This window comes from Anguilla anguilla, chromosome 16 (genome assembly GCF_013347855.1).
Source record: "Anguilla anguilla isolate fAngAng1 chromosome 16, fAngAng1.pri, whole genome shotgun sequence".
Classification (NCBI taxonomy): domain Eukaryota; kingdom Metazoa; phylum Chordata; class Actinopteri; order Anguilliformes; family Anguillidae; genus Anguilla; species Anguilla anguilla.
The window spans coordinates 18,786,866-18,930,526 of record NC_049216.1 but is presented as its reverse complement, the minus strand read 5'-3'; the positions used below and the strand labels follow the sequence as shown (position 1 = coordinate 18,930,526).

Here is a 143,661-nt window from a genome sequence, read left to right as displayed (position 1 = left end):
TGCCAATGATGTGAGACTGTGGTAGAATTTCACTTGTCAAGCAAACAGTACCTTAACACAAGCTAATATTTTCTACTTCAGAGAAAACTTTGCAGCACAATATGTAGATTTGTGCCTCAAACAGGATGGACAGCAGTGACCTCTTACCCCCACCAACGAATATACACATGTATCTGTTTTTTTAATTATATAATGCATTTTTGAATCTTTTAGTTAGGCTACCGTATTAGTATTTTAAGTCTTATTACAAGAGCCCAAGCCCATCAAGTCTGTGCTATTATTAGTTTGCTTGCCAAAGGCTTATTACACTTCTTCTGGACATAACTCCTAGTTTGCACAATGCACATACATTCTGAACCATAGCCTGAACTTCCCAACCTATATCACGCTAGTTTTATTTTGTTAATTTTTATATATTTTAAACAATAAATAAATAAATAAATAAATAAATAAATAAATAAACAAACGCGACTGACTTTAATCTAATTTATACGCGATTCAGAAATGCAAATAAGCAACAACACAGTAGCTAGCTAATTGGTCCAAACGTTACAACAAAAATAGATAACAATAAACTAGCAACATAGCTGGCTGATTTGTAGCAAATTGTTGCACACAACCAAACTTAATGTCTAGCCCCAAAACAGCAGGATAAGCTGTTTGTCAGGACAAGAGCTGCGCTGGCAAGCGTACTGCATTACAGGCGGGATCGCTACCTAAGGTAGGCCTATTCAAATTGAGTTTATGTTGTTTATGAAGTAATTGTTTGCTAAATTAGATCGCTATATACCAGCAACGTAGCCGGTAAGTATGGGGACGCCCGCTATGACTTGTAAATAGCTAGCTAAGCAAGGATTGTGCCATATTAGCTAGAAAGCTGTTAGCCTATGTGTTAGGCCTACCTCAGATGGTGAAAACAGCCTAGCTAACTACAGTGATTTAAATCTGAAGAGAAACACGTTTTCAATGTACAAAAATGCCAAGTAACTCACACATGCAAAGCTCTGTCTATAAGTTATAAAGTTTGAATGACCACATTCGAGATGGAAAAAAAGTTACATTAAATATTTATGTTTAGTAAACATTGGGTAGCATTGCTTTGGATTAAAGCTTGTTTAATTTGTGTGAGCTAAAATACTCAATATTGTTTGTTGCCTCATTTAGATATCAGTACATTTAATAGTAACTTCATTTGGGAAACAAACATTGGGTGAATAATATGTGGGTGTCAGCTCACCTCAATGAAGTACTACTTCTAACAAAAATGAGACAGTAAGATAGTTGTAGATTTCATAGTATATGTGGTTATGTTTGTAGGAAACCCTGGAAAGTGGCAAACCCTTGATGCTGTATAGGAATGGGGCATGCCCCAGCAAGCCGTAAATTGGCTGATGGCATACCAACCATCCCAGTTGTAGTGCAGGGGAGGTTGGCTTACTACTGCTACTTCTACAGTACCACCATCACCTCTCTACCAATATTGCTACTACTACAACCACTACTGGTATTACCACCACTGCCGCTACTTTGAATTCTCAAACTCAACTACTTGTAGTTATTGTATGTAAGAATATAGTATTTTAACTCTAATCATTTGAGTCTTCGATGACCTTCTGGAATGCTATATCTAGTACATTGTACCCTTGAGCAAAGTACTTAACCTGCATTGCTTCAGTATAGGCTATATCCAGCTGTATAAATGGATGCAATGTAAATGCTATGTAAAAGTTGTGTAAGTCGCTCTGGATAAGAATTTCTGTTAAATGCCTGTAATGTAATGTAGTTCTAAAATTGTAATACGGAACCATCTGGTGTGCCGCCACCATCTGGAACAATCCTGCTAATACAGACCTCAGACTCTGTCAAGCTCTGCCAGCTCAGATTCCTCTTCCTGTAAAAGTGGAAGCTCCAACAAGCACAAGAAAGAGCAGAGTGACCATCCTCGCCTCGCAGAAAATCTCATTTGAGTGCCCCTCGAGCTGAAAGTAGGCATTTCCCAATATTTACTTCCTCCCTGTTATTATATTATACCTTATTGGCTCAGCAGATGCCTTTATCTTGAGGGACTCACATATCTTGCATTTTACAGTGGCATCTCGCTCATGCAGCTTTGCTGAAGCAATTGAGGTCATGTTACCTTCTCAGAGGGTTCAACAGCAATTCCCCTTCTGGGAAAGCAACACGCAGCCTTCCAGCCTGTCCAGTTTCTCAAGCTAGGCCTCGTCATTGGGTATTGTGCATGTGAATGGCTTCCTGCAATAATATATGTATGATTAGCTTCCTGTAGGAAAGATAATGGGAAGGTTCTCTAAAGTCAGAAACCTTAGGAGAGTGACAATCACACAGTTTGGTAGGTAAAGCAGCACGGTGCAGCTGTCCAACTAGTGCAGCTACCACTCCACGCTGATGAAAAGATACAGCACATCTGGACAGAATACAGGCAACATGAAGTAATAGCATGTTTAAAAAAGCAAGATTACACAGAGCGCTGGTGATGTTTCCTGCTCCCCGTCTCTCATGAGCAAGTTCTGCGGAAGTCTTCTCACCTCGACTGAGGGCTTTAATTACACATCTCTTTGTTGCAGGAGTTATTTAGACACACTTTGTCGTGCAGTTTGGAGGGCTTGCTCACACATGCCAGAGAGGAGGTAATCCACAGAATGTTCTGGCATGGTTTATGAAAGAGCCTTCGTATGGTGATAGGACTGCTACAGTCCTCACCTCAGAATACTTTCAACTTTTGTGGCTTTCATTTGTTTTAACCTCAAGGTGTTCCATGAGTTAAATTACACTTCAATGAAATTTTTACTTCTCTTTGTCACTTGGATCAGTGTTCATTTGTCAGTTTCCTTGTGTCTTTGGGAGCAAGTCCACTCTCTAGCTTTTTCTGTCTGTCCAGGGTGTTTTTATTGGTTGGTGCCATTTTGTTTGCCCCTGTTTGGTCAGGGCGATTAGAAATTCAGAAATTTACCTTAATATACAATATATTTAGGAGAATTGAACAACAGGATATCCACACATCCATACTTCAATGTACAATTCACTTTATGAAGCATTTCCATATGCTCCTAAATCTAGGACATGTCACAGGCAGTGCTAAATGTGTAGGTTATGAGGACTCTTTTACCATGGGGTGTATTGATCAACAAATATACTGTGTCGCAATTGTGGGGAGTAGTCCTACTTCCCCTGATCTGCCAGTTATTACAGATGGGAATATTGTACAGTCACCTCATTTGGGTAACAAGTATTTGGTGGTGAATATGTGGGTGTCAGCTTACCTCAGTGAAGCACTACTTCAAACCAAAATATGAGACAGTAAGGTAGATGTAGATTCCGTAGTATATTAAGGTGTGGAAGGAGACAGAGAAGAAAAGGAAAGATAGTATTTCTGGAAGTGGAAAGGTGACTAATAGGTAAGGTTATTTCAGACGAAGTGGTTCATACTTCATTGTCTCCCTGGTGGAGCAGACTTAAGTTATCCTTAAAGTTGAAGTTAACCCCTGATAATTCTGCCACTGTTAAAACCCTGACTTAAAACCTGTCAGACTGTAAGAGACTGGAACTCTAGGTGGTTTATCAGTAACCAAATCCTACCAGCACAGATTTTTTTTCCCCTGGCAAATCCCATCCACCGGTAATTATAGGGTTCAGCGGGGCCCCTCTGACGTACAAACAGGATTTATTTAAGCGAGTTTCCACAGAGGTTAAAAGAATGCCACCATGCATTCACACACACAGAAGTACTTAGTGTAGACACGCATATTCATTCATACAAGCGCACACATACACAACATATAAGCATATGCGCATGTGTCTACACTAACAGACACGAACAGAACACATATACACAGTCTTGCACAAGTGTACACATACAACCTCATGCAAAACACCAAAGTACACAAAGAAATGTATAGAGATACAGACATGCAAAATTACTAACACTCAAGAACACACTCTCAAACGTACGCACACATACAAGGACAGATGTGGACAGTAAAGTACAAGTACACACATACAACGAAACACGCATGTGAATACACATACACACCCCTGTACACATTCACACACATACACATAAGACATTTACACATGCTCGTGCATTAGCACACATAGGTGCATGGAGTATTCTGACGGCATCCATCAAAAACCACTCCTCCCCTGCCCCCTTGTCCAGCGCTTAGCTCTCCTTGGACTATAATACACTTACACACGTACATATATATATATGTGTGTGTGTGTGTGTGTGTATGTATATGTATGTGTATTATTTACTGAAGACATTTTACCTATATAGGTAAAATGTCTTCAGTAAATAATTACCAGCTTGTCTGTTTTATATCTCCTCTCTTTGTTTTGTTTCTTTAAGCTGTGCATCTGTCAGCCGCTGCAGTAATTAAAGAGAGACACTGAGACTGGGTGAATACAGTCCAGTCTTTCAGCATGGCTCTGCCCTGGGTTTCTCAGCTTGAAACCTGGCCAAGGACTTTTTTTCCTTTCTTTTTTTTTCGTTAAATCACAAAAGCATTCCTCTTTCAATTAACCCCTACTGTGGGACAAGACTCCATTCACAAAGGCACAGACTAGAGTTACTTCCTTGGCGTTGTGAGTTTTTTTCTTGGGAGAGAAAAGGAATATTGGTTTTGATCACAGGGAGCTCCTGATTCCATTACAGAAAAAGAGTAGTAATGTTTGGCACTTGTCATCTGGTCATTGAGTCATGTCGTTGACTTGTGTGTTTTGTTCCATTCCATAAGGGAATATGTGGTTTTAAACTAGCATTAAAATATTTCATTCGGCGTGGAGGGTTCATCCAGCACCTCCCCGGAGCAGATTGAACAGCCAACAGTGAGAGCGAGTAAGTGAGCTTAGTGATTTGCATAGGAAGGCCCTGAAGGTGGTGATTTGTCAGAGCTCTCCAGAATCACTGCTTTTGTGATGTCTTGAGTCCTCCCAAAACTGAAATGCTCATGAGACATGGGATCACATCCAACAGAGATCTGCTGCTGTCACACTCACAGAGATACTGTCGTAGTTCTTTAAGCCTTTGAATCAAAATAACAGTGATCCTTCCCCTACTCCCCCAGCTTGGATACAAGTCACTCTCTTATTTACTCATCTTGTCTTCCTTGCATTTTTAAGATTATTGTAGTTCATCATGAATGGGATTTGTTTTTTGCTTACATAAACATATTAACTTCACGTTTAACAGAAGGAAAAACAGCCCCAAAGCTTGCTGGCTAACCTGTTCTGATCATTACAAGCATTAAAATATAAGTAATTCCTCTATTTTACAGACATACTTCATGTCTGCTCCTGGAGATTAGGGTGATGTGCAATCGATGATTGTGTTGCCCAGTGTATGGGATGGGATGGGAGCTTAGCTGTAGTACATTTATGTGGCGTAAAAAAAAAACAGCCAGCGACACCCCATGTTTCGGAGGAGAATTGTCGGTGTCTTCACTCTGTCGAGATGTACATCCCCACATTGCGCTCCAAATTTTTTTTTTAAAGTGGTCCACCAGAGCAGAGTGGTCCTGTGCTGTGTCCACCATGGATAAACTTGGCTCAAAGACTACCTCTCTCCCCTCATAGTGCACCGATGCTGTTCATCCATCTTGCATTCATTATTGGTGTTGTTCCGATCATGTCATTCCTCTGCTGAGCGGTTTGGGTCTGCTTTTAATGACCTGGTCTGTGGTCACCCGTGCTTTGCCACCCGGTGTAGTGTACGCCTGACTCACCCTTTCTTTGCGCTGTTTCCACAGAGCTGGAAGCCCGGGAGCACATTAGTCACTGGCACAGAACCCAACAAGAAAGAGTTTTTGGTGCCGCAGATTTGCATCCCATTCCTCCACATCCCTACGTTGGAGGTCCAGTTTGAGGCTTGCTTCACCCCTCATGCTGGGAGTCCTCGAACTATTGACTGAAGAAAAGGTCTTTCAAAAAATAAAAGTAGTTGGAACGTAGGGACGTCCATTTGTTTGACCCTCAGAGAGTGGATTGATATAATTTGCTCACCATTCTCCTCCAAACTCCTTTGCCCACTCCAGCATATTCTGAACTCATCCACACTGAGAAACTACATAAATAATCCAACTACCAATCTCCCTCTTCCCATGAAATCAGCTGTTTGTGCTCCCTTCCTCCTCTCTCTGCCTCTTGCTCTCCTCTTACATGCAAGTCCTTGTCCCAGATTGTTCCGGGCCCGTCTCTGACAGTCCTCCTTCCAGCCTGGATCCAGGGTCCCACAGCCCTCGTTTCCTAAACAAACTGTCTTTCAATGCTGTTAATTATTCTTAAATATAGATGCATGTTACCTGAGATTTTCTCCATTTCACAGATCTATACTAAAATGCCTGCATTTGGAGACATGGAAATCAGATCTTACGGATAGCAGAGTTTGTACCAAACAAGGCCTGTGAGAAGCAATTACTTCATTAATGAGAGGCTGAGCCAGTCCAGTTGGAGGTTATGCACTGTGGACAGGAAACACTTTGATTGGTCTTGAATTAGCCAATCATTTAATCTTTTTTTTGGTCACTTGCAAATCCACAAGCCTTGGAAAGTCCTTCTGGGTGTATGTTAAGGCAGGCTCTTAAAAATCATCCTGTAATTACTGTCTAATATATCCGCCTAGTATGACGAAGGCACTTTGTGGGACCTCTTTGCTTTAACACAGAGGATAGGAATTTATTGACACAGGCAGGTCTGCTGCTTTACTCTTTTGGAAAACACTTTTGATCCCCCTGGACTCAGTAATACGCCAATAAAGCGTACCGGTCATTTTTGTGTTTTTGTTTTTGTGAAACAGTTTGTGCAGAAGGACATGTCATTTAGATTTTTCTCATTTGTCTTTCAGGTTTGCACTATATGTTGAGACCCCCCCCCCTCTCCCCAGCCCTCCACACTCTCTCTCCCCCTGCGTCACGTCTGGGTGCAGTGATATATATGTAAGGGTCCCACGGCTAATCAACATACTTCACCACATCGCTTAAATTCTAAGAAAATTAATCTTTTACCTCTGACTGCTTTATGGTCTTTGATTAAGCAAAAGGGAAGAAAACTGCACGTCTCCGCTTTTAACCCATGTGCTGTTTTCCACCAGGCTGCAAAAAAAGACGTACTCTGAAGGATGTATTTGTCAGTGGAGCCATAAAATGCTCTCGCTCTTTTTTTTCCCTTGGTTCTCCTAATGTGTTCCATATTGTGAGTTTAAATGGGGTGGACTCAGGAAATGCAGTCACACCGCCTTGCTTTCCAAACTTCCAGTCTGAGGTTTGGCCCGCGTTGATGGCGGCCTTATGGACTCCAGCTCCCGGCCCGTGTCAGGTTTCTTCCTGGGGAGGTTCTCCGCGTTGCTGGTGCTGTGGGGCTGTGAAATGGCTTAAACAATGCTGTGAGACTGCACTGCAGATATGGATCATAGGCCTGCGTTGTACAACGGTATTGTTAGTCTGGTGTAGTGGCTTGTGTTGTCAAGTAACAGTGGCCTATGTTATCTGTACTGTAGACCTAAAATGTGAATTTGTGTTATGGGGATGTGTTGTGTTTACAGTGTTAGACTGTAGTATGGGCATATGATGTGGGACTATGTTAATGTCTGTATTCTTTGTATATGTTGTTGACCTGGGTTATCTTGTGTAGTATGAGGCTTGTTGGATGTCTGTGTTTTCAACCTGTGTTATGCATCTGTGCTGTCTGCAATATGTTTGTGTTTTAGGCCTGAGTTATATGTCTTTTTTGTAGGCCAGAGTTGCATTCATTTGTTCTTTGTTATGTGTCTATGTTGTAGCGTGTTTTGGGTCTATGCTAGGTGCTTGTGCTGTATGTTTTCTGCCTATGTTGCAAGCCTCTGTTAAGTGCGTGATGTGAGTCTGTGATGCATGCACTATGTGTTCAGAGTCTGTTTTATGTGTTTTTGTTGTTAGCTTGTGTCATGTCTTTATGTTGTGAGCCTGTGTTGTGTGTTTTTGTTGTTAGCCTGTTTTACACAAATTAATTTGTTAGCCTATGTTATGCATTTATATGTTAGCCTGTGTTGTTTGTTTATGTTGGGAGGCTGTGTTATCTGTTTTTGTTTATGGTGAGCCTGTGTTGTGTGGTTATGTTGTGAGCCTGTGTTGTGTGTTTATGTTGTGAGCCTGTGTTGTGTGTTTAGGTTGTCAGTCTGTGTTATGTGTTTATGTTGCGAGCCAGTGTTATGTGTTTATGTTGTCAGCCTGTGTTATCTTTAAGTCTGTGTTAAAATGATCTTCTCAGCCTTTGTTGTGTCTTTATATTGTGGACTTCTGAATTGTTTAAAATGTGCATCACAGTTGTTGGATCTCCTAATCTCTGCTGGTTCAACTGCTGAACTTGTCAGACCTATGGATCCCTCAGTTTTTTTTGGTCATGTCCTCACTTGTTTGATCAGGTACTTATTTCATAGGGTTGGGGATTGTGTGTTCCTCATTATACTCCAGTGACCCCCACTGTGGTCAGTAGGGCACCACAGTATGCCTGTAAAAGCTACAGGTGAAGCATCCTCCATCCATGCATTCAGTGTCTGTCCAATATTGACTGTTGGACTGCAGAGTGACCGGAGCTGCAGCTTGACGTCATGTGTTCTGGAGCAGAGTGAAGGCTTGTATGTGCTCTCCTGATGGACAGAGGAGGTCACTGTGATAAGGACTGATACACAATCGGGCAGTACACACTGGGAGAAAATGGACATAGGGTAAAAAAAGCTATATGAACACAGGCTGTGTGAGCAATTCTTATAACATCATTGCTGAACCGCAGAGACAAAGTACCTGTATTTTTTTGTTGTTTTTGAAGTGCTCATGTTGTGGCAAAAATTTAGACCAAACAGATTTGGAATGTGATTGCACGAGGAGGAAATATGAAGTAAAGAATGTCAAGTTTCTCAGAGGTCAGATTTCACATTCCAGCACTGCACCACAGACCTGGCATACCTGCTGTGTGTGTGTCTGTGTGTGTGTGTGTGTGTGTGTGTGCGCGTGCGTGCATTTGTTTGCCTGTCTGTGCATGTGTGTGTGTACCTGCATGTATGTATATGTGCATTTGTCTGCATTTATGTTCACATGGACACATATATAAGGCTGCTGCAATTGCAAGCAAATTCTGAATTTATTTTCTGCAACAGAAAACTACTACTGTTTAATTTCACAGCCAAAGAGACGGACTGTCCAATGGCAGTCGCTGATAGATTAGCATCAGGACACAAGGCCTTCCCAAGCCATTCCCGTGCATGTGGCTGCTCTGACGAAAACTTGTGATCATGTCTTCTCATTATCGTGGTATCATGTTCCTATGCTTCTGATAGGGACATAGTGACAAGGAAGATTGAAATTCCTACCACACACACCTCTTATTTTTCCAATCTGCCACTGTCTTGGCTGGGAAGGAGCCAGAGATGGCAGTAAGTCCTGAGAGATGCCTTGTCCGTCCAACATCCGGATGTACTGACGGATGCATTGTCCAACGTCAGGAAGTACTGATGGGTGCGTAGTCCAACGTCAGGAAGTACTGATGGATGCGTAGTCTAATGTCAGGAAGTACTGACGTATGCGTAGTCCAGTGTCAGGAAGTACTGATGGATACATAGTCTAATGTATTGTTTCCTGGTTCCTTTATAATGGGTGTCTCAGTGAGGTATGCAAACGCTGTAGATGGTGGGGGTGGGAGGGGCTTAATACAGGTCCCTTTTCTTAGTGAAAAATCTGCTGGTGATTGCATGAGACACACTCAGCCATAGAGCCGCGCCAATAGGGGTAATGACAGAGGACCTGCAAGGAGGCTGCTCTAATTGGGCTGTAAATTTTCAATACCCCTGAATGAACCTCTGGTGCACAGACTGTCCAGATGTTTGAAGCTCTTTCAAAAAGTTTTGCAGTTTCTTTTCTTTTTCTGCTATTAACTGTGTTTGTCAACCTTTAATTGTTTCCATTATGGGAATTTTTGAAGCTACTGCTACACAGCTGTGCATGAACCTCTAATGGGATTTGTGGATGGGGGTTGGGGGGGGGGGGTGCGTCATTCTGTGCAAACAGCACTGGTATCAGTGGGAAAACCATTAAGTCACTGGGGAGAATGATTTTATTGCAACCAGATTTCAGTTTCTGCTATCTGTGGACTGGGAGTATATGCGTAGTAAGAATGGATTTGCATGTGAACGAGCCAGCTGTGTTTGGGTGTATGTTATGCAGACTATTTGAAGGCGGCAAAAGCAGACGTTGATAATAAAACCTTAATAAAATCAAAATGTTGTAAGGAAAACCATAATAATATCCAGAAAGTAAGCCAGGGCATTTCAGGAAAGAGCAAACAAACAAAGATGAATTTCTGTTAATTGGGGGAGTACGTGATTACACTGTGAGCTCCTTACCATGGAATTTAGGTGAAAATGGCGTGTACATTAACTCTGAACAGAGAAAGTGTGAATGAGTCTAATCCAGTGAAAGCTTTTTTACATTTACTTCATGGAAAGCTTGCGCTTTTAAAACTTTACAGAATCCTGCAGGAAAACCACAGGAGTGGCTTTAAATGTTCCTGGTGCCTACCGGATTGTTGGGCTGGAAAATTTGTTTCCGTGCGAAGCACGCTGCTAAACAAAAGTGACTTGTATCTGTAATTGTTCAATTACTTTGTTGGCATTTGAATAGGAGGGTAGAGTGGTACCAGTCCAAATTCCTTTTTTTCAGTTCCAGCCACACACAGTGTTTTTGATTATTGCAACAATGCAAGGCTGTTTACATATGATCTATTTTTACAACTATCCCTTTGCATGGGAAGGACTGTTTCCTAAACAGAGAATAACATGGTAGTTATGCAAATGCACACTGTTTTATATTCTCTCCAGTGCCCATTTGTATCCTTCTCCAAATACAGGGTTCTGAATGAGCGATATTGTTTCCCGGTCTGAACCTGATCCCCAAACATTATTCAGGCTGGTGCCGTTAATGTAAAAAAGGCACAGCATTCACGGCAGAGGATTATGACGGAAGGGAAACAGTCTCACGCATGTCTTGGGGCGGCCTGCTTCAGTCCTGTGCTTTGTCACCGCCTGACACGCATCTGGGTTCAGTCGAAATCTGCCCTTAACTGGGCACAAATAAAAACAGTTCCTCTTTCTTATGTGTAACTCCAGGTTGGCTGATTATAGCATTCATCAAAATTAATGAAAGCCATTGTGCTTGTATTGGGGGGAAACTTCAGTTGATAAATGTTGATTGAATGGAGAGGATTGTAGGAATATTTTGTAGATCATATAGACATGCTGCCCAGCAGGCTGCGTTAAAAATGGAATTGGGGGCTACTGGGTGGCTCATCCAGTAAAGACACTGTTCTTGTTCTAGTTCACATTCATTTAATCCTTGGAATTTAAATTGAAGAGGAGGGCTTTCTACAAGCACGTACCCAAGGATCTGAAAGATCCTGAAAGATTCTGTGTTTACGAGTGGTCAAAGATCCCCCATCAATGCTCACAAAACACTTTAGGAGACAACTTATTGATATCCTTGAGAAGGGAGGGTGCATGAAGTACTGGCATATCTTTTTGGGGAAAAAATATTGCTTGTTAAACAAAATCAATTCTTCTGAGCAATTATAGTAGTATAAAAGACTCATTTTCCCTTTTTTAGTGGATAATATAGCTTATTACCTGTATTGGTCATTCCACACAGCCTTCCGTGTTCATCCTGATCCAGGGTGTGAATGATCTGCGGTGTCTGTGCATGGCCGCGGGTGCAGCGATGCTCTGCTCGCGCGCATCGATGCGGCTGCAGGGGGATCAATGGCGCAGTCGATGGCCCTGCAGGGCACAGAGCCAGCGGCGGCCTGCGCTGCTGTGCTGCTGCCCGGCCCATTGATCAGCGCCCGGCAGGCCGGAAGCCCCCGAACTCAATATGTCAACTCCATTACTGGAACGGGGACAGGGAGTATTTTTAGGGGTCGCGCTCTTCCCCGGCCGTTCAATTTGCTTCTACGCTTTCCCTCTGAAAGGGAAGCCAAGGGTACCGCGATGGGGCTCCTCCACCGGCGGACCGCACCGGAGGAGATCGGGCCCATCCTCGGCTCCGCCTTCAAGGTCACACGCCCCAGAGCGCTGGAGCAAACCGCCGCGCGAGCGTAGATATGCGCGGAGACGCTGCCTGCGACCTCAGCTCTGCATATCGGTCTCTCCGGCCTGTGGAAGGGGTTTGAGAGTTTGCTATGCAAAATGCAGTTTGGAGCAGTTAAGGACTGCACAGGGAGGGATGTTTGCTTTGAAGAGAGTTTGTGTGGAAATAATTAGCTTTGCAGGATCTAAGTGATTGCCAGCGGGCCTGGGGCATTATTGATTCCCGTGTCTGTTATTGCGAAAGGGGGCCGCGACGGACGCTGAACGCGGCTGCGTGTGCACACACGCGCGCGCGGCGGCAGACGGAGGCCGTCCGCGCGCCTCACATGGACACGTCGCTCGGGAGTCGCGCGCGTGTGCAGACGGGGCCGTCAGCCAGCGGCGTTATCACAGAGACCTGGAGCGGAGCTCCGTCCGCTGGCTTGCGGAAGGCCTGTGACCACGTGGCCGGGGTGGCAGTCAGATGGAGGCCAATCAGGAGCGGCACATCTCGCTGCAGAGCGAGGGGTCTCTCCGCTCCCCGCGGCAGAGCGAGGGGTCTCTCCGCTTCCCGCGGCAGAGCGAGGGGTCTCTCCGCTCCCCGTGGCAGAGCGAGGGGTCTCTCCGCTCCCCGCGGCAGAGCGAGGGGTCTCTCCGCTCCCCGCTGCAGAGCGAGGGGTCTCTCCGCTCCCCGCTGCAGAGCGAGGGGTCTCTCCGGCAGAGCGAGGGGTCTCTCCGCTCCCCGCCGCAGAGCGAGGGGTCTCTCCGCTCCCCGCGGCAGAGCGAGGGGTCTCTCCGCTCCCCGCCGCAGAGCGAGGGGTCTCTCCGCTCCCCGCAGGTCCCCTGTTCCGGGCCTGAGGTGTCCGGCCGGGCTTTCCTCGGCACACAGAGGGGCCTTTGAGAGGGGCCCGGGGTAAATAATAACGAGCGCCTCTGTCCCCCGAACGAGCTGAGGCGGCTCTGTGTGCCTCCATCTGCGGAGCGCGGGCCCCTGACTGTCGCTAGCGAGGCTGTTTAACATCTTAATCTGCCGCTGTCTGTCATCTCGGCCCTGTTAAAGCCCCTGCCAAATAGGCCGAGCGCTGGCTTCTGTCAGCGCCTGTGTGTAAGAGCTCGCCCGCCGCTCTGGAGGCGGGGCTGAGAGCGGGGCAGGCCGATGAGCCGCACTCACCCTTTACCTACGCGCAGGTGTCAATCACCGCCAATCAGACTCGTGCACACGCCCCCTCTCAGGTCCCGCATTGTAAAGCAGAAGGGCCATCTGCACTGTGCTAATTCAAACTGAACATCGAGCAGTACCTAACAATAATGCCTCCTGGTGTCCTGTTGCTGGTCTGGGATAAAGCTACTGTAGGAAAATCTACTGAAAGAATAGTAAATATGACTTGTATGAATTAAGCACAACCAATTACACACAAATGTCAACTTATTCTTAAATTATCACTATGATAACCTTTTTTTTATGTCATTGCATACCATGTGCATGTGATAGCAGCTGTAAATCACAAAAGAACAGCCATAGGAGCTAAATCATGTGACACACTCAGGTAACTTAGTAGTAGCAAATTAGAATTTTGTAGGAAGCCCAGAGCCCTCTGTTTCCATGCCCACCTGCAGGCACGGCCCATTCCCACCCGCAGGGCTCTGAGCGCGTTGCTCCAGCGGTGCTGCAGTGTGGCGCTGCCTCCCTGAGAGCTTACAGCAAGCTGGGGCGGCCTGGTTCTCAGGGATTCCTCTGCAGATTTATGTTGGCGCCCCACCCCTCGCCTGTTGCTGCAGGTGAGAGCGGCGGCAGCTTGTCAGAGCTGACGGTGCCGACAATGTTCGAACAGCCATTAACATGGCCAAGAATCCCTGTCGAGAATGAGCCCCCAGCGACAGCAGCAAGGTCGGGCGAGGTTCATTCTCAGCCAACCTTTGAACTTTGACCTCTCATGCTGATTGTAGCCATGCATTAGAACATTTACCTGACTGCAGGGATGGGTCTATGAAAACTAGCAGGTGTGGAACTACTTAGATTGTTCCATTATTTTATCTTAGGCCTGGAACGAATCAACATTTTTCCGTATCTTAACATACATATGATACTCCTTAACTTTATGTGCTCTGTGTTTGTGAAGAGCAGAACTGTCAAGTTGTGCATCAGAGTTAAATGTTGACTTAATGCAGGCCTTTGTCTGTTTGCAAATGAAATTGATTCCTTCATAATACAGCTAGTACTTCATATTTTGGATGTCATGTCTTGATTTTTCCTTTCTTTGTTCTGTATTAAAAAAACATTGTAGGATAACACTTCACCTGCAAGGTAGTCATTTCTTCGTTTCCAGTGACCTGTAACATTGTAAAATCTAAACAGTCACTTCACCTTTTCAGTAATTCCTTTTAATGTGGTCTTCAGTGGTTGGTGCTCTGTTTGTTAAAGCAATCACTTGACAGTTCAAGCTAACGACAATCACACATTGGTTGAGTAACTAGACTTCTTCACTTTCAAAGTCAGCGAATCAATCTGTGTATTTTGCTCGCTCTTTGCGTCCTTGGTGCTGCACTCCTGGTTTATTACAATAGTGCCGAGTATGTTGTCCTTTGCTGTTCAAGCGCTCTTTTAATTGTGCGTGTCATTTTTTTCCTTTTCTTTCAGTATACTCTGAATGAAGCAATCCCAGGCATTAATATAAGTGCTGTAATAACTGCCCTGCAGGCTCCTCAAAACCACTCTAATAGCAGGCGTCTCGAAAGCGGAGAGGGAGAGAGAGAGGGAGAGAAAAAAAGAGGCAGAAATTCCACATTATACTGGCTCCTGCATTTTTACAGAAAGGTCCACAGGCTGGGGCTTGTCTCTCGGGCTGAGTAAGTGTGCTGGCTCTCGCTGTTGTTTTCCTTTGTTCCCATAACAAGACAAGTGTCAGAAAACCATCATCTGTGTTCCAGTCTGGCTGCTGTTTACGGAGCGCGTGACAGATGTGAGCGGGGAGGGATGGGCGGCGCGGGGTCACGGTGCCGAGGGCTGCTGCAGACGGAACTCACCTGCGAGGCGGACGGCGCGGTTTGGCGGCGGATGCGACCGGTCTCTGTTTATTGCCTCGGGCAGTTCCTTTGCTGATGTTCAAACCGTTTACAGGGAAATGTTCACGGTTTAAGTCAGCTGTGTTCAGAACGTTGTGGGGTTTCCATATGTTTCACAGACCCTTTCATCTTGTTATGTTCCAGTTTCACCACACCTCAAACAAGACCAGGTTAAAACCTAGTATATGGCTGGACCTAACACACGTGATCCAGCCGACCAATGGTGTAACTTCATAACTCGGCCGACCAATGGTGTAACTTCATCACTCAGTCACTCAGTCACAGACATTCGCGTTTGTAGGGCTGGCCCCGCTGTTGCGGTCCAGCCAAAAATATTGAACTCATGAGCAAATTATTATATTTACGGTTGATATGACCGTCGTATATGCTCGCTCTTTTGAACAGTTCTGTTCACAAACTGTTCAGTTGACACAGGTCCGTCTTCTGTAACTTTAATCAGGAGGAACACCAGTCGCAACTCTAGCACCAATGTTCCCCAGTGGTTTTACATGAAGACTGAAAGCTGAGGACAGATTTTCTGTCCTTTTGTGCGAGGTTCACCCGCACCCCTTGATATTGTCAGCAGCCCAGTGGAAACACTTCCCAGATCACTTGGGGTGAAGAGAGTCTCTGTGACAGCGGCTCCTCCTTGTTACTCTGAGCAAGTGCACTCCTGCCATTATCTGAATACAGTGTGTGGCTGCGGCATTCATAGCAGGGCCGTTGTATCACCAAGGAATTTTCATATCAGGCGTATTCTCAAAGATGTCTGTGCTTTCCCCGAGCTAATGGCCAAGTCTCCTTTCAGAGATAGTGAGGGGATATCAGAAGTTTTGATTTCTGGCAGTATGGGTATAGTACTGTCAAAGATGGCCGTTCTTTGCCTGTGTAGAGGACTGAGTCCCTTTGAAGAGGCACTGAGGGAATACTGGAGTGTTCATTAGAGAAAGACGAGCACTGAAGGCACACTGGCAGCGGCTGTCTGAAGCTGCCATATAAAATGTCAAAGAGCTTGTTTTATTTTGTTTTGACTGGACAAATATTTGTGAGTCCATTTTGGGGCTACACCTACAGACACCAGCGCAGGAGACAGTGGGAGTTTGTTTTCAGCCTTTTCATCTTTCTCCCCCTCCCTCGCTCCCTCCCTCCTTCTAGAGTTTTTAATATCAAAGTGCGCTGTCTGACAGGGGTAGGCCCAGAACAAGGGGGCTTTTGTTGGAGCCTTCTTGAACCGGCCAGAAACGACAAGAACTTGTCAACCCTTTTTCTCCGTGAAAGGAAGATGCAGGGGGAAAAAAGAAAGAAAAAAAGGCGGGATGGAAATTACTCGTCTGCAGGGCACAAAAGAGATTTTTCTCTCTGTCTGGTTGGGGCGCGGGTTTGAAATCGAATAACTTAATTTGGGCTCGTCGGCGGCGCGGAGCGGGGAGAACAGAGCCGCTGTGTCCCGCGCGGGTCCCTCTCTCCTCTCCGCCGCGTTCGCGTCGCGCGCCTCCGGAAGCCGGACGCCGGCCGGCCGGCCTCCCCCGCAGCGCTGCAGGTACCGGCCCCGCCCACATGTGCGCCGCCAGCGGGACGGGGCTGGAGCGGGAGAGGCGCTGCTGTTTTTGGCCCTCGCTCCTGGCTGCGCTCGCCTGCCCCGGCCACACGTGGACACGGGACAAGAGGGAGGCGGGGAGGGAGGAGGAGAGAACACGGAGGAAGGAAATCTGCCCGTAGGAGCCAGAGGGGAGAGACGGTGAAAAATATGGAGGCAGGGAGGAAGAGAAGTGGAGCGAGGATGGAGGAGAGGAGAAAAGAGGGAGGTACAGAGAGAGGAGGCAGCGTGGAGAGCAGGGGAAGGCGATTGCTGTTCTCTCACTTCCTCCCGTATGAGAACTCATGTTTCCACTGGCCCGGGTCAGGTATACCTGGGGCAAGCCCGAGGCCTTTTCACCGCGGATTGACCCGGGCTTGGCGGCGCCTTGGCCAATCACGTGTGCGGCTGCAGATTGGCCCTGAGCCCAGGCGAATCGAGCGGAAGTAGGTGTGTTTTTCCTGTTAAACACCACGGCCGGAAAAAGGCTCCTGCTAGGTGCACTGGAAGCACAGTCTTACTCAGGTCATTGATTCTTGATGCTACCAAACATATCTTTATCTCACGTGTGGCACGATGGATCCAAACATAGGCCTGATCAGCATTGTTCATCTTCATCTCTTGGCTGTCCTCTCTCTGAAACAAAATGAACAAAAGTGCATTTCTCTCTCTGAAAAAAAATAAAAAAAGTGCAAGCTTTTCAGGTTCCTTGCTCCATCTTAGGCTAGTGCAAAACTACACAAATCAGGTGAGCGGTTTTGCTTGTTCAGTATAGATGGGTGTAAGAGATTCGACTTGCTGCCAGCATGCTTAGAGCGTACAGCAACATTTACACAGTAGGTGAGACCTGTGATTGCATTCGACATATACACAGCTGGGCTGGCTGGATGGAAAACAAGCATTGGCTTAAAGTACTTGCAGATAAATGGAACTTCTACAACAACATAAAATTACTAAAAATGAACTAAAACAGAAAAAATTATGTCCAGAACTCACTGAGGCGCTTTGGATCCAAACATGACAGCACAGACATTCAGAAGAAGGGACGAGAGAGCGAGAGAGCGCGCATCAGTTTTAAGAGCGGGAAAGAATTTTGCCCTGGGGTGAAAGGTGTCAGAGCAGTAAAGCACAGCTACAATTGCAACTGTCAGAGAAAAGAAACTTACATGGGTTAGCTATCTTGCTCAACCGACAATAAACAACGTGTGCGGACTCTTATAGTCCTTTGTAGCACCAGGCCCATGATGTCATGTTAAGTGTAGCGTTTTATACACTGGCTCTGACCAGTGAATTATACCAACCTGGATTGGCCTACTGTTTCAAAAGAAATAAATAAAAAGACCTACAACATTGCTGGAGTTCACCTGAATGTTTCCTATTAAAAACAAAAAAACAATAGGCCAGGCTTTCTCTTACCAAAGACAAAATCTGTCGGAACTATATTCAGTATGCTGCAAAAACACAACTCATCGAGAAGACTGTCACTTTAAAAGGAAACGTTCCGTTTTACCGACGGTAACATAGTAAATGTCATGATAGAAGGCATAAAAAAGCTTCAGCATTGCTCAAAGAGTTCAGCGCTGTCATCGCAGCGGGTGAAATATTTTCGGCGCTCCTGAAAGACGGTCGGAGAGACGTTTCTCGTGATGTGGCCCGGGAACAATGGCCGACCTTTGAAGTGCGCTCCTGTAAAGCTCTTCGGCATCGTTTTGCTCCAGGGCTCTTTGCTGTCATTCCCCCCACAATAGATTAGAAAGGGAGGGTTCTGAAAAGGGCTGAGGGCTTGACTCTAGTGCCTGCATTATTGCCCATGTGGGATTTACAGCCATTCAACTCCAGCGCCACCAAGAGTCTGATTATTGCTTTCATAGACGGTGAGAAGACGACTGGCGGCCAGGGCCCTGGACGGTGGGAAATGTTGGGGAAAGTGAAGGTGCTTTGGGATGTTAGGTCATACACGTGCTACAGCTGGAATTTTTTTTTTCCCAAAGCGCACTTAGCCCACACTTTAAAAATGGTGGTTTGCATATATCATACAACCACTGGGTTTAATGTGTTGGACTACTTCATTGGGGTGTATTTTGCTTTGTTTGTTTTAAATTTTCAACAAAATTCAATCTCATTATGAAAGGGACTGGTAGCTGCCAATAGAAGCTCACACATATCCAAAGTTATCTTATTGAATAACTAGCCTGTTGTTACATTAATGCAGCTTACAGGTGAAGTTATTTTTCACACAAACATGTCATATTGTCAACAAATATATTAATTCTTAAAATTGCGCTTAAGGTTTTGACAGCTCAGATTAATCACCCTATTCAAAACACACGTGGGAGGCTCTAGTTTATACATTATCCAGCATACACAAGCTAATTATGTGTGGTGATATAGATGATTTCAGAGCAGTACAAAATATATTCAGTATTTTTTAAATCTATAATATTAGATGCTGTGCATAGCAGGTAATATGTATGCACACACTGGCGTGTTTAAGTGCATGCATGTGCACACTTGTACATGTAGCTGCACTTTGAAGCTGTTTTTGTGTCTGATTAAGTCATGCTCAGCTAGAGTCAGCCCTCTTCTACAGACTCGTCTTTGTTTTGCAAATGTTTGCTCTGTGATCCTATCACAGAGTAACTTCACATTTGTTTGCCGTGGATAAACCTCAGAGAAAATTTATGGCATTGTGACAAATTAGTGTTCAGATTTTGCCCCTCAAAGGAAAGGAAACATCAGTATTTTGAATGAAATTGTGTAATTTGGATGTGCCTAATAAAGTCCTTGAGAAGAAAATGTACTCATGAATATGCAAACCATGAAACATTTTTTTAATATGTCCTTCTCTGACTGGGTGGGTTGTAATAACCTGGTTCTGGGGTGGTGCAATATTTACCAAACACGCGGCTTCTTTTTTAATCCAAGTTGGGCTATATTTATCACTGTGTTTTGAAGTATTTTATCCTAGTTCAGCTATTCGTCCCGTACCCTAGAAGCTCAGCATTGTGTGTAGTTTTTTTTTGTGTTCCACCTGTGTCCTGAGCACATACTTAACTAGGTTTGATTGAGCCTTTTTGACAAACAAGGATTTTTATTTGCCATGACAAAAAATAGCTGTTACCTTCTTTGTTGCTGATAAGCATGTTAGTCTTAACAAAGTAGAGATGTTTCTGTTAACCATTTCAATTATGCTGTATTCAGCATTATTGACTGAGAATGATTTGTTGTTCAATGGAACCTTGAAAAGTTAAGGTGTACTAACTGAGCATAATCTAGACAGCCAATTTCAGTTTGTTCAAGTGCATTGTAGATTAAATGGTGTGTTGCCTAAGAATGGCCAGTATTAGTGTTCAATCACATAAAATTAATAGATGAAACAAAAACCAACATATATACTGTAGTTTGCCCCCATGGACCTGGTTTGGGAAGTGGTTTAGTTTACCACTTAGAATCATTAAGAACTGAATATTAATTTTAATTTTTGCCTGAGGCCATGGGGCTAAATAAGTGTATCTTACATTTAATCAAAATAAGATGTGAACAGCTGTTGTAGTTTGGTTTTGGATGAAGTCTACCCTGTACACAGATGTAATATGTTCACATACGTAATGGCCACCATTTAATATGCAGTGTTGCCAAATCAGATCAGCTGAAAAGTTTTAATGGCCAGGTATTTTCCCCACAACAATGAAGAAGCCCCTGGGATATATGCTATCCACAGAGATCCTAAGGGCTAATATAGAAACAGCAACTACAATGCTGTCAGACCTCTTCAGAACCTAGGCCTGCATAGCGAAGGTAGAAACTTTACATGACTGATGCTTCATCAGTGCTGTATCTTCTGGGCCAACATAATATCAAACGACAATCTTTACATGAAAAATGGCTGCCGAAGTGTAATTAATGAGATCAAGTGTTCGTGGATTCACTGTCTGGGACACATTCTAAGAATGGAGCATCACCGAAGCCCCAAGATTGCCCATCATTAGACACCACCGGGAAGGAGGAAGCCAGGAAGCCCAAAGACAACATGGCGAAGAAGAGCTGAAACCTGACTGGCTGATATGGATCTCACATGGGACAAGGCACGACACACTGCCACAGATAAGAACAAGTGGAAAAGGCTTGTTGTGGCATTGTCCCGCTCAGGATGAATAGGGTAACAAAATAAAATGTGACTAGAGGTACATGATATTAATCAAGATAAGAGTCAAATCTACTGTCTGTTGTCTTATGTTAGTATTATTGTTCTTCAAATTTATGTACATGCAAGTTGGTAACATTTTTAAAGGCAAATAGGAAACAAGGGTAACCATGCACGTGATGCACATACACGTTTAAACTAAGCCCGCACATAGTTAATCCCAGTATTACACTCTCCCCTGCAGGATTTAGGTTTAATAACACAAGCATGCCCAGAAATGTAGGAAACATGCAGCAAAGTAGGCAGTTTCCTTTATGGATGTACTCAGGGTTGTTTGGTAGCATAAAGCAGCTAATACAGGGCAATTTGGAGGCTTTGTACTGTGGAAAATGAGTGGTGGTGGCTAAGTGGGAGGGAGCGCGGAGTTCAGGGTCCGCTAACGTCCCAGATGGTGCACGTTGTTCGGGGCTTGTCTTTCTGTGTAAGAGCATGTTTGAGCACTTGTTCGCAGCTGAGCGGCTGCAGATCTGCGCGGCAGATGGCCGCGGGCATCTGCTCAAGTCCCAGAGGAGCTGGACCACTGCTGGCCAGACTCACTGTGCGGGTCAGGGATGCGCACCAATCACACGGCCAGCATGGCTTCTGTGGAAACTCTGGCACCGCCATTGATGACATCTGTCAGTCTTCCTTAGGTTTGAATTGACACTGTTCTCGTTGATGGAGGTTCTGGTCTGAGAGTTAGGACTGAGGGAATAGTTGACCTGGAGATACTTCAGGTACGGGATGGTGTGTGTCTGTGGGTATGTGTATATTTGTGTGTACGAGTGTGTGTATGTGAATGTGTGTGTATGTATGTGAAAATGAGCACTTAGTAAGTCAGCAGATTGGTTCCAGGAAAGAGCTAATTTAACAGCCGTGCATGTGCCACTGTTCCCCATACATAAGGCTCGTTTAAAACCCCCCCTCTCTCTCACTGTGTCCTTCCTCAGGTGACTGCCTTTGAAGAGTCCAAATTCAGGACAACAGGATGATTTTGCGAGACATTTGCAGGACAGACAGGGAATGTATGTTTTATTATGGAAATGCGACACATCACTGGTATTGCCTCTATCGCCGCGGCCTTGTGAAATACCTTTTACCTAAATATTAGGCTGCAGATTTCACCATTTGTGTGCAGGAACGCATCATCACTATTTAGAAGCTATTTCCTTTAGCTAAACCATCGGTTCTCAAACCTTTTAGCCTTTACCACCCCCCCCCGAACATTTTTCCAGTGAATATCCATGCGCTCCATAGCAGTCCTGCACATGTGCCGATGCCCTGAACTTTTTCATTCAATCCAAGATTCTACACAATTTCTAAATTCCATAACCTCCTTCTAAATGTTTTTTACTGCACATGTAAACCTGTTATTCCCAAAATTGCTTTGTTTTCCAAGCGCTCTTCCTGTTGAATAGTGACAAAAATATAATACAGTTGTCTGTGCTACACCATGTGGTCAAAACGGGGGGGCTGGCCTGTAGGGTCAGCCCTATCACCCCCATGCCCCCTCATAGGTTTTAAGAGAACTTCTTCCCTAAGACTGCACTGCACACAGAAGGCTGATCTGGGCACGTTCTTCAGTTCCTTATTGAGCCTCAGCGGCCTGGTCCTGTGACTGTGACTGGAGGGCTGTTGTCAGGTACCTTGTCTGTGGATCTGGCAGGAAGGGTGGTGCGGGGGAGAAGAAAGGGGCATTTACTTGGGTGATGTTTTCAGGCACGGGGGGGGGGGTTTCTAATGCGACTGTAAAACACGCTTGTCAGCCCTGCATTATCCATGGCTCAGGGGGAGCTCTCAGCGAGTCCTGCCCTCCTGTCAGCATTCACTCCTCAGCTGCAACATCTTAACTTAGTCATTCCACCGGGCCGTATAGCAGTAGGCCCCCGACGCAGCTTTCTGCCATTTCAACCAGCGTTTAAGGAATGTAATTATTGCTCATCATAGGGAGCAGCATGTGTAAGCACGGGCAATGCACATGTGGAAGTCACTCCCAGTACTGTATGGTAGCAGAGGACTGACAGCGGTGCAGATTTCACAATAAACCGTCTGTGTGAGACCTGTCCCTTCCTAGAGCTGTGGTCTGACAGTGCTGGCCTACACACCGTGGATGTAATGTCTCTGTGCTAAATGCAAGCAGGGAATATAACTAAACAAGTCTACACTCAAGTGGCCCTATTGCAAGCCCTTCTCTTTCAGTGGCCCTATTGCAGTCCTTCTCTTTCAGTGGCCCTATTGCAAGCCCTTCTCTTTCAGTGGCCCTATTGCAAGCCCTTCTCTTTCAGTGGCCCTATTGCAGTCCTTCTCTTTCAGTGGCCCTATTGCAAGCCCTTTTCTTTCAGTGGCCCTATTGCAAGCCCTTCTCTTTCAGTGGCCCTATTGCAAGCCCTTCTCTTTCAGTGGCCCTATTGCAAGCCCTTCTCTTTCAGTGGCCCTATTGCAAGCCCTTCTCTTTCAGTGGCCCTATTGCAGTCCTTCTCTTTCAGTGGCCCTATTGCAAGCCCTTTTCTTTCAGTGGCCCTATTGCAAGCCCTTCTCTTTCAGTGGCCCTATTGCAAGCCCTTCTCTTTCAGTGGCCCTATTGCAGTCCTTCTCTTTCAGTGGCCCTATTGCAGTCCTTCTCTTTCAGTGGCCCTATTGCAGTCCTTCTCTTTCATGTGTAATGCTGCTGTACCGGAGCATGTGCAGTTAGTTGAAGCAGAAAATGCTACATGCGGGACAGAGGTTGTGGCATTAGCCCCTGTTTGTCATTATGCTGGAGCGAGTTCATCTCAGGGCGTGTTTGTGCTGTCTCTCCTTTCCCCTCAGAGTGTGTGTGTTGCTTTTTTCATTCAGCCTGTGTGTGTGTGTGTGTGCGGGGTTGGGGGTGTGTGGGATATTGGTCAGTACTGTGACTTCTCTCACGCTTATTTTCTCCTCTTGCATTAGTGCTGCTCGATGCAGCTGCCTTCTGGCGCTCAGCGAGAAGACGCCGTTCCGAGAGAGCAAAGCTTCTTAACACTGAGAAGGCGAATTAAATTTCCCCGTCATGCCTCCCCGCTGGCGCCTGGTCAGGATTAGCATGCATTGGTTACTGTCAGCCCTTCGCGTGATGGATGCTTTCATGTAGCTGAAAGGATACAAGTGTGCACGCAAAATAAGTCTTACTTTTCATGCTTTCTGACCCCTTCATTTTTGCCAGCGTCCCGGTTTAGCCGTTTGAACACCGTTTGAACACAAAAATATGCGAGAAGGAAGAAGAACCACAAGTGACCTCACCTCCCCCCAGAGTGTTTATGAATCAAATGAACCCTTCCTAGGTGTACATAACACAAACCAACCCCCCCCCCCCCCCAAAAAAAAATGTATGTGTGGTGTTGTCTAAAACAAATTAAATAAATTAATGTGCTGCCCCCCCCAATGCAAAGTGCATGTAAAATAAACAGGACCGCTCTTAATGCTGGTTCTATTCTAAGTGACACCCAACACCCTCACACTCTATCAGTGGTGTTCAGTCCTAACCTCTGGGTACATTTTTTGGCCCCGGAGCTCAAGGGTTGATGGACCCTTACATTCATTTCTCTGAAGGCGGCGCTGAGAGCCAGCTGCAGGTGCCCGTCAGTGCCAGCCTGGGCCAGGTGACGGCTGTATCAGCGCCCAGCCCTGAGAATGCATTTGTCTCGCTTCATTCTGACCTGTGTGTGCCTGTGTGTGCTTTCATGGGTGTGTGCACATTCGCATGTGTGTGTGTGTGTGTGTGTGTGGCTGTGAGTGTGTATTTGCGAGTATGCGTGCCTGTGTGTTTTGTGGTTCTAAAAATATGTGTATGAGCAGTTTTACTATATATGCTTTTAAAATATCTTTGAAAATATTCCTTCCTGATTGTATCCTTTTGAAAAGGATTGAAGAACAGAGTTACAGATGGCATTTTCCCATGAATAGGGCATTTCACACAAATGCTGATGGCTGGCTGTATGAATATGATCAGACAGGAGGTGAATTCTATGTACTGTAGAACAGCAGTACACACTGCTGTCTCAAAGTTATTCACTGTTACTGGTTCATAAATACATATGTCTAAATACGTGTTTCAAAAAAGGCAATGATCTCTCTCTCTCTCACGCACGCACACACACACACACACACACATATACAAACACCCACATATGTACACACAAATACACATACAGACAGAAAAATGTAGATGCGTAAATTCATACACACACATACAGACACACACACACACACACACCCACGCGCAGATTATCGTTGAATGTTTGCATTCTGTGCAGTCGGTGATAGAGCAGATAAAAGAGAAAAGATGGATGAAGGGAAAGGGAAGAGTGCTCAGTGCATTGCTGGGCTCCCCAGGGGGAAGGGATGTTCTCAGCAGTTATAAGCAAGCAAAGCTGGCGGCCGGCAGACCGTCTGGCTCCTCGGCAGCCCGGCCCAGACACACAGCCAGACCCTCTGTCATGAGGCTCGCTTTCACTGGGGTCAGCTAAACAAGCCCGCACCAAGCCCGAGCACACACACGCGCACGCGCACACGCACGCACACGTACACACACGCAGGGGCACACACACACTCATACACGCAGACACACAGCCAGACCCTCTGTCATGAGGCTCGCTTTCACTGGGGTCAGCTAAACAAGCCCACACCAAGCCCGAGCACACACACGCGCACGCGCACGCACGCACACGCACACGTACACACACGCACACGTACACACTCACACGCAGGGGCACACACACACTCATACACGCAGACACACAGCCAGACCCTCTGTCATGAGGCTGGTTTTAGCTGGGGTCAACTAAAGTACACGTATCAAGCAAAAACACACACACACACAAAATCACATACATGTACAGGAGCACACAAATACACATCAGATAGACACACTTGTACACAGACAAGCACTTCTCTGTTTTTAGTCCAGTTAACTATTTGCTTGAAGGGTGGTTTATAGCAAATGCACAAATAATGATGGGTAGTATTAATGTGTAATTGGCTTGTGAGTGTGAAAGGAATGGCATTCAAGTTGCTTAGCTTGCATTATTTAACGCTACATTTGTAAGGTTAGCTTTGCTAATTGACATTGTTCAGACTTCAGAAGTTCCTCTAGATCATGCCATTAACTTACAACAGATCATCCCTCTTACTTTTTCACCTCAATCCCTCCCTCTTTCTCAGCAAAGGAGAGAAATTCAAACACAGGTGCGGACACGAGTCACTGAGAGGGACATCCACGTGATAGTTCCATCCCATGATGCACCTGGGGTGCCATGTGTGAGAGTCGGTTTGAGACGGTGCGCATACCTGCTGTGCACTGCCCGGTTCTATCTCAGTTGCTCTCAAACACAAACAGTGATGAGGTCAGTCCTGTGTCTGGCAGAGTACCTCTCTGCTCTGAGCATGCCCAGATCCAGCCCAGATTCCACCAGTCACAGATCTGAGGAATCAGATGGACCCTTCTGCTGGTGACAATGAGAGTGGCTCCCCACCTGCGCACACACAAACACACAGTGCACATTGATAGGCACATGTTCACATGCACATATACACACAAATAGATCTCAAGAAATGTGTGGTTGACCTTAAGTGGAAGATATAATTGGATAGGATAAATAAAGAAAAAGTTGGTGGTTTCTTAACTTCTAACTGAAACATGAAAGTGACAGTTAGTCATATCAGGACATGAGCTGGCTGCCATGCTCGGAGTGGCCCTGGCTCCACCCCTAAGAGCCTGGCTGGTCAGCCCTGGCTGGGCTGAAGGACAGCAGTGCTGGGGCTCACAGTGCCGTGCTGAGGAAGACAGATGTGTTTACCCTCCTCAGTGAAGGATGCTGTGGGCAGCTCACACTCAGGGGAGAAGTGTAACATTTCTCAATGACTTATTCCAGCTGAGCCTCTTTTGTAGACTGCTGGGGTCTGTTTCTGATTTTACAGTCCCCACCCCACACACACACACACAATGGAGAGCAACCTCTCTCTCTCTCTCTCTCTCTCTCTCTCTTTCTCTCTCTCTCTCTCACACACGCACACACCCTCACAGACAGACTCACTGACACACACACACACACACACACACACTGCGCTTGGATCCCGACACGCACCACAACAGGTGTTTACACTTCCCTGTCTGTCTGCACAGGACTAATCGTGATTCATGAAGGATGAAAGGAAATTAAGCGTGAAGGATTACATAGCGCTCGGAATACTGGCAGGGTGTGTATTAAGTGTTATTACTTCTCAGTGCCGGGTAGCTGCTGCCCCTGAACATGTGTGTCTTCTGTCTGGCTCACTGCGGCCAACAGAAAGGGTTTCCACAGGTGCCACGGAGCTTTTTAATGGTCGGCCACGTTCCGGAGCTCAGCGTTTGACCTCGCCCCGCAGATAAAGGACTCCATTTTGCCCATGCACTGTGCCCCTTGCGTCATGCGTGTTCTGAGAGAAGTAAAATCACAGGGTTGAGTCCGTGAATGAGTGAACCGGTCCAGCTCTTGCTCTACAGCTCTCCCAAGTGGCCGTGCTGAGAAAGTGCAATGTTCTCAGCGAGACGTAGGACTCGGATGCAGTCCAACTGCAAACTCTCTGTGTAAAGTATGGATGTGAGTTCAAGCACATTTTGTCATTTTTATTCTTCTGAACATTTTCACAATGTGATCAGTTTTAATTGCTGAAATTAATTACATGCATATCATTGCTGAAATTACTTCTACTAATTACACCACCACTAAGAATAATAATAATAATGGTGATGATGATTATGTTTCTTAGAGTCATCTTAATATGCTGCTGCAGCTACAGTCAATTAACTAGGTTACCAGTCCTGAGGAGGCCTCATAGATTGCATTTACTTATTTAACTGTCACAGATATATTGTAGTTGGATTGTCACCTGGTAGCACTTCAAATATCACAGAGCAAAAAAGTGCATACGTAATAATCCCGCAGTAAAAACTAACAAACAGGCTATCGGGATAACTTTTTAAAGCATTTGTTTTGTTCTGACGTGTGTGTGTTTCTGTTTGTGTGTGTGTGCATGCGTGTCTGCATGTGTGGGCATGTGCACGCGTGTGTGCGCTTTATTGCATTTATGTGTGCGTGTGCGTGCGCCTGTGTGCGTGTTTGCATGCGTGCGAGTGTGTGTGCGTGCATGTGTGCTTGCATGCACGTGTGTGAATGCGTGTATGTGTTTGCTTACGTGTGTGTGCAGACGTGTGTGTATGTGTGTGCGTGTTTGTGTGTGTGCGTACACGTGTGTGTGTGCGTGTTTTTAGGAAATTTGATTATTGAGTATTGTGCAGCAGGGAGGGAACACTGAAAGTACCCAGCCATCTACTGAGCACGCTCCGAAAAAAATCTGCTTTTTAGTGATACTGTGGAAAGTTTTCCTCTCTTTCCCGCCTCTGTCTTTCTTTCCTGAGTTAAACCTCCCGTTCGCTCTCTCCTTCCCTCCCTTACTTTTTCTTTCCTTCTTTTCTCTCTGTACCTCTTCCACTCTCCTTCCCTCCTTCTCTGCCTCTCTTATCCCACCCCCTCTCTCTATTTCTCTCTCCCTCTCTGAATGAGAAGCTCTTTAGGTTTGGTACTACAAAGAGACGGCTTCTATCAAAAACATGTGTGGTGGACTGCAGGCGGCAAGCAGGGAGTGTAACCGGAGCGCTGGGCATTCCTTCTCCAAATGGCCTCTCTCTCTCTCTTTCCCCCCCCCCTGTCTCTCTCTCTCTCTCTCTCTCTCTCCCTCTCTCTCACTCTTTCTCCCCCCTCTCTCTGCATCTCTTTCACTCTCTCATTTGGCGGTGTTACTGTGCCACTATTTCAGATGTGACTAAGGCTCTTGAAAGATGATTAAAAACAATAAAAACACTAGCAGGAGAGCTGTCATCCTTTCCAAAGGAACAGTAATAAACTGGTAATGACAGGACCTTTCCTGCACTCCTCATTTGGCCTCACTTTTCTCTTTTAAGCTTTCATGTGAGGTTGCCTTTATTTTCTGCTTTAAAGCTATTGTAAAAACACAGAAAGTTTATTATTTGGGATCATCTTACACCAGAGGCATGGGGGGAATTGGTAAACCAGGGTTCTGCTCCCTTAAACTCCTCCTCTCTCCTTCTCCCAGTGTTTCTTTCTAAAGCACAGTGCTTCAAAAACAATTATTGCATTAAACAAACAACTATTTGCGGAAATGAACTCTTTATAGCTTGACTCAGTCATTAATGAATTATATTGAAAGACATTACAGGTAAACTCAGGATCCAAACCATGGGTCCAGCCTATGGCTTGCTCATATGATATCCATGACTGGGGGGAGAAACTATTAGTGCAAAAAGTAATGTAGGTATTTAGTGGGACTGATCTTGTGATTTTTGCTTTTTGCCAGATTCTCCATGTTGTTTGCAGAATTCAGAAGTGAATCTTTGATGCTGGACTTTATTTTTGTCTTTCTTTTTTTTGCTTTTTTTCTCCTTGATAACATAATTACTTCTGTGAGGCACATGTGGATTCATGAAATTTGATATAGGAAAAAAAGGCAGTCTTTCAAGATGAATTTTACTGTGGAATACTGAGTTGAGATCTCTGCTTCATGCAGCTTTTATCCAGTCCCTGCTTTTCATGAAACATTCCTTATTCTCCTGTGTAGTGGCTTATTTAGTTAAAGAAGTCTTTTGTGCAGTGATGCACTGCACTGACCTGAATCTAACCTGCATTGTGCCAGTAGTGACTGCTCCCCATATGTAGTATCTCCCAAGGAGGGTTGTAGACATGGTTATAGTGCATCCCAGACAGAGAGGGGACCTAGTTATAGTGCATCCCAGACAGAGAGGGGATCTGGTTATAGTGCATCCCAGACAGAGAGGGGATCTGGTTATAGTGCATCCCAGGCAGAGAGGGGACCTGGTTATAGTGCATCCCAGACAGAGAGGGGATCTGGTTATAGTGCATCCCAGACAGAGAGGGGATCTGGTTATAGTGCATCCCAGACAGAGAGGGGATCTGGTTATAGTGCATCCCAGGCAGAGAGGGGATCTGGTTATAGTGCATCCCAGGCAGAGAGGGGATCTGGTTATAGTGCATCCCAGGCAGAGAGGGGATCTGGTTATAGTGCATCCCAGGCAGAGAGGAGATCTGGTTATAGTGCATCCCAGGCAGAGAGGGGATCTGGTTATAGTGCATCCCAGGCAGAGAGGGGATCTGGTTATAGTGCATCCCAGACGGAGAGGGGATCTGGTTATAGTGCATCCCAGGCAGAGAGGGGATCTGGTTATAGTGCATCCCAGACAGAGAGGGGATCTGGTTATAGTGCATCCCAGGCAGAGAGGGGATCTGGTTATAGTGCATCCCAGGCAGAGAGGGGATCTGGTTATAGTGCATCCCAGACAGAGAGGGGATCTGGTTATAGTGCATCCCAGACAGAGAGGGGATCTGGTTATAGTGCATCCCAGACAGAGAGGGGATCTGGTTATAGTGCATCCCAGACAGAGAGGGGATCTGGTTATAGTGCACCCCAGGGCGGAAGGGTTCTTTTTTGAAAGGCTGATCACCCTTGTCAATTAGATGCCTACAACCTTCTTGTGCCAGCTGTGAATCAGGTATTGTTTTCATGTTGCAGCCATGAACTAGACATAAAAATACAACCAGCTGAAATATTCTTTGTGTATTGTTGTGTCTTTTCATATTTGTACGACTGAAAGATGATATTTACTTATTCCATTGTTATTGCTTGGAATTGGTTCCTTAAACTTTCAGACGCTACCCCCACCTAGTGGCTTTTGCAACACATAGCTTTAGAGTGTTATAACTTGATTTTTTTTTAAAATGGGAATATAATTGTCAAACACATCTTGTTTTTAGCGTGATATTTAATCTTCTTAAAGCACCCTTGCCAAAGTGCAGATTAGACAAGATGTTTTTGCTGGTAATGGAGTATAATTTTCTCCAGCCCTAAGGCAAGGAAGTAGATGTCAAAGATTATAAATAAGCAGTGAAAGATTATAATATAAGAATCTCTTATTTGAAATAATAGTAAAGATAATTATATCAAGATAGCTGCTGAAGCTATTTTTGAGGGCCAGTAGGGGGCAGCCTTCTCTCTTGATCAAAGGTAACCTGCTCTCCGTGAAGGTGACACTGCCTTCCTGATGAGATGAACAGAGTTAAACCCGATCCAGTGTATTGTAGGTCCCATGGCATTTACTGAAAAGAAAGTGGTTTCCTGGAGTCATTTTCTCTGTCCAACTTCCCATTCTGGTATTTTCAATTTGCCCTTTCAACTGCCCCCACTTTTGTCAAATAAATAAACCCTTGACCCTCCACCTCAACTGATGTGTGGCGAGCATTCTGATACAAATGGCTGCGGTGCATCACCCAGTTTGGTGTTACAATCTTGATGCATTTGAGGTGAGGACTTCCCCCTCGCTGTGAAATGCTTTGATGTCCGTTCAGAGGTGCTGTTTGATGAAACGCGCTTCAGTTAGGCCTCAGGAAGCCTGAGGTGCGGGTGACGAGAGCGACTGGGATGTGAAGGGAGGCCAGCCCCCAGCGGCTGCTACTTGGGGCCCTGGCTTTGTGTCCGCTGTGGGGAAGGGCCTCATTAGCGGCCCCCAGCCAGCCCTCCTGCGCCTCGGCTCCTGGGATTGTGACAGGGGAATGTTCAGACCGTGCAGGGAGCAGGTCCCCTGGGCCAACGTGGGAGTGAGCTTCGGCGTGGCGGAGAGGGGAGGTTCATTAGGTCATTTCCTCTGCTTGTTCTGTGTCTGGACGGTGGCCAAGGTGCCAGTCAGTCACTTTCTCTCCAAAAAATAACCCCAGGCTGGAATGTGTTCAGAATGAATGCATTGGACTTGCAAATGAAATTTACAATCCCCTCAAAAGACTTATGCCGCTGCTGTTGTATGTTGCATGATTGCATGTACTTCCAGTTTAACAAGAGGGGTGGAGCAGTTGAGTGGGGGGTGGGGGCGTGGCGTTATGCCTCAGTGTTCACACTGATGACTGCCTCCTCACCAAACTGCCATGTCACATTTACTCAAATGCCCTCCGTGACAGGAAAGTGAAAAATCAATAGCATTTAGGTAAAAACATGTTGTAAAAGCCGCACTAATGACCTCAGGTTTTAAGATGGTGGGAAGAGGGAGGTGGAGGAAAATCGGGGGGGGGGGGGGGGGCATGGGGGTGGTGTAGATATGGCCTTTCAGCGTGTGGCCATCAGGGTGTATGCTGTACGTAATGATGCACAGCAGAACACATTCCGCTGCTCCACCAGCACTGCTGTCCTCACGAGATGGGAGGGGCGGGATCACTTTTTCTTAATGGGTGAAGCGACCATGCGCTGTCAGTTACACGTGTGAACCAGCGGAAAGCCTTGGCTCTCCAGTGTATGGCATTACTGTATGTCACATTTGAATCAGCAGGCTGCAGATAACACAGGATAGCTCCGCATACCCTGTGGTGCATGAAGTCTCACTCTCCTGTCTGTGTAGGTAACATAGCAGTGTGTGTTTTTACTTTGACATGCCCTCAGTCTCACCCTAGCAATGTCTGTCAAGGATGCACTGCTGAGAATTCAATGGTTAGGGAACTGGGCTTGTACATCCAAAGGTGTGTGCTGTTAGTTATGTATGTCGCTCAGAATAAGAGCATCTGCTAAATGCTTAACATGAAAAATATAGTATAAATGCAATCCATATACATGGGATGCAATTAAGCTCTCTGGAAAAGTTAGGTAATCCACCATCAATATTTGAGAGTACAAAGAAAAATAGCTATTAGAGAAATGCATTATGATTATTACAAAGATACTAGCCCATGCTAAATTCAGGTCATGAGCATAGGTATAACCCAGGGGAAATAGACAAATTGTTTAAAATGGTGGTGTAGACTAGAGAAATAAAACTGCTCATGTGACCACGTTGGGGGTGTTTTGCACATGGGTCTTTGTGCAGTATGACTACTCTGCCAGCATAACAGTGACGTGGAACAGTTGTGTTTTCTATGAGGGATATTACTTTTCAGGTTCAAAACTGCAGAAAGGGAGTTTTAGTCATTTGACTGCAGCAGGCATGAAAGCAACTGTTGTCATGACCACTGGAGGTCAATGGGGAGCCAGGGGAGACTGAGAACTCCCCTTTAAAGTGATATGAGTCATAAACCTGTTTTTCATTTTTCTTGATTTTTTCATGATTAATATGATTTCAGTATGGACTGCCCATTATCACCAGCTGATTGTACTTACTAAGGTCCAGTACTGAGACTTTACAAGATGTTTGTGCACCTCAAAAGACATCTGATCAAAACTGAGATGAGGTTCCACTACAGTACATTTGATTATAATAAAGAGAATGGAATTGGTTTTGAATATGATCACATTGCACACCATTGAGCAAAAATAAACTGCTAATAGTCTGTCCTTATTTAAACTGACATGGTTCTGGACAATTTGCAAATAAATGTGAGCTCACTTCTTTTTGAAATTGCTCTTAATGGTGCACTCTACTTATAAACCCAGAGGAACACCATACCTGCAAGCACAGAAGGATCTAGAAATCATTTATGCAGGGAAAAAATATGAAAGGGCCTCCTCTCTGTGCACACGCACACACACACACATACACACGCGCACACGCACGGACATGCACATGCACGTGCACATGCACACATACACACCCCACCTCTGTGGGCCCTCTAGACCTTGCAGTGCCCAGGAAAGCTTTCCATTTTATGCCCTCTTAGCTCCGGCCCTGCTTGCAAGCCTTGTCCTGGTGCGTGTACAACTGCACGATGAACACATGTAAATGTGGGAACACAGTGAACTCACACTCAGACATTGAGCTCTAGACACACCTGCGCTAGGATAACGGGCCGCAGCAGCTCCTCTTTCAGCGCTGTTTTCCGTGTGAGAGCGGGCGCAGCGTCAGCCGATACGGGCGCTCACACACCACCGGCACGCGCGGACAAAGGCTCCCAACGCACCCCTCCTGATTATGAGTGCGCCGCAGCTCGAAGCAACAAATACGCCATTACACTGCTGGGGGGGGGGGATCCGATGACCGCCTCTGACCTTGTCAGCTCCCTCATTGGTCAGGCCCTTGGGGCGCCATCAGGAGGGACAACGTATGCCATTTGCCCCCTGTGGAGGCGGGCAGGAGAGACAAATGAGGCAGTGTGACTTAGTCAAACAGAGGCGCCCCACAAGGGGTGATTTCTCTCCCCACCTCCCTCCTACCTGCCTGCATTAGCATGTTTATTGTGGTAGAATGTGTTTGTTAACATTTCATTGCCCTTGGCATCACCTTTTGATGATACAGATTAGTAATTTTGAGCAGGCAGAGTCTCAAAGAGCCAAAACTGGATTTGGTAGCACCCCCAAGTACCCCCCCACCCCCCCAACTACAGAATCTGCGGAGTGAATTATTTATTATGTGGCTGTGCACACGTGCTGCTCTGTGAGGGACCAGAGCTTCACACACACCACCAGCAGCCTCCACGTGCACGTGCTGACTGTGACATCATCGTAATTCCTCAGGCTCCAGAGCAGGACTGGCCAACACTGGCCCTGGGGAACCGCAGGATGTCCCGGTTTTTAACCAAATATTTTTCCTAACCCAACCTTTTAAACCCCTTTCAATCAAAAATGAGCAACCAGCAAACCCGGTGAAGTGAGTTAAGTGTGTAGCAGTGAACTTTAATTGATGAAATAAGTGTTGAGTAACAGTCATGTGGTTCTTCAGAATCAGGGTTGCCCAACCCGGATCTAGTTTGAGTGGCACAGGGGCAACTAAGAATGTTTAGGGCTTGTAATCTGAACCAGTTGCAAAACCTCAACAACACGATATATGGTGCAGGGGAAAAGGCCATTCAGATCAGTGAATGTTTTTTCTTTAATTCATGAAGCAAACAAAAATATCCCAGTACAGAAACGGTATCCATTGCATCGTTGACAGTTTGAGATGTTAATGTGGAAATGTAGCTCAGTGTACTCATTTGTTTATTGTTTCTTAATAACTTTGAGATATTTGTCTTGATGTCTTACATTAGGGTCTTTTAAACATTATGGTCATTTGTGTCTTCCAAGACTTTTCTTCATAACTAATGTTACACATTTATTCTAATATTAACCTACAATTGAGCATACCATCTATCAGGTAAAGCAAAAAATTGAAACTCCCCAATATGTATGTGTTTTTTCAGTGTGATTGTAATTGGAGTGCCCCTTCTCTGTGACAGAGTGTTGGTGCTGGAAACATTGTTAATGGATGCATGATTTTTTAATTTTACTTGCAAATATAATAGAGTTCTCGGTGATTAATTTGCTAAATTAAAAAAAACCGAACCACAAAACAATTATGTAAATGTAGTGTTTAGAGGCAAAAGCAGAAATTCCAGTTTAACTGCCATTGCTCATTTATTTATATCACTTTAAATACCAAGAGTGAAATACAATTAAAGGTGCTTTTGGAATCTAATGACAAATCAACATAATATATATTCCTCCGCAAAAGCAAAAATAATGTAAATCCATTATGTTTATTAAGCCGTAAAATGACATCCGGCTTTTATAGGGAAAAGAAGTATTTAAAATTTTATTATATCGCTGAGAGCATCAGCTTTGGAATTGCATAAAATTAATGGGACAATATATGTGCCAAATGCATTTCCTTTGTGAACTAATTATGCGTTATAGTTGTCTTGTTGATTATTAACTTGCGTTTTTCATTGCATTCTCTCATTAGTTTCTCAGAATTGTATCATTATTGACGCCATATCAAGTTAGTGGTGTGAAAATGGGCCTTGTTTTCGCAAGAAAAAAACTGACTTGAAGTGAGAGGTGGGAAAAGTGACTATTTAAAAACTTTTGGATGAATAAGACTGAAAAACTGTCTTTGACTTAGAATTTAATGGCTTCAGGAAAGGAAGCTTTCCCCGGTGGCAACACGTTTGCTCCTGTAAAAAATGCAAATGCAAGGGCATGGTCAAGAGCTTTCCACAATGTTATTTTACTTTTTTCTGCTTCAGAACTTTCTCTTCGTTATTGGGGGAAGCTGGGCTTGCGGGTGACCTAATGTGTTGGTCAGTAATAATAAAAATAAAAAGAGGAAATAATTTTATAGATGCTAATGAAAACCCTCTCTGTGTATTCTCTGTCTCATGTTAGAAATTAGGTGTGCTTCCCAGAGAGGAAAACACATTTGTGTGGGAGCCCTGCATTGAGTTATAAATTAAGAATAGAGTTAACTGTTGTAAATAGTAACTATCCAGTCAAAAGAAACAGACTTAAAACAATATGCCGGGCCTTACTGAAAGGTGAGACCCAGGTCTCTGCCCTTTTCTGCAACCAAATAATGTAATCCTGTCCTGTATGCATCTATGAAGCAAGTATAGTGTAGTGAGTTGATGTTTACTGACCTGATGAGTGATTTGTTTGAAACTGCCTGACAAATTACAATGGATCAACCTTTTGAAGTCCCAATGCAAAAACTGTTATTGATAAGACATTTAGATGTGAATTAATATGAAGTAATTTAAGTAATTAATAACAATTTTTAGCATAAAGACTTGGAGTAATGTTGTCCTGAAGGTCTTGACAGAGTAAGAGGGTGTTTTGGATCATGGGCGTAAATTTCGGGGGGGGTGGGGGGGTTGTAACTCTTACTGGTTGATTTCACGCGGTCATTTATGGTAGTTGGTTCTCTCAGAATTCTGACTGATAGCCAGGTCAGTATTTTCACTGGACACTTGATACATCCCACTTTATAACTTCAAAGTCCCAAGTCATTTGTGAATGGTTTAAATGGATTTTGAAAGTAGGCACTTCATGCTACAAGCATGGTAATGGAAATTAGTGTGCTGTGAAGTTTAGGTAGCAAACAACTAGGTTGAATCCTTCTGACGCAATTTACATAGCAACTATACGTTCAGATGGCCTAGTTTCACTCACTGTGGCCAAGCAGAATCGATAACGTTTCAGAAAATATAGGGTGACCATATTTTGGTTTTCTAAAAAGAGGACACTGTGGGCAGGATGGCGGCATGGGGCAGAGGCAGACACCCGCAGTGAGTGGAAGGTTGGGGCATGGGGGGTTCCAAGTAATTGGTGGCACCGTGGCAATGTGTATGGGGTGGGGGTGGGGGTGGTTTGAATAGTTGACAAATGCGTCCACAACCATGCAACTGTGTTATTGAACTTTAATACATAAACAGCTAGTCTTTAACAAAATAACAAATGACTTCATAGCCATTATGGCCAGATAATCTTATTCATTTCCATTCAACTTTTGGCCCTCAATAATAAAATAAAAACAAACAAATAAAAAAAATAGCTTTTAACACCTTTTGCATAACACTGTTTCTTTTCATGGGCATAGATTTAAAAAAATCAGTTGCCATAAAAAATCCCTAGACACTAGACACTTTTCAGTCCTCCTGATGTGCTCTGGTATACTTTCCTGAAGATCGAATCTTTCCCACGCCACCATTCTTCCAATCAAAATACTGAATAAGCAGAGGGAATATTTTCACAGCACCATGATTGCTGGATACTAGTGCTACACCCACACACCGACATTAGCCTCTCCTTCACAACACCCCTCCAGCCACATGAAGGGCCTTATCCCCAGCCAGCAGCCCCCCAAAAATAAGCATGTTTTAATGTTCAGGAGTACTGCTTAATTATCCATAGATGGCAATTTACAGCATACCGCTGCAGGGCTCTGACTACGCAATAGGGAAATAGTCCCCAATTTAATGGAAAATAACATTACTGCACGCAATCTGAACCATCCATCGCGTCGCTGCCATTTCAAACCCTGCATTAACTCAGGCAATTTCATGCATATGGATATAGTGCATTGAAGCAGGCAGATTCCTGGTCGCGCTGAAGCTAATTTCATGATGATTAGTTTGGATGGGGGTTGGGTTTTTAGGGGGGGCAGAGAAGAAGAGCACACGGATAGGTGTGAACCACAGCCGCGTATTTACACGAGGCGCCCGCGCGACAGACCGATGGCGAGCAGCAGAGGAGAGCGAGGCAGCGGCGCGTGATGCTCTTTATCCCGACAGCCCTGCTCCTCCTCCTCCTCCTCCTCCTCGCGACTTCTCTGCCACCGCCCCGGGGGCAATCCGCGCCCGCTCACCCACCGTAAAACAAATGAATACCTAAGACACTCATTTGCATGAATCCCATCTTCATAACCCTTTTCCCTCATGATGAAAAAATGGAAAAATGGTCCTTGTGCTCCACTGGGCTGAATGGGGGGACTGTGGGCGTTGGGTCGGGTGGCATCTGGAATGTTCAGACACAGGATGGACACAGCCCTGCTCCAGGAACATCCGTTCCTCTGTGAAACTGTAGACCTGGAGAAAAAGAGGCAGGGTCAACTCTCTCCCTCTCTCTCTCTCCTTAAGAATCTCTCCAGTCGAATGGGCCCTTTACATGCAGGGAATCGGCCTCTTCACATGCAGGGAATCGGCCTTCACATTCGGTTGGTTCATCCCCGGAATGACAAAGAGGGAAAGAGAGTAAGAATGTTGTCCACTGGCCTCAGTCAGAGGTACATAACAGGTGCAGGGGCCCAGTAACCCTATAGGCTCTGTTCTGCAAACACAGGAAGAGGTGACTCAATATCAAAACTTGTATGGGACCAATAATATTCCTGCAGGACTTCAGCCACATATAATACATCCATCACAAACAACCATAAAATGAGCAGATATGTCAATATATCTGTTATTCCTGCAAAATTAACATAGGAAACTCATTTGAGGATGACAGAAACTATTTGTAGATAATGAAGGAAACGGTGGAGGTAGGGGTAGAATATACATGTAGAATGATTATTTTAGCCCTGAGAGAGGAGCAATGAGCCGTGGCTGTATGCGTGTGGCATTATAGAGGGCTTTGGCAAAGCTTTTAAATCACACGGATGCAGTTATGGCCCATTGTACACAATGAACATTCAAATAGTTTTTATAGACAAGTGTGAGGTTTTTGATCTAAGGGATATGAGAGGTGGCAATTGAAAGAAATTTGCATGTTGAGATGGACATTTAAAATAAAAAAATAAATAGTGTTCAGAAAAATATCACAAATTCTGTGCATATGTTCAGAGATTAAGTTGCATAGGTTAAAAAAGCTAAACAAAATACTGATCATAAAATTGTCAACTCACAACTGTGCCTGTTTGGCTGAATTTCTTCGGATGAGAGATAATATTAAAACAACAGTAGCTCTGGTTATAGTTACATAATACAGCAGGTTGCTCCCCATATTACCCAGCTGTTGTTTGTTAGAACAGTAGTAGATCACAATCTTTTCCGTATTACATAAAATATAAATGGTTGTTTCTGAAATTATTATATAAATATGTGATACCGCAAATCATCTGTGACACTGTTTAGTCATGTAATTCTCATAGAATGAGATTATTCAGTGAAATTATTCAGTTGTGTAAGATTATAAAACTATTACTTCAAACCACTTAATTTGGTGATTAAAACGCCATAAATCAGTAGTTTGTGCTTAAGGCTTTTCACAAAGCCTTCTCTTTTAATTTAGGGGGCAGAATATATTTTTTTAAGCAAATCCATTATACTGGGGAGGAAAGAGCTGTTGTCTTTCTGTCAGTTTTCAGTGTCCAGGAAGCGCAGTCCATTTCAAAGGCTGTGCCCCGTGAATACAGCAGAACTGTACTGCTGCTACTCGCACAGAGTTCCAGAGGGATTTGGTGGGCACTAGCTATGCCCTTCATGTATCCATGGCTTTGTATCAGTTACTGTCCTTCTGCCAGGACTGCATCACTGTGCTTACTGCACTGTTAGTACTGAGAGGAGTGTGTCATGGAGCATCAGTGCAACAAACATTTAACGCACATGAGAAACACGTGTGTTAAACATGAGTTTGAAAAGGGACCAGAGCAAAACTAATGAATGCAAGCAATACCCTGTGATATATGGCCCACACATTTTCTCATTTTCTGTTGAATCAGGGCACTGTATTTATTTTACTTAGAAGGCTGGAGCTGTATAGCGTTGTGAGTCACTTGCAGTGTCAGTTTATAGCCACTAGACGGCACCTGACAACCTTACAATCTTTTTTCTGCTTTGTCACGTGTTTGCTCTGGTTGAGCGTGCCGTCCGTAATTTTGTTGATCCGTTGTGTCTTCAACCGTTGACCGAGGGTTTGCTGGCAGTCCTTACCCTAACCTGGGCTGACCCTGGGACAATGGTTTGTTTAGATATTTATGTGCTCAGAATACACACGACTAGAAGCCAAGTTTTCCAACAACAAAAACTAGACAATACTGTACTGAACCTCAACTAAATAAAAGTACGTAAAGGCTGTTATCTTAAGAATCTTGACTGTATTCATGGAAATAATCCAACACTGAAGGACTAAGTTTAATGTTTTACTGTGACAGTACATTCAGTCCAGATTTGCTTCTTTAATGACTAATGTACTATATTTATTAAAACTATGAGGCAAGTATGAACTCACAGAATTGGTTTGACTCATCCTTGTTGCCTGTCACAGAAATCACAAGTTGGTACAGTGGTCTAACACTTCATTCTGTTATCACAGTTCATCCAAAAGTCAAATGTAGTCCAAATGTAGTTTTGTTATGCTGGGTAATATGACTTAATCTTCCAATCTTCATCTCAGTATGCAGACCAGTTCTTTCTGCTCCGGTCGGGACTTCTTTGAGACTATATCTGTGTTTGCATGTTTAATTGTATTTATTGCACAGTTAAATGAGCATGGGTGTGCAGTTATGGTCCATCGGAAGAATACAGACTGTGACGCAGAGCTTGTGAAAGATCCAATGTAGCTTGTCCCTGACCCCAGGGTAAGAGCCCAAAATTTAAGGGTGAGATTGAGGGTACTAGGATATCAAGCAGAAGATACACATATGCGTATATATTTACTGAAAAAACAAACTGTTCAATAAAACATCTAAAAATCACAGTGTAATTTGGCATTTTGTATATTTTGCAATGACATCTCCTTTAAAACATCTTTGTTCCTTGCATGGTTATGTGTAAGTACAGTACTGCGGCTGCAAATTGTTAGTTGTGACATGGCACCTCTTGAAATGAAGGAGTAAAAAACATATGGTTTCTGTTACAATTGCAACTGCTGCAAAAAAACTGCTGTGCCTGAGTCATTTGTGATAGGTTTCTGATAAACATGTGACACTCAAAGGTAGGATGGTGGAGTTATTAAAAGCAGGCAGAAAGACGGGGATTGAAGGGAGATAATTGGCTGATTAACACTGTTTAATTAGGTGCATTGGCACTGTTATCTACTCATAATTATTAATTCTAGAAATTTCTCTCCATTTGAAGATTAGAACATCTATTCTAGAATTTATATAATTTAATGTGTGTTTTTATTCATATGCCTGGGAGATTAGAATATAAATGTTGCATTAAAATATGTGCAACTAATATGTATCTGAATATACAAGTAGTCCAGCAGTTCTTTCAAATAATGTAGCTCATTGGAGCAAACATTAAAAGTAATAGCTTGGTGGTATTTATAATGTTTTCCTAACTTGTGAACCTTGTACCTCTTAAATATTAATTCTCAAACAATCCTCAAAAAACTGCGCTCAAGAGGACACATAACAGTGCAGTAGTACCCACCCTTTAGCGGATGCAGACATATTTATTACTGTGCGTGGTCAGCATAAGTAAACAAATGATAACACGCAGACAAATGCCTAGCTCCTGAGAGATGAGTACCTGGAGGTGCTGACACCCCTGTGAACCCAGCTGCCATATATGGCCATAGAAGACGGAGTGAGTCAGTGTGTCAGTAACATTCCCTTTCTTTCTCGCGTCCGCGCTCAGGTCTGACTAACGTATACTTCAGTGTGCTTGCGTCACCTGCACTACAATTGAATAGTCGAATCAGCGGACTTTGCTCGGCTCTGAATAAACTCCGTGTGATTCACTGCGCACAGCCCGCGGGGCAAAGCAAGCCCGAGGTATGAAGGTGTGACGCATCGACTGTGCAGCGCGAGAGAGGAGAGACGAGCCGAGCGTGCGTACGCTGGAGACTGGCTTTTTTCCGCATAGCGCTGAGACGTAGACATTTGAAACCCCCGCCCAAGGAAAACACAAGGAATTCCCCCAGAGACCGTGCGGAGCAGCCGCCAGGTTTCATTCATCAGGGCGGTCATATGCCCCATACTGAGAAACATGCCATCCCACTCTATCATACATGTGACGTTACTGTATGGAGTTCTGTTCACGCTAAATTAGAGTGATCTTACTGAGGGACTGGCATTGAGCAAGGCTTTTGTGAATAAGCTTCATCCCAACCATACCAAGATGTTCAGTTTACAGTATCAGGTTTACTGCATTCAGGAAAGAAAACACACACGGAAAATTGAAAATGTTTTTTATAAAAAACCTCACATATTTTCCAAAGCTCTTTCCTCAACACACAAACAAAAGCACTTACATAAGGAGATGCTGAGGCCTGTGGCTGTGGAAACAGTGCTCAGCCACATGGACCTCAGGCAGGCACATGAGGCACACCTGCTCCTTATCACCAGATCTGCCCCCACCTGCCAGCCCCGGGTGACTGGATGCAGGGGTGTCTGAGGGCCTGGGGGAGTGGGGGTCGGGGGGAGTACGCAAGGCGTGTGCTGGACAGCAGGACAGGACCAGCAGGCTGACGTGGGAGTGAGGGGGTGCGGGTGGGGGTTTTGGGGGGCAGGACGGGTTGGAGGGCTGAAGGGCATGGGGTGGGGGTGGGGGAGGGGAGGGGAGGGGGGTGGCGGGGGCCAGAACACCATGTGCTGCTGCAGATTTAGAGCTGTCACACGCTGTTGAGAGATTGATGGGCTTTGGGAGGGGGCAGAGCAGCCTGCGGCAGGCTCAGCTCAGGGGGCTCTCACGGAACACGGCTCGGCACCCCTCCGCCGCTCCGTCCCAGCCGGGGGCTCTGTGCAGCACACCCCGCTTAATAACTGCCCTGGGCGCCGCTCCGCTATCTCCGGCAGGCTCGGCTGGGCTGCCAATTACAGGGCTCTGAGAGAGACTCAAGTGGGGTGTTTCTCATTCCGTAAACAAACTCACCAGCAGGCTGACATGTCTGCCTGTGGGCGGCTGTATGTCAGCAACAGCAAGGCCTTCAGTGAATCAGCAGCGGCTCTTAAAGGATTTCTGCTGCACCTGATGCTGTGAACAAGCTTTTCGCTGTTTAGCTCCACACCCTCAGCCAATCAAGTGTTTTATCTGTCAGTGAGTGCTGAGAGAGAGCGCCGTGTAAAACATGAACAAATCTCACATGAAACTGACGCTGTGTTCAGAAGGCAGACAGTGTTAAGAACACTGGTATTGAATTTATGTGCGTGAATACCTGGTGCCCACTTGGGTTTTCAGTGTCTGCAAGTTTGTGTCATTGTATTGATACATTTCTGATGTTTGGCAGCTGGGGGACTGGACTTGCATATAATTAGTGGACATAATGAAGTAAATTACATGTTTCTACAAACGCAAACATTGCTCAGTTAGCTTAAACCTTCGTAAGTATCCTACAAACACTGTAAATACATTTATTTAGAGATCTAGATTGTGAAAAATCAACTCCTTAATATATGGCTGTCAGAACTTAAGTTGCTGTGGTTCCTAAATAAGCAGTGCCAGAATTCAAGGGTTACTTTTCTTTTATTCAGCAAACCAGATCAGACCAAAGCTTTGATGTCAATTTGCAAACACCAGGCCCTTATCACATTTTCTCCACAGCAGAATTTGTAAGTCTGATCTGTGACTCACAAAGCCACATGCTTCCTGTTTTAACACCCCCTTTCTCAAACTATTGTTACTGCTCCCCGGCTAAGCCCCCCCCCCCCCCAATCACCCCCATTTCTCTCAGCCCCCCCACCCCACATGCGCACACTCCAGCCTGCTTTCCAAGTCCCCTGTGTGCAGTCCACCACAATGCCATTATCATCCATCGGATTGTGTATGGTCATTACCCACTCAGCCTTTTGTCTGGAGCAATTCTTCACTCCGGCCCCCCGAACCTGCCCTTCTCCCACCCTCATCTGCTGCAGCCCATCTGCCCCCACCCTCCCCCTACACCCCCAAAACACACACTCACACCAGCTGTCCCGTCCGCCCAGTCCCTAGGGGTGTAAACAGGTGCTGGGCCGTCCGTGCAGGCCTGCGCACACGCTGTCTCTCCCGCCTGCCCACGCAGCCCTCAGGGAGGACGTATCCTGCTTGTTGTTGTTGTTTCTCCTTCCCTCAGCCATCGGCGTGATTGTTTCAGCAGACTAGGACGTGTTGCCGCGCGCTCTTCGCTTAAGATGAGAAAAAGAGTGGCAAAGAAGGAAGGCCGAGGCGAGGCATCGCTCTCTGTTGCTGCGTCTTACCTTTCAAATGAATGGAAGCAAGACTGAAATGAGCTGGACACACTTAGTCATTTGCACTTAAAATGGAGCATGCAGTCTTAAAACCTCTGAGAAAAATGTAGTTAGTCTTATCATGTTCTTAAAGCATGATCGTGTCCATGCTTGGGTATTCAATATAGAGCAATTGCGATAAACGGTGCACTGATCACAAAGCAGAATTAATCAATTCTGGATAGACCGAAGTTACATTTTAAATGTATAGTCATAGATTTACTTTCAGGGACATCCTTAAGGTGAACCCAGACTATAACTTGAATATTTAACGCATTTAACTGAATCAGATTTTCAGCACTGCAATAAGGACTTGTTGCAGGACAGTAGTGATATATTCAAATTATCCTACAGTATACAATTATTTTATGTGGTTTCAGTTTTTGTTCAAACCTGTAAAAACAGCTTTGGGGGATCACTGACCAGGTCTCTTTTTCAAGAGAGGAAGCACAAAAGCCTGCCAAGGATGGCTGTAAAAATATACATTGATGGCTGCTTAAAATAGATAAAAAGAAAACTGCTGCCATGCTGAGCCTCTGAACAGATGTATTTATAGAAAGGCCAGTACGCTGTTTACAGAGGGGGCGGGGCAATGCTGTGGGCCTATCACTAATTCCACATAAACATGCTGAAGACTGTGGGCCAAAATAACTTCTGCCGGTCACCTTTACTGTTTCTATTTATGTATATTTTTTGATTAGTCAAAATATTCTCAAACTCTCACTGGCCACATATGTACTCTGTTGTGGCCAATACTTATATTCCTCTCTCACATTTTAAAGATATTTTGGGGATTTAAATAATGTTTGTTTCTATCACTGATTCACATTTACATTCCATTTCATAAACACCTCTGGTTTTTATTAGAACACAAATTTTTTGTTAGTACATATAGGAATCCCACAACTCTGCAACACATTTGAAAGAGACCAAAGTCATTTCGTGTTGCATAATTTATCAGAAACAATCTGCAACTTTGTGTTTTGCATGTAGAACAAGAGTGGTTGTTATCCATTCCAAAACAGGAAGACGAGCTAAACTGCAATCTTCTCAGTCACAAATAATTCAGATAAGTAATAAAAGGAGTCTTTGCATATGACAGGGAAAACATATGCTTTGACATGCAGAATGTCACACAGAAATACTTCCTCAATGCGGAGCTATTGGTGCAGTTTGTACTGCATTTCAAGCCAGGCAATTTGTACGGTCTTTGTAAGATTGGATTGATGCTCCAACATTTTGGGGAAAACTGTATGTGATATTTTAATTAATCTTCAACAGGTTTCTCCTACAAATTAAGAAAACAATGTTATCTTATACACAGGTGCTTGACAAATAATGACCTTATTTTTGCAAGGCAGAGATTTGCCAGCAGTAGAAAGTATATGGTTGTCAAGAATAAAACACAAATGAAAAAATGCAATAAGTCCCACATTCAATCGCACTTTTGCCATTGCAGTAGAGCTGGGCATATGCACTGCCTGTATCTGAGAATAACATCTGTGAGGTAGAGCTGAGACTGCCCCTCTCTGCCCCCCTCTCTGGCCTCTCTCACACGCTGTCTCGTCAGGCGGGGTGGGAGGGGGGGGCGCTGCTGGGAGGGACAAGCTGCGGACAGAATGACGCCCACTGATTTGGGATATTCCCCAAGCAAGGAGCCTGTGTGTGCATAGACTGGGCAAGCTGGGACAGGCCTGCCTGCCTGCCTGCGTGCCTGCCTTTACCACCCCTCCCCCTCTAAATAGAGCAGCCCCCACAGCTGAAGTCTGGATAGCATCACTCAGATTAGAGACTGGAAAACTCTGTCCAGAAGGCAGCGCACGAGCCCAAAACCAAGGCTTTCCACAGACTACATAGACACACACACTACTACACAAACACCCTCTGAATATACTTAGTTTTTACTCCAACAGTGTTATGTTGTCTGGAATGAAAAGTAAAATTGTTCCTCTGATAAAGGTAACAGTTTTTTTAAACGCACACACACATTCATGATTAACCGAGTTTCTATCTCAAATCTATTTTTTTCTTAAATGAGTACCATTAAAAGTAATTTCTAGTAATATACAGTCAGTTCACGTGGATTGGACTTTAAAATCAGTACTTACAGACACTTATGTCTTAATGTGAAATTTGTTTCCAGATGTGAATATGGGTAATATGGTGGTATAATGCTTTTAGCCTTCCGTTCTTGACCTGAAGCTGTCGGTGCAGTTCTGAGGTGGATCGTTACTGATGTATTACTTCACTTGGTAGTTCATTCTTCAGTAGATGTAAACCTATGACATACTGAAGGACTTAAATCTCCAGTAAATGTACAATTTTTTAATGTATGAAGATAATTTACAGGTTGGCCTTTATGGGAATTTCCTTAAAGCGAGTAAACAATGCTATTGTGTGTCTAATCGTATAAAGAAATCTATGTTTGTAGAATGGGTGTAGAATGCCTTTGCTTTCTTCTTTATTAAATTCCTCGAAGTAATCCTATGTCATTTGTATTGTTCAGTAGAGATATGCTCCTTCATATTAATATTTTTATTGATATTTTATTGATTAATTTCAATAACCATTTAATTTCTCAATCTCTCTGAAGAGGCAGATTATTCAAAAGGTGGTAAAACTGAAACAAAACAGTAAAAACAAAATAAAAAAAATGCAACTAGCTCTGTTGCCTCTGTAAGACCCCCTCCATAAACAGTTTGAGGGATATCAGTGATACCATACCAACTGAATCAGTTTTTACAGCAGCAAATCTCCCTTCCTCTTCCTTACAGGTGTTCATTTTTGTTCATGTGGCTGTCAAGTGGGTGTAATCAAGGTCAAGGATCTGAATGCATCCTGTTATTCAGTAATGCTCAGCATCATAATAACAGTGGGTGGTTTCATTTTTGATTAGAGAGCCTATGATGTGGGATCTGTGAATGAGGAGAGGTAAGGACGGGAAATGTCCTTTCAGAGTGTAAAGAGGTGGATCTATGTACAGTCACACTTTATGTAAAATGGTGTGCCAGGCTGAATGTTCACTCAAAAGATACCTGAATATCTGAACATGATTGTGTCAGTTTTGTAAAAGGGAATGCAGTGTTTGTCTCCTGAAAATGGTTATTTAAATCACAATAAGTAACATCTATTGAGAGCTAAGTTTGTAAATCCAACTCAAAAGATGTTTAATGTCTACATATAGCCATGGACTGTTACACCCTTCTTGTAAATTGTAAACAATATAATACATTATATACATAATACAATAATGAGAGAAAGGTTGTACAAAAAGTGGTCCCTTAAAAAGTTGTCTACGACAAAAATACAAATTAAAAACCGATGTATTTTTAAGTAAGGTTCTCAGTAAGTAGGTTGTTGTTTAGAGTTTATGTTTTTCACTTTGACCATGCATTTCGGTATAGCGTTTTTTAAATTTAAAGCCGATCGAAAAACAATGCATGCATGGCTTTGTAGACAACTGCTGCAACTTCTCTCGAAGCCCCCTACTTCAATTTAACAACCGTGACCCAGCCTATACACAGAACCGCCGGGCAGACAATGGGAGACCCGTGCATTGCAGACGCTGCACATTTTGTTGGCAGTACAATGCTCTGCTTCTTTCGTAGTCCCAAGTCTGTAGAGGAGGACGGGGTAGTACTAAAATTTGCATTTGAGGCAGACTTCTAAATAGACTTCAGTGGGCGCTTCACCGCATTACCACAGAGTGAGGAAAGCGGATGACTCGTCACCTCAAACCGTTCACCCAAAGCCAAACTTTGTAGCTGGTAGCTAGTTTTGCGCTCAGGACACAGCCCAGCCCTTGTGGTTATTGTTTGCTATTTGCGCTGCCTAAAAAATGAACTTGACGACTGATAAGGGAGTTCTCCGATGGCTTCATTTATGAGGCGTGAGTTAAGAGTGAGCGAGAAAGAACTACGTTTCGCTGCGGATTGTTACTACTAGTTACAACAGAGCAACTGCGAGTAGTGAAGAGCGAAAACCTATTGCTAGCTTGCTAGCTGTGTTCGGGTTGAGCGTTCGAGCACGGAAAGTTTTCAGTGCATGCGTGCGTCCTATAAATTTTCAGTTTGACTCAATTGTATACGTTGAATTATTCCTTTTAAATACAAAGGACTACGGCTGTATTTTAACCCAAAAAGACTGCTCAAAATTGGGAGGACTTTACTGAGCTCAAGATGTCAATTTTACCTTTTACTCCCCCGATTGTGAAAAGGCTTTTGGGCTGGAAAAAAGGAGAACAGAACGGCCAAGAAGAGAAGTGGTGCGAAAAGGCGGTTAAAAGCCTCGTGAAGAAGTTGAAAAAGACTGGTCAACTGGATGAGCTGGAAAAAGCCATCACCACGCAGAATATCAACACGAAATGCATTACCATACCGAGGTATCCGACCGAAGCCACAACCGCGGATCAATGCATGCATGCCGAGTCCTAGCTACCACTGTTTTGACAGACGTAATTTTACTGTAAGCGTAGGATGCTAGCAATAACTTAGCGGGCAAGCCAACGGTATCACTCTCGCCACTAAGATAAAGTTCTGATCATATCATATAAATATTTGTACTGTGTCGCTGGTTAGCTTAGTTGCGTTGCGTTAGTCTAGGTGGACTGTAATGATTTTGCCATCGCGCTAGCTCATTTTAGCTGGCTGCGTTCTGTATTAAGAGTTTCTTCCCTAAGAAGACCACTTTGCTCGCGTTATATTCATATTATGTAGCACTGTATTACTATTGTTTACCTTCAAATGTGTTCGTGTTTAGTGGTAACTAGCTAACTAGTTTACGTTGTATTAATATGAAGCTGGGAAAAGCGTAGCTAGTATATAACTAGCTTGCTGCCATGTTAAAGTATGCATCCATGTTTTGACTCGAGCTTAAGATGGTAACGTAGGGTAGTTGGTTAGCTTTGCAGTTTGCTAATTTAACTCAGTACCAGATTTTTATAGGGACAGAGTGTTTAAAAGCCATGCGAAAAGCTCAAGTAACTTAGCTAAGAAGATATCACTAATGGTTGTGAGTTATATAGCTTCCATATCAGCTGAGAGACATTAGACTGTTACAGCTGGCATGTCAACTACCTGTAACGTTAGACTGTCTATATTCATGTACATTTATAATATAGTACCTAATGTTAGTCTAGTTTGCTAGCAGGCTGCTAACGCTCATGGCGATATTAGCCAGACAGGTGATGGCTACACAGCTGCGTTCGTGAAAATGTTCGGTCACATTCGCCAGCAAGGTAGTCAGATGAAGTTAAATCAATTCGGCTGTACAGTTGGCTAGCTAACGTTAGTTAAATCGGCTGTTTTCGTTTGTTTTTTTACACGTACCATCAGAGCAAACCCAGCACAAAACAGCAGTGGTGTCGCACAGTTATGTAATAAGCGCTTTATCTGGGACACAAGCTAGATTGACGAATGTGACTGTACTTGCTGGCAAGCTAGCGGACTGCGCACCCGGGCGAATTGAGTGATGGGGTTTTCTTTGGTTTCTCTGGAATATTATTCATTACGTAAACTGTGGTAAACACAATGTTGCAGGCAGCCCACCTTGCAATTCACTTGACGAATATTACTGACCAGTGTGTGCATATTGACAATAAATTAATGGGTGGCAGTCACGCATCAGTATGCGGACAGTCTTGTCACAATAATTCCACAGTAGCTTGGACACACGTCTTATAGTAGATAGAATGACTAGCTTTGACGTGGCCTCGCTAACTGTGGTTTCAGCGGTGGATTCTGTTGTTTTTAACACACACACACACACACATATATATACATATTTGGTGTCTGGCCTCGTGCATTAAGCCACCTTTAGCTGTACCCACAATAAAAAGGAATTCAAAATTTTCTTAAGATTCACCAGAATCACTACAATTTGTAACCTGTTCCGTACCTCATACTCTTGTATATATAAAGTGGCTATCATTTATTTTCAGTCAATCTAGGACTGCCTGTTTTTGTTCTACAGTTTACTGATTTGTTGGGCCAGATGTTATTTCTGCTAAAAGTAGATATATGGGCTACTTAAGCCATTTCTTCTGAAGCAGCTCACATATCTTAAGTCAGGGAGCTTCCTGGAACTTGCCTGGATTCTAAACATACAAGGGGAAATTTGAGGACCCACCCCTGCCTGATGGGGTAATTTTCTTGATTGTTGTGCACGATAAACAGTTTAACTTCCTGTGCCATTCCTGCATTGAGAAATATGCTGTGGTGGACTTATTTTCTTTATTGTGGCTTTTATGGTGCAGGAAGTGTGGAAGTTGGCATCTGTGTCAGCTGTTAAGGGGATTGTGAAACTGCCGACTGGCCTGAGCCCAAATTTAATTCCATTTTTGAAAGCAGAGAAACGCACAATGCAATAGTTATCTTCAAGGCTTTTAAATAAGGTTTATAGATTTGTTTTGCTGAGTGTGTTTTGGAGGACCAGCATTGCATTGTGGGAGCTTGACTCTGTCTGCTTCGTTCTCAGCGCGGCATGTCCCTGCAGCCTGTGCTCGGCAGACGGGACGCGCTCTCTTGGCCCTGCAGTGCTCCGCTGAAATATTTAACAAACGAGTGCCAAAGCGGCTGCCGACTGTTGGCGGTTGGGCACTTTCCCGCCAGGCACGCTGCTTGGCGCTGGTCCGAGTTGGGGGTGGTGCGCTCAGGCTGGTGGTGGGTCTGCCTTGGGGCCTGCCAGGTCTCGCTTTCTATGGTAAAAACACTGCTGTTAACCGGTCACTAAGGTCCAGAGAGCGATCAGATGCGGGTGTCGTCTGAAATGGAATTATGCAGCTGATGTGCTTCCTCCTTTTTGCTGGGTGAATGTTTGTTTTTATATGCTTTTCCCCCTCTTGCTGGCCGGTTTGGAATACCCAGACATGCTCACACCGCAGCGCTCGCTGCAGCCTCTGGCGTCTGTTCGTTAGAGCGCAGGCGCGTGCTCTCCTCTGAAGCGCATGATGTCAGCCTCTGTCCCCGATTCACACACTGGAGGAACAGGCTTCACGTGTAGCCTCACTGGGGAGCCTGCGGGTGCCCGACCGTCCAGCAGAGCTGCGATGAGATGCCCCTATCCTGGCCGCCTGAAACGCTTCCGTCTCTGGGTGACACTAGGGCCACTTGTGCATCACCCTACGGGGCCGCTGGCCGCGGTCAGCGCTGGCACGATCTGGATTTGATGCTGGACCATGGGGCCATCAGTGCCCTAGAGCAGCGCTTACCACGATGAGCCATATAGAGTCTGTTTGTCTGTCTGCCTACATTTCATCCCCGAGCCCAGCCAGGGAGCTTTCACATTGGCCAAAAGGTAATCACCATGACAACAACATCCTATTTTTAAAAGCAAAAAAGTACAGACAGAAAATAACTTGCATAAACAGCCTCGCTGTGATAGGTCTTGTGTTTGACACATGGCTGCTGTTTTTATCAGTGGAATCACTTTCTCGATTCCCAAACAAAGACAAACCCACAAGTCTGGTTTCAACATAGATTTATTTTTCTTTCTTTTCTCAGCTCACATAATTACAGTCTGAATTTGTTTACTCTATGTCTCAAGACTCTCAACACCTTGCGCTCCAGCGTGGGGTATTCAGACTGGCTGGCTGACTGAGTAGAGGTGTTTGATTGGCCAGGTCAGCTGGTGTTTGCAGGTCTGGCTGCTGCCTGCAGTCTGCTCTTTCTAGGCTGGTTACTGGCATGGAGCATCAGTATCGTGCACAAGATGGCTGCAGCTTTCTTCTACTCTTTTCGGCCATTTAAATCCACATTCAAGCCTGTAATTTTGCTTGGTTTGAATCTCATTTGTCATGGTTGGATGGGTTGACTGTGCTGGGGATGATGGCCAGTGGTTTGACCGTTTGACCTGAGAGGGGAGGAGTTGGCTGGATTAGAGTGTGTTTTGGTTTGGATGTGGAAGGGCTTGGAAAGTGAAGTGAAGGGAAGTTACCACCTTGTGAAATGGTATGGTCTGGTTGGGCATGTGCATGTGAGTGTTGTAAATCACACTGTATTATTTATTAGAATGGTTAATCGCATTACTCCAGGCTCTCATTTTCAGCTGTACATTGTTTTATGAGCTAGCCAAACAACTGTAAGCTAGATCTCAGTGCTTTTTCTGCTTTGGCATTCCAAAAGATGGCACCTAATGAGACACAGCATGGTACTAACCTGTCAGTAGTTGACAACTGCTGGCAAATAATAATAACCTTCCTGAATTATCAAAAACATTACTGTTTTTATATTAACTGTATGATGTAATTAATTTCATAAAAGAATGTAGTGCCACGTTATGTGGCAGTTGCAGAGAAACTGAAAGCAGGAAAGTGCTGGAGGGACACACAGGGCGAGCGGCGAGCTCAGGGCGAGCAGGCGAGCGAGGCGTGGTGTCAGTGCGCAGACACTGGGAGGTGAACAGCAGTTGCAGTGTTGGTGGCTTCTGACAGCCCAGCTCAGCTTTAACCTCCTCCTGCACTGTTAATTAATGCATCTGTCAGTGTGCCGAGAAATGCATTATAAAGCGCCGGTTTAAAAAAAATGAAAAATCACTATTTTATAGTCATTAAGCAGCTATTGGATGATTTTAGATGGAACCAAAATGCAGTTATAGAGCAAGATATGTATTTCCAGTTTTTGACATTGGGAAGTGTGACTCATTTCTATTTAATGTTCACTTTTTTTTCTGTAAATCACAAGTTCCTTTCTGTACTTCCTCAACTTACCAAAAATTAAAAAAGAAAAATTTCCAAATATCATTGGTCAACTTCAGGAAGAAATATTAATTAATAAAGCATTATCTTGCATTTCCAAATGGGGTATTCAGGTCCGAATACACCCCAACTAGGCGTTATATTTATGGTAAAGACTGCAGTTCATGCAAATGGAAATGTGAAGGGTCTTTCTCTGCAGAGGTGGTCACTGTTCACTACTCAGTTTTTGATTAGGTTAGAAGCACTTAATTTTCCCTGTGAATGGAACTTTATTAACTTTGCAGTTCCATCATCACACAGTGCTAAACAAAAAAGCACTAAGTAAAAACAGGATGTACTTCAGGAGTTCAAATGTATTGGTGTGCACTCACAAACAAGACATGTGCAGTTACACAATACAGCTGAAAAAGATTTAAAGTGGTGATGCTGTTGCCCAAGAGTGTAGTAGCTTTCATTAGTTAAGAACAAAATGAGTAAAGCATGGTCAAGTGTTTGGATTCTGGGCTCTTCGTAACCAACAGAAAGTGCTCCTCCTCCATTTCCTGTGCATATGCAGATCAGTCCTAAATATACCCTTTGAACTAAAGGCCTTGTTTTTGTCATGGGCAACTTGGGCAAATCTGTGAACCGGAATCTGTGTTAATGGCTTGTTATTATCTATTATTAGGAAATGTAAGCCAAAATAAGGATTTGACATGGGGGCACAAAAATAGAGGATTGGCTGGCTGCTACTCCCGCGGGGCCTTGTGTTTACTCTCACCGCACCTCACGCTGACCACATTCAAATTTTTTGGCACCCTTGAGGTGTACGAAGTGAGAATTCAACCTTTATTTGTACGAAGACCATGTGATGTAGAGACTCCCAATCGTTCTGGTTTCAGCGGATTATTGATTGATCTTTCCCTTCTTTGAAGATGTGCTTACTACGTCTGTCGAAACCCAGTTTTTCTTCCTTGAGGTTTCTTTCAGTGAGAGGCTGTAGTGTGTCAGAGCTTCTGAGCTCTAGGATGTGTGGTTCTCAAATGTTTGTTGCAGACTTTCTTGCCTTGCTTTTTGTTTGAAGGCATTGTAGTTGAGGGAGAATATAATCTAGATATGACGTCTGAAGTGACTAAGCCAAAGGCGGGGCTGCAACTAGTCTGCGTAGCTTGTGGCTTTTGGGGGCAGAGAACAGTGATAGTCATTCCGAAGTGGGCCTGTGGCATTGCAGTGCGGTTCTCGTGCTCTCAGCCTCTCTCCATCTCTCTCTCTCTCTCTCTCTCTCTTTCTCTCAGTTACTCTCTCTCTGTTGGCACAATTTTGTTCCATTCAAAACCGAAAAGACTATGTGGACCCTCCGGCTCGCGGCTCATGTGGAAATTCCCCTGTGCGGCCGTGGAGTGGGGCCTGCATTCCCTGCCGTGGCTTCCTGTGCTCCCATCCCTGTATGTGCAGCAACCCCCTCCTTTCCCTCGTCTGAATAATGTGAAAAAATACGTTAGGAGGGCACACTGGTGGGAAAAAGAAGAAAGTGCGACCATCGCTTGACCACAGGTTAGCTTTCACCGGATAAACATTTGAAAGTCGCAAAGTGTGTCCCGTAATTAAAGGGAGCCTTTAGAAACGGGCGTCAGAGCGGTGGCACTGCCGAGCTTTCTGCTCGTGTGCGGGAACGATGAGTAAGATTGTTTTCCTGGCGCGCCGAGCGAAGGTCCCCTCAGTCTAGTTTTGGGTATGTTTACGTGTGGCAGTGGGACGCTGGAAGTAGTCCTTGCGGCCCCTCTCACTCTCTTGTGTAGTTTCATGGTCTGTTTCTTTCTGAATGGGTGGTGGCTGTGTGTGTGGACGGAAGGAGGCTACAGACGGCTCCGCTGGCTCTGCGCTGGTAGCTGCCGGCGCCCTTTAGCGGTGGATTCCACCCGCCTGAACTTACAGCGGCCCGGGCTTTCCAGCAGGAGCTGGCCCTGGGCCCAGGCCTGGGATCCTGTCTTGTCCGCACATGTGTGCTTGGGGGGGGTGTCTGGGTGTGTGCACGTTGGGGTGTGCTGACTCAGTAGGCAGAGGTTGTTTAGGCGAGCGAGCTGGTGAGTGATGCGGGGGTGGGAGGGGGGCGGAGCGTAGGATGGGGGAGACGAGGGAGAGGTCTGATGCTGGGGATTCCCACTGCATTGTGGAATTGATAGTGTGTGTGAGTGTTTGTGTGTGTGTGTGTTCTGACAGAAGATGAATGTGCTGGCCTTTTTATTTCTCTGGTGTAAGCTGTGACGTGTATGTGTGTGTGTGGGCGTGCACACGTGTTGTGGGATGAGGCAGTGGCACGCAAGTCAATAAGAAAGTGACAGAACAGTTTCGTAGTTTCCCCCAGCGGGATTTCAAGTCTTCCATCCTTCCTTGTCATGGCTGTACGGCCACACTGTTAAACAGAGAAATGCTATCTCCGGTTAGAAGGAGCTCTGTGTAGGCCTGCGCATTATGGCCAAAATATCATATATATATTTCATATTATTGTCAATATGACAATATTTGCTTTCCCAATACATATTATATGAAGTCAGCTGGTGGTTAGATGGAGTCTCAGCGGTTAGATGGAGCTCAGTAGTTAGATGGAGCTCAGCGGTTAGATGGAGCTCAGCGGTTAGATGGAGCTCAGCGGTTAGATGGAGCTCAGCGGTTAGATGGAGCTCAGCGGTTAGATGGAGTCTCAGCAGTTAGATGGAATCTCAGTAGTTAGGTGGAGCTCAGCGGTTAGATGGAGCTCAGCGGTTAGATGGAGCTCAGCGGTTAGATGGAGCTCAGCAGTTAGATGGAGCTCAGCGGTTAGATGGAGTCTCAGCGGTTAGATGGAGCTCAGCGGTTAGATGGAGCTCAGTGGTTAGATGGAGCTCAGTAGTTAGATGGAGTCTCAGCGGTTAGATGGAGTCTCAGCGGTTAGATGGAGCTCAGCAGTTAGATGGAATCTCAGTAGTTAGGTGGAGCTCAGCGGTTAGATGGAGCTCAGCGGTTAGATGGAGCTCAGCGGTTAGATAGAGCTCAGCAGTTAGATGGAGCTCAGCGGTTAGATGGAGTCTCAGCGGTTAGATGGAGCTCAGCGGTTAGATGGAGCTCAGTGGTTAGATGGAGCTCAGTAGTTAGATGGAGTCTCAGCGGTTAGATGGAGTCTCAGCAGTTAGATGGAGCTCAGTGGTTAGATGGAGCTCAGCGGTTAGATGGAGCTCAGTAGTTAGATGGAGCTCAGTAGTTAGATGGAGCTCAGCGGTTAGATGGAGCTCAGTAGTTAGATGGAGCTCAGTAGTTAGATGGAGTCTCAGCGGTTAGATGGAGTCTCAGTAGTTAGATGGAGCTCAGCGGTTAGATGGAGCTCAGCGGTTAGATGGAGCTCAGCGGTTAGATGGAGCTCAGTAGTTAGATGGAGCTCAGCGGTTAGATGGAGTCTCAGTAGTTAGATGGAGCTCAGCGGTTAGATGGAGCTCAGTAGTTAGATGGAGCTCAGCGGTTAGATGGAGCTCAGCGGTTAGATGGAGTCTCAGTAGTTAGATGGAGCTCAGCGGTTAGATGGAGTCTCAGCGGTTAGATGGAGTCTCAGCGGTTAGGTGGAATCTCAGGTGGAGCTCAGTGGTTAGATGGAGCTCAGTAGTTAGATGGAGCTCAGCGGTTAGATGGAGTCTCAGTAGTTAGATGGAGCTCAGTGGTTAGATGGAGTCTCAGTAGTTAGATGGAGCTCAGCGGTTAGATGGAGTCTCAGCGGTTAGGTGGAATCTCAGGTGGAGCTCAGTGGTTAGATGGAGCTCAGCGGTTACATGGAGTCTCAGTAGTTAGATGGAGCTCAGCGGTTAGATGGAGCTCAGTAGTTAGAGGGAATCTCAGTGGTTAGGTGGAGCTCAGTAGTTAGATGGAATCTCAGTAGTTAGGTGGAGCTCAGCGGTTAGATGGAGCTCAGCGGTTAGATGGCTGTACAGAAAGCAGGGTTTGGAGCTGTTGGGTAAATCGTGGAGGCCCGCGACCTTTGTTCTCTGAATTGTTGAGTAAAAGCGATTGCGTTAGGATCTCAGACTTGTGGAATTTCTTCCTTTCTCATTCTGTCTCATTATGGGCTTGGCTATTCGGTTTGATCATTAGCTAACAGCCTGTTTGATAGCACACTTGTACACCCTCAAAACGTTTGAAGTACACTGGGTTTCCTCAGTGAAAACCTCTGCCTTTAGCCATCACATGTGGTGCGAACTTTCATAGGTTTTGTAGGCACAAGGAAAGAGATTCTTACTGTGTTTGTTTTTGTCCATTGCTTGCTGTTCAGAGTTTAAATGTTTAGGCCTACTATTATACAGCACATACTGTATGTCTGCCGTCCTTTAAATCTCGTATGCCTGTCAGAGTACGTCTTTGAATGTTCCCATTGTACTTAATGACATAATTGCATCAATTTTTATAATAGTGTGCTGTTGGCTCCTCCACACCTGTTGCTTCAGGCTTTCAATATGCATCTGTGATGGTTGTGCTGTGCTGATGCTGTGTTTCTCAGTGGGTAAATAAACTGTATGAAATGTGCCTCGGCTTTTTACAGGAGTTTTCTCTGGTTTGATAGATATGCCAGTGGAAACTGCAGTGCAGTATACTGTTCAGGGAACCGGGCCTGTGACTCAGAGTTTGCAGGTTCAATACTCAGGTGGGGCACTGCCACTGTACCGTTAAGCAATGTGCTTATCGTGAATTGCTTCAGTAAAAATGCCCAACTGTATAAGTGGATTGTCTGGATAAGAGCGTCTGCTAAACACCTGAAATGTGAAATCAATACATACAGACAGTCAGACTTAGAGACCCACTACTCTCTCCTCTCTCTCTCCCTCTCTCTCTCTGTCTCTCTCTCTCTCTATCTCTCTCTCACACACGCACAAACACACTGCAGTCACCATGCAGGTTTTTCTTCCTGTTATGTGATCGGCCCAATAGCTCAATTGCTGTTGTTCGTCTTGTCGATTTCCTCCCTAGCTGTCTGGCGTCAGTCTGTGTAACATAATATTCTTTCAAACTGAGTCTCGTCACACTTTCACAATGGTGTGTAACTACATTTTTAAGATAATTTATTTGGAGGGCTCCTTTCATTTTGGCTTATACCCCTTAACTCTAGGTAACCTATACCTTTATTCGTAAAGATATCATGGGTGGATTATGGTTCACATATATGGTGAATTTAGTTATGAATTTAGTAATTGAAATGCATTGGCTTAATGTGTAAAAAAGAGGCTGCACACAGATTTGTTATCGTTTTCTGCACCTGCCCTCCCCTCTACATTAGGCTCTTAGCTTATGAAGTCATTTTTCTGTTTTTATATGCATGCACCTGCAGAAGCTCAAAGCAGCAGTCGTTTCAATGTCCTGTGTCTCTGTGGAGAAACGCAGTGGAAGGGAACACGTTGCTTTTATGTGTATTCTGCTGCTCCTCTGTGGCTGCTGCTCCTCTCTTATTTATAGCCTGCTCAGCCCAGTGCGCACCTCGAGCGCTGATTCTGCCTCCAGCTCCGGGCTGTTTCTTTGCCTTGCTTGTGTTTGAGTGGGTCTCTCGGTCAGCGCTACGTGCTCTGCTCACGTACAGTACAGCTTGTCCTGTCTCTCTTTTTCCCCTGTGCCTCTCCTGACAGATCCCACCACACCGTCGCAGGACAGGCCATTTTTAATTGGCCATCGGGTGAAACCCGACCCCGTGAGATTTTTATTGTTGAGCGTCTGAGGGAATTGCCTGACAAAAATGTGAATCCCAGCTTGTGCCAGTACAGGATCCCTCCAGCCGATGCATGGTTTCAGCATGTGCGTGGTGAGCTGGCCTGAGCAGTAGCGCACAGTGTTCACCCTGCATTCTCAATGAGCAGATAGTGAAACTGCTACAGGAGGTGCAGTGTTTTGAATTGAGCAGTCATGTTTTAGCGCACTGAAGCTGTTGTGAATGAACGTGCCATTTGGAGTAATTCACAGCGCACTGTCCAGGCTGCTGTGGCGAGTGCCAGGTGTGGTTGTGTCATCTCTGACAGGGGGAGATGGATCGGTGAGATGTTTCACGGCATTCCTGGGAGACCTGGCAGCCACTGGCGGGGAGTTTGGTGCCAGTACTGGCGGTGCCAGCCTGTAACAGGCACATGGTGATGGACCAATGTCCAGTCTGAGTTCCCAGCATGCTATGTCACTGATGGCAGCTTGTGTATAGTGTGTACGTGCGTGTGTTCATGTGTAGTGTGTCTGCAGTGTGACTGTAGCGTCTCTGTGTGTGTGTATCTGTGTAGTGTATCTGTAGTGTGTCTATTGTTTGTTTGTAGCGTGTGTGTGTGTCTCTGTGGAGCAGCAGCAGCAGGGCTCTGCAGGGGCAGGTCTGGTAGCTGCGCTGCAGTGGGCTGGGGCTGCGCAGCTGCAGTGTGAGCGCAGTGGGCTGGGTCTGCGCAGCTGCAGTGTGTGCGCAGTGGGCTGGGTCTGCGCAGCTGCAGTGTGTGCGCAGTGGGCTGGGGCTGCGCAGCTGCAGTGTGTGCGCAGTGGGGTGGGGCTGTGCAGCTGCAGTGTGTGCGCAGTGGGGTGGGGCTGTGCAGCTGCAGTGTGTGCGCAGTGGGCTGGGGCTGCGCAGCTGCAGTGTGTGCGCAGTGGGCTGGGTCTGCGCAGCTGCAGTGTGTGCGCAGTGGGCTGGGGCTGCGCAGCTGCAGTGTGTGCGCAGTGGGGTGGGGCTGCGCAGCTGCAGTGTGTGCGCAGTGGGCTGGGGCTGCGCAGCTGCAGTGTGTGTGCAGTGGGCTGGGGCTGCGCAGCTGCAGTGTGTGCGCAGTGGGCTGGGGCTGCGCAGCTGCAGTGTGTGTGCAGTGGGCTGGGTCTGCGCAGCTGCAGTGTGTGTGCAGTGGGCTGGGGCTGCGCAGCTGCAGTGTGTGCGCAGTGGGCTGGGGCTGCGCAGCTGCAGTGTGTGCGCAGTGGGCTGGGTCTGCGCAGCTGCAGTGTGTGCGCAGTGGGCTGGGGCTGCGCAGCTGCAGTGTGTGCGCAGTGGGCTGGGGCTGCGCAGCTGCAGTGTGTGCGCAGTGGGCTGGGTCTGCGCAGCTGCAGTGTGTGAGCAGTGGGCTGGGGCTGCGCAGCTGCAGTGTGTGCGCAGTGGGGTGGGGCTGTGCAGCTGCAGTGTGTGTGCAGTGGGCTGGGGCTGCGCAGCTGCAGTGTGTGCGCAGTGGGCTGGGGCTGCGCAGCTGCAGTGTGTGCGCAGTGGGCTGGGGCTGCGCAGCTGCAGTGTGTGCGCAGTGGGGTGGGGTGCGCAGCTGCAGTGTGTGCGCAGTGGGGTGGGGCTGTGCAGCTGCAGTGTGTGTGCAGTGGGCTGGGGCTGCGCAGCTGCAGTGTGTGCGCAGTGGGCTGGGGCTGCGCAGCTGCAGTGTGTGCGCAGTGGGCTGGGTCTGCGCAGCTGCAGTGTGTGCGCAGTGGGCTGGGGCTGCGCAGCTGCAGTGTGTGTGCAGTGGGCTGGGGCTGCGCAGCTGCAGTGTGTGCGCAGTGGGCTGGGGCTGCGCAGCTGCAGTGTGTGCGCAGTGGGGTGGGGTGCGCAGCTGCAGTGTGTGCGCAGTGGGCTGGGTCTGCGCAGCTGCAGTGTGTGCGCAGTGGGCTGGGGCTGCGCAGCTGCAGTGTGTGCGCAGTGGGGTGGGGTGCGCAGCTGCAGTGTGTGCGCAGTGGGCTGGGGCTGCGCAGCTGCAGTGTGTGCGCAGTGGGCTGGGGCTGCGCAGCTGCAGTGTGTGCGCAGTGGGCTGGGGCTGCGCAGCTGCAGTGTGTGCGCAGTGGGCTGGGGCTGCGCAGCTGCAGTGTGTGCGCAGTGGGCTGGGGCTGCGCAGCTGCAGTGTGTGCGCAGTGGGCTGGGGCTGCGCAGCTGCAGTGTGTGCGCAGTGCGAGGCGTTACTCAGCGCGCAGGAATGCCCCGGCGAGCCCCCGGGGAGGGTGTGTGGGCTGCTGTTTGCTTTGCGGTGCCTGCCGGGGTGGAAGGTTTAGAAAGCTCTGGCCGCCGCCGCCGCATCGACAGGGTGGGGTCGGGGGGTGGGGGGGGTGGGGAGGTGTAGGGGGTATGGGGGGTGTAGGGGGGGCAGAATGACCGCTCTGTACTGAGACAACAAGCCCGCTTTGTGCTGCACGTGTCATCGCTTACGCCAGTACTACGAGCTGCAGGGCGGGGCCTCTGCCTTTAGGTGGGGGAGCGGGGTTCTCTCAGAACGGCCTCGCTGTGCGGGTAGAGGTCAGACGCATCCTCATACCCACGCTCTGTGTGTGTGTGTGTGTGTGTCCACATGCGTTTGCGCGCGGGTGTGTGTGTCTGCATGTGTGTCCACGTGTGTGAATCCACGTGTGTGAATCCACGTGTGTGTGTCTGCGTGTGTGTGTGTGTGTGTCTGTCTGTGTGCATGTGTGTGTATAAAAGGTAAAAGTCATGGAGTTGTACTGAGGTGGTTTCTCCTTCACATTCTCGTAAATGAGTACTAAAAAAAAACAACCCACAATTTAAAATGTTGATCCCTGTGTGTGTCTGTTAGCCTCCCTGTTAGTTAACATTAGCAGAAAAACAGTGCTGTTGCAGCATCAGTTCCGATGGACATGGGTCCTTACAGTTTTTACAGCCTAGGTCTTCCATGTTAGTAAAGCACTCTTCACTGTATTTTACCTGGGTTACTGTTGTACGTAATGCAGAAGCCCCAGCGTGGGAACCTATGACATTGTTTTTGATGGCTTTCCCCTCTTCTGAGAGTCTTTCCTCCACCACGCGTGAGTGTCTCATTGCTGAGGAGTGTGAGTGTGCAGTAAACCTCTTTCACAGTGATCCGGTCTGATTTCATTCTCACATTGTTAAGCTCTTTGAGTCATACTCAGATTAGCTGGCTTCTGCTCTTAAAACAAATGGAGAATGACAAATCCACAATGGTTTGATTAATGCACAGGACAGGCAATGCTGTGGTGGAAATTCCCTTTCCTGAACGACGACGTGGTAAGAAGTCTGGTTTGTGCGAGTTCTAGGAAAATGTCCTGTGCGGAGCTCTATCTGTATTGACACTTGTCTGCAATGGGAGAAAGCAAAGCTTTGTGAACCTCATAGTGGGTGGGTCTAATATTCATAACCACGCAGTGCCTCACACTCGTCAGTCAGTAAACATCTGAGAATCATTATGATTGGTTAAAGTCCATAAGCTACATTCCATACGCTGTGGTGTTGGAGAAGCTTCACTCTCTTATCTGTACTTTCATGTAAACCGGACGCTCGTGGCTGACTTTGGGTTGAGCTGGACCACCCCCCCCCCCCCTCGCTTTAGACAGAGAGAAGAGCAGTGTACGGTGCCACTACAGCAGGGCAGTGTGCTCTCAACATCCCCTCCACCTCACATCCAGTCCCCTTTCGCCATAAGGACCGGACGGCACATCTAGTGTCTCTTAAACCGGCTTATAATGATCAAAGAATGTGACTCACACAGATTGAAAACGGGCATCGTATGGGCTGAGTGTCTGATGAAGTCCATACGCGGTGTGATTAATGCGACTGGACTGAAAGTCGTACGCTACAGGCGTTTTTATTTACGTGGGGAAAATAGAACAATATTTAAGAGACACACAAGGGGCATTAAAAGGAGAGGAGGAAGTGCTTGGCGTTGTGTGATTTATGCAGGGTTTTATGGGCTGGAAGCAGAGGTCCTGGGCCTGGATCACACGGTGTGTCACTTGAAGGGATGTTGCAACCGGTGAGGAGTGTGAGTGGGATTTCCGGCCTCCCCTGACAGAGCTGTGCAGCGTGACATTCACTCGCTCTTGGCCGGGCCCTCTGGCTTTATTGGACGAGGAGACTCGCTGCTTCAGGCCAGACTGCCGTCTGCCACCCCCCCCCCACCCCCACCCCCCTCAGCCGCTCCCCTACCACCCTAACCCCTACCCCCTCCCCCCCTCCCTTCTGCTCAGTTTGGGCCCCCTCCTTCCTCCTCATGGTTAGGCAATGATGTCACTTGTGGATCGCTGTCAAGAGCACTTTTTTATCGTTATTATTTAACTTCCTTCTTTTTGTTGGAAGGCCTGATTGCTGTAGCAGAATTTGGGAAGCGAGTGTGGTTTGTAGCGCATGGGCCACTGAGGCGATCTGGCCGGGGGGTGGGGGGGAGGGGTGGGGGCCAGACCGGGGGCGGTGAAGCCATTCAGACGGTCACACTTGCTCCTTTTGTCCGTGTCCCAGTCCAGGCTCTCTCCCTCCCCCTTTGAGCTCACAAAGCATCCGTCTGCTCCACTCCACCCCGTACCAGCCTGCCTGCACCAGCCGGCCTGTACCTGCGTGCCTGTAGCAGCCTGTCTGTACTGGTCCCGTCTGTACCTGCGTGTCTACCAGCCTGTCTGTACCGGTCCCGTCTGTACCTGCGTGTCTACCAGCCCGTCTGTAGCAGCCCGTCTGTACCGGTCCCGTCTGTACCTGCGTGCCTGTAGCAGCCCGTCTGTACCGGTCCCGTCTGTACCTGCGTGCCTGTAGCAGCCCGTCTGTACCGGTCCCGTCTGTACCTGCGTGTCTACCAGCCTGTCTGTAGCAGCCCGTCTGTACCTGCGTGTCTGTACCAAGCCTGTTTGTATTGGCTTGCTGCCGTGGGAAGAGCACTGACCAAAGCTTCTGTCAGCGTGTTTCTCCAGTGGAACGTGTTGCTGTGTCGCTCACAGAGTGGATGCTGCAGAGTGCCCTGCTGCCTCTGCAGTGGAGTGCGGCTGTGGACAGGGCCGATCCCTCGACCCTTATTAGATGCCACTAAACTGTCAGGCTGATGGGGATGGCAGGCTTGGCGGGGCATGCCCCATACCTATGCAGAATTGAGAGTTTGGCACATTTCAGGGTTTCCTACAGAAATAACCACAATGAGCATAGACTCCCAGCCCTTAAGAGCATCCACTTCTATACCTTCTGACCTCATGTAAACGGACAGAGTTCACAAACAACTTCCCAAGTCCACTCAATAAAGCCCCAAACTTTAGTGATTTTGCATTTTTCCTTCCTTTTCCTGTCGATTACATCACAAGTGGTCTAGTACCACAGTCCGTAATTCATCTGAACTTACTGTAGTTTCATGACTAGGGATGAGTATCGTTCATATTTTGATTTTGACATTTTTTAACCGGTAGTCTATTTAAAAGAATGAGCAGATGCCAAAAATGAACATCTTTTTTATTACAAAGCCACATCCCAATGTTTGAATCCTTCTAGTTAAAATACAGCCGCACTTTAGACCATTTCACTTTTGCCTTTTTTTACTAGGTTTATTTAGCTAGCTTGCTAATGAGTTGACCATGCAAGTGTAACGTTAGTACAGATCAAAATTAATCACCAAAATCTACGTTGCGATTCGGTCCGGTAGGTAACGTTGCTGGTCCTATGGGAACCGGTGCCTGGTCCCGAGTTTTGATACCAAACCCAATTCATGACTCGTTAGACCTATAGACCTAGCTAAATCTAGGCCTACATTGAAATGTGTTTTTTTGAAAAGATGGAATTTACATTGATGTCATTGACATGTCATTGCCCAAAACCTTTCAGCATATGTTTTTCTGTAATAATAATAATAATTATTTTTTGAGTTATTGTTATTATCAGTTAATTTATTCATAAATACTTTTTATTGTTGTGGCTGTTGTTGTTTTAGTTTGCGTGTGTTTGCTTGGAGCAGCCATTTCCCCGGTGACGTACAGAGCTTACGCATTATCCGCCGGTGCAGCTGTGTGTTCACTAAGCCAGTGGGCTTTAGCAGCGCGGTGTTACTGTCCCGCCACCACACTGTTACACATCACATCACGCCGCCATCTGAGCCCCGGGGCGTGAAGTGGAGTTGAGTTTGAGGCTGCGCGCTGGGCGCTGGGCGCTGTAGCCGCTGATTGCTTAGCCCTGCTCAGGCGCTGTGCTCCCTGCCCGCAGTGTCGCGGTGAAGCGGCCGCGTTCCTGTGCCGCACAGGGCGGGGGCGGGGCGGGGGCTCAGACCGCTGGCACATCCAGGCGCTCTCTGTGCCGGAGCCTGCCATGTTTGTGCTCAGATTAGAGATGCAGATTGGGGCAGTCTGAGCTGAGGGGGCTAAGCCCCCCCCCCCCCTCCAAATCTCAGTCGTCCCCCTTCCCCACTCTGGTGACAGCAGGCCAGGGGGGTGGGGCGGGTATTCGGGAGCAAGAGGGCGGGCCTGCCCTGCGGGGTTAGGGGGTCAAATTAGTTTTGTGATTGAGAGCGGCTGTTTAGCCAATTTTCCCGGTGAGAATCGATGGCTCCCGCGTGCTCCTGCGTGCTCCCTTTCCCCAGCGCTCGGCTGGCAGGGGCAGGCTGTGACCCGCCGAAGCGCCACACTCCGGCCCCGCCCCCACACTGCGGGGGCCGCTGTGAATGGAGGCTCGCGCTGAGCTGTCGCTGCTCATCCCCTACTTCCTGTCTAGCTCTGCAGGCTGCAACACAGTGGGGAGGGCGGGGGCTTATTTGAGCTGCAACACTGATTATTGTCTAAATAAGGCGGTAGGATCTTTTCACATGAGTGCAGTGTGTGCGTGTGTGTGTGTGTGTTTTTGCACGTGCAGGCTATTTGGCTCTTCTCTCCACCAGTTCCTGTAAATCATTATCTGTGATCTTACAGGGGAAATATGTCCTCTTAGCAGGGGCAGGGAATGTGGCCCCTAATGGAGACTGACCAGTGCCTGAAAGGGGACCCGCAGAGCGGTGATCATCCCAGAGCAGACACGGGCCCCTTCAGTGTGCTCTAATGCTGTGGTCTCCCTGGACACCTCTCAGCCCTTCTGCTCACCCAGGGGACTGGTCCGGGGGCAAGGGGATGAAGCCCAGTGAGTCATCTGGTGTCTCTTCCCAACCCCTCAGCCAATGGCGGAGGGGTCAGAGGCCCGTGACATCACAGTAAAGGGCGGTCTCATGCCTTCCACGGTGGGCTCGGAGCGCTGACTCGACCCCCGTTAGTTTTGATTTTTTAAATGTATTACCGGGGTTCGTTGTGGAGTGGAAGGCTGGAGGAAGTGGCTCGGTGTTTACAGGCCACGCAGACCGCTTCCTTTTTTTGTCTGTGGTGTGCAGAAACGCGTTCTGACTCCAGCTGTGTGCTGCTTCGGTGAGCTGCGCTAGTTCTGGGCCAATGACAGCACCGCTAGGCTAACGGCGCTTATGTAAATGTTACCCACACGCTCATTAAGAATGTACAGCCTTGAACACATGCCTTCTCTCTGTAATGAAGACGGTTGAATAACCATTAGTTCCACTCACAATCCGCTGCACTGTGCATATCAAATGAAAATATCCAGGCTATGTATAGTTCTGTGCTTCAGGACAAGTTCTCTGTTGTCTGGTCACTCTCTCTCTCTCACACACACACACACACACACACACACACTGCTGTAAGAGCTCTTCTATGAAAGAGACTCAATTGCATTTTAAACTCTAACGGTCATTTTATAGTTAAGTGCTGATGTGTGTACTGTGTGTGTAACAGTGCACAAAACTCTCCGGTTGTGAAGTTCCTCAGCTTTGACTTCAAGCTGCGGCACGTTTTTGGTATTTGCACTCCAGTCTGTTTTCCTCACTACAGCAAAAGGCGCCATTGGGTGATGCTTTCATTGCTTTAATGATTAATTGGCATTTCTGATGTATTGCCAGCGATGTACCTGATTTCAGTTGAATGATATGGGAGGGTCCTCGAGCCCTGGCTTCCCATTTGAATGTGCCATTCTGATGAAGCTGGGCTGAACTAGCAGCATCTGGCCCTTTGCTAATGTTAAGTCATCCTCTCTCTCTCTCTCTCTCTCTCTCTCTCTGCAGGTCTCTGGATGGCCGCCTGCAGGTGTCCCACAGGAAGGGGCTGCCCCATGTCATATACTGCCGGCTGTGGCGCTGGCCGGACCTGCAGAGCCACCACGAGCTGCGGGCCATGGAGCTGTGCGAGTTCGCCTTCCACATGAAGAAGGACGAGGTGTGCGTCAACCCCTACCACTACCAGAGGGTGGAGACGCCAGGTGAGTGGGTGCGGTTCGCTTGCTCGGTGCGTGTGCGTGTGCACACACGCGTGGGCCTGTTGTGAAAGGCTGGAGTGTCCCCCCCCCCCCCCCCCACCCCCCCCGTGCCGCGTGCCTGCGGTGGGCCTGTTTGCTCTCAGCCCTGAGGCTGAAGGTCAGAGTGGTTGCCTTTCTCTGAGCTGCTGAAGTGTAGGCGGCCCGTTTCCTGTGTGAAAGGCCATGGAGAGTTTGTGTCGATGACCCCCGTGACGGTTATCGGCCTCTGTAAAGGGTGACTTGCTCATGGCAGGGTGGCATATTACTCACATGGCCCAGCCCCTCAGTGACCCCTATGAGACTGCTTCAGTATGTGTGTCCAATTGAAAGTCCATGGATGGCTAAGCTTACCCATGGCTGAAATGGCCTGCCTGAACCTTTTAGGGCCCCCTATGCATCAGTGGTTCCTGGCCCTGTTTCTGTAGGTTTGCACTCCAGCCCTAACAAAGCACACCTCACTCAACAGCTAGAGACCTCCCTGAGCTGCTAATTAGCTGAATCAGGTGTGCTGAAATGAAAACCTACAGGTTGGTTGATCTCCAGGAACAGGGTTAGGAACCAGTGGTGGCATATTCATACCACTATTAAAAAAACCTTCTCAGTCTTTTGTTGTATTTATAATGTGCTGTATTTTATTATTTACTTGCTGTCTTATTTGGTGTTTTTGTGGCATTTTACCAATTTTTTACATTTGTAAGATATTCTCATTATTATAATGATTTGTTTCCTGTGTGAAAGGTCACGGTCTGTCCTTCCTCCACAGTGCTGCCCCCGGTCCTGGTTCCTCGGTACACAGAGATCCCCAGTGAATTCCCACCGCTGGATGACTACAGCCACTCCATCCCCGAGAACACCAACTTCCCCGCCGGCATCGAGCCCCAGAGCAACTACATCCCCGGTGAGCGGGCGTGGCTCCACACCTGTGTGGCCTGCAGGGGACGCTGGCCTCCAGAGGAGGAGACTGGGCTGAGGGGGGCACGCTTTTACAATGAGTCCTGTTCTGAGGCAGTACTGCTGGACACAGTATGGAGACATATATACACACAAACACACGCACACTGCGCAGGCACCCACGCACACACAGCACACACACACACGCTCACACTCACTCACACACACAGACACACACACACTCACACGCTCACTGTGCATGCACAAACACACACATGCACACATACACGCCGAAAAACAGAATTCAGGGGGGTCCCCCTAACGAAAGTTCTATTCAGACACTGTTTCCTTTTTGAAACTTCAGCTTGCTTGCTTGCTAGCAGAATGATGCACGCAAGCTGCATTCAGCAAGATTTAGCCACATTCCAAACACTCGCAGAAGTGCCTCTCAGGGGCTCCTGCTGGTTTCTGTTAAACTATCGTTCATAAATATGAGTATGTGGGGTGTTTTCTTGGTGGGCTTGGTGTAGACACAGCAGTGTGTGATCTTGATTCACTGCACGTGGACGTGTTGACCTGCCGGTTTTGTCTGGCGGCATGCATGCATGCGTGTGCGTGCGTGTGTGTGTGTGTGTGTGTGTGTGTGTGGGCGTTTTTAAGAAGTGACACGCGTGTCTGCGTGTGTGTGTGTTCCAGAGACGCCTCCGCCAGGCTACCTCAGTGAGGACGGGGAGACCAGCGACCACCAGATGAACCACAGCATGGACGCCGGTAAGGCCTGGGCCTCACTGAAGCGGTAGAGACGCAGGGCTGGGTGTAGAACACATGGGCACAGTCCGGTTCTCAGAGCTTCACATACACCTTCATCACAAGCAGACTCCATCATTGCAGTGCTCTTTTTGCTGGCCTTCCAAAAGAAGTCAGTAAATACAGCTTTAATTAGTTTTTGCCTTTTATCACTGTGTTCTGTTATTATTTTTTATTTCATCAGTTTATTTTCTGTTTTATCCATTTCAATTTTGTCAATACATGTGCTTGTCTGTGATGCACTTTGGGTCTTTTAACCTTTGTATGAAAAGTGCTACATAAATAAAGTAGTAATAATAATAATAATAATAATAGTTGCTGTTATTATTTTATTATTTTTTATCAGAATTAACTCTTGACTCACTGCAGTTTAATTTATTTCTTTGCTACGTGGTGAGTTTTTAAGCTGCTGAACTGTGTTTGTGATGTAAGAGAAATGATTGGAAGACGAGGGCGGTCTCTGATTGGGTGCTGGCTCTAGTGTTCACAGGCCTCCTCCTCTTCTTTCACAGGGTCCCCAAACCTGTCGCCCAACCCCGTCTCTCCAGCACACACCAACCTGGGTAAGGCGACTGATCGTCCACGGCAACACTGTCGGCCTGTGCGGATCAGCCCTGCGATTGTGCTCTGTGTAAACAGCCAGTACTGGGGCGTCTCAGAACATTTCACCTTATTAGATTCAGTCTGTTCTTGTTTGTCTGTGGGTTTCCTTTTTTAAATTTGGATTCCCTGACATTCATGAAATGTGCTTGAAGTTAACAGGCTAACTGAAATAAATCTGAGTTTGGCCTCTGGAGGGATAAGCTTCCGTTAATTTTAAGGTAAACTAATTTAGTGATGCAGAAACTGGCATTCTTCATTTTTACGGACGTAAAACGCGGATGTTCCATGGCGGTCGAATGTTTGAAGTGGGGATTTGAGGGTCTGGGTGGAGGACCGGTCCCAGCGTGTCGTTATTAGGGGACAGGCGATGAGTCACAGGCAGGGGCGCAGTTCACAGAAGGCCGGTCAGCGTGACCGAGAGTTGGTGAGGCTCGACATACGTGCTCAGATGGCACTTCGGCCCACAGATGCTTATTTCTGTAAATACCTCCCCTGGATGGGGGCGTAGGGTTCATTTGATCCTAAAGAGGGTCTTTGCCTGCTGAAGGGTATTTTCAGCAGCCCCTTTTCTGGTCAGCTGGGGGGTAATAATAGAGCGTGTGCACACAGCAGCCTGATGCTGGGGGAAGGGAGAGCTGTGAGTGTGTAAAACACTGTGATCCAGGTGTGGGCTGCGCAGGCTGTAATCTCCAGGGCGTTATAATTGTTAGAGGGTGTGAGTCCTGCCTGTTACAGCAGAGAGACAGCGCTGTGAGTCTCAGCACGTCTGTGCGTGCGTGTGCCTGTGTGCCTGTGTGTGTGTGTGTGTGTGTGTGCGTGTGTCTGTGCGTGCGTGCGTGCGCGTGTGCGTGTGTATGTGCGCATGTGCGTGTGTATGTGCGCATGTGTAAGCAAGCTTATGTATGTGATGTAGGAATGTAGGTGTTTGTGTATATGAATTTATCGTGTGTGTGTGTGTGTGTGTACGTGTGTATGTGCGTGTGTCTGTATGTGCATGTGTCTGTATGTGTGTGGATGCATGTGTGTGCCTGAGCACCTACACACATACATATGCACACAAGCACTAACACACACACACACACACACACACACTCAGACGTGCTGCTGTGTGAGTTGTGCTCTCAGAAGCTCGACCTCTGTGCTGTAGCAGAGGAAGCCTCTTATGAAAGGAGCCTTTGTCTCTTCCCCATCTGAGCTCACAGCAGTGCCAGGGCAGAGCCGGCCCATGCTCATATTAATAATAATATCCTGTGGGTTATTACATCTGTGCGGAAAGTCGCAGGGGGCCCGCCGGCACAGCTATTGTGCAGATAACAAACGGGCGCTTTGGTTTAGCCTCGCTTGTTTCAGAGGCGCAGGTCCTCCTGCTGTGGGCGGTGCACACGGCCCTGCAGTTTGAGGATCTCGCTCCCGATGGCCTCCCGAGCCTTTCTGGGACCCGAGCGAGGTGCTGATGTCACTGTTTTCCCTGCCCTTCCGTCTCTTCTTTCGCCGTTTCCTCCGTCTCGCTGCTCCCTCCCCTCTGCCTCTGGGAGGCGCATTCGGAGGTAGCGCAGTACCCCGGCCCGCTGCTCCGTCTCTGTCTCTCCCCCCCCCCAGCCTGCTCTGCTTCCCAGTCTGGACTTTCCTCTCATACTTGCTGGCCTGGGTTCAGTACCGCAGTGTTCAGTGCACATGTGCTGGTTCCAGTGCTTCCTCAGCCGTTTCTCTTGGCGGGAGCGATTGTCCACCCTTACCTTTTTCCTGTCCTTGATTTTTAACCCTTTTGTCTTAGTTTTCTGGTTAGAAGTACCAGCCATTAGCTATCTGCACTGACCGCTTTAATGATCTAAGTAGGTACCTAGAATTTCTGTTAACAGTTAACATGCACCATGTTGTCACCAAATGCGTTGCCCCATCTTGAAACATGACTGTTCTGGTCGATCGTAAATAAGCCTCATTCCCTTGCAGAGTTTCATGTCGTCATGACTCATTTGTAGTGGATTATGGGGGTGGCTACTCCGCGTACTGCCAAACAGCTACCGCAAGTCTACTACAGAGACCGTCTTTCAGGAAAGCATCAGAATGCAGCCAGCGTTAGGTTTGCATTAGGCCTGCTGGCTACAGCCCGCAATCGTGTTGTTTTAGGAACAGTCCACTTCCTTGTCCCTCAAAATGACGGATGACTTACTTTTTCCGTCAACGCATCTGAAAATTTGGTAAATGATGGGTAATTGTGTGTAAACTGAAGCCCTGCGCCTGATTAGCTTCACGTTTTGAATGCATGTGAGATACACTTGTTAAACGGAAAGATTTTTATTGGTGACAGTAGCAAGTAACGTAATTGATTAAGGTTGGAAAATGTTACACGCAGTATGTGTTTGATTCTGATAGTATGATTACACTGTTTGTTCTGTGACCTCTGAGCTTAAGCAGTTACCAGGAATCGAACCATTTTTCCAGGGGGAAAGTTCCCGTAATGGCATACACAAGTTGCTTGGAGGTTAGAGGCAGTTATGGTATGAGTATGTTATGAGCGGTATCCTCAAATCTACGTTAGCATAATTACACTGAGGTTCCAAACTCAAGCTTGTATTTGTACTTGCACTTACTCTGTTTGACTGAATGGTGTGTGTGTGTGTGTGTGTGGGGGGGGGGGGGGGGGGGTGGGTTTGTTGGTCACCCCTTGGGGAACTGAGTGTGAGTGTGAGTGTGAGTGCGAGTGCGAGTGCGAGTGCGAGTGCGAGTGCGAGTGCGAGTGCGAGTGCGAGTGCGAGTGCGAGTGCGAGTGCGAGTGCGAGTGCGAGTGCGAGCGTGATCGTGTGCGTGTGCGTGAGTGTGAGCGTGATCGTGTGCGCGAGTGTGAGTGTGAGTATGAGCGTGATCGTGTGCGTGCGTGTGAGTGCGTGTGCGTGTGCTCACTACCTGTCCTCTCTGTGCTTCAGACCTGCAGCCGGTGACGTACTGTGAGCCGGCGTTCTGGTGCTCCATATCCTACTATGAGCTGAACCAGCGCGTGGGGGAGACCTTCCACGCCTCCCAGCCCTCGCTCACTGTGGACGGCTTCACTGACCCGTCCAACTCTGAGCGCTTCTGCCTGGGCCTGCTCTCCAACGTCAACCGCAACGCCGCCGTGGAGCTCACCCGTCGGCACATCGGTACTGCTGCTCAGCACTGACACGCCTTCCCTACGTACACAGTCTGTCAGCCTGTTAACCAGCCAGCCAGCCAATCAGCCAGCCAGCTAGGCAGCCAGCCAGCCAGCCAATCAGCCAGCCAGCCAGCCAGCCAGCCAGCCAATCAGCCAGCCAATCAGCCAGCCAGTCAGCCAGCCAGCCAATCAGCCAGCCAGCCAATCAGCCAGCCAGCCTGCCAATCAGTCAGCCAGCCACCCAGCCAGCCAGCCAGCCAATCAGTCAGCCAGCTAGGCAGGCAGCCAGCCAGCCAGCCAGCCAATCAGCCAGCCAGCCAGTCAGCCAGCCAATCAGCCAGCCAGTCAGCCAATCAGCCAGCCAGCCACCCAGCCAGCCAGTCAGCCAGCCAGTCAGCCACCCAGCCAGTCAGCCAGCCACCCAGCCAGCCACCCAGCCAATCAGCCAGCCAATCAGCCAGCCAGCCAGCCAATCAGCCAGCCAGCTAGGCAGCCAGCCAGCCAGCCAATCAGCCAGCCAGCCAGCCAGCCAGCCAGCCAATCAGCCAGCCAGTCAGCCAGCCAGCCAATCAGCCAGCCAGCCAATCAGCCAGCCAGCCAGCCAGCCAGCCTGCCAATCAGTCAGCCAGCCGCCCAGCCAGCCAGCCAGCCAATCAGCCAGCCAGCTAGGCAGGCAGCCAGCCAGCCAGCCAGCCAGCCAATCAGCCAGCCAGCCAATCAGCCAGCCAGTCAGCCAGCCAGCCAGCCAGCCAGCCAATCAGCCAGCCAGTCAGCCAATCAGCCAGCCAGCCACCCAGCCAGCCAATCAGCCAGCCAGTCAGCCACCCAGCCAGTCAGCCAGCCACCCAGCCAATCAGCCAGCCAATCAGCCAGCCAGCCAGTCAGCCATTCAGCCAGCCAATCAGCCACCCAGCCAATCAGCCAGCCAGCCAGCCAGTCAGCCAGCCACCCAGCCAATCAGCCAGCCAGCCAGTCAGCCAGCCAATCAGCCAGCCAGCTAGCCAGCTAGCCAGCCAGCCAATCAGCCAGCCAGCCAGCCAGCCAGTCAGCCAATCAGCCAGCCAGTCAGCCAGCCAGCCAGCCAGCCAATCAGCCAGCCAGTCATCCACCCAGCCAGTCAGCCAGCCACCCAGCCAATCAGCCAGCCAATCAGCCAGCCAATCAGCCAGCCAGCCAGTCAGCCAGCCACCCAGCCAGCCACCCAGCCATTCAGCCAGCCAATCAGCCACCCATCCAATCAGCCAGCCAATCAGCCAGCCAGCCAGCCAGTCAGCCAGCCAGTCAGCCAGCCACCCAGCCAATCACCCAGCCAGCCAGTTAGCCAGCCAATCAGCCAGCCAGCTAGCCAGCTAGCCAGCTAGCCAGCTAGCCAGCCAGCCAGCCAGCCAGCCAGCCAGCCAATCAGCCACCCAATCAGCCAGCCAGCCAGCCAGCTATCCAATCAGCCAGCCACCCAATCAGCCACCCAATCAGCCAGCCAGCCAATCAGCCAGCCAATCAGCCACCCAATCAGCCAGCCAGCCAGCCAGCCATCCAGCCAGCCATCCAGCCAGCCAATCAGCCAGCCAGCCATCCAGCCAGCCAATCAGCCAGCCAGCCAGCCAGTCAGTCAGACAGTCAACTGTTTTTATTTAGCAGTGAAATTGCCAGAGTGCTTATTAAAAGCACACTAGCTAAAAGGTTTTCAAAATGATGAGTGAAGTGAAAGCAATAAAAGAATAAAGTTGGAAAAAAATCATTCCTCATTTATGGACACGTATACACAACTGTGCACAATTACGATGACAGATTTTACACGGGACATGTTAAACAGGCTTTCAGTATTTAGGTGATATTATGTGAAACAGTATTATGGGCAGTGTAGTGCTGTAAGGTGTGAGTACTGAAAGCCCTGTCCTGCTCCAGGCAGGGGGGTGCGGCTGTACTACATCGGGGGAGAGGTGTTTGCCGAATGCCTCAGCGACAGCGCCATCTTTGTCCAGAGTCCAAACTGCAACCAGCGCTACGGCTGGCACCCAGCCACCGTCTGCAAGATCCCACCAGGTAAGAGAGGGAGGCCACATGTACACGCATGTACACACACACACAGTTACACACACACACACACACACACACACACAGTTACACACACACACAGTTACACACTCCCACAAGCAGATACACACACACACACGCAGTTACACACACTCGCACAAGCAGATACACACTCCCACAAGCAGATACACACACACACACGCAGTTACACACACACACACGCAGTTACACACACACACACGCAGTTACACACACTCGCACAAGCAGATACACACACACACGCAGTTACACACACTCGCACATGCAGATACACACACACGCAGTTACACACACTCGCACATGCAGATACACACACACGCAGTTACACACACTCGCACAAGCAGATACACACACACAGTTACACACACTCGCACAAGCAAATACACACACACGCAGTTACACACACACACGCAGTTACACACACTCGCACAAGCAGATACACACACATGCAGTTACACACACAAGCAGATACACACACACGCAGTTACACACACAAGCAGATACACACACACGCAGTTACACACACAAGCAGATACACACGCACGCAGTTACACACACTCGCACAAGCAGATACACACACACGCAGTTACACACACTCGCACAAGCAGATACACACACACGCAGTTACACGCACACACTCACACACACGCACGCACACACATACATACTCACCAGTACACACACGCACGCACACACATACATAGAGCCATATACACATACACTTGCATTCTCTCTCATCCACGCAGGCATACAGACCCACACACGGCTTGGGAAGACTCCCCTGATCATACCCCTGCTGGGCCCCTGTTCTGTACAACCAGAACCCCACACAGACTGACACACAGCCACACCCATGTGCATGAATGGATCTGTTCACAGAGCCATCCCCATCTCAGCTCTGTGTTTCCTCTGAGCCTCACACGTGCTCCACGTCCTCACCTTCCTGAGCCTCACACACGTGCTCCACGTCCACACCTTCCTGTGTTTCCTCTGAGCCTCACACACATGCCTAAGTCCACTCCGTCCTCTCCCCCCTAGGCTGCAACCTGAAGATCTTCAACAACCAGGAGTTTGCCGCCCTGCTGGCCCAGTCAGTGAACCAGGGCTTCGAGGCGGTGTACCAACTCACCCGCATGTGCACCATCCGCATGAGCTTCGTCAAGGGCTGGGGAGCGGAGTACAGGTAACACTCCTGCCGCCTGAAGACCACACCCACAGAGCGCAGCGCTGCTGCAGGTCTGTCCTGCTGGAGCGTGAGAGCAGCACTGTTCAGTGCAGAAGAGTGGACGGGCTGCGCAGTTAGCCTGCGTCAGAACGGGCGCTTCCTGCTCGGCCGAGGCATGCGCAGCGAGTGTGGGAGGAGGGGGGGAGCAGGGGGTTCAGCGGCATGAGTCACTGCGCCGGGGGGGTCAGAACACCCCCCCCAGCCACAGCCACAGCCCCTCCCGCCAGCGCACGGGCTCGTAAACTCTTTTTAGGGACGGGGCCGTGTTTATCAGGGCCCTCGCCAAACAATGAGGGCCGTTTGAATGGAGCGGTCAGGGAGGCGCAGGAGGAGCTACTCCCTGTATTTCAGGAGAGGTGGGGAGTGGGGGAGGGGGGCTAATAAGAAACAGTTGTGTTTTTAGAGAGAGGGAGCAGGAGAGCGAGTGTGTGAGAGGGAGAATCGGTGAGAGAAGGGAACCAGTGAGAGTTTGTGCATCAAGTCAGAGTAAGAGAGAATAGGAGAGAGTGAGAGAGAGAGAGGGAGTGAAAGAGAGTGAGAGTAAGAGCATGAGAGTGTGGGAGTAAGAGTGTGAGAAAGTGTGGGAGAGAGCGTGAGAGAGAGTAATGTAGTTGCTAATTACTGTTACTAACCACATTAACATTGTTAATAGCAGCAGCAGAATTCCAACCACGACAAACTTGAATTTGGAAAAAAAGTCAATTGAAATAGCAGATGAACCAGCGTGATTCAGCCACACAAAATGGTTAGTTCATCATCCAGGGAAAATAACGGGAAAATAAACTGTACTGAAAGCGTACAAATGAACAGTCTGAAATAATCTAAACCCTCTGGAGAACAATTACAACCCGTGCGCTGTGAGGGGAAGCGCAAGCCTAGAATAGTAAGTGTTCCCTGTCATATGGGCTCAGATAAGCGCAAACACAGGCTTCAGAAAGCAAAGTGGCTTAATTGAATTGCAGAGGTTGAATTATTCAGCCTGGTTTTACACACTGGCTGCTCCTCTGACATGCTGAACCGAGGGCAGATGTCTCCAGTGTAAAAGCAGGTGACTGGAGTAGATTGAATTAAACTGAATGAGTTGGCATGACAGCAGAAGGTTGGAGGGACGGAGACAGATTGGGGTGGAGTGTGTTTGTGAGAGGGAGGCCGGCTCAGGGAAACTGAGCATGTGCGGGAACTGGGGACCCGAATCGGATTTCACTCGACACCCACTCTGAGTTCTCCCTCTCCCTCTCCCTCGCTCCCTCTCTAACTCTGTCCCTCCCCCCTCTCTCCCAGTTTCCCGGCAGGTCCCCCCCTCCCCCTGTCCCCTGCCTCTTACTGAAACTCAATGAGGCCTGCAGGTCCAGCACTCAGCTTCAGCCACATTTCGCCAGCAGGACTGTACACGGCTAAATATCGTGCAAGGCCAGTCAACTCCCAGGGGCCTCCATGCAGACGGAAAGTGAAACAAGTTTACAAGAACCGGCCTCGTGCTTCTGGGCTATTTTTAGCTATTAGTGTTTGTTGTAGCAGCTGGCTTCTGTTTCTGTGTGCAGTAGTGGTTAGAGAAGTGGGTTGAAGGTGGCGGGTCCAGGGTGGAGCGCTGAGTTTGTGTGGTTCACCAGTGTAATTAAGAGAGATCCGCTGGGCACGAGCACGCCAATGAGGTGCTAAGTCAAAAAAGCGACCGTGCAAATCTAAGGAGGCTGCACACTCCTAACGGTCCACACCCTGGTGTACTGCAGAGTACCAAAGGAAAAAAACACCTGACAGATTGAAATGTCATCTTTCTTTCACTGTTTCTCCAATAGAGGTATGGAGTATAAGACTGTGTAGGCGTGTTGAATTATTGCCCTTGTTATTTACCCTGAAAGGCTTCATTAGATATCCAGCCGGAGGTGTGTTTGTGGAAGGTCGTGAAGAATGTGGTGAGGATGTGAGAGTTTTCCCCTGACCGCCCCCTCTCTGATTCGCTGTGCTGTATAGGCTGTAGCGTGTACATGGAGGTGCTGTGATTCAGCGGTGCTCTCTCCTGCCTGCTGGCCCCGTGGGGCACTGAGAGAGCGCTGTAGGAGAGGGGCGCTAGCAGGCGTAGCGCTGGCCGGGCCGGCCGGCAGGCTCCGAGTGCTCCAGTGAGTGAGGAACTCGAGCCCATCGGGAGAGGGGGGAGAGCTCCTCTTCAGTGTGCACGGGTTTTTAAGAGGGTCTGGAGTCCGGGGGGGGTGGGGTGCCGGCGGGGGGGAGGTTGTGTAAGCGGGAAGGAATGCAGGGGGGCTTCGTTTGGCAGGAGCGGCCGCCCCGGCGTGGGATGGGACGGGCGCTCGGAGCGGAGGACCGGGCTCACGTGGAGGCCTCAGCCGCCGCTCGCTCGCCCGCCCCGGCCTGAAGACGAGCCGCAGCGAGCGAGTATTTATAGAGCGGGCGGAAACCACAGTATATAAACACAGGGCCAGGGGCAGCTTTCATTTGGGCGGTTGGCTGTTGCCATTGCTTATAGTTGACTAGAGCCTGTTGCACACGGCCCAGCGGAAGAGGACAGGCCTCTGCTTTTCTCATCTTTTAAATGTATTTATTTTGATCACCTTGCTGGGCTTCACTCTGCAAATAAGCTCAATTTAGCTCAAACGGTTATATAATTATATTCACCCAGCCTGGTGCACTCTTTAACATTCCCAGACAAGGCCACTTTTGAAGAAGACAGCAGTTCACTTGACAGTCCACCTGATTACTACTTGCTTTGCCATTGGCTAAAGCCCCCAATTAGTTCTTCAACCAAATAGTTTGTGACTGAAAAATATTTTTTCATGTGTTTTCAAGATATGTCTTAAACATATTTTTACACAGAATCCCCACTGAAACTATTTTTTCCTCATAGTCACAAGGAAACGCACATCCATTCACACACAAGCACACACATGCACTCACGCACGGACGTGCACACACACACACGCACACACACCTAAAACAGATTGACTGATCATATGAGCTGAGCTGGGTGTAAATGTCTTGGTTTGGGCTGTGTACAGGCTTTAGAGTCTGGGAATGTGTCAGGCAAGGATTTGATTTCACTCTTAATGGTGGGATGATTTCCCGGACAGCTTGGAGTCAGAGTTTAGAGAAAGGATACGGCCAGAACTGTTCCTGTCAAACAAGATAAAACTGGCACCTGGCTGGCATGCTTTCTCCTTCATTGCCCTGTGTGTTGCTACACATCTCAGGAGCCTCAGACCAAACAACAATGTTTATTTTGGTTTTTTAAGTTTATTTTAATTTTTTTAATTTGTGCGTTTTTCTTCCTATTCAACTTATGAAAACTCTGGGGTTTGGGGGGGGGGAACTGCTGTTTACATAAAAGTTGTAATTACAACTTGTTTATCTCAGCGGAGCTTGAACTTAAAATTTTCCAGTAACAAAATTCAATAATGAAAGCATTAATGTAGACGTTCTGAGCGCATCTCGAGTTAGGCTGTGTCTGGAATGTTTGGTCCAGTCTGACCACTTCCCCAGGACTTATTTTGACTGAGTCACCCCTGCCTGCTTGCTTTTATCCTGTCAGTTAAAACCCCTGCTTCCTCTCCCCCCCACAGGCGACAGACGGTGACTAGCACCCCCTGCTGGATCGAGCTGCACCTCAACGGTCCGCTGCAGTGGCTGGACAAGGTGCTCACCCAGATGGGCTCCCCCAGCATCCGGTGTTCCAGCGTGTCATAGGAAGGTCCTCCCCCCCCCCCCCACATCCCGGACGACGCACAGACCAAAACCCACAGAGAAAATTGGGGGGGGGGGAGAATGGGGCCCCCCCCCGCACAGCAGATCTGCTGCACACACCCCATCCGTTGGATCCAGCTGCACCACTTCACACATGGTCCTAAAGCACTTTTATTTCATGTTTGTGGCAAAGGGGATGAGTGCATTACAAACAGTACAGTTTGTATTGTTTTCACGCTTTCTGTATCGATTTGATGCTGAATTTTAAAAAAGAAAAAGAAAATGTGTATATTGTCTTGGCATTCGCTGCCAAACAGCCATCGTGAGCCATAGGTGAAAAATAATGAAAAATGAACAGAGATGTCCCGTCTGTAGTTCTTCATGTTTTTAGCTGTACATATACCAGCAGAGGTGTAGTTGTAGTTCAGAGCGCATTATGAACAATGAAAGACTGTTATCTTTGTTGTGGACAGAAAAGGAAATGGATGTTTGAATGCTTGGAGTGGGGGTGTCAGACTCAGATCCTGGAGGGCTGTGTGTGTCCTGGCTCTTCAGCGCGGTCGTTCGGATCGCTGGACGTTCGTAGTGACGTTCATACCTCTGCATTTCTGAAAACGCAGTCCAGCTGACATTTCAGCGCAGGCCGAGTGTATTCCATATTTAACTTTCCCTCCAGGAAGTGAGTCTGACGCGCCTGACCTGGAGTGCAGACATGAGGAAAGCCCCCTGCCCTCCTCCTGAGAGTTGATTTTAAGTGAACCAAACCTGTAAGAGAAGTTTTCACTTTTTCATGCCTACAAGCTATACACAGAATGGAGAGGCTGGTTAGATGCTTTAAAGCATTGTGTCATTTTGTTCTTTTGTTTATAAAGACTAATCCCCAGCGCGCACACACACGCACACACACACACGCACATAGCTCTCTCCTCTCTGCTGGAGAAAGCTGGCATAGCTGGCAGACCTGGCAGCGCTGCCAGTGAGCAGGAAGAGCGGGCGCGTGCCCTGGGGTGAAACGGTGACGTGTGCCCGCGTGTGATGGGGCGTGTCAGGTCTCTGTTCCAGCACGGTGCTGGGACACCGCAGTCTGCCACCCTGCTCGTAATCTCCCTTTGTGAACCCTTCCCAGGCATCCATTCTCTCTGCTGATGTAAGAATGGATTGTGCCGTGTGTTTAATCTTTTAGCCAGCTGTCAGCCCGGTGTCTGTCTCCCAGCCCTAGGACAGGAGCCAGCTTCCTGTCCACCATCCTCACTCACTCGCTCCCTCTCTCCCTCTCTCTCTCTCTCACTCACTCGCTCCCTCTCTCTCTCTCTCTCTCTCACTCACTCGCTCCCTCTCTCTCTCACTCACTCGCTCCCTCTCTCTCTCTCCCTCTCTCTCTCTCTCCACCCGTGCCCTGCTTGGCTTCTGGAGGGGGATTTTGATGTTTGTTTGAAAGCAGGACCGTGGGGCGGCTGTGCTGGGCTGAAAGTGGGCCTCTGCAGTCCCAGCAGTGCATGCACCCAGAAGCGTCAGTCGTCCCCGAGAACGTACAGCCATACTAACAATGACTATTCAGGTACTTTAAATTTTAAAGTAATGTTTCCTTAAAAACATAAATGAGAAAAGCATTGGTTCTCGGTAATCTATGTGGAAGTAACTAAATGTTTAGGTCAGTTTTGAAAAAAGGCATTGTGAATATTACAAAATGGTAACTGGTGCCGTTTTGACTCTCAAAATGTTACTCGGTAGGTCTTTAACTTGTGGACACCTCTTTGCTCCACGATGAGTAGGTGAAGCGCACCTGCTGAGATTTTATTATTTTTATTTTTTTTTGGAAGTAATTTTTGCTAAATGTCCTGTACAGGAAATAAGGGGGTAAGTTTCTGTTTTCTTGTCCCATAATGGTAATGTTAGCTGTACATACAGATATTTAGTGTTATATATTACGTGGTCTGTGTCATGAACACTAATGGAGAGCGAGCGGAACGGGCTTGTCCTGCCCCTTGAGCAGCAGCAGTGCTGGCCGGGGGTCTAGACTGACCCCTGACCCCTGACCCCTGACACACACGCGTGAGCTTTGTGGGCAGACCGGGGGCTCCTGCTTCTCCAGGGCCTCACAAATGTGGTGGAAACTGTTGGTTAAGCTCTGAGCTTTCAGCCAATCAGTGTGCCCCGGTCTGGCGTCTGTGCGTGCGCGTGAGACTACCGCCGCAGCACTGTGTGCTGCCCGCCATCAGCGTGTCTGTCCAACAGCTGGGCGAAGGGGTAGCACTTTCCTCAGGACCACCGTGCATTTTTACTCTAGAGGAAAAAAGAACTAAATGTGTACACCTATAATGATTAAAAAGATGCATGCTTATTTTCTGATATTTCCACTCTTTGTACTGTAGATTCTATTTTGCTACCATGTACCCATACTTTTTTTTTTTTTTAAAGAAAGGGGGAATTTTAATGTGGTTTTACTGCAAATTATGAGAATAGTTTTTTAAGAATTTACCAAGTAATGAAATGGGGTAGGTTGGGGTGGGGCAGCAAATAATGCTGGCAGGTTCTCTGGAGACCTTAGAGTGATATTTTTTTACATGAGAAGTGGGTGGACTTTGAAAAGGGAAGTGCAGGTTGTCATGGTTGGCTGTGTGTACTCAAGCTGGGCCCCTTGTCCCCATGTGTCCTAAGCCCTGATTGGACAGCCAGATTATTTATATTCTTCCGTTTTCAAGAACAGGATAGAAATGGCACTGCATGCATAATCAGTGGTGTTTAAAAAAAGGTTTTCCCAGTAAACTGTAACTATTTCCCCTGCAGAGGCAGCTGGTTTTGTGAACTGGAGGGGAGAGAGGCCTGGTTGTTCTGTGGTCTGAGGCCAGCGATCTCTGAGGTGGGTCAGCACTAATAAGACAGTGCTGTGAGCTGTGGGTCGGGGAACACACAGGTGGAACACTTATCAAGGCCCCCAATGCATGATAGCACTTAAAGAGGCACGCTTCAGACTTCACAAAGCCACAGGTCATATCCAGAAAAAAGGCACTTGGCACTCACACTGCTGGTTTGGCATTTAAAGCGGCTTGCATGTCCTGTTGCTTGTAAAGTCTAAAATGGCTGCATGGGGAGTGATCCACCTGGGGCAGTGTAGGGTGGGCAGATTCAGGGCAGTGTAGGGTGGGCAGATTCAGGGCAGTGTAGGGTGGGCAGATTCAGGGCAGTGTAGGGTGGGCAGATTCAGGGCAGTGTAGGGTGGGCAGATTCAGGGCAGTGTAGGGTGGGCAGATTCAGGGCAGTGTAGGGTGGGCAGATTCAGGGCAGTGTAGGGTGGGCAGATTCAGGGCAGTGTAGGGTGGGCAGATTCAGGGCAGTGTAGGGTGGGCAGATTCAGGGCAGTGTAGGGTGGGCAGATTCAGGGCAGTGTAGGGTGGCCTCTCTCCCTCAACATTTCTGTCTTATGGCAGCACGTTTCTGCCACAGTGGAAAACATATTTTATGCTCAGTATGTCATTATAATAACATACCAACACATCTCGTTATAACGAAAAACTTTATCTTGTGACACAAAAATAGGCTGTGTGCAAAATGACATATTAATCGTACCTAGTACTCTGGTGTGAAATGAGTATGGAGTATGCTTCATGTGCGTAGTATGCTAATTTTGAGTATGCAGAAAGTGCATGGGTGTATACTACGTTCGTGAAAATTTCAGTGCGTGACCAAGGTTACCGAACGGTAAACACCCCTGTAAGGAAGACAACATTTTTTCATAAGTAAAATTTAATAAACCAAATAGGGTTTACTTTTTTAAAAATAGGCAATTGGTCACAGGTTGTGGCACGGTTAAGTATACTCAATTCCAAAATGTCCTGTGTAGGCAATTAGCTATTCATACTAACGTCCGTCTTGGTATGTGGTACATACTAATGTATTATGTACTATGTTTGTAGTAGCATTTGTTTTCGAGCGCAGCCAGTGTTTTGATCAGTGCGTCACATTCACTACCCATCAAAAGGTGCAGTTTATTGACGTCAGCATAGTACAGCCCATGAGCTCCCTCTTATGGGATCACAGAGAACTATTCTCACTAAGTATTATGATAGCTACTGCTATCAATACACACAAAAAATGATATGCAGAATTTGTACAGTGAAGGCATATAACTTTGAGGGTGAGACTGTTTCTTCTGTACACGCCCATACATTTCAGAATTCTTACTGCAGGCGTACTTATCACAATACCATCTAAAGTGCACGAGAACAGCAGAATCTCGCTGTCTCAACCCAAGGCTAAAGTTAAACTTGATTAAATAATGCTCATGAGTCATTCTCCAAGTTGTTGGCCTTCACTGAACAAACGGTATGATTTTCAATAGGCTGTTTTCTCGTTATGACGAGATCCTTCGGTATGTCCTTATTACGAGAAACGTGAGATGGAAGTTTTTCATTGTAAGTTTCTCATAACGAGATACTGAGTGGAAAGTGTTTTCACTGTGGCAGCAATGTGCTGCCATACTGTTAAGTTTTACTTTTTCCCCTCCTAATTTATCCTAATGTTGAAAGTCAACTTGACCCTTTAAAACAATGCCCTCTGGGACTGGACTGGAAATCCAACAGGACAGAGGTGTTGTCTGGTCGTGTCCTTTAGGACATTTAAGTAAAGGAATTGTCTTTAAATGTATTAATGTATTCTTTCTTTTAAATCTTTCATTACTTGTTATTGTTGTATTCTTAAATTGGTGCTTAGTTTTGTGTCATTGTGCTTTTCCTTGAATCTTTTGTCTTTTATATAATTATAAATGCATATATATCCTCTGTTTTTCCTTGCATATGAACTGATCGTTTTAAATATTGCATTGTATTTTTTTGTTATTGTTGGTCTTTTATTAAAAAATAATAATGAAAAAAATCAAGGTCATTGTGTTTTGTTCCAATTATATTTTTAATTGGTTTGCATCTGGACGTATTTGACCACAGTTCCAAAGACCATTGTTTCCTAGTTACTGATCTCCAGTCACGAGTAACAGCATGTCATTTGCACACAGGATGTATCAGTTAACAGTTTGTATTGAGCTCATATTTCCTCCTATGTTATTAGTTTACATGACGCAAGCCAGCAGCACACTTACCCTTAAGCACTGTTCTGAGGCTTGTTTTCTAAGCCAAAATGAATGGATGACATTAGCAATGGTTTTATTTTGAGTCAAACTGTATTTTTTCTCCCCCTCACAAGGGGAGTCGGTCCCCGAAGTCGTACCCGTTAGCGTGAGTAAGCGAAGCTGACTGGCTGGATCCGGTTCTGCCGTGAGCTGCGCTCGGTGCGGCCCGCCCCAGCTCTCTCAGCTGGGCGGTTTGGACCGCTTCTCAGAGGAGGCCACAGCAGTTTGTCCCGCTGCTGTTCCTATCAGGGATAATGACGGGTGGTGAGGCGGCTCTCTCCCCGCGGCCCCTCCCGCGCAGGCAGGCGGAGCCGGGCGCGTAATGACAGGCCCGCGGCCTCGCTCCTGTGTTTCTCCATCGCTAGGTTACAGCGTAATGCGAACCAGCCGGCGTCTGCGCCGCACCGCGTGGCCCTGCGCCCGTATGAAGGGTGCCTTTGTTCCCCGGGGCCCGCGGGCCCGGGAGGGCCCCGCTACCTGCCGCCGCCGTCGGCGTGGAGACGGAGCCAGAAATAGCGTCTCTGAAGTGTGAGAACCGACGTGACATGGCGCACGTTTGTGTGAACGCACGGGGGCCTCGCTGTAGAGTAACACGCCGCAGCAAAGGTAGGTTTCTTATTTCTTTTATTGTTTTTACATGGCAAAAATGACACATTCACATGTTTCTTTGATCGGTTATGGGACAACTGTATGTAGGCAAGATGAATGAATGTCTTGCGTATGAATTGTATGCACACAATGGTGAGAAAGGTACTTGATTATACTCTTGGCTTGGGGGGAAGGTGCAGTTTTCCCCTCACACTCTAGTTCAGTTCTGTAGTGGGACAACAGTATCTTAAATAAGATAAATTGTCTTTAGATGCAAAGACTAGAATACAAATCACATAAAATCTATCTCTGTGCAGTGCTTTACACTGAGGGCAATGTGACCATTAAGTCCTTTACAAATCACCAGCATTGCAGAAAGTGCAAATGAGGGATTCAGCTAAAGTATCAATCAAACCAGTGGAGCAAACCTGCCCAATGGGAGAACTCCTGTATTTTTCCAGTACTGTTCTTCATGCACCCCCTGCCCCCTACCTCACATTGGAAGATTGATCTTTTTTATTTTTTTAACTGAACCTGCAGCTGTGATTGGCCAGTGCCAGATAATTTAGGTTGTTAGGGGCAGAGAGGGGAAACTGAAATGGTGGAAAATAAAATTAGAAAGAGCCTGTTCCTCTCGACCACTTCAGCCTCCCGCCCACTCTCTCTCTCTGGCTGTGGCTGTGTCTGAGCGGAGGAGACCCAGCCTGTTGTGGGCATGCTGCACCCAGCGTGAGGCCAGGGAAGGGAGTGTGACCAGAGCGGGCAGTAACTGCAGAGGTGAGGGAGGAGTGTCATCTTGGCCAGCGTCAGCTGGGCCTCAACTCTCTTCCCCTGAGGAAAGTCCATCAATCTCGTCCTGGTCTCCACCAATCGCCATCCAGAACGCTTTGGCAACCTGAGGAACACGTGACGCCTGTCACCCAATAGAACCAACCGCCCAAACCCAAATACAAATATTTTGAACCGTTACTTCACTGTTTTCAAGTTTACGACCGTCTGACTCCCAGCGTCGCCAAAAACACCAATAAAAGTAATTTTGGGTCCTCAGCCCTCCTTAGCGGTGCACGCTGCGGCTTGCTTTGGAACAGGAAGGCTGCTGCTGGAGCCGCACCGGCAGCGCAGTAGCCAGCGATTGGGGAATAGTTTCCAGCGTGGCGTTTGGAACTGGCTGCTGGTCATGCAGCAGAAAGCTGCTGCCTAATGAGTCAGGTCTGAGTGCTACACTGGACATTCTTACTGCACTTTAAGTGTTCATTACACCGGACGTTCCTACCTTCTCAGCGTGTACTTTCCTCTGCTCATGAGGTAAGGAGGAGGCTTTATCTGCAGAGAGAGAGAGCGTGAACGGGGACTTTGCCCATACTCTACCAGAACACCTTTGGGAGTTAACCATTTATCATCTGGCTGGACGAATACTTGAGGCAGCTCATAAATCCCAGGTTGATTTGAGCCGTTACCACTGGGACTGCTTGGGATTCAGAACTGCTCACGAGTACAGCAACAGTCCGTACATACAAGCTAAACCCATCAGGGCATGACCCTTAAGGTGGTGCTACACGAGGCACCTTTTTGGGCAAAGGTTGCTGCAATGGGCAACTGATGATACAAAGAGCAACTAGTGTGGGCAATAAGCAACTGGGAAACTTTGTAACTGAAAAATAATTTTGAGTCACTGGAATGTATTTGAGCCAATCGGAATGTTTCAACAGTTGGCAGAGACCGCTATGACAGAGGCTGAAACCTCAGTTTAACATCAACCACACGTTAGTTTATGTGTTTTCTGTGCACATCAATTTATCACCACTTACCAGAGTAAACTTTTATTACTGCAAGCTCTTTCTTCCTGAGGCTGGGGAGATCACATGACGCAAATTCAGCATAGTGATTGGAAGATTCACAAAAGCTGTCCTCTAAAAGTTTCCGCTGATCAAATTTTCTTGAGAAAGAATGAGGTTGCCCGTCCCCTCTCATCATCAGTGCCAGTGGTTGCTGTCCTCATTGGCGGAAACTGTTGCTGCAACTGTTGCCAAGAAAGTTTCCTTGTGTAGCATCACCTTAAGACCCATCCCACTTTACGGGAGCCCGTTACCTCAACATACGACTGCTTCCTCTAGGAAAGCACTTTGGAAGACATGCAAGAACACATTTCATCCAACTTATGTAATGCTTAAGAAGAAATGTACTATTTCATTGCATTATACGCGTGCCTATCTGAGTTTGCACCTTTCATCTCTTTAAGCTTGGTGAAGAGGCGCTCAAAGTTCTCCACGTCTGCATCCCCGGTGGTCAGGCTGGCCAGCTCCTGGATGTCCATGTCGGTCATGGGGTCTGAGTAAGGAAGACGCAACACTGGTGGTTAACTACCCAGCGCAGCTAGCATTGGTCAAACGTAAAGGGTCACAAACACTGCTAGTATGGGTAAGCTTGCACTATAGCTATCCTATCACCTATACAGATCATGGTCACTACACCCTGTACCTATATCCACCAATCACAGCTGGCCTGCCTTATTGACCTCAGGCTTTTTGATAAATACATATTTATATTTTGATATACCCCACAGAGATCAACAGGCTTTAAAAACTAAACTTTAGTATGGTTTCAACAGCAGGAAGAGCTGACATCCAAACAGGTTTATGTTCCCAGTATTATATAATTATCGTAATCATAATATCTTCAGACAAATGGGGTTAGGCTTGGAGGTAAGTGGCTTATTATAATCAAAGCCCAGCTGCATTATGGGAGTGTGTAGTAGGTATGATGGGAAGGTGAGTATTCAGGGAAAGGAGGTGATCAGAGATACTCACCCACTCGCGAATCAACCTGTGAGTCACCATTCCCTGCAGTCTCCGGCCTCTCGACTCCTGTGCTGGCAATGCCGCCCTCTACTGGCAGATGGGAGGACTAACACACAAGGAAGTAATTAGGTGAGTCAATGCACAATTCAGCCATGTTACAGAAACAGTTATACATACGAATAGTCTTTTTCAATAAATCAGGTTAATACAAAATACAATTTAGGAACATTATTCAAATTCTTAGAGCCAACAAACAAAGACAACAGCAAAGAGCTAGTACAGACTTCACAGTCATTTGCACCACCTCAGCATGAAGTACTTGCTGGTAATTAAGGCATTATGACTGTTCAGCATTAATGTACTGCTGGGGCAATGTAGAACTTTAATTACACACAAAAGGGCACATGTTCAGCTGTAAAGGATATGATGAACATGTTAAAGGGGGTGTGTCTTACTGGTGAACCTTCGAATCCTGGATGGGATGGCACTGTTGGGCTGGGACAGAAGATTGGGGGGGGGGGTGAGGCTGTGAGGATGGATAGGTTGTGGGGGTTAGGGGCAGGGTACTGGAAGGTGTAGTCATGGCTGGGGTGAGGCAGTGAGAATGGACAGGTTTTTGGGGGTGGGGGCTGGTGGCAGGGTAGTTACATGGCTGGGGTGAGGCTGTGCGGATGGATGGACAGGTTTTGGGGGGTGGGGGCTGGTGGCAGGGTAGTTACATGGCTGGGGTGAGGCTGTGCGGATGGATGGACAGGTTTCGGGCAGAGGGAGGCAGGGGGGAGGTTACTCACTGGTGAATCCTGGCTGGGACGGGGGTTGTTGTGCCGGGACGCCACCAGGCTGCTCATCAGGCCGAACCCTTGGTTGTGCTCTGGGATGGACAGAAATAGAGTCAGATTAAAAACACAACAAACTGTGCCAAGTCCGCTACTCAAAAATAGCAGCATAGTATCCACATATGACCTCAGCACATCACTCAGAGGTCATGACTCCGAGATGCTTCCCACTGGAAATATATTCTACTACCCACAACATCGCAATATTTACTACAGGAAACAAACATGGAAGATTATCAAGATTATTAAAATTACTGTGGTCAATTCCATTCAAAATCAGTCCATTCAGAAATGAACTGAAATTCACATCAAATGTTCTGAGAACTTTTTAATTCATGAATAGGATTTCCTAAACTGACTTGAAATGAAATGGAATTGACTCCAGCTGTGGATACGCACAGATAAATCCCATTTAAGTGGAGTAACTGCGGTAATTATCCTTTTCTGAAGTACTGCTGCCCTTATCAAGCTGTTTGAACTTATGCTGTACATTTTGTAAAGTAGATCAGACAGTGTGTAAATGGAGGTAATATGATACAAACAGCACTGCTGAGAAACACATGGTTTCCATTGTTTTATCTCTGCCCATCAGCATTCATACCCTCTACCTCCTTCATCTCAGAGAAAAGAGAGGGAGGTCTGAAAGGGAGAGTGAGCATTAAAATGCCTCAAAACTGACCAAGCAGTAACTTCAGCAGGTCGTAGCAGCAGGCTGAACCCCCATGCTGTGGTTAAGGCACAGAACGGGGCCCGCTCTTTGAAGTGGGGCCGCGCAGCACCTGTGTTTGGGGACCAGGTGTGTCGAGGACACCCATCCCAGCCGAGAGCGGGAAGGGCCCTGGGAGAGGCCGCGGCGGGGCGGGGCGGAGGCATGGAACGGGCCGATCGGAAAGCGACGGGCAGAGAGGGAGAGCGGTCTGGGTGACGCATGGCAGCGTGTCAGCTGGGTTTATATGAGCTAGGTGCTGTGGTTGAGTAAGAACGCAGGTTGTGGTCTGCCGGTCCTATAAAACCTCCATTCCTGGCAGCGAGTGCCTGTGCTGTTTATTAGACTGTAAAACCCTCCTGCCAGCGAGGAATGCCACTTAGCCGTAGCTGCATCCAGGGCTGATTTGCATTGCTTCTGTTTTTGGTCCGTCATTTCAGACCAACCACAATTTACAACCGCAAGAGAATCCTAGCAGCATCTATCCAAAAATGCTAAGCCCTCATTTATACGAAACAGAACGGAGGCCTAAGAGTAACACTAGTGTGATGTGGAATGCTCCCAGCAGCAGGGGGAGGGTTTGGGGGCATGAAGCAGCACCTCCCTACCATCTTTCATCTCCACGCTCGACCAAACGTTGGCATTGAGCGCCTGGACGATCCGCTTCACCCCAGTCGATTCCGGGAAGTCATCTGGGAAGACATTGTACAGAATGGAGAGGACAGCTTAGCTGCAGTACAGAGGAAGTACGCTGTTTAAGACGTGCATCAGTACAGGCACTAGTATGTGTGCTTGCTATTTGCAATCTACTTTCTGTCTCTCACCGTCCTCGTCCGGCAGTTCTTCAGGGTTGAGCTCCACCAGTTCGAAGGCATGCGCCAGACACCACTGCTGTGCTTGCTGTCTACCGATTCCTGCAAGACACGCCCACGTCAGCTCTGTGACACGCAGACCAGCAGTCCTACAACACCACTGTGCCAAATGCCACATCACCTCCTTAACACCAGCACCCTGTTCAAACCAGTGTGCAGTAACACGCTTTCATTCATTCATTCATTCACAGTCATTCTTATAACACTACCACAGAGACGCTCAGGCCTGTAACCCTACCACACCTGTTCACACTGACACGTGGCCTTGAAGGAGGAACAGCACTCACTCACCGCTGTCACACACATGGTCACACACCAGGATCAGCACCTCCGGAGCCAGATCCTCCACTATGGGCAGCCAGGAGGATACCCTGTCGAGACCCCCAACCTGGAAGGCACAGGGAACCCGGGGTTAAAGGAACACTCGTCACAGACTGCACAGCCGTAGACAAAGCTGCCTCAATCATCACTGACTCACCACAGCGCTGTCGAAGTAGACAATGAAGGCTTGCATAGACTGGGCAATCTCCCTGGTCATCTGAAAGGTGCTGGGCACAACACATAGGCTGACCTGGGCTGTGTAGTACTTATTATTGATGGTCCAGGGATACCAGCTCACTGCCCCCTGCTGTTCGGAGGGCGCAGGCAACGACGAAACGCCCAAGATCTCTAAAATGAAAGTTTCATTTTATATCTTGCAGTTACTGACTATGAATGCAATAGTTTCATTTCACCTCCATCCAAATTCTAGTTCTGATCTTGTATCTTTTATTCAGCGTAGCATCCACACTTGTTTTTCTTTTTTCCTCATTAGCAAACTATCGTTTTTACAGAACTATTGAGTACATATTATTATTTCCCCAGAACAATTTGCTTTTATTTTCCTTTTTGAATAAAGGCAAGTTCATTGCCTTTGCAATATCACTGGCACACACATTCCCACATAAACAAGCCCTACAGGAAACGAGCAGCCGAGCTGAAGATATTTGTCAAATAGCAATCTTCTTACTGAGCAGAAAAAAATAACAAACAACTACACGTTTAAAGTACACACATGAGTCATGCATCAGTTTCTGTCTGCTTTTCTGCGTTCTTCCAGCAGTACTGGGTCACAGTGGGTTGAGTCTGCTTGTATTTCTGCTTGTGGCATGGAAACAGGGGGACAGTGATGGTGGAGGCCAAGTTCTGTGTGGGTATGCAGCTGACATCTGGTTTCCTTCAATTGCCCGGAAAAGGATGAGCCGATAGACTTCACCAAAATGTTACCAAATGTTGGGGTAACTACTGAGGCCACTATTCCTGAAACTGCTGAAATCGGAGTAAAGCCTGATTATTACAGATTTGATTTTCCAAGAAGTAATAAACACCAGTGACAGGACCACAAAACGGTGTAATTAGTCCCCAAATGTATAAATAACAAATGCTGTTATATTTAGTTATATTTAAACGAGAATGTCCAATTTCCCGAACGAACTACAATTAAATACTGCCACCTGCTGGATTCCTTACTCACTCACAATTCAAAGGGAGAAAAAAGCTACAGTCACGTAGCTATGTAGCTAGGTTACCAAGCTAACTTACAAAACAGAAACGATCAGATGTTTCAGCTTGGTTAATTGGCTTGAATAACATGTTATATTCACATCCGGAAAGTGAGAGCTGCCAGGAATAGCTAAATTAGCTGATTATGTGATCAAAAATGAATGACGGCGTTTCACAAAACACCAGTTTCCTAGGTAATGTTAGCCAATATAGCCAACATCATTCAGGGTTGCTATGTAGTCTAGATTTACCACCATAGCAAAAGTTCCAGCTAGCTAGTAGCGAGTGCCCATCTCTAAACATTTAGCCAACAGTTTCTTAAAGTTAGAAGACTTAAACGTAAGTTAAATGAACGTAGCTGGTTCGTAAACTATCTAAAGTGACAGCTGCTTCTACCAGCAGCAGAACCAATACAGCAAATGAGCTAGCAAAACCAACAAGCAAGCAAGGTAGCTAAGGTTAATCTGCAATGAAATAACTCTTTAACTGTATTGGTTATCTCTAGATAGTTAGGATAATTGCAAATACAATGAAACCCTGAGTAAATACAGTCAGCGTATGTATTTAACATTTTATTTAACAGGTTATTTCCGGTTAGATAATGTTAGCCAAAACGGTAGTTTAGGTTAGGTAGCAAGCTAACCAACCGTTTGTATTCCACAGATAGATTAGCTACTTAGCTAGCTATACCTTATGACAGGGATATTCCTGCATACTTACGTTTAACCAGTTCTTCCTCTTTGAACCCGGGATCACAGCTCGTGATGAGGACACATGGCACTGTTGCCATTTCGTCTTCCTGCGAGGTTGACATATTTTAGGCTTTCTATTAAAATGGTAAACATAGCATAACAGCAAAGCGGAACTGGTAACTTTAACCGAGCGACGGCAGAGGTATCACTTCCGAGTCTTCACTTTCGCTAGCTGGCTAGTGGCAGACCTGTCTGCCTTTGTCCATAGTGGTCTAAGGTCCATTATTATGAATATTAGCTAGCAGTTGCATGTCCTGAAATTAATTGCAACGGGAAATGATGCCAAATAATCATGAAATTAAATCGTTAAATGTTATATGCGGATAAGACCAGGAATTAGCAAAATGCATTATTAGCAAACATAAATTAATTTATAAGACAGCGAACAGGACTACGACGCGTCTTGTTGCCATGGTACGGTCGTTCACTTGACCTTGTTGCTATGGGGATGACGTCTGATGGAACTGGCAGGCGCACAGGAGTGATGCATTATTAGCCTAATTAGCTTGCTCACTAGCTAACAAACGAAATAGAACCGAAATGACAGGCTGTAAAAAATACAGATGAAATGGGAAAAGCATACAGTATTGAAATGTGTTAATTCAGGTAAATAATTGCTTTTCATTCTGTTTTCATCTTGTTCGTTCGCTGGGAAGTTACTTAGTCTAACAAGTTTCTCGGTTGCCTGTTTAAGATGAAGTTATCATTAGAAAACACTAGAACTAGATAGAGACTGCTTTCTGAAATGTAGACTATACCGTACAAGCGCCGCATGTGTATTACGTACGTATTTCCAAATGTAAGTAATCTCCAAGACCAGGTTGTTAAACTGTTTCATTTTATTTGCAAGGACCTAATTTAGCTACTACTACGTAGTAACTTGGCTCCGGGGTTTTTTCTTTCTTTCTTTTCTCAAAAATGGTAAATGTATTATTTTTAATTAAAGTTAGTTAGACTACTCTGTAATTTTTCTATATGCATTTACGATTTGTGATGTTAAACTTAGTATGTCTGCAAAATGCTAGCGTATTATCATTTTTTCAAGTAGGTACTTGTCTCGCATGAAAATAATTTTCATCCGCGCAAAAAAAAAAAAAAAAACGAGAACAGATTTTATTGTGTATATATCTCATTTGTTAAGAGACTCATTTTCATACAAAGTGCGTATTTCATATCATTATTTTAAAAAGTAAGCCCGAAGAGTGTGTGTGTGCGCTCGAGCGCATTCATTCATTCTGGAAGGTGTGGGTGAATGCAAATTTCTTAGCAAGAAGTCATGAGAAATAACGTAAGAATCATATCATGATTAGGTCATCTTAACACTCTGTATTGTGACTCCTGTACTATTATTTTGTATCATGATTGTGGATGTGATCATTTGTGATGGACTTTGATTAATTCCACGTCCAACTGTCTGGTACTCTGGTACAGCCGGACTCGCGCTTACTGTTCCGATTCATTCATCATCCACGGAGGGGCGGAGAGTTCATGAATCTCCGATTTCTTGGATGCTACTATTCATAGTACAGGGGCTAAACCCAGGCAAACGGCTCTGCTTTCATTATCGCCTTCTCTAACATCTAGGAAGCATTATTATTATTATTATTATTACAACTTATTATAACTAAGAACTCTTAGAGAAACTATTAGTAAAAGCCAGATGTGTTTAAGAAGGTTTACAAGGTTATGTACAGCATGTGATAAGGACATTGTGGTGTCCACTAACACACATACTTTAACTATGCGTTGTCTTTGCTGACTTAAAGGTACAATTTAGGCATTGATAGCTCTGTCATGGCTTTTTCTCTCTCTCTGTGTCACCCATGTCACAGAATAATTGTTTTCTGCTGTCACGTGAAAATGTAATCTAGTTGTCTGACGCACTTGTGTTTGAGATGCTTAATGTGTGGGTTTTCCACGGAATTCAGTTCCACAGCTTTTAGTGCATTGACGAACCTGCATTTGAAGAATAGTTTGAACAAAGAGGTGCAGATTCTTCCCTGCCTTGAAGACCATTCCGATTGCGAAATGGTAAAAAGATATTCAGCTGGACTGTGGCATCAGTGATGTGCAGCAGGGCATCTCAATGAAACAAATGAAATTCAGGTTCCGGCATTATATAAGCCATTACCCCTACTCTGGAACTACCAATGGTGCTCATCAGAGTTGAAAAACAGCATTCAGGTCAGCTACCTGCAAAATGAATAGAAATGCATGCAGCCTGCTCCTGTACTATTATATTGTAACAGATCAAGCCTGTACTGGATTTTTTCATTGATTATCCAATTTGGCCCATTTCATTTGTGACCAGCAGTGTTTTCTTTTCATTTCCGTTTTGGTTGTTTCATAAGGTTCTGTGTCAGAGGATGGTAGAGCTGTGTTCAATTAACGCTGTAACACAGATTGAAGCCTGACATATTGCTACAAGAGGACTCCACCATAGATCGTCCCAGACAGGGTGTGCTGTAGGCAGTTTACCTGGAGAAAAGGTATGGTAACTGCTCCACCGTTTGCTCGGTCGCAGTCTGCCTGTCTCTGCTAAATGGTGAAGGTTGTGAAGGACACAGTCCGGTAACCAGAAGGTTGCTGGTTTGAGTACCTTTTGGGATGGCTCTGTTTTACCCCACAGGGAGGACTACCTGAACCGGAGTTGCCTCTATGACGTGACTATCCAGCTGTAGAACTGAGTGATATGTAAAATACACGCCGCACTAGTCACCTTGGCCAAGGGCGTCTGCGAAGCAAATAAATTGTTTTTCACAGCAAATAAATAGTGTAATGGAATTGCAGTAATCTGACAGGAGATACTAAACTTTTTGAGGTTTCTGAAATGAGAGGTGGGGGGGGGGGTTTCGCTGTGACGGTCATTTTGAGTGTTCTTCATTTCAGCGCTGATCTCTCTCTCGTTTAGCGCAAGGCGGCGCTGGCTGTGCATTTGTTCTGAAACCCAAATCACCCGAGAAACAGTTTTCATGAGCCGGAGTGATGGGATTAAACTCGCAGAGCTACGCAAGGGAACGGGCAGGGCAGCGAGTGCAGCTGGAGAGCTCCCTGTGTTCCTCCTCTGACTGTATTCACAATCTCTCCTCTCCTGCCTGTGTTAACCTTCTACAACACCCTGTTTACTCCTGTATCTAAAAACACATGCCCCTTGCTCACCTGCGGCCACTCTCCATCCAAAAGCATAATCTGTGCTCCATTCCTGCCCATCCACCCATCCCGAACCACGTCGTACCAGTGGACTACACCTCCTTTTCTCTTTTCTTGTAGGCAGTCATTTCTGTCTCAATACAATTTTTATTATACAGAAGAAACCTAGAATTTTGGTCTCAGAACTCTGATGTAAGCTGATGTAAAATCATTATACTCGTATATCTGACTATATTCAATGGATACACAATAGTGTTGCAGCCCCCAATCAGGGCAAGACGAGTTGTCTCGCATGCCAGGATGAATCAGTAAGTGGATATTTTATACTGCCTTAAGTGAAACCACACCTTGTGCGATGTGCTTTTGTTCCCAGGGCTGGGTGTGTAATTTAAACTTGCCTGGATGTTCTGTTATGACCATGGAATTTATCTGTTCATCAACATGAAAATTAAGTGAACATTTTATTTTGTATTTTAAGAATCATGTTTTTGCCATTGGTGAACTTTCATAACTGCTTGTCATATGACAAAGAAAATTATTTTCAAAAAAACCTAATTTAATTTGTAATTTTAAACTTTTAATTGGACAATTTCCAAACTAAAAGGACGTATTTCTTTCAAAATACTTTGTCAGGACTGCTATAGCCTTCCTTTATATCTGCAGTAATTCAAAAGAAAAAAATCCACAATACACTTCATATTTTCTTCGGCAAAAATGGGCTTTGATTGAGAGCGTACAGTGAAAAGGGAAATTATCTTGGCTCTGCCTCAGTTGAATTAAGTGTGAAGTTTGTGCCACACATGAGGGATTATTGGGTTTGCCCGCCTGTGGTCATGTTATTGGAACACTATTCCCATTGTGTAAGCTTACTGCGTGTATGAATTTTTCTATCACTGGGTATCGACTTCCTGCTCCTTCCACTTAGCTGAGTGTAGCACATCAATAGAGGCTTGTTCATCCTACCGAGGAGATTTGATTAGGAATTATTACAGGAATTATTACAGCTAACTGAGACGAATGGGATGCTATTATGAGACGGCGGGCTGAGATCTCGGGCGCCGTCCCGTCGCCTGAAACCCAGCGGATGAGCCGGCGGTCGCTGTCACCTGCGGCGGCGGAGACTGATGGGAGAAGTTTAAGTTAACAGATGACTACAGTCAGCATCCTCGCAACCTGGCGACGGGGACGTGAAGGTCAGCCGGCCCCGCCGATGACAGCGAGAACATTTGTTGGTAAACAAATTAATCTTTCCAAAGGTCGCCATTTGTTTCGGAGTCTTTTCTCCCCCCAGCCCCCCCCCCCTCTTTTTCTCCCCTCTCCGTCCCTCCCCTTTCCTGAGCGTCCTGTCCCCTTCTTCCCCCCCGCATCCTGAGCCTGTCAGGAGAAATGAGGCGGAGGCTGTCAGTGGCGTCCGCGGGGCGACGCGCGCGCCGGCTGCTGGGCCCGCCGAGCCTGCAGAGCCGCAGATTGCAGCGTATCAGCATTCTTCAAAGGGAGCGGGCGCCTGATTGCTACGCTATGGGCTGGTGGTTTACAGCTGTCTCAGGACAAGAGTAGGTACCTGGCCCTGCATGCCAATAGGATGGGTGCACGCTTCCCCAACTGGCGCCCACTGGCCCCTTGCCCACCGCGGCATCAGCCAGCCTTCGCTTCAGCTGCCTTCTGTACCGGAGGAAGGCAACTTTCACGCTCCCTCTTTTCTTTTTTTCTGTTTTTTACATTTTTGTCATTTTAGTTTTCGGTGGTGTTTTATTTTTTTTTTCCGTCTCAACAATCCGTAAAACAGATGTGCGCCTTTCAGGAAAAGACAAACAAAAAAAAAACAAAACAAACGAGGCAACTGGCGAGCGCTGCTGCTCTGTTACGCAGCCTGACAGCCAGAAAACAAACGAACAAGCAAAAAAAAAAAACAAAACAAATGAAACCGGGGGAGGGGAGTCTGGAGAAAACGTGTGGAAATATTAAGGATCTGCTTTGCATGTGGTCAGCTCCTGATTCCGTTTAAAGAACGTGTGCCCACCGCGCAGGCTCCCCAGGACAGACCGCCCTGCGTCGCGAAGCGCTGTGCGCTGAAAACCCAGCCGCTCCCGCTAGTGTGGAGCGCGATATCTCCCCTGTTCAGTCGCTGTGTTATCTGTGGCATGTATACTATTATGGGTGGTAACTGAGAGCACAGAGTGTTTATTAAAGGGGCATCCTGTGGAATGTCATTCCAAGGTTATGGTTCCACAGCGGCCCTTCATGCAGCCGTCAGAAAAGCACGTGCAGTACCTGTGCACAAATGGGCTAATAACCTTTTCTTTGCTAAACTGCCATTAACCGTTTGTTTGAATATACATTTTAGAGGAAGTGATTATAATGCTCCCTTTAAATGTTTTTAAACAGCACAGTGAGGTTATGCTGGTAAAAGCCAGCCCTTTAGCTCGGCTGTTAGAAATTAGGTACATATTTTGTCACAAATGGCGTATATGCATTTTTATGGCAGAAAAATGATTTAGCTGTAGTCCCTTTCTCTACAATAGGCTTGGGTTTTCAAATGCTCAGACCAGCAAATGAATTCACAAAGACATTGGTGGGTCTGAAAGCTAATGTGCTGTAGAAGGGGTTTGGGGGGGTTAATTGCTGTAGTTCTTATAGCGCATATGTATATGCCATAAATGAATGCCATCAGGAGAAAACTGCAGAAATGAAAAAAGGAAGAAAAATGAAAATGTAACGAAATTTAGAAATTGTCCTGCAACCATAACTTACCAGAACCAAGCCAATTTATGATTGATAGCTGCAGGGAAGAGGCTTATTGGCCAGTTTACAATGTCATTAGCTGCTGTGTCTCAGCCTCCACACACTTTAATGAATGCAGAAAATCTGTCAGTTGTAATCGTGAACTCACAACCCCCCTCTCATACACACATACACACACACACACACACACGTACACAACCAAAAAAAACACCACATATTTACTGACATCCACAAGCTGCCAGTACTCTGATTAATGGATGGTCGTCTCCTTGCTTCATAAGAAAGTTTGTTGGAAAGAAAAAAATCTGCCCGGTGACCCGGAACTAATAGCATTCCACTTGTGCAAGCGATCGAACTCAAAGTGGCGCAGTTATTTCCAGCGGTGGGCGATGGTGATGGGGCCCTGGAGGCAGGTCTTGGTGAGGCAGGGGCGGCGGGTTAATATTTTGACCTTTAGGCCTCTACCCCCAGTGCCCCTTCGCTGACCTTGGACCAGCAGCGCCTGCGACGCAGGACCCGAGCTGACTGCTCGCCACACTGCAGGATCAGCGTCCGTTTGGACCGTTTGGCATGGGGCTCCTCAGGCCCATGGTGACCTCCCAACTGAACGCGGCCATGGGCTACTGGGTGGTTTGAGAAACCACCTTGTTTGTTGCAAATCTTATTTATTTTCTCTGTTTTATGACTCTTGGGGCCTACATACTGTGGCTAAGATACCTACAGTATGAGCCCTAATCTCAGAGGAAGGATTACTATTATATCTTAGAATTTTATGGCACGCATGAACATCAAACTTAGATTTCCTGTAGAATAAAATGGAGAAGATGCTTTTCTCCAAAACATGGATGTCTTATCAAATGCTGAGCTCACCATCCTGTGCTAGAAGTGCCACCCCCCCCCCCCTCCTCGAATGAGTAATAGTGACTCTGTCTCCCATGTCTTATAAAGAAACAGCAGTAACAGTAGGGGGGAAAGAGTCCTTTATATCTTTTCAGTGGTGCAGTGCTTATTTATACTGTGACGGTTACATTTAGCTTAATTGCACTCAAAGACTGTAAAGCATGATGAAAAGATAAAAAAACAAGAAGAGCCTGGTATCGATAAAGCACTCTGGCTGGGGGCTAAATGCTTCGACCCTGAGACGAGTCTTCTGTGGACTAGTACTGCGTTATAAGAGAACGGCGTCGCACATCATGCCAACCGCACTGGAGCCAAATAGCGCTTTGTATTTGTGAGCAGTACTGTGGGAAAGTTTAGCCTTCAGTGGCCTGAGATGACTGCAGATTGTTTTATGTGAACACGCACTGGAGCGCAATTAAGGGTGTTGTGCATACTGGCCTGTATATGCTGATGTAGACATCACAGTACATCGCAGTCTCAGACAAAGCCTTTATCTGATTGAGGTGCCAGAATTCAGCTTGCAAGCCCTAGGACTCTCATCTTCTGTTATTATGTAGAGCAGAGACATTTGAAATGCCCATGAATATTTAATTTAAAGTAGGCTTTCTCAGATTCCTTATCAGCCAGAAGAAAGAATCCTGCGTTATGAGACATGGAGATAATTGGCTACTTAGTTGTCACGGAAGTGATTATGAATATCAGTAGGGTCATAGTATATCAATGGCCAGCTATCAAGCTAAGGACACACAAAAACATTTTCCCTGGGGTGTGATGTATTCAATTTCATGGATAAAAGCAAGTAGCTACTGGACCATGAGTAGATGCATTTAGAACAAATGAGCAAAATGAGCTATCCCACAGTATCTGGGCAAACCTGGAGCTGACATTTCAGGACCCAGGTTAAAGATGCACAAGAATATATTTCTTTTGTAAATCAGTTTCCCAGCCTTCTAAATCCTTTTATAGTTTAATGGTGAAAAATGGCACCACATTTACATTTACTAAGACTACGTTGTATTTACTTTTACTAAGACTAAGGATTTTACACACCACTCTATGGAGTAGTATTTCTGTACACTATACACAAATGCAGCCAATGTACAGCATGGATATGCATTAAGTTTAAGACATCCTGTGTAGAGAATTTCACAGCTAATAAGCAGAGGTTTGCCGATACATCCACAAACATCCAATACATGCAACTTAAATATACTAACTTGGTATACTACATTATGTACACTAAGACAGCCGGCACATCATATCCTATATACATTAATATAACATATCCAGTGTACACAGCAAACTAAAAACGGTCAATATGCTACAGCATTAATTAGATTACCACAAGTCTGAACACACTCACTGGTGTTGTCTCAGCCCTGGAAATACTTGGATGGGCATGAAGAAAAAGATCTCTGCTCAGAAATTCTCTTGATGTTGGAAGTCGTGACGCGGGAGTCTATTCACAATGGCCTATCCTCAGGGGCAATCAGGCATTGGGTTGTGAGCTGATTGCACACAAACACTATTAAATTGTCCTTCCTTTTGCCAAAATTTTAGTAATAAATTAATTGGAAAACAGAGCTCTCATTCTCTCCCTTTTCTTCTTTTAAAGCTGTGCCTTTTTTGTTGAAACCCCCATCGCCCATTAGCTGTATTTATAGAACTGGTCTACAGAGAGAGGGGGGGAAGCAGTCGTGCTTGGAAACCGAGGACCCCATCTGACATCAGCTCCAGGTCCGGCGATTTGACTGAATGGTGAAGAACGATGCACGTGTGCATTTATATATGTGCACGTACTGTGCAGTCGGTAAGTATTTTCACAGTGACACATTTTTTTTTTGTTTTGACTCTGTACTCCAGCAGATTGGATTTGAAATGAAACTATGAATGTGTGGCTAAAATGAAGCGCAAACTGTCACCTTTAATTTAAGGGTATTTACATCCATATCAGGTGAACTGTGTAGGAATTGTAGTCCATTTTATACAAAGTCTCCCCACATTTGGGGACCAAACAGAATTGGACAGTTGGCTGCTCAGCTGTTTTTTTGCCCAGCTGTGTATCGTTGCATCATTAGTTCATGCGCAAGAAAGCTAACAAAAGGCCTAGAGATGATTCCAGGTATAGCACTTGGAGTCTGTTGCTTTTGTCTCTCAACATGAGGACCAAAGAAATGTCAGTACCAGGAGAACAGACCATTATGTGGCTGAAAATGGGAATAAATAGATCAGAGACATTGCCAAGGCTTTGAGTGTGTTGAATGTTTTGTCTGGTACAATCTTAAGAAGCAAGAAATGTGAGGACTTTATTTCAGGTTATGACCATCTGTCCAATTTCTTTTGGTCCCCTGAAACGGGGAACTATGTATGAAAGGGCTGTAATTCCTACACAGATCGCCCAATATGGATGTGAATACGTTCAAATGAAATCTGACCATCTGCAGTTTAACCTTATATTCATTGTTTCATCTCAAATCCAATGGGCTGGAGCCAAAACAACACAAATTGTCTCACTGTCTGTGTTGGCATGTCCACAGGGGCCTCAGAGTGGATGTCCAAACTCTAGAAAGCCATGACCAGGGGGGTTGACTCAGTGTTGACTGGAGAGAGAGTGGGGCCCAAGCACTTCTGATCCGCCCATGTCTCCCCCCACCCTCCCCCCACCAGGAGTTCAGAAAACTTCTGTTACTGCCGTATGCTCTGCACACCTTTTCACCTCCACATGTAGCCAAGTTGTTCTCTGTAGGTTTGCCAGAGCATAACAACGTCAATGATTTTTTTAAAAATCAATGCACCACATTTTCAGTGTAACTGGGAGTGCCTGCATTTCCCTGAACATGCTATTTGTGAAACTAGAGGGAGGATTTTTATGCAACACGTGCTGTTTTTGTGGCAGTTTTTTTAAAAACTTAAATTTACTATACAACACAAATCCACTGGTCACATTGGCTCTTCAGGGTGTCTTTCAGCTTTTGTTTAAATTAAAAATCAATTCTCTGTTTAAAGTCGGTCCAAAGAGCTGATGTGACCTTTAACCTTTGTGCCATAATGCTCAGTTTATTAGAGGAGATGGCCTTTGCAGCTACCTTAGGGCCCAGTTAACTGGTTAAGTGGCCAGAGTCATCTTGGAGAATACAGAATGCCTATATGAATACCTTAGGACTAATATCTGACTGCTGAGGGTGAAAAATTGCTGATCAGTACAATATGTGTGGGAGATTAAAGAATAGATTTGCAAAGGATAACAGTGCAGAGAGGTAATGCACACTGGCTTGGTTGTGTTCAAACACGAATATTTAGGAATTTTGTTCCCTTTCAGAAATGCTTTTAAATAGGTGTGTTAATGCGGCATATCCCTATTAATATGTATTTGTCATGTGCAGGGGCTTTGTTCTCAGGATCGGAAACGAGGACAGCTGAAACATAATGGACCCTAAAGGCACTTGTTCTCTTGTCATGTAGCGAAGTCCTCTATCTGTTTCTGCCAGCTGTTTTGTGTTTCTGCGAGTACATGGGACGCATGGCGAAGCAGGACACGATAGCCAACGGTCATGCAGTTTGTGATGATCAAAGGAGCAACGGTGACAGCGGGCGCCGCTCTCCGCGCCGGCCGCTACTGCGGGGCTGGCAAGGGGGCACAGGTCAGCTTGTGCCCCCCTGGCACAGTGGAGGGACGGGCATCTGTAGTCTCTGTCATCTGTATGGGGCTCCTCAAATTGAATTAAACCATCGCTTCGGTGCTTTTTTTTTTTGGTTTTGTTTTTTGTTCATTGAAGATTTGCTTTCACTTCTGTTATCAGCTCCTAAAATTTGACAGAGGAGCTTATCCACACTCATGTGAACAGTTTAGATAGTTGAGGCGCTATTGGTGAACGCAGGTAAAAAAAAGTGGAGCAGTGGGCTAAGATGTATTCTAAGATATATATTGAAAAGGTGTAAATTAGGTAGAAAAGCCATGATAAGGATGCGGATGAGGGGCGTGCAGGTACCATGCTGCCCCCTGTCTGTCAGACAGCCCAATGTGTCTGGAGCCCATTGCAGATGGATTAGGTGCTGGATTTACCCAACAGCTTCTGATTTGCTGCTTATGCCACTTTTACCAGCTCTTTGAGCTTTTTAGCTCACTGTACCGTGGGCATCCTGGCGGGGTTGCCATGGCTCCTGGAGGAGCCGGTGTGGGCGTGTGCCATGCCCCTTGCTCTGGCAGTGCCGGTGCAGGATCTGGGCGTGTCTGAGCCTGGCTGCGGTGCGCTCCTGGGATCCGCTGAAGCACCCGAGCCGGCGCTCTGAGGGGGAGGGAGGTACGGGGGCGGCCGCGAACGGGGCTCCCGGCCCCCGCCTGGGATGCCGCACGGCTCCAGCGGACCGCCATCTCCGACGCGGCGGCGAACGGGCGGCCAGGACCGCGCCCGTCCCCCGGCTGAGCCTGGCTGAGACGGCCCGCATCAGGAAGAGCCCTGCAGGCACGGCGTCTCCCACATCTGGAGAGTTAGCGCAGCGGGCCAGAGGTGAGCGCAGCCCGCCAGCTGTCACACCGAACGCTGGCTCCGCCTCTCTCCACTCCAGCAGGCACAGCGCTCCACACCGCTCCAGCCCCCCGCTCCCCCTGCCTCCCATAAAGGCCCCTTCCGCTCAGATAAACGGCCCGCTCTCCACTGCGAATATAGCCCTGCCGCTTCCCATTTCCCCAAACTTTGCTCCATTTTTTTATTCTGTCATTACTCCTACTTCAGAAAGTCAAACAATCTGAAATGCCTTCATAGAGACTCTCAAATCACACATCTGCCCACGTGTCCTCTTAATATTCCGCGCGACATCATAAAAATCATTCATACACAGCCGGGAGAACCTAATTTCCCTTTGTCAGTTTTCACTTGTTTGAAAATAACAGAAACACAAGCAGCACGTTCTTGTCAGTGCTGTCATATTTTCGCTAGCATCTTTATGAACGCAGGCAGCGTTTTAATTAGTGCTCACAACTTCGTTATGTTTGCCTTCGCTGTGTGTGTGTGTGTGTGTGCGCGCATGTTTGTGCTTTAAACATTCATATTCTGTTAATTAATCCCCCTAATCTTCTCCTGCCAGTAGCATCATGTACATGGCTAATTTAATTAATTGGGGGAAGATGCTTCTAAGTATGTAATTAATTTAATTAATATAATTTATGCTTGGATCGTTCCTGTTACAGCAAGAGAGCGACAAGCTTGATTTCTAATTTTTTTTATTTTTTTCCCGGTGACTTGATGAATGTGCTTGCTGTCCTGTCACTGATCAATGTTTGTCTTGATTTCCAGCATCTGGCAGCCAACTGGAAACACATCAGGTCTTCCAGGAGGACTGTAATCCTCATCCCATCATTAGGTAGTTCTCTCCCCCGCCTGCAGATCCATCAGCCTCCACCATTAACCCAAGCATTACAGCTCCTTTATTGAGTTCAGGGAGGGCCCTCTTGTCTTACTCAAATTGGTCTCGGCAGGAAAATGTTCTCGAGATGATGAGAGTAATAATACCGAGGAAAAAAAAAAGTGCCTCTCGCTTCAAACGCCATTTAATTTGGAGATTAAGCAAATGAAAAGTCGTTACGCTGGGACGCTTCAGATGCAGGCTCCGTTGGTTCGCCGTAATTCCCTTTCATTTATAGGAAATGAACTATAAAGGATCGGGGATTTTTACAACCCAGAATTTTTATGTGGACATATTTCCCCCTTTTCATCCTGTCTGATTTCTGTTATCCTCTTTTTTTTGCTAATGTCATAGGCGTTGTAACCCATGGTACCTCCATTAGGTAAATCCAAAGCTCCATGGCTCCCACTCTGGCTTTAATCAAATGTGCAGTCAAAATGATAAGCTACATCGTCTGAAATTATTTAGATCTAATTACAAGCAGATGGGATGCTTTATTTGCACTTAGGGCGGCTGAGTGAAAGGAAATGCTGTGTGAACAAGAATAATTAAGAAGTTGAATGGTGTTTTTTTTTCCTTTTTGCGCTTAAATAATCAACACTTTCATGTTAATTAGCGCTAATTTAATTATTTAATTACATTTATGAATTTCAAGCAGCAGATCCTCCCCGAGCTCGAAGGTCTCGAAACCGAAGCACATTCATAATTCATTTATTAGCGTCGGCTGTTTGTTTATCCGCGTCGCCGCGGCGCTCAGCGGCGGTAATGGGGGGCCGCCGTTACCTGCCGCAGTCAAGGGGGCCCCTCGCGCGGGGGCCACAGGACGCCCCCGGACTTAATTAGGCTCAACCTAACTTCTGATGGCGGCTCGACGTCATTAGCGCAGTGTGCGCCCGTTCCCCGCGCAGGAAAGGAGGCCTCCTTCTCTCAGACACATCCAGGGAGGCGCTTCTGCGGCGGTGAGCGGGCTCAGGGCTCCTGGTGCAGCCGCAACGCTCCTGACGACTGGCTTTCTGCATTTTTTTTCATAACGCGGCGCTACGCAGCGATAAAATCGTTCGCCGTTGGATTCCCGCTTATTGCTACGCGGGTCCTTTGTCTCGTTTGTGGCCTTTTTGTAAGTGTTGTGTGAAGTGCAAATGTTTGTGCATTCCCTTCGTTTGCATATCAGAAAAAATTCATCCCCGTTTCTGTTTGAACTGCATATCTCACATGTACACAAATACATGTATTGCAACTGCTCAGTACATATGAGGGTGTTATCTGTATTCAGACAGATACTGTTCTGTATCGTAACACAGCTTAATAAAATAATACTACTACTACTACTACTAATAATAATAATAATAATAATAAGAATACAGATATAGTACTTTGTGATGAAATTGATTTTGAGGTTTATTAAGCATTCAGGCACATGGAGCCATTTGTCTGGCACTACATTTATTTTGCAGCCTTATCTACAACAAGCAGCAGTTGCCATGGCACTATATTTATCATGTCAGCTGATTTACTGAACTTCCCCTGGTGACAGTTTCTTCACAAAACTATTTAAACACATCTTCACTAGTGCCACCTGAAGTGGTTTATTGAGCACTCAGTGTGTTGAGCATGTAGGTGGATAAAAAAGACGGACCCAGTATTTTTTTTTTTTGGGTTCCTCCTTCTGCTGGGGCCACCCAGATATTATGACCAGGAAGTGTACCTGCAATAGTGTTTGGCTGCATTATACACTCCAGTATACAGTTCTTTGTTACACACTACCATAACAATTACAAACAATGATCCACTAATTTTCAAGGAGGAGAGGTTAATTTCTTTTCCAGCTGGAAGTGTGAGTGAATTGAGTCGTTGTTTACAGAAACTGCAATTTCCTGTATTGCTTGGAGTTAGATTTTAGTTGAATCTTTATTTTCGGGAACCATGGAATATTCTGACATCAAATTATTGTAAATTCATATCAATAATGTATGGTAGATATGTCTGTGATTGAATGGATCTGAATGGGCTAACCTTCTACCTTCAGTGCAGTAACACTCGGGAGGGTCACAGACCTGCAGCAATTGAATAGAAGAAAAAATTGCATTTCATCTTGACTCAGTTCTTGTCAGTTGGAGATGAAATAGTTTTTTCTTTTGATAACTTCTTTTCAGTGAGTGTGGACCTTTCTTCTAGACATTGACTACTTTTTGGTGAAGACACCACAATCTAAGGAACAATCTGAGTACAGGGTGTTGCAGCCTCTTCCGGCTGATTGAAAACAGTGTTGTGTGTGCAGTGAGAGTGTGCTGTGTGCTTGAAAACAGTGTTGTGTGTGCAGTGAGAGTATGCTGTGTGCTTGAAAACAGTGCTGTGTGTGTGTAGTGAGGGTCTGTGTGATCAAAAACTGTTCTGTGTGTTGTGGGACTGAATGGACTAACCTAGCGTTCTGTGTGTATTTTGTTGTGGGTCCATATGGGCTAACCCAGTGTTTTCTGTGTGGCTAGGATGTTCCCAGACACAACAATGAAGCACAAAGCGCCTGGGTATTGAGAGGAAGACGCAGATGGGCCGGCTGTATGACGTGCAGGGTAGGTGCGCTTGAAGCTCCCTTCTGTTCACTGTCAGACTTGAGAGCACATTCACACACGCACACACACACGTCCACACACACACACACACACAGACATACACACGTACGCGCACATACACACACACACAGACATACACACGCACACGCACATACACACTTACACTCTCACACACACATACAGACATACACACGCACACACACTCACAGACATACACATATGTACGCACAGACACACACACACTCAAACATGCTCACACACATGCGCAGACATACACACGCATACACACAGACACGCACGCACACAATCGAACATGCTCACACACATGCACAGACATACACACGCATACACACAGACACAGACACACACGCACACACAAGCACGTGAGCACATAGCGAAGCTGAACATACACAGGCAGTCTAGCTGAACACACAAACGCGCTCCCACACGCTCCATTTTCTCTCTTCTGTGACATTTTTAAATCTCTTTCTAAATCTGTTCTCACCAGGTAGCATTTCCACTTCAAGGTGCGTGCCTCCTCTGTGCTGAATACAGCAATGCAATGCTCTGTTTACAAACCTGGATGCAACACACCATTGCCAAATGTATTTTGTTTCAGCGTTTTTTGATTATCTTTACCACAAATGATCCCATTGATTTAAGTGGTGAAGGCAGTACTGTAAGTCGAGGAAGACCCTCTTTGGGGTCTATTAAAGACTCTGTAGTTGGTTGTCCCCTGATTGAATATTGACTGGCTATTGATCTAGGTGGATAAGGCTTTTGAAAAAAAGTATTTTGAGTTTATATGGAAGTGCACAGTTTAAAATAAGGCAGTTTTATGATCCATTGCCATCTGGGGACAGACTAACATTCCTTCTGAACTGACAGACACATTTATACAAGGTTTAAAAAAATGTAGTCACTTTCCATCACCATCAATGGTGTATTCTTCAGTACCCCAGGTGTCACCTCTGCCTTATCGCCAGTGCTTTCTGTTTTGCTAGTTCTACCTCACATGGATATATAATTATATGCAGTATCTGCTTTTGTCTGAAACGGGTTTCTATTGTTGGTAGTGCTATATATGGTCCAAAAGCCAAAAGGCATGATGTTGTGGTTATTATGGTCAACCATGGTTAACATGGTCAATATTTATGATTTATGTTCTGTTTGCGTATTTGCACATGTGCATATGTGTGTGCTTTTGTGTGTATTTGTTAGGAATGTAAATGACAGAGATTTTGAACCTCGTTTTCTCCAAAATGTCTTAGATATGTGGAAAATGTGTAAGTTGTTAGTTAAAAACCCTCTCCACCCCACAAAATCCAAATACACACAGAAGGTCATTATAAAAACTGAAAAAGTAGTCATTAACCCCCCCCCCCCCCCCACCCCCTTCAAAAAAATGTGTACTTTATATTCTCACATTTCCATCAGTTACACAGTGTTTTGGAATTGGATTTGTCAATCTCAGATCAGCCTACAGATCAGGTCATATCAACCTCAGATCTGATTTGTCTAGAGCCTGTTGTATACAAAATTCCACGATAATAAGAAATGTATAGAAATTAATTGAATTGCTCTGCATTATCCTAGTTTTACATTTTGAGTAAAAGCAGTTTCTGAATATTTGGATAGTAATTTACATCTCTCATGTCTTCTGGTCTGTGGATACGTATGTGCATGCATGCATACATGCTGGTGTGTGTGTGTGTGCATGTGTGCGTGCGTGTGCGTGTGTGTGTGTGTGTGTGGGTGTATGTGTGTGTGTGCGTGCGTGTGTGTGTGTATGTGTGTGCGTGTGTGTGTGTGTGTGTGTGTGTGTGTGTGTGTGTGTGTGTGTGCGCGTGCGTGTGTGTGTGTATGTGTGTGTGCGTGTGTGTGTGTGTGGGTGTATGTGTGTGTGTGCGTGCGTGTGTGTGTGTGTATGTGTGTGTGTGTGTGCGTGTGTGTGTGCTATGTGATTGGTTGCCATTCCATTCAGGGAGTAGTCTGCCCTGCTTTCTGTACCTGCCGGGATTGCCTCCCACAACAATCCACAGCATGAAATGGTTACTGCTAAAACTTCCACAGCCGTGTGGCGTATTTCCTATTGTCACCACTGCCACATGCAGCCACACAAGGAGCACTTGTGATTTATGTGCCTGTGAGTCAGTGAATATTTTCCACACTGCACAGCATACACCCGTAGCAGTCCACACTGCGCAGCATACACCCATAGCAGTCCACACTGCGCAGCATACACCCATAGCAGTCCACACTGCGCAGCATACACCCATAGCAGTCCACACTGCGCAGCATACACCCGTAGCAGTCCACACTGCGCAGCATACACCCGTAGCAGTCCACACTGCGCAGCATACACCCGTAGCTGTCTAGTGAAGAATAAGCGGTGATGTAGCAGTGATGTCGCGGTTGAAACAGGTGGAACAGGCAGTGTGCTGCTGCGTTTCCAGGTGAGGACATGATCAACCCGGCCCTGGTGCAGTTGGGTGAGGACCATGTTCAGGGCTACTCAGCTCCTGGGGGTTTTAGGGTCATATGCAGGACAGACTCAAGCGTACCCCCTGCAGCCTGTGCTGGTGATTACATGTATCTTCTCACAATGGCTAGCTTTTTATTGGCAACCATTGTTGAAAAAAATAAATAATGTCAGTGATAATTACAAAATGAAGTTATTTGATCATTGTTTTGGGCCCTGGGAGGCCCAAAAGCAAGATGGAGCCAATTGGCAGTATTTTATTGAAAAGTCTGCATTTCTTCTCATGTACTGTGGGGGGCAGCAGAGGAGCCTAGTTTTGCAGTATTTGAGCCATATACAATGCACTGCACTGTCCTGTGTAAGCCTGTTTATAACAGGCTTACTTTTATCTATTATGAATGGCAGAGAAAGAGATTTTTTAAATTAAATGTTCAATAATAAAAAAAAATCCCATGGACTTTCTGGAGCTTCCAGAAGTCCTTGCAAACAACTTTTGAAAGTATTTTCTTCAAATTATTCATTGCTAGTAATATTGCAGCACAGTAACTCCAAATGGCAACCAACCAATTACTTTCTATATAGCCAATTAATTCTGCGAGTCATATAAAATAAATGTCACACATGCAGCACAATTCAATATCTAATACCAGATATTCTTTACAAAAAAATGAACAGCCAAGCAGAGTGACACGTATCTTCAATCTAACCAATTTATTAGCAGTGTATCGATATTGCGACTGATTCGGGAAAAGGGAGGGAGAGGGAGAGGGAGCGACGGCTTTATTTATGGTCCTGTGTTTTATGCCGGCCGTTTTCTCATAGCAGATATGGCAGGAGCGAGTTCCTTTCCTTCTTCGTTGTCTTCTTCATTTTTTTCTATTGATTTTCTAGCTGCTTTGATGTTAAACTACGCCAGAAGTGTCGCGGAGATGAATGGCTGTTAGCCCAGGCTGGCAGCGCCTTTTGCGAGTGACAGAAGGATAATTCCGTGCGGATCAAATAAATACAGATGTGGAGTAATTAGTTGTATTCCCAAGGAGCTCATTGCCGACATGCTAAAGACGTGAAGGATCGGGCTGCCTCCCACCAGCACCTTATATCAATTTAAACTGCTCCGCTACAGGATAGGTCACTACCCATTTGGCTATTAATAATGTAACTGTTGTGTGTACAATGTAATAAATTAGAGTCTGGGACGGGTCCTGAAAGAGGCGGCAATAATTCTGCCCTTTAGATTGGACCCATCCCTCCGCTGGCAGCACGCGCGGACCCTCTGCCCGTATCTCTGCACTCCGCTCCAGTACACAGCCAGAACCGCTTTCAGGGGAGCCCGGGTGGGGCTGGGGCAGGGGAGCAGTTAGGCGTGGACGGCCTGGACGTGGCTTCGTGGGGACCCGGAGCCTGAGGTGGTCCAGGCGTACCGCTGCGGATCTGAAATATGAGTCTGAAGCCCATGTGCCGCCCCCACCCAGATGTAGATATGTGCACCCTATCACAGGTGAGTGCTCAAGCCCACCTGAAATACTCTGATATTATTCTACTCAACTGGGGATGTTTGGGGGGGAGGAAATGGATGAGGGGGTGGGGGGGTTGGGCTTTAGTGTCCATCCGTTGTGAGACGGTTTTTCCCTCTTCCTGTGTTTTAAAGAGCCTCGTCCGTGCGATAGGCGGTGTGCTGTAATTCGATCATGCTGTAGGATCCGTGGAGGGGTCAGGATACGGGCTCTGGGTGCTCTCTGCCAGGGTACGGGTTCTGGGTGCTCTTTCCCAGGGTACGGGCTCTCAGTGCTCTCTGCCGCCCCGGTGTGTGGATGAGGCCTTCGTCCGGCGCGGCAGCGAGACGTTGGGCCGCGCGCTCGGCGGCCGGGGCACGGCGTTTCCCGTGGCGTCGCGATCCGTGAGCTACTGCGCCCGGGGGCCAGCGGGAGCCGCGCTGCTGTGGGGGCCATCGGGGAGCGGACGACCAGGGGCCACATCCGTCAGGAGCATTCCACACCGATCACTCACACCATCTCCGAGGGCTACGGTGACAGGAAACGAGCTCTCCGCCCTCACAGATTCCACTCGGTACGTTTAGAGTAAAACAGGATGAATATTTTTTCTCTGCATCAGGCTTTTATATGGGGCAAACACAATCAAAATACACCAGCTGCTTTCCCCTGGGGTCAGTGTCAGGTTCCCGAAGGTTATGATCAGGTTTAATAAAAGGTTACGCAGGGTTATGACATCACGGTGGTGTGGCAGGATCCCCGTCCTGAATGACTGCCCCCTCGTCTCGGCCCCTTGGGGTGGGATGCTCATGTCGGGGTCCTGCTGGTGTCTGGAGGGCAGTCCATCACACGCCCGCGCAGAAAGCGGGATTAGGCGTCTCTCGGCTGGACACTAATCAAAGCTCAGAGCTCACAGGCATGTAGCCGAGCCTGCCCTACCTCCTCCACACCTCCCGACAGCTCCAGCCCATCAAACGCAAAGTTTATCAGCGCACGCCAAGCCACTCGTGAGCCTCAGCTGGAGTATCCCGCTGTTGTTTGGTGTTGTTAGATATGGTAGATGTGTTGCAGCGTAGATGCATGGGAGCTTTTTTGATTTCTAACTGTCCACTCATTGGCTACGCAGTTGAGTTGCCATGTGAACCCTCGGGGGAGCAGGAGGCCAACGCCTCACGCAAACTTCCTTTCAGCGCCGGCTCAACGATCACAACAGGAAACAGTTTTGCCATTTAAATATATTTGCTTTCCCGTGTTGTTGTTGTTGTTGTCATTGTAAGTCGAGTCAGGGCGAATAATGAGAGTTTGTGCAATTTGACAGGGCTGGGGTTTGGAGCAGGGGAGAAGCGCATGCACAATGCTGTTTGTTTTCAGAGGGGAGAGGAATTAAGAGCATTCAAAGCTCAATGATTCATCAGTCAGAACAGAACAAGCTTTGATGTCCTGTGTCTGTCATCACATCAGAGTGGGTCCCTGAAATTAATTCCACCGAGAGGAACAATGTACAATATGCAGTTATGGAGTGCCTTTTTTTTGTGTGATACTGTATATTGAAATTTGTATAATGGTTTTCGTTTCTCTTTCACTCTGCTCCCCTCAAAAACAACTCGCATGTGCTTAGCAGTTAGCAATGCATTGATTTAATATGCCTGTAATCAGTACCTACAGCTTCGGGCCTGCAGTGTTAATTTTTCATACACTTACAAAGTAGCCTTTGATTTTCTGTCACGCGTTAATTACTGTGTTTTGCCGGTAAATAGGGAGCTTTGTGTAAACTAATTACAAGGTAATCATTGTGTCTTGCGAGCACGCTGTTTTCACCCTTTTTATTTTATTCCGATGCACCCATCTTGCGGTCTGCAGTTCCCCGGCTGTAGCTCCCAGCTATTAGCTCTCCCTAATTCACGGTGTGGCTCTGTTAAGATCAGGGCCGTAATTGTTGTGGTATTGGTGCTGTTAATTACTGGAGTAAACGGTTGAACCGCGGCCAAGGCCCATTGTGGTGGTGAGGCAGAGGAGTATAAATGGTGTTTTCACCATCTGGGGACCCGGGGAGAGGAGACGGCGCAGAGGCCCCATCGCCAGAGCCTGCCCTCGGGGCCCAGGGGCCATATGGAGGCAGCACTTTGGCTTGCCTTTATTGTACACCTTGCTGTTTTAATCAATGGCAAGCCTGTTCACAGAAGGGAGAGACGCTGGGGTTATTTCATAGCATCTTTGCATTTTTTTCCCCTCTTTTTTTCTCACTTCCCCCTTTTTATTTCTTTTTTTCTGACCCGGTGCTTCACCAGCAGTGTCACTTACATTATAATAATTGTATTTTTGTATTTTATATATATGCATATATGTACACACTGAATGTACGTATATGTGTGTGTATATAGAGAGATAGATATTTTAAAGTACACATTTAAATGTAAAATGCTCCCATTTCCACCTTTGCTTTAAATATTTTATATGATTAATTTATTTCCTCTCTTTTTATGTAAACAAATCACTCTTATTAAAATATAAATGCGCGTTCTGGAACATTCTAATTGTATTTGCTGTGGTAGATACAATAGTATTTGTGGAAATACAAGTAGCAGGCAGGCAGGCGAAACAGCAGATCCATATTCATAAAGCAAATTATACTGAGAAACATTACCACCTTGATGGAATATATTATCGTGTGTCTACATCTGCTGTGTGAATGCGCATTCTATTTAATATCTAAGACTGAGTTAATTCTACACTTTATATAAATGAAAATGTATATTTTAAAATATACTGTTAGCCTTTTACAATGAAATATCACATTTTTTGGGGTGAGGTGGGTGTAAAAAAAAAACCGAAATAACACAAGAAAAGTATATTTTTCCTCTCCGTTTGGACACTTACTGCCTAATCAGTTGAGCGAGTAATTATAGATGGTGTTTGCTAATGCTCAGGTCTGTGTGGAGACTGTGGTCTCTCTCCTCCGTCCTCCCCAGAAAGTGCTGCGGAGGAGGGAGGGGTGTCCTCCTCTAATGGGCCCTCGCAGCCGCGGTGGCGGGAGGCCGCGGGTCTGTCCCGCTCCTCAGCAGACTGCGTGCATATTGTTTAATTATTGACTGTGCTGGGGGGCCCAGCGTGAACCAGGGCCTCAGCTATCACACGCAGAATAATACAATACCCCATGTGGTCCCCCGAAAAATAAGGCACAGTTGCTGTGCAGTGCTGGAGAGCGGGGGGATGGAGGGGGGTGATGGGGGGGCTGTGCCTCTTGTTGATGTGGCCGTTTTGGGGGCTCTGTCCCCCACGCTCCCCGAACAGCGTTAGAGCCCTAAGTGGCCTCCATGGCTCTCGCATTACAAAAATATATCGGGGTAAAGAGGCGCAGATCTTGCCACTAGACGCTGGCTGTTCATTACCTAGATGCAGTCCTACCCACATACATACACACATGGATACGCGCTCACACGCGCACGCACACACACACAGGGAGGCAGCCGACACAATGGATCATTAGGCACAAGAGAAAATTACGCTTAATAGCATCAACAGATGGAGCGAACATTTTTTGGGTTTGGGTTTTTTGTACATTGTGTTTGCACAAACACAATTAAAGTGAGGCGTAATAGCTGGTTATTTAGGGGACTGGTTGTATCCCGCGCTTCTCCATCGCAGGGTTGAATGAAAATGGAATAAAGAAAATTCTCTAGCATTCCGCCAGAACCCTGTTCACCCCACGCCGTAATATTATTCATAATTCTATTATTTTACTTGGAATGCCAACAGGATAGAAGATGTTGTGCTTTCTCTTTCATGTGCTTGTTTTTAAATTTCAGCTTATAAGATGTCTCAAAGTGTTTTCTCTCCTGGTGCAGCTGTCACCTTTATAAGAACTGTGTTTTTTTTTGTTCTCTTTGTGTGATCTTTTCTCAGGTGCCCTGTAGTTCGTTCCCATCTAATGTAAGACTCTTATAAATTCTCTATCCACCCCCCCCCCCCCCCCCCCCCCCCCCCCGCCTTCCACTTTGCAGACGGGCTTTTGTCCTGTCCAGCAGCTAATAATTCAAAGGGTTTGTGAGTACACTAATTCATATTGGAATCTTTCATTGGCAAATTGAATTGAATCAATCTCAAAATGTACTCCTCGTGTTTATTAGGAGTATTGAGACTGAAGCCAGCCGGAGCCGAAAGTGTCATGACATAAACAGCGCTACAGAACGTCACACTGTCTGATGGAGAGATCAAATAGCGCTCGCTCTCCATGTGCTCAAGTGCAGAGCAAATATCCGTGCCATTTATTGGCAGAAAGCTTAGATCTGCGCCGAAGCCATGCCAAGCTGGAATCCTCTTACAGCAGAGGGCACGCAGTTTAAACCTAAATAAATAGTTGCAAATTCCTACCATTTATTCATTTTTTCTTCCTCACTCCCTCAACCCCCCATCTCTCGCCGTAGCTGTGAAGTGCCACGGCAAGTTTTCAAAGTGAGGTTGCTCTTCCGTTGAAAAAGACGACAGTTTTCTTACACTTTTTCCCGCACCATTGTGTGCTCTATGGCTCGTGGAGGAGGCGAAATCGCCATGCAGCGTTTGACCTCAGCTCTTACAGTACTTGAATATGATGATGGCCATTTCATGACTGGAATTTCAACAGCCCTGGATTTCCTGAGCGTTTCACTCCAGCCGAAGCTGAATCAAACACACCCAGCTACCACCCAGCACACGTACCGTACGGCACTCCGTGGGGCTTGGCGAACAAGCACGTATGCAAGGTCGGGGAAAAAAATTCATTTGTGTACGTATTAATGTCACCACTTGAAATAAGCTTTTTTCTTCTGCTCGACAGATAATTTAGTGGAATTTCACCTGCCAGAGGTTATAGACATTTAATAGCTCTCTGTCTCTGCACTGACAGCTGGAGGCTATAGATCACAGGGGCGCTGTCTTAATTGGTTTTTTTGTGTAATAACAAAAAGGTCGTTCACCCTCAATTTACAAACACTTAGTAATATCTTAGAGCAGGGATGTCCAATCCTATCCGAAAAGTGCCGGCGTGGGTGCAGGCTTTTGTTTTAGCCCAGCGCTTAGACACCTGATTCTACTTCTCAAGGTCTTCATTGTGGACTATGATTAGTTAATTAGTTGAATCAGGTGTCATAGTGCTGAGCTAAAACAAAAAACCTGCACCCACACTAGCCCCGTTTGGATAGGAATGGACTCCCCCTGTCTTAGAGGAAAACAGCTATGTTTGCTGTGGAAGCCCTGAAATCATTAAGCTTTTCCTTGTTTTAAGTAATTGTGCTCTGCATTATTTAAATAATCTGCTTGTATTCATGAATGCATTTTGTAACTCCTCAATGTAAAAGCAGATTCCCGGGACCCAGGTGAGACCATGAATTTGGAGCACAGGCAGTCATCTTATCCTGAGCGGTGATAATAATTGTAGCAACGGGGAACGTGAGACGCAGCCGTTCTCAATTACGGACCTGTTCGAAGGGACAGCCGTGGAAAGTGTAACTCAGCAATTAACGACATAATTAAGTGCCAAAGCCATTATGGCGTTTTCCAGTTCCAGAAACAAGAGCGGCATTGATCAGCGGATAGCCAGTCAACCCCTGATTGATCGCCCCATTGATTGGCTTGCATAGGCATTCATCAACACCCCAAACTGTGGAGGGGTGGAGGGGTGGAGGGGTGGGGGGGTAATGGGGAGTGGATCCAGGGCCAGGAGGAGTGTTAGCGGCTCTGTGTTAAACCCGTTAGACTGTTGCTGGACACGCCGATAATGGCCTGTCACGCTCTCATCTGGTCACTTCCTGTCCTGACTGGCTCTTACTTCTTTGAGACTCTCATCACAGCAAGATCATGTGACCCTCCCAAAGGCCAAGCAATGGCCTATGAATTCTAATTAACGGTCACCGGTCCCGCTGACCCTCTTTCAGACGAGAGGAAATATAAAAGGTTTTGCCTGGGTTCTTGTGCGCTCTTAAAAACACGGCTGACGTGTTGAACTTGTTTAAAGCATCCCCTACTCTGGGGTGGACTCATGGAATAGAACACAGTTAAAACATTTCATATAGGGATACAAGAACAGTCTTTGGCACTTATCAAGAAGCTAAAATCTCGGATGGCAAGAATGTTAGGGCTAATGAAATCATTCAGACCACAATTTGGCATGAAAACCAGCCCTTGTTGCCCATCTCTGCGCTACACAATTTATCCACCATCTTCCTGACATACTGTGCGTCATTAATACCTTCATGTCCCTTATTGCTATCCAGCTGAAAGGCGCTAGTCCTCCCTGCAGTGGTGCTCTGCAGGGTCTGCTGTTTATTCCCGAGCGCTCCTGTGCCAGCTGCAGTCCGGACCCCGGCAGGGCGGTGTGCAGTCGCTCCACAGCCTCACTCAGGGACGGAGGGCTGGCCAGGTCTCCTCATGCCTCATCGTGTGAGTGCCTGCGCCTGCCTGCGACTGCCTGCGCCGGCTGCAAGCTGCACAAACGGCGCAGTCCTCCGGCGTGATTGGCTGCTCCGCTGACGCATTGCCAGGTGAGGAGGCACGCTGACCGGCTCCCGCAGGCTCATCCACACCCTGCAGGAACGCCTCTGAAATGGGATGGGCCTGCGCAAAATATGATCCGCCATCCCACATCGGGAGAGTACAAATTGAGAATTGGAAGATGTCAAAAGTAGTCTGTATAGATGATAGCATAGATGGCTTCCTATTGTAGTGGCTTCTGAATAGCCAATGTAAGCCAGTAAGGGCAATCTTCCCTAAACAGAGGCTTACAGTAGCTCTGTATCTCTGCATTATTATTCCATGTTTAGACTGTATCATTAGCGTCCAGCGTACCCAGCCTGTCAAGCTTCTAACGCTATTAAAACTGGTGCTGCTTTGTGGACAATTACCTGAGACAGGATCAGCCATATGGGTACTTGTTACTTTAAAAAAATATATCTATTCAAATAATGAGTATGCATTCCTAAACCCTACCGTACATCTTACTCACCGTGTTAATTGGACATAGGACACAATGTGGCTTATGAAAGCAGCTTGTACTGAACCGGTGTAATTACCCGGTGTAAATGTTGCTGATTGGACAGATCAATCCCTTCCACTGCAGGCTCCTTCAATTATTAACCAGCTGCTACTAACAGCATTATTCTCCAGCATTCAAGGCCAGGGCTGAAGCAAAGTTCTGCAGGGGGTCAGAGGACACCAGCACTGTGAACTGGGGTACGCGTTATATCAGATGCATTGATGTAATGCATTGTATTCCTGTCTCTTGCTCCCTCTGTTTCCCTTACTCTCTCCCTTTTTGCTTGTCTCTGTTTTTCCCTCCTTTTTCTCCCACCCTTTTATCCCTCTACCTTTATCTAGCTCCCCCTGCCCTCTTTCTTCCTCTTTGATCTTTTTGTGCTCTCTTTCTCTCCTTTCTCTGTCTTTCTCTTTATCTGGCTCTTGCTGTGTCCTCTCTCCACCTGTCCCTGTCTCACCTGGATCCATTCAACATTTCTCCTTAACTTTGACTTTATAAACAAATTCAGTACAAACAAATTTTCAGTGCACAATTTTTTTCTTTAATTTCAGTGACGATTGGAACTCGCCTAACTGTGTTTTTGAAGAAAAAGCCATTGCTTGAATTTAATTGCATGTCAAAGCTAAGGACAAATGTTGATTTAAACAGCCCTCTGTTTCTGTGCATTCCCAGGAGACAGTGATTGGGTGATTGGGTGATTGGGGGAGGAGTCGGGTAGCAGTCCTGTCTCCTGTGTGGCTGGGACTGGGTTCCTTGGCCTAACTAGTCAGGGGCTGCAGGGTCCTCTTTCCAAACACCCCCACCCCTCCACACACACACACACCCGCACACTCACTGCTGCCTAGAGCCACATGACCAGTCACACAGGCCTCCCCCGCCCCCCACCTGTCCCTCCCTTCCGCTGCACCTGACCTCGGTCCCTCACCCCTGTGCCCCCACACCCTAGAGCAGCAGGACGGGGTGGCCAGTGCCTCTGTGCTCCTGTGTTAATGTGTGTGCTGGTGGCCAGCCAGTTCCACAGGACCTCCAGCGTGCTGGGGAGAGTTGGGCCATGGCAGTGCGGTGAGGCCCTGTGTGAGCTCACAGATAGATGATCCCTCCTGCAGCCCTCCCCTGGGAGCTGTGAAATAGAGGCAAACAGAGAGGGGGGGGCGGAGGGGGGGTGCGGATAGCCATCAAACAAACTGCCAGGTCTTATTGTGTCAATAAACTAATTCCCACTTTAAGGCTTGCCCTTTGACCTTACAGCACTCCAGCAATGCAGGATTCCTTGTCTTCGGGCGAAGCGGGGTGGTGGTGGGGGGGAAGGGGGGGGGGGGTTTAGTCTCTTTCTGAAAACCCGCTAAAGGTTACATTTTCCCCCTCTCAGCTTTTCATTTGGCTTGACTAGAGCTGTCTTCACCTCTCTGCCCACCAACTTAAATGCTTATCGTTTTTGTCACCTTGTCCGATCTCTTAACAAATCCAATGTTTGACGTGGAAGCCGCTGAAATCACTTCCGAAAACAAGGCGCGGTTCCCCTGCTGGTCGCTTTGCTGTGAGGATAAGGGTACCTGAAGGCAGCGCTCTGCCGAGGCATGTTCTCTTTGAAGAACGCTTTGTGTTGGAGATTAAGGCAAAAATAAGAGCGCACAAGAAAGAGAACAGCAGACACACCCCCCCCCCCCCCCCCACAAGCCCCCCCGCCCCCCCACGCCACAGTCACACGCTGGTTTCCTCTTTGGAGCAAAAAACACACACTATAGGAATGACTCCCCAATGGCAAAACACTACAAACCCATTGAGTTAATGAATCGGCAGCTATTAGAGGAGAGCACGGCGAGGGGGCTGAGGAGAGAGCCCTTCCTGACGGCGGCGGCGCGAGGTGCCTCTCCGATCCGCGCGCGGCCACTCCCGCCACAGAGGCGCCCCGTCCTCGCTGCGGGGAGAGGGGGCCGGCCAGCGGAGCGGACGCGCGTGCGGACGGAGACGGGCTCGTGTGCGTGTGTGAGCGCGTGTGTGAGCGTGTGTGTGCGTGTGTGTGTGAGCGCGGGGAGCCGCGGGGGTCTAACCGAAACTCCGGCTGCGTGCGCTGCTCTGTGGGGGCCGCTGCTCGCATCGCGCGGCAGTAAAAAGGGAAATCTGCGAAAACATTTAAGCGAACATTTGAAGGGCCCGACTGTGTCGGAGGGTGCGAGCGTAAACCGGGAGAACAGCTGCCATCGGTAACATCACCACCATCTCACTCAAACCCCAAGGTTCGTCTCAACAGACTTTGCATTTCATGCGGCTGGAGTTTGTTGGATGCTGGCACTTACGACACTGAGCAGCGTTTACTCTTCCTCACCCTACTCTTCCTCTACCTGTACTCTTTCACCTCTGCTCTGCCAATGACCCTCGTGCTTGTTCTGCCATCCCTCTCCAGCTCTCGTCACACTGACACACGTGCTCTTACGTCTTTGCCCACTAGAGGGCAGAATTATATGTGCAGAATGTGGTGATGTGGCGAGAGAAATTGGAATCAATCCTTTGCACTTGTTATATATTATAAAATGTGTATAATTATGTTTAAAATGACTACTATTGCTAAATGGAAATGAATAATGATTTACAAATTTGACCTTGTACAATTGTTCTATAATTTCACACTCTCGTGATTTACCAAGTTCTTTCACGCTTGCTCACTGAGAGCCGGAGTCAGAGCTGGCTCGGAGCTGGAGCAACATGGCTTGCACGTGGGGGGTCTCTTTGTTAAGAGTCTTTGTACTCACTGCATTGGGTCTTTAATCTGATCCTCTTTAGAGCGTGCAAAAGCAGCTTAGAGCAAAGGGGTTTTCATTGTCCCGAGGCATCCCTACAGCCCCAAAAGGCCGCCCCTATCCCCTCTCCCCCCCCATTCATGCTCTTTCAGATAGCCAGGCTAGCGCGTCGCCTTGCCGCCTATGCGCTTCTGGCATGCGTTACTGTACTGTTAAAGACTGCGTTGGGAGCAGGAGCGCGCGGCGCGCCTTACGCTGCGCCTGCGTTTCCGCGGTAACTCACGGCAGCGGTGCCCTAACCTCACTTCAGCGCCGCTGTAACGGGAAGATTTGTTCGCGCGGTTCCGAGGGCGGCGAGCGGCGCCCGTGTCAGCCGGTGAGTGACGGCGAGGCTTCGCCGCTGAACTTTCGCTCTGTAATTACACCGCCGCCCGCCCGCCCGCCCGCCCGGACCTTGAGCCGCGGCTCGCGGCGGCCGGAACACCTGCGGTAGCCGGAGCCGTGGCGAATGAAATGGCGTTTTTTACAGGTGTGCCAGGGGTATGTAGATAGAGCTTTCCATTAGATTGAAGATGCATTGTGCCCACTCCACCCACACCCACGGCACTCAAACAATGGCAATGGCAATAGCCTGACAATAGGCCCGGCGTAGCCTGTTTGGAAGGGAAAACCCAGCTTGATGTGTGATTGAGGCCCTTAATGACAGGCATAACTTGGTGTGATGCGCAGGCCGTCTCTTTGAGATTAAACAGCCTGAATATTAAAGGCAACAAAAGGAGCGGAACAAAGTGGTCCGAGGCATCATGGGAAGGGGACCCCTGTGGTCCAATCCCGAACCTGCAGCTTGCGCGGTTGCAGACGGCTGGGGAGGCGTGTGTACAAACCTGTCTGGATTTGAACAGCCATTTACATTAAAAACCTGTTGCTAAAAGCCGTCTATTTTTTTATTATCATTATTTGAAGGGGAGAAGTGGGTCACATATGTTTGCCCTTGTAGTCCTGCTTCACATTGTGGAGTAATGGAGCCTCAGCTGCAGGATTGCGGCTTTTAATGAAAAAGTAGGGCTATAGAAAACAGGTACAATCCGGTCTCGTATTTCAGGCGGCTTTGTTATGTCTGACAATGAGGCAGGGCTGTTTGATTCTTACAGACTTGGTAAATGGGGCTCTGGAGCCTGTGCGTGGCCCAGCCCTGGATATTAACTCCACCAGAGCCACCACAGGATCAATACGCTGCTAAATCAGGCCTCTCAGGCTCATTTCTGTATTTCTTTATGTATGTATGTCACTTTTGCTGCTGATTTTGTGGGCTCAAATTTAATTTAGATGCAGGAACGTCCTTTCACTACAGGATTGGGTCGGATCGTTATTGTAATTGTGTGTGTGTATGTGTGTGTGTGTGTGTGTGTGTGGCTGCATGTGTAGGGTGTACATGCGATTTCATGTATATTGCATGTCTGTGCATTTTGTATGTGCGTGTGTATGTGTGTTTGCTTGCACGTGTTTTATTGAATTTAACAGCTGGATCATGCGTGTGTTGTGTTTCTTGGAGCTGTGAGTTTGAGTGGTTTTTAGGTCTTTCTGCCAGGTTCTTGCTGGCATATTTGAAATGAGGTAAGATTTAGGATTTACTGCCCTTTTGTGTATGAATCACAGCCCTTTTTATACATTGTCCCCCATTTTAGGGAAGCAAAAGTAACTGGACAACTGGCTGCTCAGCTGTTTCTTGGCCAGCTGTGTGTCTTTGCATCATTGATTAATGCACCACAAAAAGCCAACAAAAGGTCTAGAGTTGATTCTGGGTCTTGGATTTGCATTTGGATTTTGTTGCTGTTGTCTCTCTACATGAGGACCAATGAAGTGTCAATGCCAGTAGAGCAGGCCATCACAAGGCAAAAAAAAATCTGAATAAATCAATCAGAGACATAGCTAAAATATTGGGTGCGTCAAAATAAACAGTTTGATGCATTCTTAGGAAGCAAGAATGCACTGGTGAGCTCAGCAATAGCAAACGACCTGGTAAACCCCATAAGCCAACTGTAGTGGATGACTGAAGAATACTTTCATTTGTGAATAAAAACACTTCTTCAAGTATCGAACAGGTCAAGAACACTTCTGGATGTAGGCATAGATGTGTCAAAGACTACATAAAGAGAAGACGAGACCAGCATAACCTCAGAAGGTTCACTGCAAGATGCAAACCACTGGTAAGGCTCAAGAACAGAATGATCAGGTTAGAGTTTGCTAAAAACCGCATTTAAAAAACTGGAACAAAGTCCTATGGATATATGAGATTAGTGTTAACCTCTACCAAAGTGATGGAAAGATGAAAGTGTGGAGAAAGAAAAGAATTGTTCATGATCCAAAGCACCCCCGCTCATCTGTAAAACATAGTGGAGGTAGTGTTACGTCTTGGGCATGTATGGCTGCCACTGGAACAAGCTCACTTGTTTTCAGTAAGATGTAACTGCTGACAGAAGTAGCGTACAGAAACAACTGCTCAGATCCAGCCAAATGCCTCAAAACTCATTGGATGGTGCTTCACCTTGGAGGAGAACTATGACCCCAAGTATACTGTTGAAGCAAACAGGAAAAGGAGTTTTCCATGGCTGAAAATTGAAATGTTCTTGACTGACCAAGTCAATCACCTGACCTGAATCCAATTTAACATGATTTTCACTGGCTGAAGACAAGACTGAAGGCAAAATATACCAATATATCTATGGGTATATCTATAAATATATCTGATACAAAGAGATCATGAGATACAGAGGATTTACAACCAAGTACTAAATATGATGACTTTACTTCAAAGTATATTAGTTGGTCCAATTACTTTTGCGCCTATAAATTGAGAGGACTGTATTAAAAGGGCTGTAATTCCTATACGGATCACCTGATGTGGGTGTAAATAAAAGCTGACACATTTAAAATTTAAGCTGACAGTCTGCACTATCACCTCATATTCATTGTCTCAATTCATACCCAATGTGCTGGAGTATAGAGCCCAAACAACAAAAATGGTGGCACTGTCCAAATACTTACTGATTGCACTGTACATCAGACAGCCAAGTAGGCACACCAATTAACACTGCACCAGCTTCAAATATGCTGCTGTCTCACTGGACAATAAAGCGCTCTATCATAAGTTTACATCTCTCTAGCACGTAAAAGAAGAATTATAGAACAATTTATTTTATTCCTCTTCTTCTTATTAATAATAATAATAATAATAATAATAATAGACTGTTCCACATTCCCAGGCTCAGACTGCATGTAAAAGGCGATGACAGATCCTGATATTTCCCGGTGTAAAATACAGTTAAATTATCGGGTGAACAGAGCAGGGGGTCAGGAGGCAGGCGGCCATTTGCGTTGGCTGGCAGGAGCGTTTAAGTTGACAAATAGGATCTGCAGGGAGACCGCAGCCACCTGCCACTTAGTTATTAACAGCTCTTTCAGGAGTGATTTATCTGGCACTTTTTAAAGAGGGGGCACAGCTATTAGAATATTATTCAGAAAATTAGCCCTGTTTAAGCGTAAGGCCTTGGCTGGGCTGACCCCTTAATATACTTATAATGATGCCATTTACCAAACAGATCTTAAGTCAGAGAGCCAGGGAGGGAAAAGCCAGGCCCAGAGCAGACTCGCTCACATAGCCACAGAGGTGAGAAAGGCACCTAGGGGCATGGCAGCCACAACTTAAAGCTCAGAGAAAGTGTTTGGTTGGACTGTTTGTTTGGTGTGTGCCTGTATGTCAAACTGAACAATTACCCCAGGGGGGCTGTTTCAAGTATTTAATGATGCTTTCCCCCTGAAAACCTGTTTCAGACATTCAGAAGATTAAAATGTTGTAGATTGTTGTTCCTTAAGCCAGTGCTAGCTGCCACCGAATTTTAGGAGGGGGCAGATGGAAATTTGGTGAGAAATGGCTGGTATGTTGGTGGTTGTGGACATAGTCACAGCTCCATGCATCTTACCAACAATTTTTCCTTTCCTTCACTGAATTTATCTCAGGTTTAATCTGAGTAGTTCAAATGCCATTTGGGATTTCAGATACTGTAGCTGTTGGCAATGTTCTTCGCCATATTGCTCCAATGAATATCATATCTGTGCAAAATGAAGCAAGGGTTAGTCTTTCATTCAGGGTAGAGGCCTTTGTTCGATATTGTTTTTAATGTGTTATTTAGGAAATGAAAAACTCCAAACATGAGAGTGCTCAGGTGCGTGGTTGTATCCAGTGCTAAAATGTGCCAACGAAAAGAAAAACCAGCAGACTCCAGGCTGTAACATGGTTTGGATTTGTAAAGAAGACCAGTGCACACAAATGAGTCCTAGTTTCCGCTGAACCTTTTAAATTGCCCCACTAAAACAATGAGAGAACCGACAAGCAGAAGATTATCTCAGTAGATCACAGTATCTTTTACAGTTTGCTTTTTTTCATTTTTGTTAAATACTACTAACTACGGTAATTATGCATAAAAACCCAGTTGGTGGCTAGATGCAGAATACATTATCATTCTGATAGATGAGCCTAAATAATCAACACATTAATAATTCATACAGCAATTCATTATGCATGTGTATGCATACTTTTCAGCCACAATAAGCACCTCATCAACCTGATGCCAGCCCTTAAACAATAGAGTTCCATTATTAGCGGGGAACCCGAGTTTACGCTTGTTAATCTGCTACTTGTATTATTTTATCAAACATTCATTTAGTCTGCGGCTCGGCGCAGTAGCACTGCATTTCAGCGTCTCCTCTGTTTTTAAAGTTAATGGCTTGAGCCGTGGCCATTATTGAGAGCTGGAATATTACAAACACAATTAAATCCCAGCCGGACACTTTTTATTGTTGTGTAAGGACACCAAGTATGTCAACTTAAAACGTGCCACCATCAAAACTAATTACGAGCTGTCTCCCCAGTATTTCTCTCTTCCTTCAGGGCGCCCACACTCCCTCTGCACATATATATATATATATATTTTTTTTTTTAGTGGCGTGCCACTTATAAGTAATCAGATCTTTTTAGGGTACTTTTGGTCCCAGTGTGCTTTACTTCTTGTGCCTTTCGCTCTGTGTGGTTGGGTGCTGGGTATCTGTTAGCGGTACCTTTGCCTCAGTGCACGGCCATGTTGATTAACTATGCCAGACTGCACTTTTACCCCCGATACCCTGTACCGCCCGTCAGTCAGCTATTGTGTCCAGTTTACTCGCTGTGGCAGTATTCTCTCTCTCTCTCTCCATCATGCTCTCTCTTCTTTTTCACTCTCTCTCCATCGTGCTCTCTCTCTTCTTTTTCACTCTCTCTTCATCATACTCTCACTCCAGGTAATTCCTGTTACCAGCCATTGTGTTATTATAGGCCGTGGGTGATACCACTCTTAAGATTTCCATAGCCTACACACAGCATACTCTCCTCCATCTGCAAGGCCCATGGCTTAGCCGTCAGTTTGAGGGTAAAAAACGCAACCCATTAGATTACTCATCTGACTATGCTTAAAGGAGAATTGTGCAACTCTGGTTTGAGAATGATTAATGATACAGTGTATGTGACATATGCATGCATGAATCACCAACCCTGGACCTGACTCTCCTCCAGTTGTTGATGCAAGCTGACCTTCCTACTAACCTCATGAATTGAAAAGCAAGAAACTAAAATTAATCCACAGATGCACAAATATCTTTTTCAATGCAGTCAGAGCAAGAGCCTTGCTCTTCACCCACTTCTGAACCGTAAAATTGTCACCATTCATAAGACATAAATTGCTTTATGAATGCTGCTTACGGCCAACTCACCATCCATCATTCACCAAAGATTCACCTTTTTAAAGGTCCAGGACAGCTGAATGAATATACAGACCCACCCAGGACAGGTTGCTGGAGTGAGATATCATTTCACGAGTGAAGATGGGTCATTCCCGGTCACCTGAGGTTCCCAGTGCCTAGTGTAAAAAAAGTGATCTATTACATACTGTACAAGTGTGTTTCTGGAATGACATGCTGATCACCAACAATTTTGGCATTAAAAAAAAAAAAACACTTTGTGCTTTATGAGTAATTCAATGCAGTATAGTCCATGTGGTGCAGTTTTTAATAGACTGTAGCTTATTAAAACCTTAAATATATCAAAGCAGATATACAACAGGAGGCTTGCCTCCCCCACAGACTTCTCTAGAGGGATTTATCAGACCCAGGTCTTATGGGAAGCTTATGGTCACGCCCACACCTTCCATCCATTCTCTCCTTCCCTCTTGACTATGATATAAATGTATTCCTTCCCTCTTGACTATGATATAAATACACGAACCTACCAATATACTGGTAACTGTGAAAATAAAGGGAACACTAACCATTCTGTCCATCTCTGTGAAGTTCTTGACTGACTGCTCTTGATGAAACTGCCAGTTCACATCTAGGTTGCTTAGAGTTGCTAATCTGTTTTGCCTTGAATCTCAAAGTAATGCACTGACGTCATGGTTAAATAGTATGTGATTTCAACCACGCTTGCCCCTAGTTAATCATGTCTCACCCTCAGACTTCCATCGCCTTAGCTACTGTTCCTTCTGAAGCATCAGCAAATTTAGCAGTGTTCATCACTGGAAAGCCTGCTGCTCTGGTAGCCAAAATCATGGGAATCTGGACCTGCCCACCATTTTTCTACTCTACGCTGAGATGTGAATTGCTCAGTTAACTCAGGAATCACACTTTTGTGGAAATGCATGGTTTCAATATACTTTTATCCCTCATTTATATAAGTGGTTCCTTTATTTTGGCTGGTACAGTACCAGTATATATAAGGAGGAAGCCACAATATGTCCACCATTTTATCTGGTCACTTTTCAAATTACTTCTGACCCCCTATTCCCCACAAGGTCCCACTACCACTCACCCTGAAACACCATGGCATCTTGGGGGTTGACCAGCAGACCACAGAGATTCAGAAACCTCTTGCAAAGACTCAAACCCTCTTTCCTTGTGCTTTATGAAATTCTTATGAAAAGAACAAAGGCTTAGCTAAATGGGAAAATGAATAGCCTTATATGCTTATTCTGTTTATTTTATTTCCTCTTGATAATGTCTCACTCATAGTGATGTATTTTCCTTTGCAAGTTTTGAAGTATATGCTAGCCTGGAGCATCAACTGATTTTGAAACCCAAGAAATCTTCAGGAGGTATTATTGGTTTGTTTTCTTTGTTGTGAATTAGCTCTGCCCTTGAACTGACTTTAACTACCACAATCCAACATGGAGGGAGAGGACATTTACAAAGAAGAAGGCAGAGGCAGGAGAAAGTAAAAGAGGCTATGGAGAAGAAAAGCCTTTTCCATTGGAGACAAATACTCATATGGACTTGAGAGAGTGAAAAAATTCAGTCCAAGATACCACTCATCAGGGGAATAGAATGCTAAGCACTGTCCAATTGTTCTTGTAAATTACTCAAAGCATCGGCATGTTGTATGGAGTTGATTAATAAAAGATATTTATTACACAAATCCTTGGGTTGACAAGTTAAAATACTACCCCATCTTTCATTTCTCCCCAAAGATCGCTGCTCTCTCAGGTTGAAAATACTCATTAAACTGCCTCCAGTGCTGCCATCCAAACCAGGAGGTGATTGTTTTTTTTTTTTGTTTTTTTTTTTTGAAGCAAGCAGGGGGAGTCATTAGTAAACTCGTTTGTTTGGGGGGTATCATTAACAGAACAATCGCAGAGCGTCTCTTGGGAGCTCTGCTGACCTTTGCTCAGAATCTTTTGGTCATTCATCAGGAGATATCAGCTCCTAATATGCAAGGAGAGACCAATTTTAAGGTAAGGCCTTAATGAACTAACGATTGTAGTTTCTTTTTCCTTTCTTTTTTTCTTGCACTTCAGAAGAAAAAGCACCTTGGATTATGCAATGGCACTAAGGGCTGTGCTACACAATCTTAATGCACCTTAATCGCAGAACTGGGATTCCTAACTTATGTAAAACCTCGGCTAATTATACAATTTTGTTATATTCTGCTATTAGCTCAAGTTTTGGATGAGACCAATTTATTTTCTGCAGTTTTGGTTGCCTGTTTTATGTAATGGAGGCAAGCACATCACTCTCAGTGCCAAGAGGGAAATATAATCGTAACAAGCCAAATAATGGGACTTTTAAACCAGGGAGCACTCTCTTATAAGAACACTTTATTCACCCGTTGTTTAACCACTGACCACTACCTCTCTCTCTTTCCTCCCGTTTTCTGGGGTTGTGTGCTTTATTTTGTTCACAGGAAATGCTGAAAGGTTTTATGAGGGGTGCTGCTCTCAAGGGACATCTATGGACACAGGAATGAGCCGATCTCTTTTGCAAACGGCAACCGTTTTTTACTTCGACTAATCACGGCAGAAAGGAACCCATACAGAGAGTGTGGACTGGGACGGCTTTGTAAGACTCAGGCTTGGCGAACCTGGTACACCTCGTCCACCGAGACATGTTATTTATTGTCCGGCAAAGCATTAACTGAACCAGTGTCAAGGTCCATCTGTAGCCCTTCTGCAGCGGCAGGCTCAGTAAATCACAAGCTAGTTGGCTGGAAAGGGTCAAGACAGGGACAGCTTTTCTTCTTTATTAGGAACTAATAGTTATTCTGAAGGAGAAATAATAATATGATAGGCATAGATGCAATAAAAAAGGAGGGGAAATGGGAGGAAAGCGAGCGCTCCCACCTCGGATGGCACAATGTTCTTGCTCTGGCTGAAAGAATTCTGTGCTCCGCAGAGTGGTCTGCAGTCATTAAACCTGACCATCCGCAGCAGAGGGATGGGAGTAAACTTGCTACTTACTGTATAGCCCAGCAGCCCACTGAGTTACAGAGTGTACTGTGTGTATCCATTGTCCATATAATTACTGTGATAACCCAAAGGTACAGAATTCGCTCTTTTCTCTATCTAGAGTGACATGTGAAAAGTAAGAGAGCTGTTGCTTTTCTATGGCCATATTTCACTGAATATGAGTGAAAGGTGTGTGGAAAAAGGCTTGGATACAAAGGGAACATATGTGTGTATGCACTTACGCACGTGTATGAGAAAATAATTCACTTTGCCGAAGGTCCCTGATGCTATTTTTCCTGATTAATGTGACTAAGAGTTCATCAGAACAACCCGCTTTTCATTTGATGCAATGTCCCTTAATTACTTTATTTATCCAGTACTGGAATTAAAGTGATTGATGGAAGTTAGAGTTGTAGTAGGCAAGAGTGGAATTACCAAGGTCACCTCTGATACAGAGTGTATATATAATGGAAACAGGGCACAGACACCCTCATACCTCACAATAAAGATATGCAATTTATATGTACAGTAATATGTGTCCTCAAAACCTCTTGTTTCATCTTCATGTGACGTCATGTAGATCTTCAGTTTTGAAACACGCATGGGGTCTGAATACTATCCACCTTAAAAACCTAAAGAAAGACACCAAGAGCTGGTTGACTGAATAAACAATGTCAGGGTGAGAGAAAAGAGAATATGCTAAGACCACACCAGAATATCACTCAAAGAGACACTTGCACCTATCTAAAATAATAGTTTATAATTAATTTGCCAGCTCAAAACACAACAGTATTTCCATTTATTTTAGCAGTAGTTAACAGAGTGTAACCATTTAATATGGAAATACATAAATTCACTTTATGATCTGTTCAGGTGCACAATGTATTCGCCTGATGATGACATTTAATTCACTTCAGTAGCCCGTGTCATACACCAATATGTACAGGGGGATTGTAATGCTAATTTAAATACTTTATTGGATCATAAGTGTATAATTTCGATATACTTGGGGTCAGAAATCATATTAAAGCTGTGTATGTTGCCGTCTTTTTTTATGAAACTTCAGACACCTAGTGCAGTGAAAACGGATGCTAACGGAACAGAAAGGGTTTGTACCTTGTTTCCAGTCGGAGAAAGTAAGCAGGGGACACCAAACCAAAGAGCATTGAAGCTCTTACGAAAGAGGTACAGATATTTTTGCCCTTAGCATTTGATACTGGATAAGAGTCCGTATTTTACATGGAATGGTTGGGAGTTGGCACGTGGAAAAGCTACGAATTTTCCGCCTACTTGCTCGCAAACTAGTTAACTAACAGTTTGCCGATGAAACGTTTCATTTTCCCCCACAATCGGTTAATAATGCTAAGTCAAATGTGGGGAAATTAGTGAACCCTCTACTTGGTGTAATGGAAATGCGCTATTGTTAACGTTGTGCTTAAAACTATTTCCCTAAACAACTCGCTGTTTTGGTAGCGAGCAAATTATAATAACTGTTAGCGTCAAGTAGTTTCAGTTGTTACTGAAGTTTCTGGCCAGGTCTATGTTCTGTTTATTTGTTTATACGACTGTGTTCAAATTGTTTTAGTCAAGTACGTTACAAGAAATGTTATCGTTGCCCATTTGCAGTTGAACATTTTTCAGTCGGCTTTGCGGGAGTCAGGATATTACCTCCTGTTTCCTGAAAGTGGTTCTGTCAAATTGGACTGTGTGATGTGGTCTGACCTCAGCAGTAGTTCGAGTAGAGATTAGGTCCACTCTAGCCAATGGAACGTGACAACAGTTAAATCTACAGACACCAAACAGAGAAAGCAAGGCATTGGCAGCTAATTACGTGTATAACCACAACAATTCTAAACGGAAAGAATACACGGTCTTGTTGCTAGCCAGATGCTTAGCTAGATAGATCACATGCATTGTAAGACAAACTCATTTAGCTAATTACAATCACCGCAGTTTATCTTGCTAAACAGCAACTTGCATTCATAAGTATTTAATGTGCGTTACAGCCACGGCTAATGGAATGAAGTATCGACTCTGAAAATGTGTTTTGGCTCGATGGCAACGTTCACATCATCATTTCCTTTGAACACTTGACTGTGGTCTTTGGAGAAGGAAGCAAAGGCACCGGCTGCCTCACTTCACGAACCAATTTGTGTCCAAACAGCTTGCCCTTGCTGCAGGACATATCAGTGCAATATAACGCACTCCCTGTATTTTTCAGCTTCTTGTATTTCTCAGAGCCAGAGGTATCAATAAAGAACACGTTAAGATATTTGATATTCGTGTGTATCTGTTTTTGATTACAGCTATGAGAGAGGTTTTCAAGCGGATGCACGAGACCTTTGTGAACGTCCTGCTGTTTCGTGGGATATTTTGGAACCCTGGGCCACGTCCGGCTGCATCCGAGGTGTTAACGCGTCACCTGCTGCAGCGCAAACTCCCGCCATGGACTTCCTTCTGCGTGCGTTACAGCGCCGTCTCCAATGACCACTTCGGACTGTCAAACTTCAACTGGGAGGTGCCAGGCGCCAACTACCACATTCTCCGAACAGGTTGTTTCCCATTCATTAAATACCACTGCACCAAAGCTCCCCGGCAAGACTTGGCATGGGAAAACTCGTTCTTCACTGCGCTAAAAGTAATCAATCTGGGTTAGTAGCACAATCTTTGTTAGTAAATGTCTATTCGAACCATTTTGATTTAGGCTGATCAGCTTTTTTGGTTTATTTATTCAGTTTTTCTTGTAGGAGTTTATAATATTTCTGGTCTATTTTATGTATTCTGTTTATGGACATGGCTATACAGTATGGCATTTTTCTTAAGGTACAATGTCTTTTTCAGGTATTCCTACGCTGGCCTATGGGCTAGGTTCCTGGCTCATGGTTGGAGCAACAGAGATTGTGCACACCAGTGCTGGACCTGTCACTGTCTACTTCCTGTACAAAGAAAAAGAGGGGGCTCAGTATTAATGCATGTTGATGACATGCTGATTGTGCATCTCAGGCTCCTGACATGTATTGTGAGGCAGAATCTGCTTGCAGTCCTACAGGTTTCTCTCCAGTGCAGGCCCCCAGAGTGACACTCCCCTGAGCAACAAGTGCAGGTACTTGAGCCTTCACCCTGGTCTTCTGTCGTGTAGGCTACACAAAGCATGCCGAGGGCACCTCGTGTACTGTATGACTGCATGTAAATATCTATTGTAATTTATTTTTAAAAAGTGTGAGAGCAGATATTGTTGTTAGGTTGCATTTCCTTTGTGCACCAGAAGATGTCTCGGTGTGAAGGTTCTTGTATAGTTGGAGCATGTTTCAATACATGTACAGTAAAAGTTAGAAGTCCAAATCTCTTATGGGAAACTGCTGCTATATTCACATTGTTCTTGTAATTTTGACTGTGCAGCCTCCAGAATTCAGTCATAGTGCAGCTACAATAAAAGTGACAGATTGTGAATTTTCTTCCGAAAGTCAAAAATGAAATCCTCTTTCTTTCATCTTTATTTTCTCCTGTCGTCCTGTTTTAATTTTGTTGTTTGTGCAGAAAGTCAAACGACCGCAGCTCGTATGTTTAAAGTCATATAGCGTTCGCTCACCACCCGGCGGGTTGTCAATATTGAGCGAGAGGGGCCGGTGTGAGCACAGGACTGATAAAATGGTTTTTAATTACCAGACAGCGAGTGTGGCCTTCGTTCAGGACCTGTCCCTCTCCGCCTCTCCTCCCAGCAAGCTCGGGGGTTTGATTTCTGATAATGCGCAGTGCTGACTGGGCAGACCTGCTACTCTGCAGCCCGCGCTCCACGCCGCTGCCCTCCGAGGGCCTGTGACAAACTGCCGTATTGATCCCCCTCCCCGTCAGCGCGGTGCTGCTGGAAGCATTAATCAGGGCCCTTGATTTCCTTCCCTTGTCTCCTCCTCTTTCAGTAACAATTAGGCAAAAGTCATAATTTCTTGTATTACATGGAAATCAATGGACCTCTTGCCCCCTTGCAGTTGATAATTATAAGGGATGAGCCAGGACCAGACAGTAGGTCAGGGGGTTTGGGATTTTAATGATCATGTTTCCGTTCACTGCGGTCAGCGCTGACCAAGGGACTTTCCAGGGATCCGAGCAGCCCAGCGGGTGTCTCTGCACGTAGATACGCACACGGAGAGTGTGAATGGAGATACAGTATCATTTGCGTTGCACAGTTCAGGAATTTATTTTCCTTAGTCCACATTGTGCATTTTAGTGTAATGGGGTCCCCCTTGTTTTTAGTGTGGTTGTGAAGACAGACATGCAGTGATGTAGCAGAGAAGACGAGGCCGGCTGGAATGAACAGAGTGCTGAATGGGCTTGGCCATAGCCATAGCCGTGTGGGGAGGTGCACAGTGCGGCATAATCTGGTAAACTGCGAGGGCAACCGAATAAATTCTGATGTCTGGAGTTCTAATCCCATGTCCTCATCACGGATAGGCACTAATCATCACTAACGAGACTTAATAGCCACTAATGGAGATTGTTTACAAACGGAGGGGGAGGGGGGAGTGGAACACTACCCTCCGCGTCGGGCTCCGTAGCGCTCTCTGCGTCAGACGCGGGCGGCTCTTCCCTTTCATATTTAACCTCCACATCGCCTGTGATTTCAGAGAGTGGGGCATGGGGGCGGCTCCGGTTGGCACGCCTTAATTACCCATTGACCCCTTGGCCAGGGCGGTGCGCCGGCGGCGCGGCTGGGAGCGCAGGATGGCGCAGGACGGTCGCGGGCACGGGCTTTGTTTCACGCCGATTACAGGCTGACGGGAGCGGGTGAAACCCGAGCCCTGCCGGCCGCGATCGTGTTGCGCCCGCTTCCAGAGCTCGGTGTTCCGGGCTGCGGCGCGCTGCAGGGGGACTGCATTAGCCTAAACAGCTGCTTAGCATTACACATAACCCCGGTCAACAGTCTTAGGTATCAGAGCTGCAAACCTGTTACTCTAAATTAACGGAAAATGCAACTGCACTTCGCTGACAGATCAATGTCCTGTAAGGGGCATGCAATCAAACCTCGTGTCTGTAATTGAGTGAATGAATGGCCTCCCAAAGATAAGGTATTAATCAACCAAGGATTAAATGCTCTTTCTTGCAAGTTCAATTACATGTTAATGACTTGTGCCAAGCTGAAATCTTTAAATACTAATACTGTTTAAATCTTAAGTAATGAAAAATGACTTGAACACCACAGTGGATTGCTACAAGACAGTTTTTTTTTCTTCTTGGGTTTCACCATCAGAGTACAGAAGATAATTTGGTCATCATGTGCAGTGAATATCCTTGTCTGGCTCCTTTTTTCGTTGTCTTAATTCATATGGTCTCCCCGTCTCAACAACAGCCTGTCCCACTTCTTTGATCAGTGGTGTGGTATTATTGTGATTCACAGAGCCTTCATAATAACAAATGTATTGCAGTAGTAGGTACTTCCTGTAAGTTTGTACTGTATCAGGAGAAAATGACTCAATTTTAGATTTTTATGACAGTAGTGACTTCTCATGAGATTGTAGCTTCTTAAAACGGCAGGTTCAGTCAGTGCCTGCTCTGGTGATGGCAGCACTGCCTGTTTGGACGGTACTGAGTGCCAGGAACCTCTGGTACACACTGAGTGCGTCTGTCCTCAGCGGCTCTGTCGTCACAGAAGAGCACATGCACGTGGAGCTACTTTTGTTCTTCTTCACGTCTTCTCTTTCAAGGTAGGCGCGCACGTTTCCTTCCAGGTGCTTTCCATCTTCGAACGCCGGGCCCTCTCTCCCGTCCTTTCCCATCATCTATTATTTAGAAAGAAAAATCACATTAATTTTGCGGTGACACCCAAATGTATGAGGTTGGCAGAAACAATTATTGTATGCATAACCCCTGCGGCTAATTCGGTGGAGGTTATCACCGTGTTTTCAGACTAACCACTGGTGCACCTCGCTAAGATATCTCGCGGTGTGCTCGAGTGGCAGCAGGTGTTTGAGAGGTAGTCGAGGATGCCGAATCCATTACTGACATGGAGTGAGTGATGGTTGGAAAAGTTAGAATCATTTTAAATGCATGCTTTGTGATACGTGTAGTGTTCTGTCTATTGTCAAATTGTCTGATGCAAAGATGATATGAAGGGCTTGTAAAAGACACTTTCAGCTGTGCAATATGCAAATCTCATTATATATGGATATTAAATGTAGTTTGAACCAGATATGACTAGATCTCTTACATGGCCTGTACAGTCTGCTTTCTCTTTATTTTAATGTTCTACGTGAAAGCCATGCTTTTCGTTTTAAGTGAAATTATCGTGTCTAATGCTGAATTATTCAGTAATTGAAGCACATATGACTGGTTTAAATTGTAAAAAAAATTAATTGTATTTTTTTTGTGCACCCAAATGATAAAATGACAGAGTTCCTTGGTACCTTGTCAAATCTCAATTCAGGTCTTTGCAGATTAAGTAATTTCAATAAAGATATCCTCACGAATACAATCCCTCCCTTAATTACTACAGTCTACTTTGCCACAATGCAGTGCTGTGGAGAACTTCTACAGCAAGAGTACTTCTTGATTGTACTGGAAAAATATTCTCTTTCCTTCCTATATTTACTATCATCGTCTACAAGATATACTTCACATTTAATGAAAACTGCACAGAAAGGAGACTTTTGGGACTGGCATTTTGACAAAGGTCAACGTGACTACATTTAGTCATCTACAGCGTATAGTCATGCTTGCACTAGTTTTAAATGGCTTTTTTAACACATTGGACTGTGAGGAAATGGCGATCTTAATGAAGACACCCTGGGGTTTGGCCTGGTTTTATAGTGTTATGTGGGAGAAGGCTGGGTTGTTGTACCCTTGTGGGGTGTTATTTCTTTATTTATTTTCATTTTTATTCATTTATTTCTTTGTACTGTCATCAGAGCGATGAGTGGAGGTGTCCCCGGTGCAGAATGAATCATGTGAGAGGTGTGGGTTGATCCCCAAAAGTAGTTTGGATCGGTATCTATCGGGCGGGACCTGTTTTTTTTATGGCACGGATTTCTTCCTTCTAGTGTGGAGTGAGCTGGCTTTATCAATGGGCTGTTGTATAGCAAATGGACATTGGTAGCCAGTGAAAAGGGACAGTCACGCTACTGTGAGTGTAGTTTTAACCAAGGTCTGCTTCGTTCTCCAGCTGTGGCCACCGCACACACTCCTAACCCTCCTCTGTACACCGAAAGACTGTCCCCATCCCATGCCCCAACATCAGTAGTAGTGGAAAAATACGGCATATTTTTAATTGAGATGTCTCTCTTTGTGTTGCATGAGCCTTTGCTAAATAAATAAATAAATAAATAAATTGGCATCAGGAAAATAGATTTGCTATTATAGTTAGGTTTGATTTTTTATTTTTTTCCCCCCACAAATTATGATTGCTGACCCCATACCATTGAAGCTGGAATTGCAACCTTTTTTCCTCATTGTGCTATTGAGTGTTGGAAGTGTTTTTTGTTGGGTGTGGGGTGTGTGTGTGTGTGTGTGTGTGTGTGTTGGGGTAGGGGGAGAAAGCTATTAAAAATCTATTATAGCAGATCTTTTCACCCAGGGGTAAAATGTTCTCATTACTAAGCAGATTGGTAGGGATTACAAGTGGCTACATATTTCTTTTTTCCTTTTTCCTCTTTCCATCTTTTTTCTTCTTTTTTCACAACGGCTGAACAGAGAGAGGCTGCCTGCCTGCCTGCTGTGCCAATCAGGGTTGCCATGGCAGCGGGCAGCGGGTGGTTGAAGTGTCTGTCTATCGTAGCATAGCCCCACCCCTGGCAGGCTCTAACCCCTCCTACCTTTAAATCGGACAGCGTGTTAACCCAGGGCAAGGAATAAAGAGATCAATAAACAATCAAATTCATGTCTTTTAAGGGTTACCTGTCTCCATTCTTTGCAAACTGTGCCTTGTAACATCTCAGTTGTTCACAAATTCGTTTTCCTAGTGTTCCATGAGCTAAAATAAAGCTGTGCAAAATGTTATGCAATTCTAAATCATTTAAAATATATTAAAACTAAACTTTCTTATATGTTAAATTACACCTTTATTATGCAATTGTAAATCGTTTAAAATATATTAAAACTAAACTTTCTTATATGTTAAATTACACCTTTATTTTCTAAGAGTATTGTGGGATGGTGTGGTGTCTGTATTGTTAAAAATTTCCCTGCTTTAAAATATAAATAAGACATATTTATCTTCAAAAACATATCAGCCCTTGCACATTGAGTCCTGGTATTTTTTTGTTGCTGTTCATGTTGATTATTGTTTTGTTTTTTTCCCCCTTGGTGCCAATATTATGTTTACTTCATCCATACTTACTGCTCACGCCACGGACATTAAGAGTAATGGATCATAATGGGTTCACCATGAGGTACAGTGAAAGCTAAATGAACTATCAGTTTTTATTATTTATTATGCAATACTTAAAGTTTCGGCTCATTAAAAAAACAGACCCCCCGGGCTGGGAAATTTTTCAAAATCTACTTTCATCTGGGGATGTCTTTTACCCCCCATCAGCTCACAGTGATTCTCCTGCAGCCAAAGGCTCAATTTCCTCTTGTTTTTACACATTAAAAAAGATGCTCAGAATTATTTATATTTGGGATTTTTTTAATGTTTTGCCTTTTTTTCTTTTGTCGTTGGTGTTGAGTGCTGTGGCTCTGCAGCGGCGGTGCGGGTCTGGCAGGAAGGTGGAGGCGGTGGGGATGGGCCCTGTAGGCTGTCTGTTTAATGCCCTCCAGCAGGACACTAGCCCTCCCTTTGATTTATAGCTCGTGTCACTTTTCTCCCGGAGCTGTCTTCGACAGGGGGTCCCTCTGCGATGCTGTGAAGGATATGCCCAAAAAAAAAAAAAAGAAAAGTGGACAGCTCTCCGGTTTCTGACGCAGTGTTTGGGGTGCCTCTGTCGGCAGCGTGGCGGCAAGGGCCGCGGGGACCCTCGGTGCGGGCCCTAATGGAGTTCACCGCGCCCCCGCGCGGTTCGGCTCGTCTGGGGCGTGGCTGACGAGGTTCACCTTGAACGGGTCTCCACCTCGTGTAAATTTAGGGTTGAGGGAGGTCAGCTAGTTGATGTTTGTGAGGTCACGTGCCTTCCGACTCGAGGGTCAACGGCCTCGAACCGTGAAGCCGCAAGTCAAGGCAGAGGTCGCCGGCTTCACTGCCGGCGGAAATATAGATTTTGTGTTGCGCCGCGTTTGGACGCGCTGGCCACAGTGAACCGCGCAGAACGCTACGTGCCCATTGTGGGGCTCCACCGTGAAAATAATCACATTTTAAACATTCTGGCTCTTTTGCTGAAGTCCTGAATATAAACTGGAGAGTAATGTTTGAGGGGGGGGTGGGGGGGAAAAAGAAATAAATCTTCCCTTGCATTGCTTCGTCTACATTTTTTCTTTCGGATGCTGTGTGATCTCCAATCTTTCTGCAAATGAGTTGTGGCTCCCTGTAATAGTTTCCTGCTCCTCGTGGGAAGGCCATGTCTGCAGAAACCTGCTGATTGAAGGCGAAAATGTAATACAGGTGTAAAACGGACGTGATGGGGGTCTTATGCAAGGGTTATGCATTTTTAGCAATTATTATATTCATATTCAAAGCATATGGATTTCGCCAGGGTGGCTGTTTACCGTCCGTCGAGACCGAGGGGTTTCTGCTTGGGTGTCGTTAATTCCGGATGAGTGGATAGCTATTATGTTGAATTAATAGGAATTAAGACTGGTGACGTGGAAGTGGTTAAGCAAGCAATTCATTAGACCGGCGAGAAGCTCCTGCCCTTGGATGCCATAACTTTGTAGGCGGCACGGGGCAGTGTGGGCTCGGAGACTAGCGCTGACCTTAGTGCCCTCTTACAGGCAGGGCAGCACTTGCCCTCCAAATCTTCTGGCATCACACCCATTTTTAGTTTGCCCCTCTCCGTAGATCCAGGATGGGGTGTTAAGAGTTCTTTGGCCCTCATACGTTTGATGCATGGGGCTTTCTGTTCCGTTCCAGTGGCCTTCGCGCTCGCTGCTGTGTGAGGTCATCTGCACATCTCCCCGTCCTTTAGCTAGCATCGCTGCTCTGGAGCAAGCAGGGCAGTCTCCTGATTCTGCTGCTTCCGGAGACACGCAATGCTTTGCGCACAATCCATTTTACATTCTCAGGATTATAATCTGCAAAAAGAAAAAAAAATGATGTGCAACACTTATGTGCGAGAGAACATTGATTATCGCTCCTCTAGAGCTGGAGGCAGAACGGACCGCTAAAAGTGGATAGACTGACCCATGTCAGATGTAACCATGTGACCTCATTCCCCTCCAATCCCTTCGCAGCAGCAGGCTAATTGAGGAGCAGTCCTATTCTAAGGCTGCTAATGATGATGAGGGTGCAGGAGGGGGATATTTTTTTGGGGGGGGGGGGGGGGAGGGGGGGCTCTTGTTGTCCCCTCAGGCCAAACGGTGGTGTTTGCCGTTCGGCCATGTTTAGTTATTGTCCAACAAAGGAAGGCTTTTTTCTTCTTTTTAATACACTGGTGCAGATTAGTGGGTAATTGCAGCTGTAATCAATAGAGTAGCGGAGTGGAAAATGAAAGGTGTGCTGGAGGGGTGTTTCATGTGCATATGTGTGTGCGTGTGTGCGTGTGTGTGTGTGAGTGCATATGTGTATATTGGAGGGGGGTGAGCCTCATTGTTCCTGTGCGGCCTAGTGACAACGCTCCCGGGCAGAGAGGGATAAAACCTGAGATGGGGTGACAGTGATAAATAGCCCTTTTCATAACAGCTGCCCCACTTGGCCAGCCAGTCTGAGCCAGCCCACTCGCTGTATATATTTCTGTATTTAGTTATGCATCCGCACCATAAAGGAAATCGCCACCGTATGGACACAATATTTCTTGATTTTTTTCGGGGTGTTGGGGCGGCGGGGGTGCTGCATTCAATGGTACTTAAAAAATGTTGAGGAGTTGGTCCTTCACCCCTATTATTCCTGCCCCCCGCAATCGTCCATCTGCGCCTGTGCTTTGAAATCTGTCCCGTCGTCTATGTCAGGCCCTACACTGATTCACCATCCCTCGGTCCCCAGCCAGCAGAGTACAGGGGCTACCGTATCCTTCCGCCAGATGGTTCTGTATAAGGGAAATGTCAGCTGAAAAATTTTTGGGCAATCTCAAAGGCTTGAAAAGGGTGTGTTGATATCCCAGAGAGCGTGGGGTTAATGCCCAGATCCTCCCTGTCCGCTCCGAACAGGGCCCTGTCCTGGGGCACCCTGCTCCCATGCCCCAGCTCCACTCATCTCCACCGGGCTGAACTGCTGAGTTCATGTTCTGGGTAGTTTTCCATTATTCTCGTTTTTTTATTTTTTATTTAAATCCTGCCAAGTGAGCACTAGCTGTGAACCATCTTCGCTGGTTCTGGCCTACTTACAGTGAAACCAAGCTGTGGAGCGAGCAAGCAGGCCTCGTAGAAACGTCCTGAAACTGAACAGATAAACGAGAATGTCTTTCTTGGTGATCAGATTGAATTGCTGCTAAAAATAAGGATCACTAAAAATAACAGAATTAAAAAAGTCATGTGACGTAGCACTTAGGTGTAGCCGCAGGTCGAGGTTGTCGTCTTGAGCTGGGTACACACTGGCATTCATTAGTTACCACAGCCCCCGCCTTGTAATATGTATCATCTACAGCATAGTTTCTGTTATGAGGGCAATTAACACTCTCAATGGGTGACCATCGAAAGGCTTCCAACCTGCAGCATTTCTCTGTGCTTCTGCCTTGTTGTTGATGTGTCGCACGTCTCAATGACACAACCAAGCGGGTGCTGCCCCATAAATTAAACTTCAAATTAAAGTGTATAAATGAGGAAGACGGCCAGGAAGTTTATACCAATTAAACGGTTATTGTGCGCTTAATAACCTACTTAAAGCAGTCAAATTTAGCTGCGAGAGGCATATGCTGTCGTGCCAGGCAACCTTATCACTGACTGCAAACCTTGCAAACACCAGAATACAGTAACGTCCAGATTCCCTCCCGTCTTAAAAAGCACTGCTGTCCAGACAGTTATCACAGAATGGCACTTTTGCTCTTGAGAGTAACCTAACAGCCAATTCAGACAAATAGGCTTAGGAGTTACATTAAGTGTAAAAATGATTTTGAGGTATGAGTTCATACAATATGAATGGTTCACTAGGTCAAGTACTAGTTCACAGTTATCAACAGTTAATTGCAACATGTACACATAGTTTATAATCATTTTGTTTTTTTTAAGTAAGAAACTTTAAACTCCTTTTTTGACCTTAAAGGGTTGATAGTGATTAACTGTAGGTCTATGAAGCAAGCACAAAATGTCATGGAAACCATATGAAAGCAAAGTGTTATAAATAAAGCTTGGAATTAAATATATATATTTTTAACTCACTCAGTTTGCTGACCTGGTACTTCATCTTCTAGTCTTGAGTCACATTTATGTGCATTTAAGTTTAACCTTTCTATTGGTCAAAAGAGAGGAGTAGCACAGTCTGCTGAAATGGTACACAGTGGCTTGAATGGCTTAATCTAGGAAAGAAAACACTAATGACTAAAAAAACTACTTCTTTCTCTTGCACTGAAGTCTAATAGAACAGACAGAAACACATATTTTTTGGCTTTTTAATATTTTTTATTGTTTTAATGGTTGGGTCCATCAGGTAATACACAAATGTGTAATCAGGTCTGGTCGTTATCCCCCAAAATGCATGGAGATCTCCTACCTGTTCTCTCATTTGAAGGCAAGCCTGTGTTTTGCAGTGGACTGGAAGTCTATCATTTGGTTCATAGTTTGCCAGCGTTTGATGGCACATGGTGTCTCTGGCCATAGTGAGGTTCCGGAGACTTCCTCTCCTGTCCCCAGCAGTAGGCACGGCTCTGCTCCATGCTACGGTGCATGTGGCGGCACGCCGACCCCACCGCCTCTGAGGCTCTCTGTGTGAAGGCACAGTGGTGGCATGTGCTGATGTAATCAACAGGAGACGGGACGGCGGCGGCAGGAGGCCGGCATGCCACTGCATCGCGCGGGGAAACGCAGAAAGCCTTTTAATGGTTCTGACAGCCCAGTGATTGGAGTGTAGCTGGCAGGCATTACAAGCTGTGGATCAATAATGTGGCAAATTTTCCATTAAAGAAAGATTACCTGGACAATGCTCTGAAATAGCCAGTGGCTGCGCTCATTTCGAGGGGTGCCCTTAACAATGGTGGACACGCCGAAATGAAAGTGTTTTATGACATTTATATCGATATTTCGGTCCGTCTGTCCATCGGCCCCACGCTCCCCACATGCGTCCCTGGCCTCTGCTCTGTGAACACACAGGAACGGGCCTACAGAGCGCTTTTCATTTGCGAAAATGAATAAAGCGTCCGGTCCTTTTTCAGGGTGATGGGCACTGTGGAGCGAGCGTGTTGTGCACAGTAATTCATATCCACTGCAAAAAGTCAGAAAGGAAGTTTTTTTTTTGGGTTATCTGAGCCAGCTGATGTTTCCTTTCTTTCTTCTGTTCCACAGCTCAGTCCTGGATGGGCCTCCTGCCTGAGCCTCTTCAGATCTGTGTGAGTGTCTTTTACTCTATGTAGCATTTTTCATATGCCAGTTGCAAAATTACTCTGTTTTCGACTGTCCACTATTTTCCACATTACCCTGTATTACACTGTATACTAGTTTCTACATTACCCTATATTACGCCATACCATTCTCGGAATGTACCATTATTTCAC

The 143,661-nt window shown here is 46.3% G+C and overlaps 3 protein-coding genes and 1 long non-coding RNA gene across 7 annotated transcripts; 3 read left to right on the top strand and 1 right to left on the bottom strand.

Annotated features, from left to right (window-relative positions):
- The first annotated feature begins 47,993 nt into the window (after window positions 1-47,993).
- On the top strand, window positions 47,994-80,755 carry smad3b (SMAD family member 3b). Its single transcript, XM_035396837.1, has 9 exons — window positions 47,994-48,707; window positions 66,788-66,981; window positions 67,781-67,915; window positions 68,605-68,679; window positions 69,228-69,278; window positions 72,243-72,455; window positions 74,354-74,491; window positions 75,560-75,704; window positions 79,319-80,755. The coding sequence occupies exons 1-9, from the start codon at window positions 48,505-48,507 to the stop codon at window positions 79,440-79,442; spliced, it is 1,278 nt and encodes a 425-aa protein (XP_035252728.1). The 5' UTR covers window positions 47,994-48,504; the 3' UTR covers window positions 79,443-80,755.
- Window positions 80,756-85,168: 4,413 nt separating this feature from the next.
- aagab (alpha and gamma adaptin binding protein) lies at window positions 85,169-92,870 on the bottom strand. The gene is made up of 10 exons (XM_035396836.1): window positions 92,624-92,870; window positions 90,840-91,030; window positions 90,653-90,749; window positions 90,314-90,403; window positions 90,098-90,181; window positions 88,739-88,818; window positions 87,957-88,053; window positions 87,373-87,477; window positions 86,423-86,472; window positions 85,169-86,044 (listed from the first exon to the last, which is right to left on the bottom strand). Exons 1-10 carry the CDS (start codon window positions 92,715-92,717, stop codon window positions 85,967-85,969), a joined length of 966 nt encoding a protein of 321 aa, XP_035252727.1. The 5' UTR covers window positions 92,718-92,870; the 3' UTR covers window positions 85,169-85,966.
- A 290-nt stretch (window positions 92,871-93,160) lies between these two features.
- Window positions 93,161-128,737, top strand: LOC118215822. Of its 3 annotated transcripts, XR_004762895.1 has the most exons (7): window positions 93,161-101,257; window positions 101,985-103,955; window positions 104,742-104,808; window positions 107,337-107,420; window positions 117,680-117,907; window positions 118,530-118,595; window positions 126,974-128,737. It is a non-coding gene; the product is annotated as an uncharacterized LOC118215822 (long non-coding RNA). The 3 variants fall into 3 exon arrangements; XR_004762896.1 differs by lacking the exon at window positions 118,530-118,595 and having other exon boundaries at window positions 128,349-128,736; XR_004762897.1 differs by lacking the exons at window positions 117,680-117,907; window positions 118,530-118,595; window positions 126,974-128,737 and adding an exon at window positions 111,137-111,429.
- Window positions 128,738-131,041: 2,304 nt separating this feature from the next.
- On the top strand, window positions 131,042-133,430 carry c16h15orf61 (chromosome 16 C15orf61 homolog). Of its 2 annotated transcripts, none has more exons than XM_035395133.1 (3): window positions 131,042-131,125; window positions 132,247-132,591; window positions 132,782-133,430. In XM_035395133.1, exons 2-3 carry the CDS (start codon window positions 132,249-132,251, stop codon window positions 132,907-132,909), a joined length of 471 nt encoding a protein of 156 aa, XP_035251024.1. In that variant the 5' UTR covers window positions 131,042-131,125; window positions 132,247-132,248; the 3' UTR covers window positions 132,910-133,430. The 2 variants fall into 2 exon arrangements, with proteins under 2 accessions (XP_035251024.1, XP_035251025.1); XM_035395134.1 differs by having other exon boundaries at window positions 131,060-131,160.
- Window positions 133,431-143,661: the final 10,231 nt, after the last annotated feature.

Coding starts and splice junctions, on each gene's coding strand:
- smad3b (XM_035396837.1), top strand. CDS start 48,505: ATGTCAATTTTACCTTTTACTCCCCCGATTGTGAAAAGGCTTTTGGGC. Junction 66,982..67,780: donor CCAGAGGGTGGAGACGCCAG/GTGAGTGGGTGC, acceptor CTTCCTCCACAG/TGCTGCCCCCGGTCCTGGTT. Junction 69,279..72,242: donor TCCAGCACACACCAACCTGG/GTAAGGCGACTG, acceptor TCTGTGCTTCAG/ACCTGCAGCCGGTGACGTAC.
- aagab (XM_035396836.1), bottom strand. CDS start 92,717: ATGTCAACCTCGCAGGAAGACGAAATGGCAACAGTGCCATGTGTCCTC. Junction 88,054..88,738: donor GTCCCAGCCAGGATTCACCA/GTGAGTAACCTC, acceptor CTTGTGTGTTAG/TCCTCCCATCTGCCAGTAGA. Junction 87,478..87,956: donor ACAGGTTGATTCGCGAGTGG/GTGAGTATCTCT, acceptor TTCCTTACTCAG/ACCCCATGACCGACATGGAC.
- c16h15orf61 (XM_035395133.1), top strand. CDS start 132,249: ATGAGAGAGGTTTTCAAGCGGATGCACGAGACCTTTGTGAACGTCCTG. Junction 132,592..132,781: donor GCTAAAAGTAATCAATCTGG/GTTAGTAGCACA, acceptor TGTCTTTTTCAG/GTATTCCTACGCTGGCCTAT.